General features: G+C 45.7%; 2 protein-coding genes, 2 long non-coding RNA genes and 1 other non-coding gene across 5 annotated transcripts; 3 read left to right on the top strand and 2 right to left on the bottom strand.

Annotated features, from left to right (window-relative positions):
• Positions 1–28,045: 28,045 nt before the first annotated feature.
• LOC118719713 lies at positions 28,046–28,152 on the bottom strand. Its single transcript, XR_004988249.1, has one exon. It is a non-coding gene; the product is annotated as a U6 spliceosomal RNA (small nuclear RNA).
• A 24,527-nt stretch (positions 28,153–52,679) lies between these two features.
• Positions 52,680–65,973, top strand: MEST. The gene is made up of 12 exons (XM_036439442.2): positions 52,680–52,918; positions 56,081–56,235; positions 57,874–57,953; positions 58,353–58,430; positions 58,550–58,686; positions 58,837–58,895; positions 59,686–59,726; positions 60,272–60,342; positions 60,581–60,682; positions 62,090–62,166; positions 63,361–63,424; positions 64,374–65,973. Exons 2-12 carry the CDS (start codon positions 56,082–56,084, stop codon positions 64,489–64,491), a joined length of 981 nt encoding a protein of 326 aa, XP_036295335.1. The 5' UTR covers positions 52,680–52,918; position 56,081; the 3' UTR covers positions 64,492–65,973.
• On the bottom strand, positions 65,950–68,143 carry LOC118719705 (coatomer subunit gamma-2; the record flags this gene model as incomplete). The annotated part of the gene is made up of 4 exons (XM_036439441.1): positions 65,950–66,229; positions 66,681–66,779; positions 67,043–67,181; positions 67,880–68,143. Coding segments are annotated over 4 exons (633 nt in total), but the record flags the coding sequence as incomplete, so codon positions are not given.
• Positions 68,144–91,251: 23,108 nt separating this feature from the next.
• On the top strand, positions 91,252–105,233 carry LOC118719706. Its single transcript, XR_004988246.2, has 3 exons — positions 91,252–91,640; positions 92,124–92,126; positions 103,432–105,233. It is a non-coding gene; the product is annotated as an uncharacterized LOC118719706 (long non-coding RNA).
• LOC123652422 lies at positions 93,289–102,908 on the top strand. The gene is made up of 2 exons (XR_006741764.1): positions 93,289–94,575; positions 102,687–102,908. It is a non-coding gene; the product is annotated as an uncharacterized LOC123652422 (long non-coding RNA).
• Positions 105,234–112,681: the final 7,448 nt, after the last annotated feature.

Here is a 112,681-nt window from a genome sequence, read left to right as displayed (position 1 = left end):
GGGAGAAGGGGAGCAGGGGCTCGAAAGTGGGGAGGGAGATGGTGGTGGTAAGAGAAAGAAGTGTTCTAGCAAATGTGGAAGGACAAATAACGGTTTAGGATTACACACCCCACCCACCACCCTCCTTAAGGCCATGTCAAACATTGGGACCACTTCCACCATTAGGGACAGATGAGGGACAGGACTGTTAAGCAGGGGTGGAAATCCGTAGCTTATTATTTTCAGGTTAAGTTAATAATGCAAATTACGCAAAATATCGTGTAAATACAGTAATTAGTGTTGCTCTAAAAGCTTTTCGCTAGCTAGAGAACGGCGGCCCTAATTGCAAAGTACACACACCATTCTGTGATTCATGATTCATTTAACAAATATTTAATAAGCACCTTATGAGAAAAGCCGCGGAAGGTTTTGTGGAGGATGGGAGGATGACTAAATCCCAATCCGGTTGTCATGGAAACCATTGTGACTCCTGCCATCAGCCACCACCTGTTCTTATTCCAGATCTGAAAATTAAGTCCTAGCACCTTTATAAAACAATCGCACACAGTTTGACTTGGCTCCGCAATGTCCCACCAAATCCATCAAAATTACTGTTTCCTTTTACATGGGAGGATCAACACAGTAACTCTTTGTTCTTTGCTCTTAAGTTGTTTTTTCAGGGACGGAGAAATGTTAACTCTGAACTGTTCATATTCCTGGCTCTCTGTGGATAACAGCATCCATGTGAGCTATTTTAGGGTCTGCGTAGATAACCCATTCAACAATTTGGCCTCACGTGCCCTGTCTTCTCAGACACATCGGCATGCCACCCGTAGGGCCACTCCTTTAATCCTGTTGTCACAGGTGGGTGACCCTAGGAGCTTACACTGCCTATAGCTGTCTCTTGCCTTTTTGAGCTTCTTTCTGAGTTTTGTCTGAACTTCTCTAGGGTTCTCCTTTATAAAGGTGCTAGAACTTAATTTTCAGAGCTCTAAAATCCTGGCTCCTCACCCCTTCACTATTATAGAACAAGGAAGAGTTCAAGGGTTGCAAAAAATTGGAAGGGTAGACCCGGGGAGGATATTTATCCAGAACTTTTTGCATCGTAAGTAGAAACTTGTGGCCACATTGCTAAGAATGTATGCTTATCTTTACCCAGTGCACTGCAAGGATAGGGTAGAATAAACAGGAGAAGGGAAAGAAGAGAGGAGGATAATAAGGAACAAAACTAAGGTGAGAAGGAGCAGAAAAGAAATTTAAAGACATTTGTTGGTAAAATTATTGAATACACGAGAAGCGGTAAGGGAGGCAAAGAATGGGATGGCTGTAATTTTTCTAACTTGGAGAATTGAATAGATGAGTGGTAATTCACTAACCAAGTACAAGAAAAATTGAACGTACACAGAGATTATAGAAATGTGGGTTCTGGGGCCCAACTGTCAGAGAAGCCGACTGTGTGTCTGCAGTGGGGTTAGGCACCTGTAATTTAAATTCATGTCCCCTCTCTCTCCCTCCTTGGCTCTGATGCATAGAGTCCAAGAGACTGTGCTCTAGAAAAAACTCCAATTTCCTTTACATTTTGCCTCAGAATCCTTGGAAAGCTTACAGCTATAAATCAAAAGGCTTTTAGCTTCATGAGTTTCTTTTTAGGATTCCCTTTGGATTTGCTGCAGCGAAATTGCATCAAAATTAAAACAAGTTGCTTACCCAAAATATAAAACCCAGTAAATGGCACAAAAAGATGATTCATAAAAGAAAAACTTTTGATAAACACGTGAAAGAAAGACAAAACCAAACAGCTAGATCCCATTTTTCAACTAACAAAGATTTTTTGTCTTCTCTCTCTTTTTTTCTTTTGATAATGCTCAGTGCCATGCTCATACATTGTTAATGTGAGTAAATAGAAGTGAGACCATTTTGAAAAGTAATTTGAAAGTGAATATGGAGAAGCTCTCAAATCTTAATAGTCTGGGAATTCCTTCTAAGGAAATAATCAGAGAGATGCACAAACATTACAGCCACAGATATTTACTGGAATTGTATTTAAAAGGTTAAAAAATGGAAACAACCTAATTGATCATCAATTAAAAAGGATTACAATAAATAGTGGCATATCCATAAAATGCAACATTATGGAATAATATTTAAGGAATAATGAAGGCAATGGAGAATTGTTCCTGATGAAATAAATGGTAAGAGCTGGAAACAATTTTTAATTTAATAAAACCTGATTTGTGAGAGGTGGGTGGGGGAGCAGTACCCACAAAAATATTGTTTTGAGAATATTTAAAATGTAAATTGTCTCTGGATTATGGATATTTATTTTACTTTTTACACTTTTGTGTATTTTGCAGATTTTCTTAAGTGACTATGAATTATTTTATACCATAACAAAACATCCACCCCCTAAGAAATCAAAAGCCTCATTCTTATTGCAGTCTGAAAATTGTCTGTGACATTTGTCTGAGCCCATTTAGACCTGAGCTGATTCGGTGTAATTCCACTATTTGATGTGCAGTTCGCTCGTTCTTGGCAGTAAAAGACTCTTCAAGCACTTGAGTAAGATCCTTGCAATCAGAGTTGTAATTGCTAAGAGGTTCAAGCTTTGTTTGTAAGAGAAGAAGTTCTGATTCTTTTCTTTAAAAGTTCCTACTTCCACTGATTAATGTCATTTTTCATGAAGTTAGAAGTGCTCTCGTGAACTTCCATTTGCGTGACGTCTTCTTTTTAACCCTGTATGCGTTCCAAAAGCTTTTAGTTCTGCAGCGTTGGTGGGAGGCCCAGGTAGGTAAGTGTGGTTGGTTTAAGGATAGTTAGTGTTTTAGACTACTGTGATGGGTCAGTGGATGTTTGCATGTGAAGCAGTCTGCTCTCTTCTGAACCTAAAAACCTCTGGACCCTCTTCATCCTGAATCCATCTTCTTCTCCATCATTCGCCATCCAATTAGCTCCTCCTCCCCTCACGCCCAGCTCACCCCGGTTTCCTGGTCAGAGCCCAGGAGGCTCCCCCCTTGGACCTGTCTCAAGATGTTGCTTCTCAAATATGGGCCTTGGTTCCCATCCTTGGCTTCATTTACCTTCACTTCCTAAGCCACACACATTCAGATGCTTAAGAAAACAATTCTGCCCAATTCAGTCCGGTCCTGTAGTCCTTCCTCTTGGGATAAAGCAAAAAGCACCCCAGAAATGGAACAGCCACTGAGGCAGTGAACCCACAGACCACAGGCTCCTCCCTGTGATAAAGTCCCTGTGGTTCTGGTAACAATTTGGTGTCATTCTACCTGGGGGTTGAATGTGTCAAGGGAGGAGCACGCTAACCTCCATTCTAAGTGGAAGGCCTGACCTTTTTCTGTCCCCCACTTGGCTAGAGTTGAAGTACGTGGCCTGAGCCCAAAGGCCTCAGCCATCCTGCAGCCTCTCCAGGTATGTGCCCTTGACAGGGAATCGAACATGGGACCTTTTGGTGTGTGTGTGTGGGTGTAGAGGAGGGTGGGGGGTGGTGTTGGGAGCTGGTGCTCTAACCATTGTGCAGTACAAAGCCAGGGTGTAAATCTCTCTCTCTTTTTTTTTTTAAATGATCATTATATAGACTTTTTCAGACAAATAAAAACTGAAGGAATTCATGGCCAATAAACCCATATCATACAAAATGGTAAAGTAAGTTTTCTTTGGCAGAAAGAGTATGATTTTGACATACACAAATGAAGAGCAATGGAAATGACAAAATGAGGGCAAATATAAAAGACATTTTATTTTTTAAAAAAATATATTTTATTTATTTATTTATTTATTTATTTATTTTTACATAGAGGAAGGGAAAGGGATAGAGAAAGGAACATAGATGAGAGAGAAATATCGATCAGCTCCTACTGGGGATGTGCCCACAACCAAGGTACATGCCCTTGATAGGAATCTAACCTGGGACCTTTCAGTCCACAGGCTGATGCTCTATCCACTGAGCCAAACTGGTTAGGGCAAAAAGACATTTTCTTTTGATTTTTTATTTTCTTTAAAAGAAAATTTACTCTCTCAGTACAAATAATAATAATGTATTATGGAATTTATAACGTAGAATTAAAATGCATGAAAATAATAACACAAAGGTTAGGAGAAAAAATTGATCCTTAAACTATACATGAAGTGGGAAATTATTTCAAGATAGATTATAATAAATTTAGTATGTATATTATAAATCCTAGAGCAACACTTAAAAAAATAGTCATAACTAATAAGCCAATAGTAGGGATAAAATGAGTTAATAAAAATACTCTGTTATTCCAAAGAAGTCACACACACAAAAAAAGAATAAAGACTAAATAGGAAAAATAGAAAAGAATAGCCATAATATTTGATTTAATAGTTCAGATTAAATCAAACCATATCAATAGTTAAGTAAAAATGTTCTGAACCAGGGGCATAAGTTATGGTTCTCAGCTGAAATCTAGTTTGCAGTCTGTTTTTGTAAAATAAATTTTATTGGAATCAAATCATTATGTATATACATCAAACTAAGATAATGTTATATATCTGTTATGTCTCAACTTTAGAAAACGAAGAATAATAAGAAGAAAAAAATAAAGCAAAAAGCATCCAGTTGAATCTCAATCAGTTGAAAAAATTGTGAAAAATAATGAAATAGTTATTTGAAGCTAAAAAGAATGTTTTGTTGGAACATAGCACGCCCATTGATTGATGTATTGTTCATGTTTTTTTTTCTCACTCCAATGGCAGAACTGAGCAGTTGCAACAGAGACTGGATGACTTACAAAGCCTGAAATATTTACTATCTGTCCCTTTACAGAAAACGTTTGCCAACTTTTGGTATAAACACCTCAGTTAAAAGGCAAAAGGGAGGGAAGGACATATGTAATACTCTCAACAACAATGAAGAAAAAAAGACAAAGGCCGAAACCGGTTTGGCCCAATGGATAGAGTGTCGGCCTGGGGACTGAAAGGTCCCAGGTTCTATTCCGGTCAAGGGCATGTACCTCGGTTGCAGGCACATTCCAGGTGGGGGGGTGTGCAAGAGGCAGCTGATCAATGTTTCTCTCTCATCAATGTTTCTAACTATTCCTCTCCCTTCCTCTCTGTAAAAAAAAAAAAAAGAAAAAAAAAGAAAAAAATATATATGACAAAGATTGTTAGATTGGATAAAGAAAATCAACTATAGGGGGAAATCTTCATGACATTGGAATTGGCTATTATTTTCCTTATAATTATCAAGGCAATTTATTAATAATATGATCTTTAAGAAAAGATCATAGTCCAATGCAAATTACATTGAAAAACAATTACAACATTCAAATCTCTCTACATTTTCAAAGAGCAGTAATTCTAATTCATGTATTTATGCCTCATTTATTCCAAAGTTCTGTACTCATTAGCTGGATCTCTCCCCATACAATTTGTTTGCTTCCTTTCGATTGTTTTATAAAACCTGGTGTTTTGTAGTTGCTTTTGCTCACAACCCTCTCAGCTGACCAAACACCATCTTTAAAAAAAAAAATGTGTGTGCGTTTCTTATTCAAGATCAGAACTAAGAGTAGAGATGACAAGTACCTTGACAACTAAGTATAAACATAAAATCTCCATGATTACATTATAAATCACTTTAATTTTAAGTCTAAGCTCCAACTTTTGATGCAGCCCATGGGAAGGTTGGAGAGAAAGGAAACTAGGAAACTGAAATCATGTGGCTTGTATAAATAATACATGATGGTTTACATTTGGCAATTCATTATACCACTCCTCAGGGAATTGACTATTTGGTTCTAGCATACAGCAAATCGGCTGTCTGGAAACAAGGGACTGACTGAGGTGAAAGGCTATTGCCAATGGCGAGGTTCATGGGGATCGGAGGCCCGGATGGAGGCACAAAGCTGTCTGTATAGCTGGGAAAAATCCCTGCCTGATGCTGGGGAGACAGTAATCGGGATTGCTGCCCAAGTTCGAAGGAAGAGTGCCTTGCTGTACAGTGTTTGGGGGGAGTGGCTGAAGTCCAAGAACAGTGAGACCGGGATTTGACACAGCTGCAGTGAAGATGGTCAGCCATCAAGCTCCTCCATAGACCAACACAGAGTTCAGGGCAAAAGTTCACAGTCACCCAGCCACCAAGCGGACTCACTGTCGGACCAAATGTTCATTTCCACCTGCATTTCTGAGCGTGGGACTATTCCTGCACCTGTGTGCAAGCACATAACTTATTTACATATGTTCATGGCCAACTCACCCAGAATAGGAATTCAGATGTCACATTAACAATGCCAACACACCAATTTGGGTAGTGAATGTTATTAACATAAGAATTAAATGATGTAAAAAAAAAAAAGAATTATGTGATGTAAGAGTTGCAGGTCTCAAATTTCTTGCAAATAATACTTTCAAAGTGCTGAAACCGGTTTGGCTCAGTGGATAGAGCGTCAGTCTGTAGATTGAAGGGTCCCAGGTTCGATTCCAGTTGAGGGCATGTACCTTGCAGGCATACCCTCAGTAAGGGATGTGCAAAAGGCAGCTCATCAATGACTCTCTCATCGATGTTTCTAACTCTCTCACTCCCTTCCTCTCTGTAAAAAATCAATAAAATATATTTTAAAAAAATACTTTCAAAGCATCTGAGTGCAATAGCAAGGTTTCAAACACACAGAATGCAATCTTTTATAATCCAAAGTAATTTTGTCTTATTTATCCCATTCACCTCTATGTGCCAACAAGCAGTGACTTTATCAAACTTATCTTCCCTAAATTACCACTGCACTTAGTACCCATCATCGAACTTCTGTCACTTTTCCACCGGAGTACAAATGTAGAGGTAAAAATTTTAACAAAAGCAAAGCAAATCAGATATTTTTAAAGAGAGGTTGTTTGGTTTCACTGTTTTGCTTTCAAATATAAAATAGGAGCATATTACAACACAATTTATCTAGAGAGATTTATGATATGTCCCAGAACAAGCTATGTTTCTGAAATGTGCCTGGTACATTCAGGACAACCTGACATAATGTCATTAACATACAAACAGCAACAGTGTCATCACGTCTTCCTGAGAATCAGCAGCTGGAGAAGCTATCGGGAGATACGAGTAGTACACTTAGACTCCTTTCCTCCAGACCTTGTGGAATAGCGCTGGGCTGGTACCATCTCCCACAGCTGGTATGTTGGCAAGGTGGGCAGGGCAGTGGAAAGAGCCACACACCCCCCCCCCCCGCCCCACCCAATGAGGTGGTTTGAAAACCATCAGTTGATGGACCCCCAGCTTGCTTCCTGCATCTTGCACAGCAGTGGCTAAACCAGACCTGTCCTCAGGCCTCCGTAAGCTTTGCTCTCTTGGCCAATTCTCTCCTGGTGCCCATCTCAGGGGAGTGGGCTCTCTCAAAAGGGTGACCCGATTCTTCAAGCTGTCCTGCTGTAACGGTGGTTCAGCTCCTGGGCTGTTTCCTCTTCAGTGGCACATGGGGTTCAGGGTCAATGTCAGAGCCTTCAACTGTGGGGTGCTGAGGCTTTCATGACGAAAAAGCAGAGCAGGCTGACCTGAAAATTGTAGACTTACAAAACTTGACTGTATAAAAAAATAAAATAATAATATGGCAGCCTTTTCAGAGCCTGCTGCCACTTCTCCAAAGAACCAGCCTGGAGTAAGTATGTCAACCAAAGAGAATTAAAGGAAAAGAAAATATGATCTAAACGATGCTCTATGAGCAGACATCCTCATTTTTAAATTATTTCTTAAATGTAACACCTAAGGGCTCAGGCAACAACTACAGAAATAATAAATTGGACTTCATCAAAATTAAAAACATTTTGTGTTTTGAAGGGCATTATCAAGAGAGTGGAAAGATAGTCTGCAGAACGAGAGAAAGTATTTGCAAAATCACATATCTGTTATGGGATTGTTATCCAGAATGTATGAAGAACTCCTAGTACTCAGTAACAAAAACCCAGTTAAAATAATTTTTGAAAAACTTGAATAGTAATTTTTCTAAAGAAGATATACAAATGGCCAATAAGCCCATGAATAAATATTCATTAGAGAAACGCAAGTCAAAACCACAATGTGCCACCACTTCACGCACAGTAGGATGGCTGTTATGCAAATACAGTAACAACAACCACCAGGAGCAGAGTTGGTGAAGATGTGGAGACATTGGCAACCTTGGCATTGCCGGCAGGAACGTGAAGGGTGCCCGTGCTATGGAAACGTTAGTGGTTTCTTTCAAAAGCATAAACATAGAATTACTATATATATATGTGTATATGTATATCCATGAGAATTGAAAACAGGGGCTCAAACAGATACTTATATACCAATATTCATAGCAGCATGATTTACACTAACTAAAATGTGGGAATAACCCAAGTGTTCATCAACGGAGGAATGGGTAAACAAAGTGTGGTATATACATACTTAGAAACATTTATCATGGTAAACTTCATGTTACATATATTTTACCACAATTAAAGACAAAGCAAAAGCTAGGCTGGCTATATTAATTTTAGACAAAGTAGACCTTAGAACTGAAATTTTCAGCGATTTCCCATAGTCTTGTGGTCAAAGTCTGAATTCTTTAGCATGACACACAAAACCTTTGAAATCTTGTTCTCTCCCTACCACTTCAGCTCAGTTTCTTTGTTGCAGAAGACCAAAGAAAACCAAGGTCGCTTCAAAGAAATGGAGGGACACTGTTTAATATGCCGGCAGAATCAGGGAACAGCCTCCCAAAGCTGAGTGAAGGAACACGCATGGAGCACTCCCTTATATCTCCCTGTGGTCCTTGTCCCACAAACATGGATTATGCTTCCACTCCTTTTCGTGGGCCTTGCAAGAAGGCCCCCAGGTGTTGGGGGTCTCCAGGCCGTATCTGATGGTCTGGCCTGGCGCCAGCGTTAATAACCCTCCCTCCAGGGCTGTGCACCGTTCATAGTTACAGGTTCTGCAAGACCAGTATCTGGGAAGGAGATAGGGACTTAATTATAGGTCATCAGGAATGTACACTTTCTGGCATAGATTCAGATCACTAACCCCCATGTGTCAGAGTTCCATTGGAATTAGCCCTTTTTAGTCTTCTCATCTTAACATAGCATTGCAAGTGCTCTTGCTGTTCTGAAGTACAGAGTGGCACGCCACGTTGTCTCCTGCCTCTGAGTCTCTGAGCCTGTAAGGACAAGGAGTTTTCCCACTCTTCCCCTGGCTGCTTCTACTCACCCTCCGAGATAACGAGGAACATCACCTCTTTCTGGGAGCCTTTCCTAAATAATCCGTACCCCACTCCAGACTTCTGGGGGTGTTCTTTCAGATGTCTCCATGGCACCCAGAGTCTGTCACACTGTACTGGGATGGGTAGTTTCTTTGCCTGCTTCCTCCCCTGTCATGCTCACTCTTTATATTCCTGGTGCCTAATTCGGGGCCTGCCATATGGTATGCACACAATAAATGTTTGCCACATGAGTCCAGGTCTGTGACAGTGCTCATGAAGGCACGAGGAAGACCCAAACAACAGAAATCTACCCCTTTATCACACTGGTCATTGCAACTTTAAAAATTTTTTTCAATTCTTATTTATTTATTTACCTGTTGTCTAGCATATCAGACAGAACATAGGGTAGAATGGTGAGGTATTCCCCCAAACTGATAAAGAAATATTATCCTGTGATCATTAAACTAGTGAAATCTACATAATAGATGTGATTAAATGTCTGCAAATGTCATCCTAAGCAACAGGATGCAGCAGTGCCTGGAAATTTAATCAAGGCATGACGGAATGTGGAGGAAAGCTGTAACCAAATCAATGGCCTTAACAGCTGAAGAAAGAATATGTGAGCAGAAGGGGGAGCGGAGGGGGGGTGTCTGCAGGGAGTGCTGAAAAGTGGAGCCAAGGAACAAACATTTGTCATTGTGTCTCCAGCCCTGTCAAGGAAAAGAGTTTTTCGACCATTGACACGAATGTGCAGTCCACCCTATATCCCCGTGGATGCCACAGAGCTCATCCAGTTCTCTCCCTTTGTTCTGACTTCATGCTCGCAAGCAGCCTCCTGATTCTAATTTGGCTTCCCATGTAGGTTTTCCAACGGGAGAGAATACGCTGACCAGTCAGCATGAACATCTGGTCCATTTGGCAAGGAGTGTCCTTTTTGTATATGAATGCATTTGTGCTCTGGTTTATACATCAGTCAGCTCATGCGCCCCAGGGGCTGCTGAGGTGCTCAGCTCCCAGCCCTCACCGAGCCTGCACGCAGACCCGTTCCTCTTTGTTGAGCCTCCCTCAGCAGGGGCTGAGGACAGAGTATCGCGAGTCAGCCACAGCTCCTCCAGGTGGGAGTCCATCTTGTAGAGCAGTGTTTCCCAAACTTAGAGCACTAGTTAAGTATACAATTTTACCTGTATGTTCCCAAAAATTCTAGTTTAGCACTTCTTAGCTGGGATTCAGGAATCTGTGTTTTAACAACTCCACCAGGTGATTCTCCTCGTGAGAGAAGTTGGGGAGACACTGCTGTAGAGGAAAGGGCCTTGGACCGACCGCTGGTGCCACCGTGCCGGTCTCTCCCCAGGATGTACCTTCCTTTTCAGAAACCTGGCCTCTGCCATTGGTGCAGTTCTCTTATTCCCACACCTTGCTGATCCCTTGCTGATGTGTTTATGTTCTCTGGAAATCGTGTCCGAACATCACAGATTAGGAACAATACTTTCAGAGAATGCGGTGGGCGTTGAGGTGAGTCTGGCAAGGGATCAGTTTCAAGTAGAATGGCAGCAGGAGGAGAACAGCCTCTACCTGCTTGAGTTCATCTTTGAAATGGTTGCTCAGACAAATTTCCGTAGGCCCGAGGCCTCAGCTAATGGTTTGAGTAGTTCTAGGAGTATTCTGTGGGGTGCTTTGTCTTGATAGGCTCTTTTGAGTTCTAGGAAAAGTTAGGGGTTCCGTTAATGGGAATGGATCTATGCTGGACTGGAGAAAAGCCTTGAATACATTTTCAGGTGAAAATGAAGAGCTATAGGAAACTCAGGGAAGGAAGATGGGGTTGGTGAACCCTACCTTAATAATAATAATAATAATAATAATAATAATAACAACAACAACAACAACAACCTGAAAATTTGTAATGAAATAAAAGGAATTAGGCTTTTATCCTTCCTTTCTAGAAGGAACTGTATTTCAGGGCAAGCCAATAGCCCTAGCTGATGAGGAAAAGCTCTGCCAGAAGGCCAGAAAAAAAAAAAAAATGTAGAAAGAATCATACGATGAGGAAAACAATCATTTGGAAACTAATGAAAATATTTCTGCAGACAAGGTGCTTCAGTTTGTTGAAAGCTGTTTGCTGAGTGATTGCTGGGAAGCCGATACTTGCAGAGTGTTCAAGCAACACATCACGGTAGTTCCAGGGGCCAGGTGGGAAACGAAGCAGCGGCCAGGCTGAGATGTCTCATATCCTGGGATCAATCACAGCGTTGCTAAGGGAGAGTCAGCCAGATGTTCTGTGTCCTCTGGTGTGACCCAGGATAGTATGTACAGTGAAGCCTACAATATGCTCTAGTCAAACATACTTAACTCACATATATAATTTACATATGACTTTTATTTTACAGGAAAAACAGGAGGTGGAGGAAGCAATCAAACAAATTCAGAGGGTAGCATATTCTGCAAGACAACTGACCTGGCCTTTTCCAATAGCCCGTGTTAGGAAAAAGAGAAAAACAAACAAAAAACAAAACAAAATCAGGCTCATAGAAACAGAGACCAAAGAGATGGTTGCCAGAGAGGAGGGGGATAAGAGTGGTGAAAAGCTGGAGGGGAATCTAATCAATGATATTATATAGATAAATTTGCATGGTGATAAATGATTACGAGAATTAGTGATCGCATTGTAAGATATAAAAAAGTTGAATCACTATGTTGTTCACTTGAAATTAATATAAGACTGTATGCCAACTATACTTAAATTAGAAAAGAGACTTAAGCCCTGGCTGGCTAGCTCAGTTGGTTAGAGCATCATTCTGATAGCCCAAGGTTATGGGTTTGATCCCCAGTCAGGGCACATTCAAGCATTAACTAATGAATGTAAATATAAGTGGAACAAAAAAATAGATGTTTCTCTCTTTCTCAAATCTATCAGTCAATAAAAATTTTAAAAAGAGACTTAAGGTACATCAAAACAAAATGTATAGTAGATTTATTGTGGTGATCACATGTTAAAGATATAAATGTCATCTAAAACTAATATATTACTGTATGTCAGCTATACTTTTTTTTTTTTAAAGAAAGGAAAAAACCCCACAAACAAACAAGAAAAAAAACCAATAACAACAACAACAGGAAAGAAGATGTAATGTATGATCCTGGACTGGATACTGATTTGAGCAAAATAGCTCTAAAGAAGATTTTTCACACAAATGGAGAAATTTGAGTATGAATTGAGTATTAGATGAAACAAAACTTACAGAAATGGCAAGATGACTGAAAAAGAAGGTTTCAAAGAACACGTTTAGTAATATGTCATTTTGGTTAAAACATTACATATTATATATAAACCTAGAAAGATCCAAAGAGGTATGAATATATTATTAGTAGTGTTTCTCTTTTTGGAGATACTTTTGTACCATAAAATCCATCCTTTTAGAGTATACAACTCAGAGGGTTTTATTATAGTCACAAGGTTGTGCCACTCTCATCACTACAGAGTTCCATTTTCATCACCTCAAAAAGAAGCCCAATTCCCTCACTGGTCACTCCCTGAACCCCTCTGCCCCCTGGCAAGCAATAATCTACTTTCTGTCTCTATGAATTTGCCTGTTATGAATACTGCATATACACGGAATCATACCATATGTGGCCTTGGTGTCTAGCTTCATTCACTTAACATAATGTTTTCAAATCTCTTTTTATGGCCGAATAGTATTCCATTTTAGGGATATATCACATTACCTTATCTCTTCATCCGTTGATGAATACTTGGGCTGCTTTGGCCTTTTGGCTATTATGAATAATGTTGCTATGAACATTGGTGTGCAAGTTTTTGTGCGAACATGTTTTCAATGCTTTTCTATATATATATACCTAGGGATAGAATTGTTGGTCACATGGTAACTTTATGTTTATCTTTTTGAGGAACTACTGAACTGTTTTCCAAAGGGTCTGTACTATTTTACATTGCCACCAGCAATGTAGGAGGGTTCTAACTTCTCCATATCCTTGCCAATGTTAGTTATTGTGCATGGGTTTTTTAAAGTTGTTTTAAAATATTATTGATTTCAGAGAGGAAGGGAGAGGGAAAGAGATACAGAAACATCAAGGATGAGAATTATCGATCAGCTGCCTCCTACATGACCCACCTGGGGGATTGAACCCACAACCTGGGCCTGTGCCCTGACCTGGAATCAAGCCATGACCTCCTGGTTCATACGTTGACACTCAACCACTGAGCTACGCTGGCTGGGCTGCATGGTTTAAAAAAAATTGGTTTTTGTTTTTGTTTTTTTTCCTCACTAAAAAAAATTGTTTTCGTTAGAGTCATTCTACTGTGTGTGAAGCGGTATCTCATTGTGGTTTTGATTGCATTTCCCTGATAGCTAATGATGTTGAGCCTCTTTTCATGTACTTATATTTATTGGTTATTTGTAAATCTTCATAGAAATGCCCATTCAAATCCCTCGGCAATTTAAAAATTAGATTATTTGTCTTTTTATTGCTGAGCTGTAAGAGTTATTTTATATATTCTGGATACTAGATCCTTCTCATACATGTGATTTGCAAATACAGGGTGTCTCCCAAAAATGTATACATACTTTAACAGTTGATAGCTCAATTTTGAAAATGAAACGTATTTGAGATAAACACTGCCTTTGTAAGTGTTTATGTGGATGAACTTTGAAAACATTATGTTGAGTGAATGGAGTTAGACACAAAAGGCCACATATGGTATGATTCCATGTATATGCAATATTCATAATAGGCAAAGTGTGTGTATACATTTTTGGGGGGATACCCTATATTTTTCCCAATTCTGTGGGTTTTATTTTTTTACTTTCTTAAAAACGTGTGCTTTGAAGCACAAACGTTTTTAATTTTGATGAAGCTCAACTTATATATTTTTTCTCTTGAGGCTTGTGCCTAATCTAAATTCACAAAATTTATCTCTATACTTTCTTCTAAGCGTTTTAGTTCATACAGTTAGGCCTTTGATCCATTTTGTATATAGTATGTGAGTAGGTATTATGTATAAAGTATGAGGTTAAGGATCCAATTTCATTCTTTTGCAGGTGGGTATCCATTTGCCCCACAAACATTTGATGAAAGAACTAATTTTTCTCCAGTGAATTGGAGAAAATTTTGTTAAATACACCCTTCTCAAAACTCAGTTGATCACAATAGATTTCTCTGTACTGTCGATTATATTCTCTTCATCTATATGTTTATCCTTTTGGCAGAACCACACAGTCTTGGATATTGCAGCTTTGTAGTAAGTTTTGAAATTAGGAAGTGTGAGACCTCCAACTTTGTTCTTCTTTCCCAAATTGGTTCTTCTGAGTTCCTTGCATTTCAGGATTTGAATTTTAGGATCACCTTGTCAATTTGTGCAAACTATGGTATTTTGATAGAGATTGCACTGAATCTGTAGATCAATTTGGGGTGAGTTGCCAACTTAAAAAATAATAAATCTTCTAACCCATTAATACAAGATATCCCTCTATTAAGTCTTTAATTTGTTTCAATCATGTTTTTAGAGTTTTCACTGTATAGGTCTTGCACTTCTTTTGTTAAATACATTCTTAAGTATTTTTTTTATGCTATTATAGATAAAATGGTTCCCCTAATTTTATTTTTGAATTGTTCATCACTACTATATTTTCCCTATTATTGTCCTATTTTCTATTTCATTTATTTCAGCTTTCATCTTTACTGTTTCTGTCTTTGTGTTTGTTTTGGGTCAGATTACTCTTCTTTACTAGTGTCTTAGCAGGCGAGGTTATATTATTAAAATGAAACTTTTTTCTTTTTAGTATATGTGCTGCCGAAGCGAGCACGAAACTTTTTTCTTTTTAAATATAACTGTTTAAAGCTATACCTTTCCATAGAGCACTGCTTTTGAGGCATCTCATAAGGTTCAGTATGTTGTGTTTTCATTTTTATTCATCTCAAAGTATTTTTTTGTTTTATTTTAGTTCATTTATTTTTAAAATAAATCTTTATTGTTCAGATTATTACAGATGTTCCTCTCCCCCCCCCAATAACTCCCCTCCACCTGATTCCCCCCACCCTACTCCCTCACCCGTGCCACTGTCCTCATCTATAGGTGTAAGATTTTTGTCCAATCTCTTCATGCATTCCTCGTGCCCCCTTCCCCCTGAGAATTGTCAGTCCACTTTCTTTCTTATGCCCCTGACTCTATTATATTCACCAGTTTATTCTGTTCATTAGATTTTTATTAACTTGATTTTTAGATTTCCTAGTTGATAGATAAGTATTTGTTGTCACTTTGTTGTTCATAATTTTTATTTTTACCTTTTTCTTCTTCCCCCTCTTCTTCAAGAATACCCTTTAAAGCATTTCATATAATACTGGTTTGGTGGTGATGAACTCCTTTAGCTTTTTCTTGTCTGTGAAGCTCTTTATCTGCCCTTCCATTCTGAATGATAGCTTTGCTGGGTAGAATAATCGTGGCTGTAGGTTCTCGCTGTTCATCACTTTGAATATTTCTTGCCATTCCCCTATGGCTGCACAGTTTCTGTTGATAAATCAGCTGACAGTGGTATGGGTGCTCCCTTGTAGGTAACAAACTGTTTTGCTGCTTTCAAGATTCCCTCTTTGTCTTTTGCCCTTGGCATTTTAATTATGATGTGTCTTGGTGTGGTCCTCTTTAGATTCCTTTTGTTTGGGGTTCTCTGCACTTAAATTTTAGATCCCCTCTCATGAATTTTAAATTTTCATTATAGTACTTTTCAACCACAGAATTCTTATTTAGTTCCTTTGAAAAATATAATATATACCTCTTTATAAATATTTTCTATTTGATGAGACATTGTTCTCATACTTTCCTATAGTTGTTTTTAAGACATGGCTTTCTTTTAATTCTTGAATATATTTATAATAGGGAATTCAAATCTTTGTCCTTGCGGTGCAATATCTGGACTTCCTAGAGAGTTTCTATTGATTACTCCTCTATCCTCCCCATGTATTGACCATATACCTTATTTCTGTTCATGTGTTATACTTTTTTGCTGAAAACTGTACATTTTAATAATATAATATTGTAATCTAGAATCCAGGCTGGCAATCTGGAATACAACCTATAGATCAGATTCTCTCTCCTCCTCAGGGTTTGTCATTACTATTGCTGTTTGTTTGGTGACTTTTCTGAACAAATGCTATAAAGTCTGAACTCTTTGCTTATGTGACCATTGAAGTCTCTGTTCTGTTAGCTTAGTGGTCAGCTAATGATAGGACAGAGATTTCCTTAAGTGCTTGAAACCAGTAAGTCTCCCAGTACTTGCAGAGCAGTTCAGTATGTCTGTTGGTGTACAACTTCAACACTCGGCTACGTGGTTGAAAATTCTTCCAAAACCTTCACTTCTTGCTTGTGCAGAGGCTTAAGGTTGGTAAAGTGAGCTCTTGAGATCTTTGCTGATTATGCACACAGCTTTAGCCATGAGCACAGCCCCACATATGCAAGGGCCTCCTAGATTCCCAGGAATATGCAATTCTTCTTAAAGCCCCTATGGACATTTCAATCCCAAATTTTTAAGTTTTTTAATAAGCCTATTATTTATCCCAACTATTACCCAGTGACTCAGACAGCTGTGAGGTTAAGCAATTACCTCTAATTGTTTTATTAACTTATTTTTCACCTGAGGATACATCCCTTCTATTGATTCTAGAGGGATGGGGGAAGAGAGAAAGAGAGAGAGATCCACAACCCAGTTACCGTATTTTTCGGACCATAAGACGCACTTATTTCCCCCCAGAAGTGGGGGGAAAAAGTCCCTTGGTCTTATGGTCCAAATATAGCCTACACATATACTTTTTAAAAAAAAGTTTTTTTACTTGCCCGGCTCTGTGTGGTCTCTGTGTGCTTGCCCGGCTCTAAAATGGTTCTAAATGCTGCTGTTTACTTTACAGGGTTGATTACATGTGTTTATGACTGTGATGTTGGGTTTTAATGCACATAAAATATTTTAGGACACTATTTGTTTCAGAATCTTTTTTTCTTCATTTCCCTTCTCTAAAAACTGGTGCGTCTTACGGTCTGGAGCGTCTTATGGTCGGAAAAATACGGTATATGCCCTGACAGGGAATTGAACCCACAATCCTTCAGTGCATGGGACGATGCTCCAACCAACTGAGCCATACCAGCCAGGGCACCTCTAATTGTTTTAGACACATGTTCTGGGGAAAAGGTTTTTGCATGGGAAGAATCCTGAGTTAGCCAAATAAAGCCAGCCTTGCAAATGGGATCTACCAGGGAACCACCAGATAGGTCAAATAATGGCAATTCTCTGGGAATACGGCTTTGCGGGGGCTCCAATCCCATTCTGTCCTCTCTGCAGCACCCACTTTCCACTTTCAAATGTATCACAGATTTGATGGCCCTAATTCCTGACAGCAGCGGGAGGCGAGGAAGGCAGCAAAGGACCCAGGTGATGAGAGCAGAAAACCTGGGTGCCAGTCTGGGACTAAAACTGGGCCTGGGAATAAATGGATGAAGGGCTTGAGCATGGCTCCCAGCGACAGCACAGAGGTTTCCACCGCAGCTACTTCTTAACCACCATCTTGGGTGAATTCTTGGTGCCAGGCTGCTGGTTTTCACTATAATTGTGGGCTGTTGGTTTTCAAGGCTACCAGGGAGCTAGAAATAGGTCCTAGGGGATAGGGCAAATTAAATTCTCACAAAACATATAGTTTTACTGAGATTCAGATTTTTAAAAAAATATGATCTTTGGATTGCTGTAAATCTTTGTACACTTTCCAGAATTCTGGTCAACTTGATTCTGATGATATTTGCTTTTTTTTTTTTTTTTCATTGCTGTTATGGAGGAGAGTATTTGGAAGTTCTTAGTCTACCATTTTTGCTAATACAACTTAGCGTGATAATCTCTTGGTGATGGCCATGTAGGGTATTATTTTGTATTTTGGGTTTGTCTACATTTTCTAATTTTCCACAATACACATGCGATGTGTCTGCAGTAAGTATTCATTTTCAGTAAGAAAAAGAATAAAATCTAAAACTAAAATCTATGAAATTTTAGTTTGCCATCTCAGTGAATTTGACTGTTCAGACGAGGGACTTTTAGTTAGAACTTTATGTTCTTTTAACTTTCCCTTATTGGTTTTTTTTTTCTTCAGTTATCATCGTCAATTTGTCTCTGCTGACTAGAAATAAGGGCTTTAAAATGAAAAGCCTGACTGCAATTTTGTGGGAAGGCGGGGGGCAGAGAGAATGGTGTGGTGGCGGTGACTCTCCGGTTAGTTTTGTGAGAGAGAGAACTGAGAACTCCTTGGAATGGAGGGGTCATTGTGACAGTGGCCATAAGTCCTGGTTTTCCTGGGATGACCCCGGTTTATACCTGTCTCATCATGTAATAAGGAATGGTACCCACTTTCCTCTTTTAAATACATCCCGGTTTCGCCGACAGATTTGATGGCCTTAATTACTGACAGCAGGAGGAGGCGAGGAAGCCAGCACAGGACCCAGCGCCTGTGATGAGAGCAAAAAACCCGGGGAGCCAGTCTGGGACCAAAACTGTCTGGGAATAAATGGTTGAGGGGCTTGAGCATGGCTCCCCAGCGACAGCATAGATCCGTAGTCGGCAAACAGCGGCTTGAGAGCCACATGCGGCTCCTTGGCCCCTTGAGTGCGGCTCTCCCACAAAATACCACAGCCTGGGCAAGCCTATTTTGAAGAAATGGCGTTAGAAGAAGTTTACCTTTAAAACATTTGGCTCGCCAAAGAAATTTCAGTCATCGCGCTGTTGATATTTGGCTCTGTTGACTCATGAGTTTGCCGACCATTGGCATAGAGGTTTCCACCACAGTGTCTCAGCTACTTCTTCATTTTGGGTGAATTATTGGCTCACGCTGACTCCTCCTGAGTCACCACGAGGCAATCACTAGATCCCACTCCCACCTGCTTTGGCCAGCAGGGCATTGATAGCCAGGCTCCCGCAAACACCTCCCCCGTCTCCTGGTGAGGGCAGCCACATGGGCGTCCTCTCTTGGGCTCCTGGGGTCCAAGGTCTGCCTTGGGACTGGGCGTGCTGAAGAAACCTTAGACTAGGGGTGTCGAACTCAATCAGAGAAGGGGCCAAAATCTAAAATCCAGCCTAAATCACGGGCCGAATGGTTTACTGAACAGTCATAAACTGTCATTGTGATGGAAACGCAGCGGAGTGCAGTGATGACAGCGCGGTGCGGGCCACATTGCAAGGCCTGGCGGGACGGATTTGGCCCGCGGGCCTTGTGTTTGACACATGTGCCTTAGACAATGTTCTCTCTGGTGTCCGTGGCTTGGCTGAAGCTTCTTGGAAGTACTGAGAAGGAGACTCCCATTGGCTGCCTGGACCGAGGTAAGAGACCAGGTTTGGAAGCACAGGAGCTGTCTTGTGGCCTAGGGATTACGTGAGAGCAGGCTCCTGGGACTCAGCGTGGCTGCAAGGTGACATTTGGCGGTGGTGGAGTCTCCTTTGGATGCCCCTGGGTGGAGGGCTGGCGGCATCTTTCACTAGCTTCTTGAAGTTTTTGGAGGGTAGGAGCACCAGACAGGAACTCTTGCCTAGAGCGCATGCTTGGGTGCTGCTCACTGAGAAAATAAAATGCAATAACTCCCAGAACTCAGTATGATTGCCACTGCAAGGTAAACGCTTTCCATGAAAGAAATCATTCCACATAGAAATCAGAAATCAAGGGTGAGGTCTGAATGCCTGTTCTGATTCTCACGGGCAATCAGGCAGGCGTGGGCCTGCAGTGTTGACGATGCTAAGTTTTTTTTTTTTTTTCAAATCAGAGCTGGTGATTAGGTGTGGGGCATACTGGCAGGTGCACAGTATTACCCCAGATTGGATAAGATTCAGCTGGGGGAAGAAGTGCTTCAAAGATATTATTACAGAATGCACAAAATTGTCTGCCTAATTTATATATTTTTTACTCAACTTTATTGAGTTGTAACTTACGTGCAATAAAATGCACCTATTTTAAGTCCGTGAATTTTAACAATGCCTATATTCATGTAACCACACCTGCAATTGATTCCATTACCCTTAAAAGTGCCCGGTGCCTCAGTCCGGGTAATGCGCCTTCCTCTTAGGCCACCACTGATGTACTTTCCTCCACTGTGGATTAGACTGGCATTTTGTAGAGTTTCATTAAATGGAATCGTATGGCATGGTTCATTTGTCCCTCACACTGTTTTGTGAGGCTTTTGTTTTCTTTCTCATATGGCTGTATGTATCAGTACTTAGTTCCTTTTTTACTGTGGATGTGCTACAGTTTGTGTATTTGTTTACCTGTTATTTGACATTTGGGTGGTTTTCAGATTTTAGCTATTATGAATAAAGCTGCCAAGACTATTCATATAGAAGCTTTTGTGTGAGCATATGTTTTTATTTTTCTTGGGTAAATAGGTGTAGAATTACTGGGTGTATAGTAAGTGTGTGTTTATAAGGCACTGCCAGACTGTTTTTCTAAAGTGGTTGCACCTTTTTACATTCCCACCCACAATATGTGAGTTCAAATTTCTTCACATCTCCTCTATCACTTAGAATTATCACTTTTTAAGGTTACAATGTTTTAGTCAGTGTGTAATGGTAAAGTATTGTAGTTTTAATTTGCAATTCCTTGATGGCTAATTACATTGTATATCTTTTTATGTGTTTATCATCAAATCTTTTTTTGTGAAAAACTAAATCTTTTGTCCATTTTATATTGGGTAATTTGTTTTCTTATTAATGATTTTTAGGAATATATATATTCTTAAAAAATATATATATATATATATAATGGATACAAGTCCTTTGTCTGATATATGTGTTGTGAATACTTGCTTTTCTGGGGTATCAGTGATTACTAATTTTATTTTTCAAGAATTTTCTACATTTCATCTAGGTTGTCAAATATATTGACATAAATTTATTTAAAATATTATTTTATTATCTTTTAAATGTCATAGGATCTGTGGCGATCACACCTGTCATTCCTGATATTGATGACTTATGTTCTTTATTCCTGAATCAGTCTAGCTAAGGGTTGTCAGTTTTGTTAAAACTTTCAAAGAAGTTACTCTGTTAATTTTTCCATCATCTATCTCTTTTGTTGATTTCTGCTTTTATGTATTATAAACTTACTTTGCTCTTTTATTCCAGTTTTTTTGGGATAGAAACTTAGGTCATTGATTTTAGATCTTTCTCTTTTTGAAGGTAAGTTTCTTTCTAAGCACTGAGTTAGCTGCATCCCAGAAATTTTAATGTATTTTCATTGTCATTCAGTTTAAAATACCTGCAATTTCTCTTGTGATTTCATCTTTGACAAATTATTTATAAGTGTGTGTTTAATTTCCTTTGATTTGGGGTTATGATAGACATATGAAATTATTTTACAAAACTCCCACTGACATTTGATTTTGTTTGAGACAGCTTTAAGCCTATTGTCTGCCCGTGTCTGTTGCCTCCTGCAACATCCTGACAGAGCTGGCCCACCCATAGGCCCAACCAGCACAGGTGCCCTCTTGCTGTCCTTGACGTTTTGTGCTGGGTGGATCGATCCTCTTTCAAATCTTATATCGGCCGGGCTTCCCTTTTATAAAATGTTGCACACTTACTATTCACTCTCTTTCTATTGTGAGCTTTCTCCAGAGAAAGCAATCCTCCCCACCACTCATCTTGGAACTTTCACTTTTATGTGAGTAATTAATATTTCTTTGAGCATATCAAAGGATGACTGTCATGCTGACATTCAAACATCAAGTTGGAGTGTCTCTATGTCATGGCAGAATTGCTATAGCAGTTTTCTTGAGTTGTACTTAGATGCCTTTGCACTCAGAAAATATATTCTGTATGATTCTGTCCTTTTACATTTGTTGAAACTTGTTCTATAGCCCAATATATATGTGTGTGTGTGTGTACGTATACACACACACACACACACACACACACACATATTAGAGTCCCGATACACAAAATTTGTGCAAGGGGTTTGGCCCTCGCAGCTGCAGCACCTTGCCTTGGTCCTCCCAGTCCTGAAAGGACGTCTGGAAGATTGTTCGACTGTCTGGTCTAATTAGCATATTATGTTTTTATATATATAGTTTTATTGATTTTTAAAGAGAGAGGAAAGGAGAAAGAGAACCATTAATGTGAGAGCAGAACATCAAATGGCTGTCTCCTGCACTGGAATCGAACCAGCAACCTTTAGGTGCTGGAATCAAACCAGCAACATTCTGGTGCACAGAATGAGGCCCAACCAACTGAGCCACCCAGGCCCAACATAGAGTGTATGGTGGTGGCTGCATCACGTGGACTTGAAAAGAATGGCCATTCTAAAATCACTGGGAATAGTGCTCCACAAATGTTAATGAGGTCATTTTGGTTAATAGTATTCAAATCTTCTCTCTCTGAACTAATTTTCTGTCTATCTGTGCTATTCATTATTGAGAAAGAAAGATGGAAATTTCCAGCTATAACTACGACTTTGTGTATAATTCTTCTTTTAGTTCCATTAGTTTTTGCCTCGTGTATCTCGACGCTCTGTTATTAGATGTGAACACATTTAGTTTTGCTATGTCTAGATGCATTGATTATTGGATCATTATGTAACCTCCTTATGGCAGGAAGAGTTCCGAGATGACCCACAACACTCCCTTCCCCTCTTATATACGTTACCTGAATAATCTCTAGGACTATTAATATGATGGATTTTACTCCCAGGATTAGGTTACAAGGTATTGGCACTATTGACCTTACACTGGGGGTATTATCTGGGTCAGCCTGACCTAATGACATGAAAATGGAGTTTTCTACAGCTGGTCACGGAAAGGGAGTCAGAAATCTGAAGCATGGGGAGTCAGTGTGCTGACAGCCAGCAAAGAAAAGGGAACTCAATTATTCAATCTCAAGGAATTGAATTCTTCCAACAAGAGTGGGCTTGAAAGCAGATTACTTTTCCAGAGTTTCAAGATGAAAACTCAACCTGACCAATTTCAGTCTTCTGCTACCCAGTCACGCCACTTCAGCCAGACTTCTCACGCGTGGAATTTGAACAGTCCATGGTGCTGCTCGAAGCTGTCAGGCTTGTGGTAATTTGTTAGGCAGCTACAGAAAACTGATACAGTACTTCTTTGTCACTGCCAATATTCCTTATTCTGAAGTCTCCTTTCTCTTAACATTATCCAGTCGCTCCAGATTTCTTATGATCAGGGTTTGCATGTTATGTCTCTTTCCATATTCTGATTTTAGTCTGTTTCTTTATATAGCAAGTGTGATTCTCATAGTCATCGTATAGTTGGGCCTTACTACGTAATTCATTCTGACAATCTCTGCCTTGTAATTAAGTATTTTTATTTAATTTAATTACATACTAGTACATGGTCTGGCTTAAGGCTACCATCTTGCCATTACTTTTCTATTTCATCTGATTTTTGTTGTTTTTCCTCCCTCCTTTTCTGCTGTCTTTTGCTTTGTGTATTTTTCAGCATTTCACTTTACTTCCTTTGTTGCATTAGTAGTTATAGCTCTTTGTTTTATTTTTCTTTGATTTTCCTATATCTTATAATACCTATTTTTAAGCAATTACATTGCACCTTCAAATAATATTGTATTTAATATTAAGTTTGCAATTGTATACTTCTATAGAAGCTGTTAGTCATTTGTGCTGTCATAATTTTATGCTCTCTCTATATAAATATCACTATACATTCTTAATATTTTAATTTAACAAGTCAATTATACTTTAAAGAAATTATAAAAGTGAAAAAATTTGTTTATATTAATCATGTACTTGCCATTTCTAATGCCTCTGTGTGTGTGTGTGTGTGTGTGTGTGTGTGTGTGTATGTGTGTATCTGAGAGTCAAGAAGGAATAATTTTCCTTTTTCTTCAGGTAACAATTTTCTTCAGAGTGAAAAATTTCATGAACATTTCTTATCGTTCAGTAATGTCAGAGACACATTATTTCAGCTTCGTGTTTGTCTGAAAATGACTCTATTTTACCTTCATTTAAAATAATAACCTTTTTAGTTTGGAATACGTTTAGAATTGCAGAGTAGTTACAAAGATAATGGAGAACTCTCATAAGTCTCTTCACATTTCCTCTATTGTTGTACATTTGTCAAAATGAAGAAGCAACATTGGTTTGTTTTTACTAACTAAACTCTAGAACTTTCCATCAGTGTTCTCTTTAAAAACAAAACAAAACATATTTTATTGATTTTTTACAGAGAAGAAGAGAGAGGGATAGAGAGTTAGAAACATCGATGAGAGAGAATCATTGATCAACTGCCTCTTGCTTACCCCTTACTGGAGATGTGCCCGCAACCAAGGTACATGCCCTTGACCAAAATCGAACCCAGGACCTTTCAGTCCGCAGGCCGATGCTCTATCCATTGAGCCAAACCGGTTTCTGCCAGTGTTCTCTTTCTATTCTAGGATCCTCTTCAGGGCACCTCATTGCAACTGCACCATGCATCCTTCGTCTCCTCTGGCTTGTGGCAATTTCTCAGTCTTTCCTTATTTTTCATGACCTCGGCAATTTTGGAGAGTACTAGTCAGATATTTTATACATTGTTCTTCAATTTGTTTTTTTCTGATGTTTTTCTCATAGTCCTGGGTTTTCAGACAAAAGGCCACAGATGGGAGGTATCCTTCTCATCACATCCTCTTAAGAGGTTCATGATACGCACATAATATTGCTAGTGATGTTGTCTTGATCGTTTGGTTCACATGGTATTTGTAAGGATTCTCCATGGTATAGTTAATATTTACCCCTTTCCATACTTTATACTTTGGAAAGTATACTAAGTCAAGGGATAAAGGAATTACATTTCACCTGTTGGCGTGGAGAGTATCTGCATCTCTCTATATTATTAGGAATTCTTACCTAGAGAAGATTTGTTCCTTCACTTTAATTTCATTCATTGATAATTCAATGAATCATTTATTTATATAAGTGGACTCATGTATATTTTGGGTTATAATCCAGCACTGGTACTTATTTTGCTGCTCAATTACAAAATCTTTCAGGTTGGTTCCTATGACCCATGACAGGTGCCATGACTTTGTTTTTGAGCACTTTCTTACTTTCTGGTACTACGAGATGCTTCTTTATTTTCCTCACCACAGTCTAAGAATCAGCCTTTTCTCCAAGCTGCCTGTTTTATTTTCATTCAATTTAAAAATGAAAATGTGGGCACTGAATTTGTTTATTACTATTGGATGTCGCTGCCTTTAGGCCCTCCCAGCAGACAGAGCTAGGTAATATATAAATCTATAATTGTTTCTGTGTGTGTGTGTGTGTGTGTGTGTGTGTGTGTGTGTATGACATGAGTTCATATATATAGCACACACACAAGTTAATATTGATGCCTTGAACTCCAAACCACTATCATAAGGGTCATTTTAGCATTCCTTTTTTTCCCTGTCACTTCCCTCTCCAGTAGTGAGAAACCAGGCTACCATCATCCATCATCCACTTACTTAATTATTCATCCCCTATATCTCTGTAAAATAATTGTGAACCTGGATTCCAATGAAAAACAAATTCACAATGGAATACAGTTTTTATGTATGGTTTCTTTTCTCCTTATCCGTAAAACTTCCAGGCAAATGCAGTTTTCAAAGTTACTTAGGTCAGCTCCTCTCTTCACACACACTTAAGTGTGGTTATGTCACATACTTGCAACCTGTTAGATTTATTTGTCACATTCCATCCTGGGATTTATCCAAGATTCTGGCTAATCTACATCTGACATGATTGCTGTAGTGTTAGAGTAATAGTAAATCTTGAAATATAGTAATGTGTTCTTTTTCAAAAATTGTTTGGCTATTCTAATTCCTTTGCCTTTCCATATGAATTTTAGAATAAGCTTATAAAAATATACAAAAAATTGGCTGGGGTTTTGATTGGGATTGCATTGACTCTATAAACCATATTTGATAGATTTAATGCCTTACCAATATTGAGTCTTCCGGTCCATGAATATGCTATATCATTCCATTTACTTAGAGCTTCTTTTATCAATTTTTTTTAGTTTTCCACATATAGATTTTGTATATATTTTGTTAGATTTATATATAAGTCCTTTGTGAAGATGGTTTTATTGAATGGTATTGTTTTATGTTAATTTTAGTTTTCAATTGTTCATTGCTTGTATATAGGAACATAATTAACTTCTGTATGTTAATCTTGTATCTTGCTAAACTCACTTTTTAGTTTTAGAGACTTTTGTAGATTTTATGGGATTTTCTACATGTTGCCTGTGACTAAAGACAGTTTATTTCTTTTTAACGTATGTATATTTTAAATTTCTTACTTTATAGTGCTAGCTATAGAATTCAAGTACAATGTTGAATAGGAGTGGTAAAGAGGACATCGTGCCTGGTCCAGATCTTAGATGAAAAGTGTTCAATCTCTCACCATTAAGTATAATGTTAGCTGTCGGTTAAAGAACTTCGCTTCTATTCCTAGTTTCCTGAGAGGGTTTGTTGTTGTTTTTAAATCATGAATTGATATTGAATTCTGTCAAAAGCTTTTTCTGCATCTACCTGTATTGTCGTATGACTTTTCTCATTTAGTCAATGAATTATATAATCAGTTTTTCTTCCCAACTTTATTGAGATGTTATTGACATATGTAAGTTTAAGATGTTCAATATGATGATTAGAAATATATATATATTACAAGATGATTACCACAGTAAGGTTAGTTAGTGTCTTCATTCCTTCACAAAATTACAATTATGTGGTGATAACACCTAAGGTCATCTTAGTTAAAAAGTTTCTGCTTACTTAAAAACTTTCAAATATAAAATACAGTATTGATAATTATAGTGACCATTATATCGATTGACTATTGAATGTTGGTCTAGCCTTGTATTCCTACTACGACCCCATGTAGTCATATGTATTTTTATTTTTATATAATGTTGGATTCAATTTGCTAATATTTTAAAAAAGATTTTTGTTTCTAATTCATGGGAGATATTAGTCTACAGTGTTGTTTTTCAAATGTATTTTTTGTTGGTTTCAGAGAGAGGAAGGAAGAGGGAAAGAGACAGAAACATCAATGATGAGAGACAATTATTGATTGGCTGCTTTCTGCATGCCCCACACTGGGGATTGAGCCTGCAACCCAGGAATATGCCCTCACCAGGAATCAAATCCTGATCTCCTGATTCATAGGTTGATGCTCAACCACTGAGCGCACTGACTGGGCTACAATTTCTTTTTTTCCTGAAATGTCTTTGTCTGATTTTTGTATTTAGGGGTGCTGGTTTCACCAAGTAAGCTAGGAAGTATTCCTTCCTTTTATATTTTGTGTAAGAGAATGTAAGGAATTAGTGTTATTTCTCCCTTAAATATGTAATAGAATTAACAGAGAAACCACCTTGCCATGAAGGTGTTTTTTGTTTGTTTGTTTGTTTTTTTGTTTTTTTTGTTTTTTTTTGGGGGGGGGGGGAGAGGAGGGAAGGCTTTTAACCACAAATTTAATTCCTTTAATAGATAAAAGGCTATCCAAAATATTTTTTTCTCTTCTGTAGTGAGTTTTGATAATTTGAATTTTCATGGAATGCGTCCATTTTATTAAAGCTATTAAATGTTGAGGCATAGAGAGTTTTTTATTGTTGTTATTGTTAATCATCACCTGGAGATATTTTTCCATTGCTTTTTTTAGAGTGGAAGGGAAGGGGAAAGACAGAGAGAAACATCGATGTGAGAGAGACACACAGATTGGTTGCCTCCCAAAGGAGCCTGCAACCCTGACTGGAATCAAACTCAGGGCCCTTCAGTTCACGGGCCGATGCTCTATCCACTGAGCCAAACGGGCTAGGGCTAGAGTTTTTTTGTTTGTTTGTTTGTTTGTTTTTCCGTTCTTTCTTTTTTTAAAATATGGAACGCTTCACGAATTTGCATCTCATCCTTGCGCAGGGGCCATGCTAATCATCCCTGTATTGTTCCAACGTTAGTATCTGTGCTGCCAAAGCGAGCACTGGAGTTGCTTTTAACATTGTTTCACTATTCTTTAATATCGATAGGGTCTGTCTTATATTCCTAATACAGGCCATTTTCATCTTCTCTCTTTCTCCTTTGTTGGCCATGCTAATATTTGGCTCTTAGGAGCAGAGCACTCACAGAGCACCTAGAAAGTGATGGTCTGCAGGACCCTCACACTGGGTTAAGGACGCCTATAGATTTTCGACTCTCAGTGAAAGATTAAATTTCTTGGTATCAGGAAAGCTAGCTCTGTTGATCCTGATGGGACCTCTGTATAGTGATGGATGATAAATTTATATTCAAGCACAATTCCTTGATAACCTGCATTCCTTTAGTTCCACTAAGTGAATACCTTAGACATGGTTCTGGGACACTCTTGTGATAAGGTATTAATTAATGTTTCAAGGTCCTAGACACTTGCTTAAAAGCTCATTCTTTGAGACAGTTAAAAGCTGGTTCTCTGGGAACATTTATAAAATAACTCTGTAACTTATGGAAAAATGAAATATGAAAAAAATGAAAAGACACAAGTTTTATCCATATCAGGAATAAATGAGGTGCTATCACTATAGCTCCAACAGACATTAAAAGGATAATAATATTTGTGAAAAAAAATGTATGCCAATAAATTTGACAATGCTACAAACCACCAAAGCTTTCTCAGAAGCAAAGAGGCAACTTGCATAGTCCTATATATATGAAAGAAGTTGAATTTGTAAAAAATCTTTCTTCCTCAAGAAACTTACTAACTAACAAAAACCCCTCCAGGCCAAGATAGCTTTAGTTACTAATTCTACCAACAGTTTAAGGAAGAAAAGCACCAATTCTATACAAAAATTTCCAGAAAACAGAGAGGAAGAAACATTTCTCAATTCATCTTATTAGGCCAGTAAGTAGTACCTTACTACCAGGACTGGACAAAGACATTATAAGAAAAACAAACTAGATGCCAATATCTTTCATGAATACAGTTATAAAAATTCTTAATAGTTTAAGCAAATTAAACCCAAATCAAATACTATATCATCAGCATTTGCTTGAGAAACATACCCCTACACAGTCTTGCACATGAATGTTCATAATAGCTTAATTTATAATATTCCCAAATGGAAACAACCCAAATGACCATCTACAGATGACGATAATAAATTAATAAATGAATTGATAGTTGATGGCTATATAATTGATTCCACATAATGGAATACTATTTAATAATTAAAAAAACAAAACGAAGTATCAATGTACACAACAACAGGGATGGGTCTGAAAATCATTATGATGAGTGAAAGAAGTCATCCAAAAGGGAGTACGTGCCACGCAGTTCCATTTACAGGAAATTCTAGAAAAGCCTAACAGAAGTTAAGTGACACAAATCAGATCAGTGATAGCTTAGGGATGGCGGTGGCCGAGAGGCGGTTGGGAAGGGAAAGAGAAATGGATTACAGAGGGGCAGAGGACATTTTGGGGATAATGAAACATTGATAATCATTATCTGATGATTTCAGGGGTGTGTACCTAAGTCAAAAGGTATGCAATTATATACTTTAAATGTTTGCGGCTTACTGTACGTCGGTTGCATTTCAATACAGCTGTTAAAAACTAAGCAAAGCGGGGGGGAAAAAAATAGGAGCAAGGCCAGAAGAATGCTTTGAAATGGACTTGGTCTCTGGCCATCCTCCACCTCTGGCTTACCCACTTGCCTAGTTCTCATTCTTGGATTTCCTCATGCCTTGATCCTCCCTCATTTGGACTCTCTATCTTATCTTTTAATTCTTGCTGCTGCAGCAGCAGCTTACGGAGTTGGAACTTGGAGAGGGTACCAGGTCTTATGATTCTTTCCTTACGTCACTGTTATTTCCTGGTTTGCCATCTGTCTTTCCCAAAAGTAAGACACTTTCCAGAGCAGCAGCTTCTGCTCCCTCTGTGCACTTTGTATAGAGTTATAGAGTCGCTGCCGCACAGGCTCAGCATTTCCACTGTCTCTCTGTAAAACCAAAAGTTTAGTCCTAGCCGGTAGCTCAGTGGTTAGTGCACACCGAAGGGTCTCCAGTTTGATTGCTGGTCAAGGGCATGCACCTGGGTAGTTGGTTAAATCTCCAGCCCTGGTTGAAGCACATGTGGGAGGCAAGCAATCGCTGTATCTCTTTCACGCTGATGATTTCCTCTCTCTCTCTCTGTCTCTTTGTCTCTCTCTCTCTTTCTCATACACACACACTCCTTCCACTCTCTAAAAAAAAAAAAAAAAAAATCAAAGGAAAAAATATCCTCGGGTGAGAATGAACAAAAACAAAACACAGAATTTTAAGGTTGCAAGAACTGGTAGCCTGCTTATTATTTTTAGTGCCCTTGAGTTTTTAGCTTCAAAGCTCCATCCTTGGATTACAAGAAAACATGAAAATAGTCTTACCTCTGAAGATGGCCTAGGCCCCCGTATCCAGGGCTGCGGGCCCCATCTCTTTTGAGAGGCACCAGAAGACGTCTTATCTTTCATATTCAATTTTCTTCCTTTTTTCCAGGAATAATTTTCACCAATTCGACAGCCTTCAGCTGCTTCATCTTGATAGCAGAGAGTGCTGCACTAATAGCAGGCAGTCCTCCCGGCGCAATTTATGGCTTCACAGCTCTGAAAATTACAGTCATTCACAGTCTTCTCCATTAGTGCCCTGACCCCATCTAATTATTTCTGCATGTTTTTTTTTTTTTTTTTTTTTTTTTTTTTGTTCCTGATGTCTGAAGCTTCTTGTTGCTTTCCTACCTGATTCCCCCAAGCTGGAAATGTTCCTTTCCCAACTCCTAGGGGCCTTCTGATCTGCAGACATGATCAATATTAAGATCGCAGGGTTGTGGGTGTTTGCATTCTGTTACGGGGTTCACTAATTTTTCTATTACAAACCTGTAGTTATGCAGAGCTAGTTCTCTGGTGGGACGAGATGATTAGTGAATTCTGATTCTTCCCGGAGTCCTGTTACTTCTTACACTCGTCTTGTGTGTCTCTCTCCTATGAGCTGGGTAATTTTGCGTAAAATCTCTAACACCGATGCCAACCCCAGATGTGGCTTCTCGTGGCTTCCCTTCAGTGGGTCCCGTCATTCACCCGCCTGTCTGAGCTGGCCCGAAGGTTTCAGGGGAGCCCGGCTCCCGAGCAAGTTTGCACTCAGCAGCCTTTCAAGGCAATTCAGGGGTGTCTCAGTGGGACTGTTCTCAAACTGTGGTGTGCGTGGCTCTCACTTTGTTGCGATACAGAAGGCGAGGCGCCATCACAAAAGCTGCTGATTCAGGAGGACTGAGTCCGTAGCATCTTTGCTACATCCCAGGGGGTGCTGAGGCTGCTGTGCAGGGGACCATACTTTGAGAACCGCTGTGTGAGTCCATTCTCAGCAACTGGCCAGGCCCTCCTTGCTGAAGTAGCCAACTGCCCCATTCCTCCTCCCTTTGTTAATGGCCACTGTTTTCGGTGCCACGTGTGTCCTCTGTGTGCACCCTGGTTCTCTCGGTTGTCCCCTTATGCTCAGCCCTTTGACCTCTCTTGCTGGGCTCCTCCGGCCCCGCCTTTCAGAGATTCAGATTTAGCACCAACTCACACAGACATCGTGCAGAGGGCTGTCTAGGAAACTCATTAGTCAACAGAGTCAAATATCAACAGCATTTCTTTTTATAAAAATATATTTTTTTATTGATTTTTTTTTTACAGAGAGGAAGGGAAAAGGATAGAGAGTTAGAAACATCGATGAGAGAGAAACTTTGACCAGCTGCCTCCTGCACGCCTTCCACAGGGGATGTGCCCACAACCAAGGCACATGGCCCCGACGGGAATCAAACCTTGAGTCCGCAGGCGGACGCTCTATCCATTGAGCCAAACCAGCTAGGGCTGAAATTTCTTTGGAAAGCCAAATTGTTTAAAACTTAAACTATATAGGTAGGTACATTGTTATTAACTTCATTAGGGTCCTCCTAAGCGGGCCTTTGCTAAAAACTCACGGGGCCAAAGAGCTGCATATGGCTCTCGAGCTGTAGTTTGCTGACCGCTGGCTAGGCCAACTTTTATCGAGTGCCAGTGCCAAAACTCCTGGCCATAGTTGCTCAAGCTCCCCCTTAACCACTGCCTTCCCTTGAAACTAGCCGGTTCCTCTGTAGATCTCATGCTCAATAGCTCCGGACTCGCCTCTCTTACATCTGCCACCTCCAGTTATTATCGTGGACGCCACGGAGGCAGTTCCCTGGCCTCAGTTTTACTGTTATTTCTCGGCCAGTGGCTCTCTGGCAGCACATTTTGGTCGTCTCCTCAGGGACAAAGGCTAGGAGACAGGCAAGTGTATCATAATTTCTGCTCCTGAAAAGTGTCCCTCTTCCCCTCTACTAAGCCTCGTGAGTGTCTGATTGCCCACACCAACCTAGAGACAACCCACAAAGCTTCCCTCTTCTTGCTTCACTTTCCAAAGCTGGGAAATCTGTGCTTGTCTTTTTAAATGCATCCCTCCCGTGTGCTGGTCTGCTTTCTAAGGTTTCAGCCATCCTAAGCGGGGCCCCGTTTCCCTTTCTCCCTTAAGCCCCTGTTATTTTCCTATTTGCTGAGACTGTCTCCAGGGCAACGGCCCTCTCTTCACCAGCAAGTCCTCAGCCCCTGCTCCCCTCCAAGGGCCCCTCACTCTCCAAGTGCAAATTGGATTTCCAGAACATATGCTCCAGGTTTAGGCTGATTGCTTCCCCCCCCTTCTCTCCTTCTTTTGTTTGGCCTTTGGCTTTGTAATCATTTAATTTCTTCATTCTCCTCAGTCCAAGAATCTGTATTGCCAATTTAATTATCCCACCCATCCACCCATCCTCGCTCCCCTTCCTCTAAAATCTCCCGTGAGAGTTGAGAGGTGCTGTTTAGGGTTTCAGAGGACCCCCCACCCCCCTGCCCAAGACAGCTGTCCTGCACTCAGGCCGTAGAAGTGCCCCTGATTGCATGAGCCGCTCTTTCCTCTGACACTTTCTCCTCCTCCTCCTCCAAAATATGTGACTATAACATTGTGTAAGTTTAAGGTGTATGATGTGTAGGTTTGATACATTTATATACAGGATGTCCCCCCAAAATGTATACACACTTTGAATAAGTATAAAGGCAGTGTCCATTAAAATACATTTCATTTTCAAAATGTAATAGAATCTACAGACATGGTGTGTATACATTTTTGGGGGACAGCCTGTATTGCAATATGATTACCATAGTAGTGTTAGCTGATCTCTTTGCCTTTTAATTAAGTCCTCCTGGAGGTAATTTGCATAGCATCCAAAATGCATGAAAAGCAGGAACCATCCTGTCCTTCACTGGTGCCAAGTTCCTCTGAATGATGCGATCTCTGGTGTTTTTTCTGTCTTGTGATGAAGGGTGTGAGTAAGGGGGTGGGGGTGGGGGTGAGGGGTGGTAGGTAACAACTATTGGTCCTTATCTGGAGGAAGGGCTGTCATTTCCCTCATGTCCTTCTTCCCTTTTCTGTGTTAAACTGTCTTCTTGTTTTTATGACTCTTTCTTGCTTTCCCATATTTTATAAAACCCGGGAACACAAAACCTCCATCTCTCTCCTCCACCAATTCTGAAGCTGAAAGCTGGCTCGCTCGAACTTGTTGTTTTGAGATGAACTTCCTCTGACCCAGAAATGAATCTGCCTCTCCAAGAACACTAGATTCCTACTCCTACCAAGAGACACTAATCCAGACTCCAGGCCAGCGCAGGACCCCATACTTTCCACATGAGATGCTGCCCAGGAATGCAGCTGCTCCCCGGGTTTGCGTGAGCAGCCCCGAAGTCCGGTCCCTAATGCATATACTTACATCAGCTCTGCCAAACTCTCCAGATGTTAGCTCTGTCCTCAGAATCCCATATCTCTCAATTATAAATCCTTGCTTAGTTTCCTCTTCTGGCAATGTATCTGGACATTGTAAAAATCCCAAGAACATCCCTTATCCCCAGGCCTTATTCCTTAAAGAAATATTACTCAAATTTCCACCAAGGCATTTCTGATGGCAGAGGAGATGAATTCACATGAAGGAGAGAGTGAAAGGCAGCCTGGAGAGATTATTACAAACAAGAAATTTTTATTTTTTTCTTTACAATGTATGCAATTCTTGCATTCTACTTCAAAATGCATTCCTAGTTGTATTAATACAAAAGTGCTTGAAATTATTTACCATCGAGCAAAATTGTTCTGATGCTTCAGACATGCAATATCTTTATCCTGTGGATTGAGTGCAAATGGCACCCGGAAGTGACCCTGAGGACTTCAGTCACCCCCACACTCCAGAGAAGTCCCATGTGCAATGAAACCTACCCTCAGCTTGACTTTGAAATCCTTCTTTTTTAATTTTTTAAAAATAAATCTTTATTCAGATTATTACAATTGCTTTTTCTCCCTCCCCCACCCCCCAATAGCTCCCCTCCACCCAGTTCCCACCCCACTCTCTGCCCTTACCTCCCCCCACTGTCCTCATCCCTAGGTGTAAGATTTTATTCCAGTCTCTTCCTGCATCCCCCATGCCTCTCATGCCTCTTTCCCCCTCAGAATTGTCAGTCCACTCTCTTCCTATGCCCCTCATTCTATTATATTCACCAGTTTATTCTGTTCCTCAAATTTTTAATTCACTTGATTTTTAGGTTCACTTGTTGATAGATATGTATTTGTTGTTCAAAATTTTTATTTTTACACTTCTTTCTCTTCTTAAAGAATATCTTTCAGCATTTCATATAATACTGGTTTGGTGGCGATGAACTCCCATATAGGAAACCTAGCCCACAAAGCTACCCTCCCAACTCGGGAAAGCAGCGAAAATGCGGAGGCAAAGAAATAGATCACAAATAAAAGAAATTGAGGAGAACAAACGATTGGATATAGAATTCAAAACCACGGTTATAAGGTTTTTCAAGAATTTCCTAGAAAAGGCCGATAAATTTAGCAAGACTCTCAAGGATATGAAAAAGAACCAACTAGAAATTAAACATACACTGACTGAAATGAAAAAAATATTATGTAGAGACCCAATAGCAGACTAGAGGATAACAAGAATTAAGTCAAAGATTTGAAATACAAAGAAGCAAAAAATACTCAACCAGAAAAGCAAAAAGAAAAAAAAAACCAAAAAGTTGAAGATAGTGTAAGAAGCCTCTAGGTCCTAGAGTCTAGGACAACTTCAAGTGTACCAACATCAGAATTATGAGGGTGCCAGAAGAAGAGAGAGAGCAAGATGCTGAAAACCTATTTGAAGAAATGACTGAAAACTTCCCCCACCTGGTGAAACAAATAGACTTATAAGTCCAGGAAGTGCACAGAACCCCAAATAAAAGGAATCCAAAGAGGACCACACCAAGACACATCATAATTAAAATGCCAAGAGCAAAAGACAAAGAGAATATTAAAAGCAGCAAGAGAAAAACAGTTAATTACCTACAAGGGAGCACCCATACAATTGTCAACTGATTTCTCTACAGAAACTATGCAGGCCAGAAATATTCAAAGTGATGAATAGCAACAACCTACAACCAAGATTACTCTGCCCAGCAAAGTTATCATTCAGAATGGAAGGTCAGATAAAGAGCTTCACAGATAAGAAAAAGCTAAAGGAGTTCATGAAATCCTTCTCTTAATCCTTCCTCAACTTCCTTTGCCATTTCCCTCAAGGAACTACACCAGTCCTCTCCAAGCCCAATCTTATCTTCACCTCTTTCTATCCATTACTTCTGTTTGGGCCATGATATGGTTCCCTTGGATGGCATCTTCCTTAGATCCTCTCCCATCTGTCTCAGATTGGGGCAGGATAGTAAGAAGCCAAGAAAATCTCTCAGCGAGTGGGATGGGGAGACAGACAGATGGCCGATTTAAACTGGCCTCCTGCAACACCCTGACTCGCCCACCTCCTTCTCCCTTGCATGACCACTCCCTTAAGCATTAAGGTCTTGGCACCATGAAGTTCTGATCTGCATCAAATAATCTTAGAAATAAAACCTTGGGCCTATAGACCACAGACACAGAATTTTGGTCAAACGAGAGATAATATCTCAGTTGTGTTTCAGCTCCAGGGCCAGAAAAGCAGCAAAGTGATGCAATGGCTGGTATCAGTATCAGCTGCAATGACTAATGATCCTCCCCCCACCCTAGTGCTGACCAATCAGTAGAGACTATAACCCTGAAAGGGACACACCTGGAAAGCTGATGAATATTCTATTGAGACCTTCCCCTGGGTCCTCCTGTAAAATTCCTGCTTTTAGAAAAAAAGAAAAGAAAAGGAAAGAAAATCCTAAAGACAAAGGACCCAGTGCACACACTTTCTCTCTAGAGCAGTGCTTCTCAACCTTTTTAATGCCACGACCCTTCAATACAGTTCCTCATGCTGTGGTGAGTCCCAACTGTAAACTTATTTTCGTTGCTACTTCATAGCTGTAATGTTGCTACTGTTAATGAATCATAATGTAAATGTCTGGGTTTTCTGATGGTCTTAGGCGACCCTGCTAGCGGTTCTCAACCTGTGGGTCGCTACGAAGGTGTTTCATCTCCTCTGCCATTTGTGGAAATCTGAATAATATTTCTGTGGTAGAGCCTAGGACCATCGGAAAACACAGATATTTACATTACGATTCATTAGCAGTAGCAAAATTACAGTTAGGAAGTAGCAACGAAAATAATTTTATGGTTGGGGGTCACCACAACCTGAGGAAACTGTATTAAAGGGTCATGGCATTAGAAAGGTTGAGAACCACTGCATTAGGGATTAGGGTTTCAACGCGAGAGTTTGGGGGAGAGGGGACAGACATTCTGTTCATAGCAGTAGGGAAGGAAATGCCACTCTCCTCCTCTACCAGGGGTCCTCAAACTTTTTAAAGTGGGGGCCAGATCACGGTCCCTCAGAGAGCTGGAGGGCCGGACTATATGAACTACTAATTCCTACTGTAACACCTCGGCTGCGCTCACTGCCAAAAAAACCTGGCGGGCCGGATCAGACTCCTCTGCGGGCCGCATGTGGCCTGCGGGCCGTAGTTTGAAGACGCCTGTAAGAGTCTACACTCTTGGGTTCAGTTATCCTGAAGATGAAAAACAAACGTTTTTCTCCCTAATTCCAAAAGCAGTACTTTGTAGTAGTTATCTGCTGCTCTCACCCACCAACCTGCCTTCATTCTGATATCAGTTCCTTTTCCTTTTCCCTCCCCTTGGGAACCACGCTTCAACGTGGGGTGACACCCCGTGGCCCCTGCTCAGCTCTGGACATGGTCTGGGGACCTCGGCCTGGCCACCAGGGTCCCAGTGCTCTGGGAAGGACTTGTGTCCCCCGTTGGATCATTAAACGTTGACTTAGGACTTTTTCCGGTGTGTCTTCTCCTTAGGAATTGTCTTTGTTGAAACTTGGTATCGTCAGTATTTTGATTTTTAGTCTACTTAGCATGCCTCAAGTGACTTCACTTTGCAATGTCCTAATGATAAATGACGACAGGCATCTTTTATTGTGCTCATTTACCCTTCATGTCTCTTCTTTGGTGAAGTGTCTGTTTAAATCTGTTGCTCATTTTAAAATTCAGTTGTCTTTGTTTGCATTTTAATTTCTTTATTGGTTAAGGTATTACATATTTATCCTCATCCCCCCATTACCTTCCCAATCCCCTCCCCCCACTCATACCCTCACCCCTCTGTTGTCTGTGTCCACTGGTTAGGCTTACGTGCATGCATGTAAGTCCTTTGGTTGATCTCTTCCCCCTTACTCCCACCCTCCCCTACCTTCCTTCTGAGGTTTGATGGTCTGATCAATGTTTCTGTCTCTGGATCCATTTTTTATTATTGGTTTAGTTTATGTTCATTTTTTTCCCCATACATGAGGGAGATCATGTGATATTTATCCTTTTCTGACTGGCTTATTTCACTTAGCCTAATGCTCTCCAGTTCCATCAATGTTGTTGCAAAGGGTAGGAATTTTTCTTTTTTTTTAGCACAGTGTAGTATTCCATTGTGTAGATGTACTACAGTTTTTTAATCCACTCATCTGCTGATGGGCACTTAGGCTGTTTCCAACTCTTAGCTATGGTGAATTGTGCTGCTATGAACATAGGGGTGCATATATCCTTTCTAATTGATGTTTCTAGCTTCTTGGGATATATTCCTAGAAGTGGGGTCACTGGGTCAAATGGGAGTTCTATTTTCATTTTTTTGAGGAAACTCCATATTGTTCTTCATAGAGGCCGCACTAGTCTGCATTCCCACCAGCAGTGCACAAGGGTTTCTTTTTCTCTGCATCCTCTCTAACATTTGTTGTTTATTGATTTGTTGATGATAGCCATTCTGACAGGTGTGAGATGGTACCGCATTGTCATTTTTGATTTGCATCACTTGGATAATTAGTGTCTTTGAGGATGTTTTCATGTCTCTTCGCCTTCCTTCTGCCTTCTTTTGAAAAGTTTCTATTTAGGTCTGTTGCCAATTTTTTAATTGGGTTGTTTATCTTCCTTTTGTTAAGTTGTATGAGTTCCCTGTAGATGGTGGAGATTAAAACCTTATCGGTGATAACATTGGCAAATATGTTCTGCCATGAAGTGGTCTTTCTTGTATCAATAGTTTTGTTGGAGTTGTCTTTTTATTGACTTGTAGGATTCTTTACAGATGTTTGATGAAGTAAGTCCTAAAATGAATACTTTTAGTCTTTGGCTTATCTTTTTGTTTTTATCACAGTGATTTTGTTAAAGTCCAAACGATCGTTTTCCTGTTTATATTTTATATTCTTATGTACTAGTTAGGAAATCTTTGCTGAACAAAAGTCCACTAAGAGTTTCTCTTACATTTTCTCCAGGAACTATTAAAGCTATAGTTCCCATAATGTGTATATCTGGTAATGCATTTTGAATACATTTTTAATGTTGGCTATAGTTCATTTTGAATTAAATTTTGTAAATGATGTGAGGTGAGAATCCAGAGTATTTCCCCCACCCCCCTCTGTGTGTGTGTGTGTGTGTGTGTGTGTGTGGCATATGGATATTCACTTGTTCCAGTAATATTTTCTGAAAATATTATCATTTCATTACTGAATTGCTGTGGCAACTTTATTGAAAGTAAAAATTATGACCAGACATATGTGGGTCTATTTCTAGACTCTCTATTCTCTTATGTTGCTGTATATGTATATTTTTATACTTATATCATCTTGCCTTGATTATTACAGCTTTCTAATAGGTCTTGAAATAAGATAGTGTTAAGTCCTCTAACTTTGTTTTTTTTATTTAAAAAGATTTTTTTGGCAATCCTAGGACCTTTGCATTTTTATAGAAACTGTAAAATCAGCTTATTTTCTAAAAAAAAAAAAAAAAAAAAGGAAGAAAGAAAAAAAGAAAGCCTGTTTGGCTTTTTATGGTGATTGTGTCAAATCTGTAGATCAATTTGGGGAGAACAATATATTAACAATATTGGTTTTTTTAATCCATAAACATAATACAAGTCTTCACTTATTTAGATTTTCCTCAGTAATGTTTTCAGTGTCCAGAGCTTATAATAATTAATTTATCCTCAAATGGTTCATATTTTTAGATGTTACAGTTAATGATATTATTTCAAAATTCAATTTCTAATTGTTCATTGCTAGTAAATAGGCATAAGATTGATTTTGCATATTAATCTTGCATTCTCCAATCTTACTAAACTCACTTCTTGTTCTGGTAGTTTTTTTTTTTTTTTTAGGATTTTCAACGTACACAGTCACGCTAAAAATAGAGGCTGTTTTACTTCTCCTCCCAATATGTGTAACTTTTACTTCTTTTTCTTGCATTATTCCAGTATAAGACTGAACAGAGCCAAAACTGGTTTGGCTCAGTGGATAGAGCCTCAGCCTGCGGACTGAAAGGTCCCGGATTTGATTCGGTCAGGGGCATGTACCTTGGTTGTGGGCACATCTCCAGTAGGGGGTGTGCAAGAGGCAGCTGATTGATGATTCTTTCTCATCGATGTTTCTAACTCTCTATCCCTCTCTTTTCCTCTCTGTAAAAAAAATCCCAATAAAATATATATTTAAAAAAAGACTGAACAGAAATGTGGAGAGCAGATATCCCTGCTTTAAACCCGATACCCGGAGGACAGGCATTAGGATAATGTTAGCTGTATCATTCTCATAAATGTCTTTTTTGGGGAGTTGAGGAAGTTATCTTTTATTCCTAGTTTGCTAAGAGTTTATAAAGTATGTGGTTTGAATTTTGTCAAAAGCTTTCTGCATCCATTGAGATGGCTTTTCTTTTTTCGTCTGTTAATGTGATGAATTACGCTGATTGATTTTTGATATTTAAACAATTTTTTATTTCTGTGATAAATTCCATTTAGTCATGATGTATCTTTCATTTTATATATTGTTAGATTCACTTTGCCAAAAATTAATTAATAATATCTGCATCTGGGTTCATGAAAATACCAGTATGTAGTTTTCTCTTCCTATAATACCTTTGTTTGGTTTTGATCAGAGTAACTGGCATCCCCTTCCCTTCTACTGTATTTCCAGAAGCCTATAAAATTGGGATTATTTCTTCCTGAAATATTTGGTGTCATTCATCAGTGAAGTAATCGAGGCTTGGGGTTTTCTTTGAGTTTAATCATGAGTCCAATTTACATGGTAGATGTAGGATATTCAGTTTATCTTTTTCTGCTTATATTATTTTTGATAATTTCAATTCTTTGAGGCATTTGTCTATTTTATTGAAGTTGTTGGATTTAGTATTGGCATAAAGTTGCACATAATATATATATACCCTTTTCATCATTTTAATGTCTGAGGACCTATATTCTCTCTTTTTTTACTCCTGACATTCTAAGTTTTGTCTTTCTTCCCCCTCCCCCCAATTAGTCTGCCTAGCATTTCACTAATTTTCTTGATCTTTTCAAAGAATTAGGTTTAATTTTCATTAATTTTCTCTATTGTTTTTCCATTTTCTGTTTTACTGATTCTGCTCTTTATTATCCCTTGTATTTACTTGGGTTTTCTTTGCTATTTTTTTTTTAATTAGTTTCTTAACGTGCGAGATTAGATTTTTTTATTATTTGAGACCTGTCTTCTTGTTGAATATAAGCATTCATTGCTATAAACTTCCTTCTTAGCATAGCTTTAGTTGTACCTCACAAATGCTGACATGTTGTGTTTTTATTTGTATTCTGTTCAAATGTTTAATAATTTCTCTTGTGGTTTATTATTTGATCCATGGATTATTTAGAAGTTTATTGTTTAATTTCCAAATGTGTGAGGATTTTCATATATTTTTCTGTTATTGATTTAAAATTTCATTTCATTTAAGGACATATGTCATGTGAGTTCAATTCTTTTAAATTTATTGAGAGAAACCTATTTAAGGGTCCAGAATATGATCTACCTTGGTGAATATTCCAAGTAGAAGACTGTGTGTTCTACTTCCGTTGTGTGTTTTCTTTAAAAGGCAATTAGTTCAAGTTAATTGTGTTGTTCAAGTGTTCTATTTTCTATTTATTTCCTCTATAAATTATGGAGAGAGGAGTATTAAAATACCCAGTTATAATTATGGATTTGTCTACTTTTTCTCTCAGCTCCATCAGTTTCTGCTTTAGTTATTTGAAGTTCTATTACCATATGCATACAGATTTAGGATTTAGTGAACTGATCCTCTTTTCATTGCAAAATTCTTCTTTACCCATAGTAATATTCCTTGTTCCAAAATCTTAATGTTTAAGCCATATCAGCTTTTTAAATTAATGTTTTCTTAGCATACATCTTTTCTTCCTTTTATTTTTAACAACTTTATTGAAATATAATTAATAGACCACATTATTTACCTGTTTAAATTATACACGAATGATTTTTAGTTTATTTACAGTTATGTAGCCATCACCATCAATTTTAGAATATGTTCACCACTTCCCCCCCAAAACCCTATACCCACTAAACAATCACTTCCATCCCCTCATTCCTTCCTTACCCAAGGCAAGTACTAATCTACTTTCAGTCTTATAGATTTGCCTGTACTGAACATTTTGTAGAAATGAAATCATACAATATGTGGTCTTTTGTGTCTGGCTTCATTCACTTAGAATAATATTTTCAAGGTTCATCCATGTTGTATCACATATTAGAACCTCAATCTTTTTTATTGCCAAATAATATTTTATTATATGCCTATACCACATTTTATTTCTTCCTCCCTCTCTCTCTCTCTCTCTCTCTCTCTCTCTCTCTCTCTCTCTCTCTCTCTCTCTGGATTAAACCTGCCAAAAAGGTGAGTAAATCATGGGTTTGACTTTATTCATGACCTAATTTTCCCAATTTAGTGCCATGCTCTATTCCCCACCACAGAAGAGAAAGCCTCTGAAATACCAGCCTAAATTAAACGAAACCTTTTCAAATAAATAATTTCATTCAACTGAAGGATTTCCAGGAGATGAAAGTGCATAGTATGGCATCCAGGACTCACACCAGGCTGTCTTTCAGCTGCTGCCAGAAACAAGGGAATGTTTCATTTGGAAGTTTTCCTTGTTCTTATTTTAAGGTAAAGCTTGACTCTTAGATGCAGACTGTGAGGTTTCTAATATCTCAAAGTTAACTGCGGAAACCACTGATCCTCCCAGGCAGACAAGAGCAAGCACAGTTCTATCTGATAGACTTTGTCTGGGGACATCCCAGATTCTGTTCTATCTCTGGTGCGGAAGACCCCATGTTTCCTATACAGCTGGCGCCAACATGATGAAGAGAAAGAAAGAGCTTGCACACCCTGGAGAATGAGACTCTCCAGGAGTGCCTTGAGCAGAGTCCAGGCTGCGCAAGCCACAACCCAGCCCTGCCCAGTGAGGCGCCCTGTGATAAACCAGTGGCTGCGATTATTCGTGATGGGGAAAGAAGAAGAAAGGAGAGGCCGTGCATTCCTTTGACTTCAGAGGATGATAAGGGACTTAATCTGGGTTTCACAATTCATCCTTGCGGTTACTGGCTAGCTAGGCGGACTCTCCTGGTTCCTTATCTGGACCCCAGCAATAGCTTCCAAATCAGTGCTGCTTCTTTCAAGATTCTTATTTGTCCAGTCGCTCTTCTTTCCCACACACAAAGTCACCAGTCCCTACCTCACTCTCCCCTAAGTCATAAAAGTCATGTTTGCTTATAGGATAGAAATGGAAGTAAAAACTAAAAACATCCCTCCAGCTACTCCTATGTATGTCCATTTCTCCTCCCACTCACATTTAGGAGCAGGCAGGTAACAGTTAGAAGAGCAGGGTGTAAGTTCTAGGGAATAAAGATAATAGTATGAGGGCCCTTCCTAAGGGGCATTCCAATTTAAATTTAGAACAAATAAAAACAATAAACAACTGTCCCTGTAGGCCAAATTTGTGCCCAACCAATTTGCCATATTTTCCCATGCATTTCTAATACATATACAAGCATATCAATACTGTAAGTAGGAATAGAGATATTTAGGTCACTGGCCTGTGTTTGGACACAAGTAGAGTGAGACTATACATACTGTTCTTTATCTTGCCTCTTATGCACATCAAGCAGCTTTGCCTCATAACTGGCACCCTATAAATGGACATTTAGCTTATTTTCAGTTAAAAAAAATTTCCCCCCAAATAATGCAGCGTTGTTCCTCTTTGGACATGCACCAGGGACTATCCATATAGGGTGAATTTGGCAAAGTGAAATTGTCTGGTCAATTTTGATAGCTAATTTCGATACCAAAGTACCCTCCAGAAAATGTATTTTTTCCCCCTAGCAACAGTATTCCTCTGTTTAATGTTCACTTTCCCATCCCTCTCCCGTCCCCATCTCCCCCTGCCCTGTATGTGTCTCATTAATTATTCCTATCAGAATAGCTGCTCTCATTTCACTGGTCCGGGGCGAACCGTCCACGGAAAGTTTCTCCGCTGTGTTTTTTGAAGCACGGGAGGACCATAAATATGTTTTGCCTCCATGGGAAGTTAATGGCCTGTGGTAAAGAATGCAGACTTTTAAGCGGCCTTCCGTGCCGTTTGGCTGGGGAAACACTGTGTTAGTGTGCTGGACACCTGGCATGGGTTTGGAGGGAAAAGGTGGGCGTTCTCGGGAAGCGCCTGCCAAGTTGGACCGGGGCCCCTGCTGCCATGCCCTTCCCTCGTGCTCAGCGCAGGCATCACCCGGTCTGTGCCCAGCGGTTTCTCCTCCGCAGCTTGGGAGATGAGAATGTGTCCTCTCTTTTGAGAACCTCATGGATGATCCCAGTGGATTTCTGGGTGGGGCTGGAGCTTCCTTGGAGTGCTGGCCCTCACCATGCTAACGTTCAATCACCTCTGCCCCCACCCATGCCCACGCTCATGTCATCTCGGTGAGAGTCTTGCTCCTTTGCCCAGTGGCCAAGGCCCCGTTGCTGTGCCAGAGGCAAATGAACGCATGGAGGAGCGTTAAACATAGAGGGCCTAAGAAATAGAGTCTTGAGCAGTAAAAGATTTGCCAACACACGTTTCTGAAGAAGTTAGGTGGTGTTTCTCTGGTTCTAACAATGTACTCATTCCTTAGTCATGTGACCTCTGGGTGGACAGATATCCGTCCTCCGTAGACGCTTGTTAAGCTGTTATTATTCACTTGTCACATTGCTTGTTGTCAGCTAGATTGTGAGCCACTGAAGTTCTTAGCAGCAGCAGCAACAGCAATGATATAGTAACTCCTATGACCAGGCACTCCCCTAAGAGGTTTACACATACCAAATCATCTAGACCTCTTAACAGCTTTCCTGATCTCTTGGAATCCCAACCTCTGGCAACTTCTTGAACCTTTTATGGCGATTCTTTCACCATATCTCTCTCTTCCCCCACTTATCCAGAAGGGGTTTTGAAAAAATCTACTTGTTATTGCTTTATAATATATCAGTCTCTCAGCAAAAATATTCCTCATATTCATATAATAAGAACATATGAGAATATAATTTCCTTATTTTGCCTTCTAAACCATAAGTTTAAATTGGAACTCTGTTTCCATCCTCTCGAATAGAACAGTTATGCAAACATTAATACCTTTAAACAAATGATCTGTGATTTTTCAATTATTTTAATTTTACAAGCCTTTTTGATGAATAGATAAACATGAACAGACCTACCTGGGTTCAAATCCTCACTCCACCATTTACCAGCTCGGCAACATTGGGCAAAATCCTTCATATTTTAATGCCTCGGTTTTTTCATTGGTAAAACTGGAATAATAGTAGTTGTTTTTTTTTTTTTTTTTTTTAGAGTGAACAAAAATTAAATAATATAATGTACATAAGGAGTTTAGCACTGAGTCTGGCACACAGTGACCAACGAATGTGTGTCTTATTCATTCTTGTCATTGTTATAAAATGCTGGATTGGCACAAGGGACTCTGAAATGCATGAGATGCTGCCCCTGTCCTCAAGGAGCTCAGCAGGAAGGTAGGCCAGACGTGACAGAAATGCAAACATCACAGCCCAGGGTGATGAGTGCAACTGATGCAATGTGTGCAAGGGACAGACGGCACCAAGGAGGGGGTTTGGGAAAAGGCTTGCAAGAGGAAGTGATAAGTTGAGTTTTAAGCAATGAATTTTTTAAATTTATTTTTATTTATTTATTTATTTATTTATTTATTTATTTATTTTTTAGGTAGCCAAACTGGGGAAGAACATAATTGCCAGGGGAAGATACTATGTGTAAAGGCAGGGGAAAAGGAAAGCACACGGTGTTTGAGGAAGAACTACAATTACAATAGTAACGTTTGGTCCGGTTATGAAGTGTTTTTTTGGAGGGTGGGCAAGGTCAGGTGGTAAGAAAGAAAATTCTAGGAGGCGGCAAGGATCGGATTTTGAAGTGTTTTGCATGCCAAGCTGAAGAGCTTAAAGTTAGCATTGGCAATGGGGGTCCGTAAAGAGTTTTAAGAAGGAAGAGAGGTGATCAATGTGCACTTTAGAAAAATCACTTTGGCCGGGGTGTGAAGGATGGATTAGAACGGGGCGATGGTGGAAACCAATTAGGTGAGAGATAGAGAGGCCTGAGAAAGTAGTGGGGACGGAGGGGGCTGAGGTGATGTGGGAGATGCTTGGGAGGTAAGATGAAAAGGAGGGGGAAGGAGGGAACTAGGCTGCTTGGCTTTTTAGCCTCATCCCTTTATGCCACAGGCATTGGTGATTGTGTGCAGGACGAAGGAGAGGATGGTGACGCCATTAACCAAGACAGAGACTATGGGGGGAAGCACAGGTTCTGTGGAAGGCGGGTCAGTTGGGAGAGTGGGAGGTGATTAGAGAAAGGGCAGCCCTTGTTGAATGTGAAATGTGTGTGGGCCATTCACGTGAAGACGAACAGAAGGAAGGTAAGTGGAGATCTTGAGTTTAGGGTAGAGAGAGGGCTAAAGATGTGGGTTGGCATCTTTAGGGTAACTGTGAAGTTAGGGGAATGGCTGAGGTAGGAATGGCTCACCAAAAGATCTCTACGTAGTTAACTCTCAAAATGACTCTTCTCTGGCCTTCAGTCACTTAAAAGTACTCAGATGAGTACTCCGTTATCCAGATTCTTGACCAAGGTACCGCCTGCCATGCCATGCCATGCCATGTCATGCCCTTTGCAATAGGTGGCACTGACACCAGAGAGGAGAAGGCAGCTGCACCTGTGGGACTCCGGTGCTCTAGCCTAGGGTAGGTGCTCGGTGGCCTGGCAGGGGCAGCGCAGGGCACTGGGGTGAGATCTGCCACCTCCCTGCACACGCACACTGGTTTCCCCAGCCCTAGAGTCTTGCAGCGCAGGTCTTACCTGAATCAGGTAAGAGACAGGCTGGGAAGGCGTCCCCCCTCCCAGCCTCCAGGAGAGTGGGTCTGGCCATTGTACCTGGGCTGGTGGATAGTCTGCATGGACCACCCCGATCCTGGGGCCACGCTGGCGCGCTGATGGCCCAGGAGGGCCCGAGGATGCGCTGGGTGTGAGGACCATGCTGGGTTCGTGGGCGGTGCACGAGGGTGAGGGCCACCTGGGCTTGGCTCTGGGCCCTCATCTCCCAGAACCTCAGGCTCAGAGAACACGGAAGTCCTCACACCTTCTCCTGGCTCCATCCCCCACAGCCTGGAGTCATTGTTAGTGGGCTTGTCACCCCTCCGGGGACTGAGTTCCTGGGAGGCTGAGCCTTCCCGCTTTGGGGAGGTACAGGGTGTTGGGAGGGGGGGCAGGAAGGTGGCAGCCACGAGGGCCTGGGAGAGTGTCGGGGAAGTGGCCACTTGGCCCCAGTGGGTGGGTGGGTGTTTTTTCTGGGCGTTGGGGCAGCAAGTGCGGGCGGTGCCCCCCGGAGGTGGCAGTGATGAGAGCCAGGAGGAAGCTTGCACCCCAGCGTGGGTGGGAGCCCCCCCCCCCCCCCCCAGGGCCTGGGGACTGAGCACAGCCCAAGAGAGTGTGAGGTGACGCTGACAGCCCTCCAGGAAAATCAAACACCTGCTTCTGGGCTGACTCATCCAGGCTGGGAGAATAATCTCATTTGGAAAGTTTTTTGTTTGTTTGTTTTCTAAGTGAGCTGTGTGCCCCAGGCAGCTAGGAAATTGCTTGTCTGCTTTAAAGAAAAGAAGCTGTTTTCCTCAGAGGACTGCGGTGAGCATCAGATGAGATAATATATGTGAAAAATAAAGAGCTATACAAATACAAGATACGATTTTATTTCCGAATCCTTCAACTTATTTCTTTGTGTGAGCGTATAAAATGTCCCCGAGGTGTGGAACAGAGGTTAGGTGTGGGCTTATGGGATGTGCCGGGAATGCAGAGGTGGGTGAGGTGCTTTAGTGGTGCCCCTTTGTACTGCAACCAGGGAAGGGGCTGTCTGTCACTTGGGTTCATTTTAGCTGGTTAATGGACTGTTGCTTCTCCCCTCTACCACGCATCTTTTGTACTTTTTGCAGCCAAAGACTTATTTTATATGCTCACACAAAGAAATATAAAATAAGTCTTTGGCTGCAAAACATAAAATAAGTCTTTATATTTTTTATTTTTTATTAATCCTCACCTGAGGATATTTTTTCATTGGTTTTTTTAGACATAGTGGAAGGGAAGGGGGAGAGAGGGAGGGAGGAGAAGAGAGAGAGAGAGAGAGAGAGAGAGAGAGAGAGAGAGAGAGAGAGAGAGAGAGAGAGGTTGGTTGCTTCCTGCATGCACCCTGACCAGAGCTGGGGATTGAACCTGAAACCTAGGTATGTGCCCTTGACTGGGAATGAAACCCACGATTCTTCAGTTCATGGATGATGCCCTAACCCTTGTGCCACCGGCCAGGGCAGCCCAAGACTTTTAACCGTAAATGAACCTGAAGAGGAGGGAAGACACCAGTCAGTGTGGGGATATGTTGGTTATGTTTGCTTGAGAGGGTGGTTGATGTGATTGTAGTAATGCTTTTTTCCCCCTTCAATTTGCCTTGCTTTCGGCATGAACCAGCATGTTGCGAAAAGAGCTCTGAGCTGGGGCCCAAGCAGAGGAGATCTGCTTGTAGATTTGACCCTGGCCAAGTTCCAGGACTCCCGGAGCCTTAATGTCTCTTAGATGAGAAGATACCTTAAAGGTCAGGCGGGCACCCATTTATCGCGTGCATACCTGCCGCAGGGCTCCCCAGCCCCTGGTGACAGGGAACTGGTCATGTCCCCAAAACGGTTGACCCACCCACTCTCTCTGGACAGCCCTGGCTTGGAAAATTCTTTATGTTGAATCGACATCTGTTTCTCGACAATTTGCACTCACTGGGGCCATACAGAAGAAAATGTCTAGTGCTGCTTCCACAAATATTTGAGGACTGCTAGCACATTTCCTGCTACCACTCACTCCACAAGGCTTCTTTTCTTCCAACCAAACGCGCAGTTATTTTAAACAGGGGACAGTGTGGGGCAGTGGAAAGAATGCCGGCGTTGAAGCCAGACACATCTGCGCCCGGCTCCCAGTCCCTTCACATACTAACACCCTCAGTGCTGCGAGCTGCCGAGTCTGTGTCTTTCCCTGAAAAAATGTGAATGAAACACCCATCTGGGCGGGTGGCGGTGAGGATGAGGGATAAACTGGGTAAAGACCCTGCTGTTGCAGGAGCTTAAAACATGAGGATTTGTACACCTCCAGTGACATAATTTGCCATGCATTTTTTCCATTTATCTCCTCTGAACAAACTCCTGTTTGTTTGCGTGTCTCTGTGTTTGTTCTTCAGGGTAAATACTTTCCGCGGGATCCAAGGAGCAGGAACAGAGCAGGACGGTGCCTCCCTCTCTGATTGTAATCTACAATCTGCAACGGCTTTTTGGGAGCCGTGTCTCAGACGCCCTGTCAACTAAAACCCTGTCTCCTTAGCACGTGCTGCCGTTCAACCAAGTTTTTTTTCTTCTTTTTTTTTTCTTCTTCCCCATTTTGAATTTCTTTAGTTTATCTGAACTGGTCGTTAGGGCTCTTGGAAGTGGCGGTCCCGGTTCTGTCCCGTCGTCTCCGTAACTATCCTTGCGTTTATCGTATTTTGCATCTGAAAACGGGCGCTGGGAAAATACGATTATCGAACTCCTGGGATCAGCCCCGCTGATCGCTGACCGCATACCGCCGTGGCACCTCTGAGAGCTGAGGAACGCTAAGCTACCTACACTAATTTTTGCACAAATTCGAGATCTTATCGTGTGGGGCTGTCAGGACGAGAATGTGGCAGGAATGCAGGGGAAGCTATGGGTGGAGGGAATACTTCTGCCTGTGATGCCGGTCCTGTGGGGCCCCGGTAGCCGACAACCCAAAGGGCGCCCCGAGAGCAGGTCGGAGGCTGCCGTCCCATTGATGGATGGCTGTGTGTTTTCGGGGGCCTCCGAGGATTTCATACCTGGGGCCAGATCCCCCCTCGGGGGGAGGAAGCTGCTTCTCCCTGGGAAATGTCAGGCACTTTTACGAGAATCCTTAACGCTTTGGCTCCCGAAGCCGTATCGCCAATTCTTTCTCCATCGATGTTTTCAAAGCACGTTCCCAGCTTTTGCAGAGAGCTTATCTGGTAGAGTACCCCGGCTTTTTTTCCGTTTCTGCACTCGTGGTTCTTCCCAATGGGGCTGCTTCCCCCCTAAAATCCCAGTGAGAAGTGCTTCCCATCCCCAGTCCCTCCTTTCCAACGAAGTTTTTCCCGGCCACGCTGCCCACGAGGGTTTTTCTTGAGCTTCAGTCTGAGGATTCCTGTGATCTTCGGGAGCTGCCCTGGCCCCCCTCTCCCGCCCCTGCTTCCTCCCCGGATCTCTCCTCCAGTCTCCCGGTTTGTTCTGTGTGGGTGGACAAGTTCACTTACGTTCAGAATCAGATCTTTTGTGCGCCCTCGGTCCATTAAATACAAAATTGCCTTCATCTCGGATGCGGGTGCTTCTGGTGCGGTGCAAATGAAAAGTGCGGAATTGTTTGTAGGATTCAGAGATTCCACGGACAATACATATGAAAGAAAAAAAAATAACGCCGGGGTCGTTAACTATTATCGTCTTGGTTAACATAGGAAAGCCTTTACTCCTTTGAAAGGACCCATTTAAAAAAAAATTTTTTTTAAACAAAGTAATTCAGTCCTTTAACGGCGGTGGTTTAGTTAAAATAGGTAATCCCTCCATTTGTAAAGGGACCCATTTAAATTTTGTTAAGTAACCAATTAAGGCCATAAAGGGTTTTAAATCCATCGGTGGCTTTACATTTTTTCTTTAGGACAAATTCCAAACGCCTTTGGGATGAAATAACTCTTTCCAGCCTCATTTTTTGCCGGTCAGCGCCCCAGCCCAAAGGCCTGGCAGTGCTCCCTCGAAGGTCGTGCGGTCCAGCGCCTCCGGTGCTTTGCGAATGCCCGTCTTCTCCGGCTGGAATGTCCTTTGTCTGTCTGGCAAACGTCTATTCATCATTCAAGACAGCCCTCCCCCCTCTCTCTCCCCTTAATTACTTCCTCCTCTGTGCGCCCTCAAATTCTTGTACTTACTCATGCAGTATTTATTAGGGGCCCTGCTTTGTGGCCGGCACCGTGGCGGGCTCTGGGGACGCAAAAGGTGAATAATCCTTGGGCTCGGCCTTGGAGGGCCTTACATGTTAGGGGGGAAGGGTAGGCCAGCCTGTCACCAAAAATGTGGCCAAGAAATGAGAGGGAAAATGTAGCAGCATCGGTTCTCGTCTGTCTTCCCCACCGATAGTGGGCCTCTTGCCCGGGGGCCCGGGACCCTTCTCGTTCCCATTTGCAGCTCTGCCTTTGAGCGCGCTGGATGTATTACATAAGCACCCATTGCATGACCCTCCTAACCGGGCACCCTGGCCTGGGCCACCCCCTTTGAGGACATGCTCGTGGTTGGTGGTTTCTCCCAGGTGTGGTTGGTGGCCCTCGGCTCCCTGGGTGCCGTTGGGACCGGGTGGGCTCCCTGGGACGGGCCTCGGCCATTCATTCGCACTTACCCGCGCGCGCGCGCGGGCCGCGGAGTGGCGGGCAGGCGCGGGTGAAGAGAGGCCTGCAGCGCCCCCGCTGGCGGGAGCCGGCACTGCTCGGGCTGCCTGGCTCGCTTGCAACCCTCATGCGTTCCCCCTTGAATTCCAATTTACAACCAGAAAATGAACACAGACCCTGGGATTCTCTACCCTTTTCTCTCCGGAGGCGTAGTAAATACTTTGGAAAGGATTTTCTGGTTGACAACAACAACAAAAAAAATCCTTCCTACTTTTCTGCTACCCTGGGGCCCTCGCGTTGTGAATTCATTTACATAAAGGGGGGCTTCGGTCTCATTACTGTGATCACGGCCATGCATTCTGGCACAGGACGGATCCTCTGCGGGGAGCGGGGGCCCGGGCGGCGGCGGGGGGCCCGAGCCTGAAGCCTTCGCTGCGCGGTGCCCGGCGGCGGAGCGTGGGACTCAGATGTCCCGCTAGCGGGGACCTCTGTGCTCCGCGGCGGCCGTCCGCCCGTTATCCCGTTATCCCGTTATCCCGTTATCCCGGGGGTCGCTTGAGTAGAGCTTGTCCTGCCCTGGCCACTTGTTTGCGCCTTAGGGGTCACCCATTCTTAGGGAGCTGGGAGGTGTCAGGCACCTGTGGACCGCTACTTCGAATCACGCACTCATGTAATTGAGAGCCCACGCCCCGGGCAGGGCGCCAGACCGAGCGGATGCCACCCCTGAGGCTGATCAGCCATCTCTGGGGTTTTTGGGGGGCCCATGGGGTGGTCAAAAAGGGAAAAGGTTAGGATTTCAGGGATCTGTTATCTTTTTTACTGCGCCAGACCGAGCGGATGCCACACCTGAGGCCGATGATCAGCCATCTCGGGGGCTGGGGGGCCCATGGGGTGGTCAAAGGAAAAGGTTAGGATTCCAGGGGTCTGTTCTCTTTTCCTGCAGCATTGGCTCGCCAGAGGAGGCCTCCTGTTGCAGAGCCTGGAGCCAGGGTTGGGGGGGCGGTGTGTGGGTGTGTGGAAGCTGCGAGAAGCTGGTGGGTGCAGCACCCTGACGGCGCCCACTTGCGGAGCTAGGCGGCGGCGGTGGGCGGGGCGCTGCGGCGCGGGGCGGGGCGCGGGGCGGGGCGGGGGAGGGCGCTAAAAGCCGGCGCCCACTGGCTCGGCGCTGCCGCGGCAACCAGCTCGTCCTGGCGCCTCCTCTGCGGCAGTCGCAGCTCGCGCATTGCCGCAGAGCCCGGGCGGCGGTCGGTCCGCTGCTTGCCGCGGCCGGGGGCCCGCTCGCCGCCGCCGCTTGCCGCGGCCGGTCGGCGCTGCCCTCGCGGCTCCGGCGCCCGCGCCCGGCCCGGAGAGCCTGCCGCGCGGCATGGGATAAGACGCTGGCCCGGTCCGCCGCCGAGATCGCCTGCCCAGGTGGGTGCGCGGCCGGCGGCGGCGGGCGGCGAGGGGGTGTGGTGGGGATCGGCACTTGGGGAGCTGGCTAACGGGTGGGGGGCTCCGGTGTCCGAGCCGGGGGGCCGCAGGGCTGCTATCCCCGCAGCGGAGGGAGGGAAACCCCTCTGGGAGGCCGGGTGGGGGGGACCGTTCTGCGCTGTTTGGGGAGGGGGTGTCTGTTACGCACAACAGAACTCGGGATCGTCCCGATTTTAGGGGTTTCTAGAAGCCTGGCGCGATTTAATGAGATTTTGTTAGACCTCGGCGTCGCCCTGGCGCGGTGTAGGGCTTTTTAGATGACCCACGTTGCATTGGCGCGGTTTAGGATTTCTAAGACTCGGCGGCGGCGGCGCCCGGGTGCATTTTAGGATTTTTTTTTTTTTTTAATTAAAGATCCGGCCGTCGCTCTGGCGCAATTTAGGATGTTTAGACCCCGCCGTCGCCTTTGCGTGGTTTAAGGTTTAGGGTCTTTTAGACCCCTCCGCAGTGGCCCCGATGCGATTTAGGATTTTCAGATCTCGCCGCCGCCGCCGCTCTGGCGCGATGTAGGATTTCTAGACACGGCGTCATCCTGGCGCGTTTGCGGGTGTTAGCCCCCGCCGTCGCCCTGGCGCGGTGTGGGATTCTTAGACTCTGCGATTCGGGATGCTAGACCCGGTTTCATGCTGGTGCGATGTAGGGTTTTTAATACCCCGACGCAATGGAGGGTTTTTGGAACCCCGCGTCTGGTTGCGCGCTTTAGGATTTCAGGACTCCGCTATTACCGCGGGGCTGCTCCGAGGTCTGAGCCCAGGTATGGTTGTGGCGCAATAGGATTTCTAGATCCGGGCTTTCCCTCGGCGGAATTTGGGGTTTTAGCAGCGGGTAGCAGCATCCCGGCGTGGCTTGCAGTCGCGGCCGTGGCGCAGTTGCCGCGTCTGGTGCCGGCGCCGCCGGGACGGGGTTGCCGCAGAGCGGGGACCGGGACGTGCCCGCGCGTAAGTATATTTGGGATTTTTCGGTAACGGGAAGCCAGGCGGGGACGGCGATGGGGCCAGATCCATTGCCGTGTGTGGCGCACGGATTGTCTGCATCGGGTTGCAAAGTAGTCCCTGGTCCCACGCGATGCCCTACGGTGGCGTTTGGCGGTGGTAAATGTGTTTTTTTTTTATTAACAAGATGCAGAAATCGAGGCCGGGAGAGGTTGATTTCATTTCCAGGTTTGTGCTATGGCGTGCCACATTTATTATTCTGTTGGCGTACGGCTCATAAAATAACGGAGGTGTTTGGTGAAAAAGGTTTTAATTCATGTTAATTCATTGCTTGCGGGCTGCGCGGCGGCTTCGCTAACTGAAAAGCCTACAGCGTCATTGGGGGCATTGGCACGGAGGCGATGACGACAGAAAGCGGCTTCCCAGGAGGTAGCGTCTCGGTTTTCTTGGAATGAAGGAGGAGGCAATGTGTGGAGGGCGGGCGGGGGAGCGGAGGAGCGGAGTGTGGAGTCATCTCCCTCCCTCCTCCCTCCTCCCTCCTCCCTCCTCCCTCTCCCCCCTCCCCGGGGGTGGGGGTGCCGCTGCTGCCCGCTCCTCCGGCCCCCTCCCTGGCTCCGTGCTGAGTCACTGCAGATGCCCGGCTGCTGGGACCTGAATGAAGGAGGGAGAGAGAGAGGGGAGCGGGGGAGGAGGCGTGATGAAACGCGCCCCTGAAAAATTCATGAGCTGAGTGTAGCACTCAGAGCCCTGAGGAGAGGGCAGCCCAATGGTTTCTGTCATCTCATCTTCCAAAGAGACGCTGGGATGCGCCCCACTACTATTGTGAGGTGAAAACTGAGATGCAATCGTCACGTCCCATGCATTAAAAACACACACACACAAAAACGGTTTCTAATGTTACTTGGAAGGGTAGAACCAAATCATTGGCTGGATTAAAAAAAAATTTTTTTTAAGGGACAGGTACTTTGGGGTGGGGGTGGGGGTTGCCGTAATACCACCTACAAGATTTTTTTTGTTTATTTTAGAGTTAAAATATATTTTTTGATGGGTAGCGATGTGGCCAGATTACCTGTAAAATGGTGAAAGGGCGTGTGTACAGACACAAAGCCATTTCCACCTGAGCTTTGTCAATTAATTTCTCTTATTTATAGCTCTGGATTATTATTATTATTTTAGTTTTAGAAGGTATTTCCATTCTGGCTATTTGGAGAGAACTTCCCTTCTGCTGATAATTGGTTCCCTGATAAGATAGAAGCAGGGGGAACTGTTTCTGGTTCCTGTCCAGCACTCATTATTATGGACAAGTTGACCTTTGAAGTCCTGGGCTTGGGAAGGTTGGGTGTGTAAACCGTGCTCCTTTCAATGACAAAATCAATTCCCACATGTTGGGTAGGAGCCCGCCTTTTTTTGGGGGGAGAGGGGGTGGGGGAAGGGAGGAGGGAAAAAGGGAGTTCTAAGAAATTCAATAAATGGGATTTCAATCTCAAGAAAAATTGAGATTTCAATCTCAAGAAAAGCAGAAATATAATCTGCTGCCCTCACCTCTCAAGAGATTACATACTGAGGGTCACGACAAAGCTGCTTACATTGGAATATGCAGCGCACGTATCTTCTCACTTCCCGGCCTCTTTACGCGGTTTCTCCACACAAACCCAGGCAGCAGTGCTAACCAGGGATCCCCTGGGGTCAAACACTAACGAATCCAGAGCAACTTTCCGCAGAAGGACATGCACTGTTACTATACATATGTGCTTTAAAACATCGGTTAAGAATACGCACGGTGGGGGTAGAGCTTTTAACTGTAGGTGAGGGGAATTACCCCCTCCACCCCACCCGCAGGAAAAGCCAACGGAAAGGTGCACCACTGTGCTTAGAAATGTTCCTTTTATTTCACATAAAAACCTCTCCAGGAGGCCTTGGCAACAGCCCCAGGGAGGGGCGGAGTGATTAGAATGGGGAGAAGTGGAGGACGATTTGGTGGTAAAATATAGCTTTTCCTCCTGGAAATGAGAATGAAGGCCGTGGCAGGCAGAGCCTCCGCTCTTCCTGGAAAGTTTCCCGCCTGGTTCACAGGAGGGCACAGAAGTCACCCTGCCTCACCTGTCTGGGCTTGTGGACGCGTGCACAGTGTCACCTGACCGCTCACCCCTGGTCTCTGATTTCCCCACAGGATGAGGGAGTGGTGGGTGCAGGTGGGGCTGCTGGCCATACCCCTGCTGGCGGCCTACCTATACATCCCGCCCCCCAAGTTCTCCCCTGCGCTTCACTCATGGAAGCTGTCCGGCAAATTCTTCACCTACAAGGGACTGCGCATCTTCTACCAAGGTAAGGGCGGCCCCCCGAAAGGAGTCCCTCTTAGGTACATATTTTGTGTCCGTTGGTCTCCAGGGGCCCTCAGCGATGGAGGGGGAAACCCCATTTTTCCAGGAGGTGTGCCTGAAGGCGTGGACGAAACCCCTTGGTAGCAGGGAAACGGGAAGGAAATGCAAAAGAAAACTGGGGGGAGGGCGTGGGTGGGAAAATGGAGATTTCAGTCTCTGTAGAACTGACCTTTTCCTGTAATTTTTCATAGCCAATTTGAATTGATGGGTGTTTTTCCCTTTGGAGCGCCCCTAGTGTCGGGCAATATAAACATTATTCATAGATAAGCTACCATTGATTATCCCCCCCCCCCCCCCCAATTCCTGATTTCCTTTTCTATCAAGATTGTTATATGCATAACAATGATTTAAGTCTTACGCCTTTGTATCCATTAATGTGCTAATGATAATTATTGTTATGACTGCTACTTATCAAGTAATGACCATATGCGAGGCATTGAATCATATTTTCAATATTTATTCATTTAATCTCTATAACAGTAATTGGAGATAGGTGCTATTAACCTCATTTTTTAGGTAAAGAACCTGAGAAACAAAATTGGGAAATATTTCTTTTGGGCGGAGGTCAAGAGCAATAACGAAAAATGTTTGTCATAAACCGTTTTTCATTATTGCTCCTGACCTCCTCTCATTTGCTATCTTCAGTTAGGTAAGTACATAATAATTTTCTTTGTATTGGTCATTTAGGTGGTTTCCAATTTTTCAATGTTTTAGTTAACGTCGAAGGGAAATCTTTATATATGTTTATTTTTTCCTTATATTTTCATACTATACTACTTGTAAATAGAATGCTTTTATTTGTATGAATTCAAAGAATAAGATGTGTAGGATAAAATATAAAATTTTAAATTGCTTCTAAATTCTTTTGCAAACCTTATTTTCAAATTCTCATGCCATTGGCAGTATATGAATACATCAATTTTAATATAATATTATCGGCAATAACAATATTATTGCTGATAAATGTTAAACATTTAAGTACTTAAATGTTTGGCTAATTTAAAAGATGTTTATTAAGAAATGTTCCTATTTATATTGACTAATCCTCATTTATAGTTAAGATTTTACAGTAGTTTGAACATGATGCTTTTGATATTGGGTTTTGATAATTATTCCTCTCTGGGAAATAAAAGTGCGGGACAAACAGTATAAACCAAGGTGCTCACAAGGTTGAGGAAGAGTTGCTAATATTTTAGAGAATTTTGTGAGGTCATTAATGATAGGGTACAAAGAACTTGTAGTTTATATATTGTGATCATATATGCTTAACTGTGAAAGTTTACTTTTTAATGTGAAAAGCAATTTACATATTAATAATACACAATAATGGGAGAAATACTTTAAAAAATCGGTGAAATTAAGCAGACTCCCTTTTAAGTATTTTCATATAAAAGCGTCCTATTTATATTTTTTTAATATACAGATTTAGAAAAACGCCCATTTTTACCTAAGAAATCTATTTTTAAAATTAATGAACGTGGGCGGGATTTCTAGACCTTTATATCACATTATGTAGATTTCATTATCTTCAAGGTGATTTCTACAGGGAGTTGGCCTGACCCATCTCTCTCCTTCCTCCTAGACTCCCTGGGTGTGGTCGGAAGCCCCGAGATAGTCGTGCTTTTACACGGCTTCCCGACCTCCAGCTATGATTGGTACAAGGTAAGGAAGTCAGACTTTCCAGGTCCTCCGTCTTTAAAAGTCCAAAGTCAAGGACTTTGTTATCAGCACAGAAAGGCTCTTACACATTTGAATTAATGAAATAGAATTAGGTGTAGAATTGTTTTTCGTTTACTGTAAGGGAGTAAAAAACACTGTTTGGCTATGTAGGAAGGCTCATCGCCAAGTTAAAAATGCCGGAGTGCCTCCCGCAGTGGAGATTGATTGTGGAATAAAGCTCCTGCAAGAGGATCATCTCAGGCCTGCGGTGGTTTCAGGGGGCTTTTCCCTCCATTGAAGTCTGTTTGTTAAGCAGAGAAAGGGATGAAACCCTTATGTTGCTGGAGGTGGGAGGGGAGGGGCAGGATCAGAGAGACCTAATCATCCCTTTCTTCCTCGTAGATTTGGGAAGGCCTCACCCTGAGGTTTCACCGAGTGATCGCCCTCGATTTCCTAGGCTTTGGCTTTAGCGACAAACCGGTAAGCAGCTTCTTGACGGGACCAGTGTTGAGGGACAGGGGTGGGCGAGATGCAGGGGTCAGTCGCAGACAGACCTGCACTCCTGACTGCACCCCGTGTGTCTGGCTTCCTTCCCCCAGAGACCGCACCACTACTCCATCTTCGAGCAGGCCAGCATCGTGGAGGCGCTGTTGCATCATCTGGGGCTTCAGAACCGCAGGATCAACCTTCTGTCCCACGATTATGGGGACATCGTGGCTCAGGAGCTGCTCTACAGGTCAGTGGAGCCGTGGCACTCACTGAAGATGCTGGGAAAAGGGAATGGCTCCCGGGGGTCTTTCTAGCCCCTCTGCCTCTTGGCAGTTTGTCTTCAGCCGCTGTGTTGGTGCGTGCCGGCTCACTCAGGTGCATTTGCCTCTGTCTCCAGGTTCAAGCAGAATCGCTCTGGTCGGCTTACCATCAAGAGTCTCTGTCTGTCAAACGGAGGTAATGGCCTTGGCAGTGGTGGGAGGAAGGCGACGAGGGCCACCCTTAGGTGTCAGTGACACCCACGTGGTCCTCGGATGGTATCATCGCACACGGACAGTTTAACTGGGGGATCTTTACCTTTTTTACGCCATCAATCACTTTGGTGGTCTGATGAGCTATAAAGACCCTTTCTTAAAATAATGTTTAAAAAACACACATAATAGGATTACAAAGGAAATTAATTAGTAGTGATATTCAGTTAATAAAAAGCTGTGTTATAAATATGTGCTTTTAAAAAACACTGATTTGACAGAAACATCATTCGTTGGTTGATTCTTGTATGTGACACAATGGCATATGGAGATGGCGTTCTAACCAACTGAGCTACTCCGCCAGGGCCTACATGCATTTTTTTTTTTTGTTGGTTTTGTTTTTAAGGACCTACACCCACTTCCTGAAAAATCCCCGATTTCTTTTTCTGCCCCAATCATTAACAGCACCGCTCTGAGGCTTGGAAGGAAACACGAGCCAGAGCGTCATCAGCTGGATGGATGGCCATGCACATCACTTCCCCCGTGCCCACCTTTACAATCGGAGCAATCCCAGCTGGGTAGAATTTGTTTGACCTGCTAACCCTAAAATTCCATGGGGAAGGAATTAGATGGCAATACTAACTTATTTATAATTAGTTTTGTAGCAGTAAAGACCCCAAAGGTGACAGTGAGTAGGGTAGGTCTCCCATAAGGGACCTATGTTTGCCTTGAAGTTGCTGGAAAATGACTAACGTAAGTCTCTTCTTTTCCTCCAGGTATATTCACCGAGACACACCGCCCTCTCCTCCTGCAAAAGGTTGGCTCCTCCACTGACTAGATCGTAGCTCTTAAGATTTATACTAACATATGTAATACCTTAATCAATAAATTAAAAGATTTATACTAACATGAACAATGCTAAGACCTTTATAAGGGCCATTTCTGTTGTAAAAGACCGCAGATAAAATCCTTCTTGTCAGTTTACATTAGAAATTAGTTTTTCCCTTCTTATGAAAATATGAGCATTAGAGACCAATAGTATTTGGAGAAGTACAGCTATCTCAAAGATTTGTCATCAGCATGCTGGTTGACAAATTGGGACCTCAATCTGAAGTTAAAGGTATCAGTTAAAGGTCTTGGGATTTAGTGACGTGTAGAAATGGAATCTTAAAGGGAATTAGAAACAGTTTGCTTTCCACGAGGGAACGTGGGTTGGCAAAACAAAAAACTAAAAGCCAATGGCCAAGCCTTCCAGTAGATTTGGCTAAAGTTGTTTTTTTTAAATTTTTAATTCTTAGTATAAAACTCTTTGTCCTGGTTGTGTTCTCTCTGGATTATTGACTTTTACTTATCTACTTATAGATTCTCAAAGACGGAGGCATGCTGTCGCCCATCCTCACACGAATGCTGAACTTCTTCATATTCTCTCGAGGGTAAGTCATTGTCAAAGCCTGGTTCACAGCAGCCTGCTGCCATTGAAATTCTGGGGTTTGATATTTTAAAGCAAAGGTGTTAGCCACTTGCCAGGGAAGGAGTAGATGGAATTCACAAATCAGTTAAGGGTCAAACTACATGATGCTCAAGGTTCCAATCATATTTGACATCCTGAATTCTTCTTACACTTATCTTTCTGCTCTTCCCCCCGCTCTTCCCCCCCCTCCCCCCTTTCAGTCTTGCCCCTGTCTTTGGGCCATACACCCGGCCCTCAGAGAACGAGCTGTGGGACATGTGGGCAGCGATACGCAACAACGATGGGAACTTAGTTATTGACAGGTAAGAAATGACCCTTTGCTTTGGTTCTCCGAGGCTTTTTTTTTTTTTTTTTTTTTTTTTTTTTTAATATGGGATTGCTTGTTCTGTTCTTGGCTGGCTCTACTGTCCCAGAAGAAGGTTGGTTATGACTTAGGAGGTACACCCAAAACAGTCATGCTCTGTACTTACTCAGAGGAAAGAAATCCAGCATAGAGTGAGCCCTGAGGTGAAGCAATGTGGCACACAAAGTTTGCACAAACAGCCGCAAATTCTCATGCTAATTCAGCTGTAATTGCTGATTGGCTTTGGCAAATCCTTCTTCTGACTTTTTGTTAATATTATTATAAATGCTTCAACATGTCTAATCATAGCTATGAAAGGCATTTAGTGCCTTTCTCAGAGTGCCAGCCTCTTTCTTTTTCATCTCTCTTCTGTAGCAACAGGGACCGGAGGGAGATTTCGCGGCCTTGTACCAAGAGTTCCCACGCCCTTGGTTCAGATGCCGCTTTCTCCAAGGGGCTGGAGGTGGTGATGTCCATAGCTACTCGAGATAAGTTCAGTCCTCTGGCCAGCTCGGTCAGCGTAGCTTCCATGGCTTTAACTGATGGTTTTGCTGGGAATTGTGAGGGGGGGAGAGCCATTCTTCCCTCCCGCCCCGGCTCGGTCCCCAGCAGGGGGCATACGGAAGGCAGCCGATCAATGATTCTCATCATTGATGTTGCTCACTCTATAAAAAAATTGCAAAACAACCCCCCCCCCCTTTTTTTTTTTTTAACATTTCCATACACTTCTCCAAAATGTAAAAAGCACTTAGGAAACTCAACTATCACTGTTAGAAATAATTCCTGGAGTTTCCAGGCAGAATAACTAGAATATGAGTTTGAGTTCTAAAATGTGGCTATGGCTGCTTGTCACTGTTGGAGAAATTCTCCATTTTTATCTGTGGTCAGATGAAATGCAGAGAATGGAACTTTGTGCTTAGGAACTTCTACACTTAGAACGTTAGAAGTAGATGCCAATTTAGCGATCGTGTAGTTCAGTTCTCTTATTCTTAAAGAGGAGGAAACTGGTCAAAAGATGTGTGTTTGACCTTTGAGTTACAGAATTAGTGGTGGAGGCACAATCTGAGCCTGGCCTTTCATTACACATAACCCTGGCTGACTCCCAGCCTTCCTCCATCCCAGTTCCTGTTTGGCGAACACTAAAGAACATTAATTCTTACGTTGGTAGTCATGATGACTGCTGCAGCTGCATGGAGGTTAATCGTAGAGGTGAACAGGAATGAGGAAACTCAGCCGGCCAGTCCCAGGTGTGCCAAGTTGCTCTGGATGAAAACACATCCTGGGTTCCTTGTGGCTCATGGCAGGCCTTTGTGCCCCTCTAACCATACGAGTTTCTTCTTCTCCTACTAACTTACCTGTCCTGCAGTCTCTTGCAGTACATCAACCAGAGGAAGAAGTTTAGAAGACGCTGGGTGGGAGCTCTGGCCACTGTAACTATTCCCAGTGAGTATTTCTATATTACATCTTGATAGGAAAACTGAGGGACGAGGGTTAAAATAATTGCCCCATTTAGCAAATATAAATAAAATAAAGACACCAAACTACATTTGAATTTCAGATAAACAACTATTTTTTTTTTAAGGAAAAGTATGTGCTGTGCTATATGTAGGACATACTGATACATTAAAAAAAAACAAACCACAGCTCAGCCAGTATGGCTCAGTGGTTGAGTATCAACCTATGAACCAGGAGGTCATGGTTCAATTCTTATTCAGGGCATATGCCTGGGTTTCAGGCTCGGTCCCCAGTAGGGGGATGTACAGAAGGTAGCCAATCAATGATTCTCATCATTGATGTTGCTCTCTTCCTCTCTGAAATCAATAAAAATATTTTAAAAATCACTATCTGAAATGCAGCTGGTCATGCTTTATTTAATTTGGTGACCTTCTCCAACATCTGGAGCATGGGTTCTGGGCAATAGAGTGAAGTATATAAAGCACTGAGAGATACTATTGCTAAGGTAACTACCATAGCACGGCCTGGAGTGGGAGTTAGATTGGTTTCCTACCGTGCATTACCAGTGACATCACATTAAATGCTGAATTCTGGGACAGAAGGCTGTTTAAATTACTAATCAAGAACCTATACGTGGTTTCTGCTCATTTGTCCCTTAATTCTTACACATTGAAAAAGCTGAAACCGGTTTGGCTCAGTGGATAGAGCGTCAGTCTGCGGATTGAAAGGTCCCAGGTTCGATTCTGGTCAAGGGCATGTACATTGGCAGCTGATCGATGTTTCTCACTCATCGATGTTTCTAGCTCTCTGTCCCTCTCCTTTCCTCTCTGTAAAAAATCAATAAAATATATTAAAAAAAAGAAAAATAGGTGCTATGTCTCATATAAAAGTTAGTGTTCAGAAACCAGAGGATGTCAAGGGTCATTTATTGCTAAAAGATAGACTTTAAGAATGACATATCCTGGAGTTAGAGAGAATGCTGCTCGGGGCTGGCTGGCTGGCTGTGTACAGAGAAAATGTCCCAAGTGGACTCAGTTGTCAGCTTATTTCCGGAAGTTTCTTATAACCTACTTATTGAAAGCAGCTAGATTTTTATCATAATTTGTTCTGGAGGGGTAGTTTTAGTCTGGGGTAGAATGGATGCGCAAGCTATTAGTAATTAGATCCTTTTCTCGTTTCCAGTTCATTTTATCTACGGGCCTTTCGATCCGGTGACTCCCTATCCAGAGTTTTTGGAGCTGTACAGGTGAGCCTCCCTCAGGGGCTTCGTATTGCTAGTTCCTCCTCCCGACAGTGCTCTGGCCACTGTCTCTGGCCTCAGTGGCTGGTCATCCAGGAAACATATGATAAAAGATGAGCTGAGGAATATTATTCTCACATAAATGTAAAGTCAGAAAATTGTTATACATTCTCTTGAGTTATACAGCCTGTTTTTATTGTGTGTATATATGTATAATTGTTATATACTCTCTTGAGCCTGTTTTTATTGTATACATGCTACATGTGGACAGGTAAGAAAATGCTATTATGTGAAATAAGGAATGAAAGTGTGTAAAGTTGATAAAAATGTTTGCTGTAATCTCATTGCAAAAGCCAGCTCAACAGCTTAAGCTGAGCATCTGCAGGGAGAGATGGAGAGGAGCTCACTGAAAAAGTGCCTCCTCACTGGTGGTCATTTTCTCTAGGTACTTACTTACTCAGAAGGTTGGACTATGAAATCTTGACTGATTTTGTTTGTTCCATAAGAACGTTCCATCCTTCATATGGCCTAGTAGAAATAATCCAGTTGTAAAAAGCTTGCATTTAATTTTCAACAAAATACCCTCTCTCATCTCTCTCGGTTAAGGAAGGTCTTTCGTTATCCTTACCTGGACAGTGGTCCATTTATTGGATGCCTCACGCTTCTCTAAAGAGCTCGAAGTCATCCGGCTTTGACATGTATTGCAAAAGTGTTTTCTTTTTAAGTTGTCTGTTGGCTTATGAACATGTAAGACCTAGTCTGTATATAGTCATAAATGGAATTGGTAAGTTTACCTGCCTAAGACACAATTCCAAAATAGAAGCTGAATAAGCTCTTTGTTGGTTCCTTCCAGTGTGGTATGTCCGCAGGGACATTAACTAGGGTTGCCCACTGGCTTACCTCCTCCCCCTACCTCCAGCCTCAAGTTCACCTACATGCTGTTCTCTTCCACTAGGAAAACGCTGCCGCGGTCCACAGTGTCGATTCTGGATGACCACATTAGCCACTACCCACAGCTAGAGGATCCCATGGGCTTCTTGAATGCATATATGGGCTTCATCAACTCCTTCTGAGCTGGAGAGAGTAGCTTCCCTGTATTACCTACCCTACTCCCTTACCTGTTGTGTATTCCATTTAGAAAGAAATGCCCCAAAGAGGTCCTGGCCACCAAACACTTCTCACAAAGGTCCACCTGACTCACATTGGTGAGCAGCATATAGGAAAAAGCCAGTTGAGGTCTGATTAAGGGTGATCTGATAGTCCATCTCCCATTCCTTTGACATCTGATCAAGTGGATGGACTTGCCTTGTGTTATTAGGAAAGTCTGATGGATGCAGAGAGACAAATATTCTTTTGCATAAGACTTTCAACATTTCTGTGGACTTTTCTGAAATACTTAGAAGTGTAATTTCTGGCCCAGCCCCAACTGGAATCTTGTACAGAATGAGGAGAGGCTGGCTGCTTAGCCTCTCCTTGAATGGCGTTAGGGGCACATGCTTTTTTGTTTTCTAAGCAGCTTCAGGAGAGAGTGCGTCTCCCCTGTCATAACTTTGGCTTAGTTTCCTCAGCTGCATCTAGTTGTAGACGTTTTGTTAAAATAGATTTTGCTTTACATAATGCAGCTTTACATAATGCAGTATTCTAAGTGTACTTTACGACTGTGATTTACTGACACGTGTGGTATCTATTGTAGAAGGGTACTACACCAGCAGACACTCACTCTGGCAGAGTAATGAACCTTATTAAACATATTTGACTTCGGAATAAGTTAAACTAAATCCAAACTTAAAAAAATCTCCCCAAAGTCACGGGACATTAAGGACCATCACATCTCCGCCAGAGATTTACTGTTATTAGCTGGAAAGACCCAGTTCTAACAGCAAATAACAGTCTGCTTCATCATACCTCATTGCTTCGAAGCACATCCCTCCTGAGCTAACGTGGAGGGGAGGGGAGCGTTGTGCAGTCCCAGTTCCCACGCGGAGGGCACACGGATTCCTTTTGTTATGAGTGCTTACTTCTCACTGGTTGTCCCAGAGAGGCTTCCTCATGTAGCTCTGCAATTCCTGTTCTTTACAGACAGGAAAGTTCCAGAAACTTTAAGAACAAATTCTGAAAGGCCTGTGAGAAAAAGGTGCTGAATACTTTTTTTAAAGTCACAGTTTTCATTGTTTTAGTCTAAGTAGGATTAGGTGATTATTTTAAATTCTTTTTTTTTTAAATTAGCAACTTCAAGTATAACAATTGAAAGTGGAATAAGTGTTTATTTTCTATTAATAAAATGAATTTTGACAAAAGTGGACTCTGCCTTCCCCTCCCCACCATCCCTCCGGGATAAAGTTTTCCAACATTGCCAGGAGCTCTCATACACATTCCATTAAAGAATATAATGAAGTTGAGCAGCTGGGGTATAGGATAGTATTTTGCTTTACATGTTCACCCAAAGCTGTACTGTCACACCAAAGTCGACCAATGGAACAAAAAGGAAAAAAAGACAAAAAAAAAAAAAAAGACATGCACAAAGACAGACGTTTGCTTGATCTGCTGGCTCAGGGCCAAACATTTAATTAGCTTCTCCAGAATCATTAATCTTTAGAAGCGGGATTCTGGGAAATTCATGCCATTAGCCTAAAGCCCACCGACAGTGAAGTACATCAACTTTGTCTTGCCCAGTAAGCACTTATCCAACAGAAGCCAAGATGACATCCACAGGTGTTTCCTCTTTGCTTCTGACAGTCACTTGCATGGTCACTCCATCCGCTAAGGCCAGCTTGGCCCTCACCAATAAATCATAGCCACCTCTGTATACACCTGAGAGGACAAAGTGAGGAAAACCATGTTGAGGACTCAAAACAAACTGACTGATGAAATGTATCATGCTCTGCTTGCGTTTCCTTTCTATTTTTTTGTTTACCTTTGTGTTTATGGTAGGAATTGCATCCTACATACAAATTTGAAATAACCTTTTATATTCCCATGATACCAGGTACATAGAAGGTATTAAGAATACTGGTTTCGAGAACTTAAATGGGGGAGGTAGTGGCACTAGTATCCAAGGGAGAGATTTAAGTGTTTTAGGCCAAATATACATCTTAAAAGAACAAACTAAGGATAGCATGCAAATTAAACAGCTAAAACAGATTGCTCATTGTGACAGGGCTTCAAATTGTAATGCATACAATGGGACAAAAGGCAGGACAATGGCAGCCCTTTCTATTAAACCTTGCAACAAAATAAAGGGAAATCCGATAAAGTTCCTTACCTGCCAGGAAGAGAGAATGGGAATTCTTATTCTCGGGAACTTTCTCTGACCTTTCACATGGCTGCATGCCCAGGAATGTAATGATGTTGTTGACAGCTTCTGTGTTGACAAGATTGATGCCACAGTATCAGGAAAGGTCAGCACAGGGGTCTGCCTCGGCATCACTACACACTGGGAGCTGGGGCTAGAAGGGTGGTGCCACAGTGGATGGAGGCCACCGGGCTGGAATTAGATGACAGGTCCTAGCCTTTTAGGTGACTTAGTTTATGCAGCATCAATACCAAGTGTTCTGGAATGATACATATGCCTCTTAGGTTTTACACTGCTGTCGGGCAACACATTGCTAGCAAAATTGTTCTCACCTTGAAGAGTTTTGGTAGAACTGAGGGCAAAGGTCTCCTGTTTCTCAAAAGTATCTCCTACTTCTTCCCAGGCAGCAGCAAAGTTGGGCTTCATAACTTTCTGAATGTGGTCAGACACAGTCACTTCCAGATCTTCCAGCTAGTGGGCACAGGCAGGGGTCAGTAAGCAACAGTTCTTTAAGGGCAGGACAAAGTGGGAGGGGCTAAAAGGGTATTATCATTCTGAGATCATCCTTTGCAGGAGCTTAGGAAACACTATTACCAAACTAGTTCAAGTCCATAGTCTGGATAAAGATGTAGGGCCTTAGAAAAGAAAAGCAAGAAAATATAGCAAAAGCAATATTCAGATCAACATCTACACCCTTGAGGTACAAAACAGTCATGAGGTCACACCTAACCAAGTTCAAGCCATCCAGGGCCTTCTGAACTTAGCATTCACTAACAGGTTGATATTTCATCATCTTTTGCCTGCATTCTATGAAGTCACTCAGTCCATGATGTAGCCACATTACAAATTAAAAGCTTCTCAACAAAACAATCCCAATACTTTAAATAAAGCTCATTGATCTCAATGAAAGTCATGTACGTATTTTCATCTTGTAATTATCCCTCTTATAAAGACATAGAAAAGGGTGAGTTGTTTTGATCAGGAAGCGGTCACTACCCTCAGGCACGACCTACTCCCACCGCAGAGGAGGGTTAGTCCAGGCCCACGCAGTTGTAATGTGAGGAAATAGAACCCCCTTGGTTCATGTCAGATGTCCCTAGAAAAATGTTCTCTTCAGGCAGAAGTCAGCTGTGCAAGGGTGTCCAGGTGACTGTGCAGGCAACACTCACCACATACTCATCCTCATAGCCCTCCTCATTTGGAACTCCCGAGTCAGGGTCATAGTCCCGGACAGTAAACTTCAAGGTGCAGCTAAAGGTGCTGGCAACTGGAGGAGAAAGAGCAGGCAGACCAGTGTCAGTGGGCAGCACAAGCACAAAGTTTCCCTGATAACTGAGGGGGCACCACCTGCACTTGGCACAGGGTTCTGTATCATCAAGCGAAGCACACACCACTGTTTTCAGAGTAGTACTTGAAAGCACACTGTATACTGGTCAAAAGGCAGTCTCACAAAGTATCATTTTAAAATCCACTCCCCACTGTGAGCTAGAATAGCACAAAAAAGACATTGGCAAAACTTTATTTTTGTAGTAGTATAAAGGAAGCAGCAGGGGAGCTTTCTGCCAATGCCTGTCAAGTGGGGACTACATGTGGAAAATATAAGAACCACTACTCTAGCAGATGACAAAGCAAACAAAAAAAAATATGAATAGTAAAAAGCACACTGATCATTAACACAAAGCACAATAAGTCTAAATATTAACAGATACTAGTTTTAGATTGTGGGTCCACAGATCACTAGAATGAACTTTTTTTTTTGTCAACTTTCAACCTTCAGTGAATAGGTTAGCAAGGAGGTGCTAGTATTGGTAGTCAGTGTCTTCAATGCAAAAGCAAGTGGGAAATTAATATGTTTTGAGATAACTGGAGGAAATAATTAGAAATGGAGGTAGGGACACATTTTTGGAAAGTGAACATGAAAAGGGGACTTTCTGAACCGCCTGAAGGAGGGGATTTTTTAAGTATGGGTGAATTAATTGGATCTCAAAAGATGTGAGCAGAGCAAGGTAGATGAGCTAAAGGAAAGAGGCCAGAAAAGCTGAGGGTAGATGGAAATCAGAGAGATGCTACTGAACAGGTGCTGAGAAGAGAGACTGTTTAGGAACATATTTGAAATACCTAGGGGATTAGATATTTTCCAATAGGCTCTGGTGAGCTTAGGCAGTCCTATGAAGAATAGGTCTGAATTTAGAGAACAAACAAATGTAGTAGAATGCATTGAAAATGATGGTGGTGAATTACCCCATATAGAAAGAGTATACCTTTCAAGATGACAGAATCTATTTTTTTTGTTGTTAATCCTCACCCAAAGATATTTTATTCCCATTGATTTTTAGGGAGAGTGGAAGAGATAGGGCAAGACAGAGAGAAAACATCACTGTGAGAGAAACACATTGATTGGTTGCCTCCTGCACGAACCCTGACAAGAGCTCAGGCTAGGGAGGAGCCTGCAACCAAGGTACATGCCTTTGACCTCAGTCGAACCCAGGACCCTTTGGTCTACAGGCTGACACCCTTTATCCACTGAGCCAAACCAGCTAGGGCTACAGAATCTATTTTAATGCAATAGGGGACAATAGGAGGTCAATGGAAGAAAGACCGTGGTTAAATTAAGCTAGAGTTTTCTGTCAAGAAAGCAGGAAGAAGAAAGAAAAAGGTGTAAGTTAACACAGACCTGGAATAGCTCAGCTGAGGTATTTAAAACAAAGAAATGAGATAGAGGGGATTATGGTAGGGACAAAGGTCAAGATCAAATAAAAATGGAGAGGCAGGCCCAACCTGTGTGGCTCAGTGGTTGAGCACCGACCTATGAACCAAGAGGTCACAGTTCGATTCTTAGGGCACATGCCCTGTTTAATGATTCTCTCTCATCATTGATATTTCTATCTCTCCCCCTCCCTTTCTCTCTGAAATCAATACAAATATGTTAAAAAAAATTGGAGAGGCAGGATAGACATTAGTAATACAAGATTATATAAACCCCTGTTTGGTTCTGATTAAGCAGGGAGGATACAGACAAATGAGGAAGAGGAATAAGGAGACAGGCAGGAATAATGGTAGATCACAGCCTCGGCAAACTGGTTGAGTTTTATGTACAAGTAAAGACAGAAGATGCTATGTGTAAGTAAGAGATAAGTAGACACGGAATAAGGAAGCAAATAGGAATGCCATCAGTAGAAAAGTTCTTGAAACTTTAGTGGTAAATTTTTGATGAAAAGATTTTGTTGATACAATGAGAGGTCACAGGGAATCGAAGGTGAAATCCAGTAAAAACCATTGGTAGTGATGTATCAATATTGCTAGAAAGGATGATTGACACTAAGTCATGAGGAGAAGGGGGGTGGGAAGGGATCTTTCTATGGCAAGAGAACAACTTAAACCCTTTGCTACACAAACAAAGCCAGGCAGATGATGGAATAAGAGAAGGATGTGCTGAAGATCTACATTAAAACTGTCCTCAGAGATGAGGCTTTTCTTGTGAGAACTGACAAAGGAGAGGACTACTGAGGAAACTGTATGGAAAGAGCAGGGAAGAGTAGAAGAGATGGAGGCTGGAAGCTAAGTAAGGGGAGAGGTGTAGGAATTAGGCTAGGGTACAGAACCCGTGATGTGGCAAATGGTGGGGAGTCACCAGGTCTCAATCACAGGAAGGGAGACTATCCTATCTAATAAAAGTAATATGCAAATTGACCATCACTCCAACACACAAGATCCTGCCCCCATGTGGACATAAGATGGTTGCCATAAGATGGCCAGCAGGGGAGGGCAGTTAGGGGTGACCAGGCCAGTAGAGGAGGGAAGTTGGGGGCGACCAGGCCTGCAGGGAAGGGCAGTTGGAGGGGACCAGGCCTTCAGGGGAGGGCAGTTAGGGGTGACCAGGCCTGCAGGGGAGGGCAGTTAGGGGTGATCAGGTCTACAGGGAAGGGCAGTTGGGGGGGACCAGGCCTTCAGGAGAGGGCAGTTAGGGGCGACCAGGCCTACAGGGGAGGGCATTTAGAGGTGACCAGGCCTTCAGGAGAGGGCAGTTAGGGGCGACCAGGCCTACAGGGGAGGGCATTTAGGGGTAGCCAGGCCTTCAGGGGAGGGCAATTAGGGGTGACCAAACCTATAGGGAAGGACAGTTGGAGGGGACCAAGATTTCAGGGGAGGGCAGTTAGGAGTGACCAGGCCTTCAGGGGAGGACAGGTAGAGGGTGACCAGGCCTGCAGGGGAGGGCAGTCAGGGGTGACCAGGCCTGCAGGGGAAGGCAATTAGGGGCAACCAGGCCTACAGGGAAGGGCAGTTGGAGGGGACCAAGATTTCAGGGGAGGGCAGTTAGGAGTGACCAGGCTTTCAGGGGAGGACAGGTAGAGGGTGACCAGGCCTGCAGGGGAGGGCAGTCAGGGGTGACCAGGCCTGCAGGGGAAGGCAATTAGGGGCAACCAGGCCTACAGGGAAGGGCAGTTGGAGGGGACCAGGCCTGCAGGGGAGGGCAGTTAGTGGTGACCAGGCCAGTAGAGGAGGGAAGTTGGGGGTGACCAGGCCTACAGGGAAGAGCAGTTGGAAGGGACCAGGCCTTCAGGGGAGGGCAGTTAGGGACAATCAGGCTTGCAGGGGAGCAGTTAGGCATCAATAAGACTGTTAGAAGAGTGGTTAGGGGGTGATCAGGCTGGCAGGCAGGAGTGGTTAGGGGCAATCAGGAGGGCAGGCAAACAGTTGGGAGCCAGTGGTCCTGGATTGTGAGAGGGTGCAGGCTGGGCTGAGGGACACCCCCCGCCCCCATGCACGAATTTCGTGCACCAGGTCTCAAGTTTCTAAATAAGAAAAGGAGGTTACAGAAAGCTTTGTTGGAATAATAATTAAAGAACAGGATGTGGTCCATGGGGCAAAAATCAGAAAGGGGGTAAAAGGGATAGGTCTGCACCAGGCTAACTACAGCAGTCCATGCAGGTCGGGACTGAATTAGGAAGGAAATGCATGCATCTAGCGTGTAGGGAATCAAGGGAGATGAAAGCAGTGGAGCAATGTGTGCCAAAAGTGGCGAGTCTATTATATACCTACCAGGAAGGAGTGCTAAATCCAGAGGATGCTACACACATGGCAGGAGGGATGCTGGAGATTAGGTGTTTCTCTAGCCCAAGTATAGGGGACAAGGAGAGGGATAGGAGAGCAACATTAAAGTTGCCCTCAGAAGAAACGTGGTCACTAAGGAATGACAGCCATCAACTGGAAGAAGAAGATAGTATTCCTGGGCCACAAGTCATGTGGCCGTGAGAAAGAAAATAGACAAGGCAAAGAAAAGGAAATGCTATATAGTTGAGGGCCCACAAGGCAGGTGTGGAGTAGAGATCTAGAATGGAGAACCCTGTCAGAGTCAAAAAAGTCTAATTGGTCACCTTTTAGGTGTAAAAATAATATTTTAATGAGAAATATAAAGAATAAGGATAGGATCAAGAACATGAGTAGGAGGCAGTCATAGATTAGCTCTTCCAATCTGGAAGGAAATTGTTAAAGGAGTTGGGTGACAGGAAAGTTTATAAGGAAGCTAAGATGAATGCTGATAGAGTGGTTGCTGGAAGCTTTAGAGAGAGGAGACTTGACTTACTTAGAGGGTGTGGGTGACAATATGTCCAAGTAGTTGACAGGATTAGATACACAGTGCTTCAGCTGTCTCCCCCCACCCCCAAAGTTCTCACCACTTGGCCCAAGTGTGGGCCTTCCTTCTCCTTCTAGGCAACACCTGCCTTTCTTAAAATGACCTTCTAATCTGGGTCATTTAACAGGGTTCCCCATTCTAGATCTCTACTCCACATCTGCCTTGTGGGCCCTCAACTATATAGTATTTCCTTTGCTTTTCTTGGTCTATTTTCTTTCTTACTGCCGCATGACTTGAGGGGGAGTGGGTGAGGACTCTGGGGACGGGGGGTAGACAGCTGAAGCACTGTGCATCTATTCCTTCTGTAGAGAGATGATGAGTGAAGGGATGACGTGTAGATAAGTTATCGTAGTTTATTGCATAGTGTGTCATTGCAGCTGCCATGTGAGGATTGGCTAAAATGGCTAAAAGTGAAAGACATTTCCTAGAGAGACTTGTATGAAAATATGGAGAGAGAAGATGGAGGCTAGAATCTAAGAATGGAGAGAAGACAGAGGACTTAAACACGGGTGCAAACTATAAGGTGTGAGTAGGGAAGGGCATAACAGAGGGTCAAAATGAGGAACACTCGAAAATGGTAGAGTTGGCTGTTAGAGAGAGGTGAACTAAGCTAGATTAAAACCAAAGGAGAGAGAATGTGAGGAGGAAGTGACTGAAGAACTAGTGTTTGAAGGAGGGCCATGTGGGAATCTTATTTGACATAACAAGTGTGACCAATACAGCGAAAAGCTATAGAGTCTAAATGGGATGGGTTTCGGTCATGGCCAGTGGCAGGAATCCTGGATTGAATTGGGAGTGCAGATGTATTTAGAAGGGTGTGGAGGAAACATGAAAGGGAAGACTACTGAATCCATGAGAAATGAGAGAGATGGTAGCTGAAAAAATAGGCAGCTGTGTAGGAAGCACAGGTGCTTCTGTAGGGTCAATCACGGTGAAGAGTGGACGAGCCTGAAGCAGAGAGGGCTGACTTTGAAGATTGGCAGTAGTGGCAGGAAGGATAAGATACCGTCCTTATACCAAAGATTGTGATTAAATAAGAGAGTCGGGGAACTATGTAAAGTGAGTACTACATGAAATGCTAAGCATAGGTGGACTGGCATGGGCAGATAAGATGAGGAACAGAGTTTCCCAGAATGGGCAATCTTGTGAGATCTTATGAGTCTATTTGGGTCTTAATGCCACACTTTGAAAATCATTATATATACAATGGGAGAAAATCGAAGCCTGAAAAATAAAGGGAAGTTTTGATTAGGAGGATTAGAAGGAGATGGATTAAAATGAATCCTGATATAAAGCTAGGGTAGTAACTCTGAAGTCACCAGGATAACTGAGTGGTGTCTCTAGCACTGATCAATAGTGTGGTAGATGAATGGCTAGAGAACCAACTGAAGTCTCCTTTGAGCTAGCTGCCTCCTTTCTATTAGAACTTCATCTCTTGTTCAGATGACAGAGGAAATTACAGTACACGCATTTAAGATCTTGGAGGGCAAACCACCAAAGGGTGATACAATGTTTGTCGTGCAAATGCCACACTAAAAGTACCCTTAGAATTTACTCTCTCCTGTGAAGATTGTCTGAGGTGAGAGACAGTCACAGGGCAGAGAGACTGGCTAGGGTGGGCTGTCCGGGAGGAGACTGAGTCACTGGAATGAGAGGTACATGGCAGCTAACAGAAAGGAGGCTTCAGATAAGACAGCGCATTTCTTTAAGGCAAAAGAGGTAACAAGGGGAAGGGAACGGGAGAGCAACATGACAGCTGCCCCCAGATTAGAAAGTCATTGAAGAAGGGCAGGTGTTGCCTGCAGGAGAAGGAAGGCCTATACTTGGGCCAAAAGATGGAAGAGGAGAGGTTAAAGCTCAGAGGAGCATTAGTATTAGCTTTGCATCTCACATGAAGATTAGCTGAGAATTAGAGAAGTCACCAAGGAGACGTGTAGGAAAGGCTATAATTAATATGTTGTATACCAGCTCAACTACATTTTGAAAAGAAAAGCTGTGTTTCCCTGAAAATAAGACATCCTCTGAAAATAAGACCTACCGCATGGAAAGATAAGACATCCCCTGAAAATAAGACCTAGTGCATGGAAAGATAAGACATCCTCCGAAAATAAGACCTAGCGCATGGAAAGATAATACATCCCCTGAAAATAAGACCTAGTGCAACTTTGGGAGAAAAAAATTAATATAAGACACTATCTTATTTTCGGGGAAACAGGGTAGTAGAAAAGGAGAAAATGGAGGCTTAAGTAAGTTAGGGTAGGGAACTTGCAGGCGAGAAACGTGGCCAAGAGGAGGGCATTAAAGAGTGCTAGAATGAGGAATACTGGGACACAGGGGAATAGGAGCTTGAGGAGGATGAGTTTAGGATAATTCAGATTATCAATGGGTACCGGTACTTAAGATCTGAGCTTATAAAGGAGAACTGTTCAGGAGGCTGTGGAGGAGGGAGGACTGAGAGAAGCTACAGAGATGGCCCTGTACTTTCAGACTGTGTCAGTGAGTGCTGAAGATAAGGTGGCAATGTCCAGTAGAGACAACTCAGTTTATGGGAATGATATGTACATACATGGTCTCTGAATGAAGGGCGGTTAGTGGTGACCAGGCCGGTAGAGGAGGGAAGTTGGAGGTGACCAGGCCTACAGGGAAGGGCAGTTGGAGGGGACCAGAGGGATGCTGAATATAAGGTACAGGATTTAAAAGGCAAAACAAAGGAAGAGGAGTAAACTAGCAAAAGTAAAGGTGCTGCCAATTGAGAAGGTATCATTTAATATTGACACAGCAGATGCCACTGGTCCTAATTGGAGATATATGGCACCAAACTTTGGCCAAAGATCATGATGGAAACGGATCTACCAAAGGGAAAGGCTTGTCTAATGAGTACAAAATTGGTTTTGAGTGAGGATCAGAAGGGGAGGGAACCTCAAAAAGAATAAGTTGTCATCACTATGAAAGGTTAAGACATATAGGGGAAATCTCCAAAGGAACATTGGAAAAAAACAACGTTTTATAAGAGGGACATTAAAGACACACTAAAAAATTAAGGTAACATTAGTGTTTGTGGAAAACGAGAGAAGCAGCTCAGGAAACTTGTACGAAAAAATAGCAGTAGCAAAGAGAGCATAAGGTGGAAACTGCTGAAGGAATGGAAATGTGTGGCTTAGAGTGGGTGCAGACCATGTAGTGTAGAAATGGAACAAGCGCTGGAGGGCATTAAAGAGGGCTACCTGGGAACATTAGGAAAAGAAGTGGGAAATTTGTCAGGATTATGTGGTAATAAGGAGAGTGAGTGAAGTAAAAATGTAGCAAAGTAAAAATCTGAGTATGAGGTTTTGCTGTCCAGGACACCTTGTTGGGAAAATACTGGAAATAATGGGTGTGGTCAGTATAGTGGAAGGTCAGAAATAGGCTGAGTGGGATGGGCATAAAAGGCAGGCCAGTGACAGGATCCACTGGGAGTTTATGTTGAACCCAGAGTGCGCACAAATGCAGTAAAGGATGCTGGAAACAAGGGAGATGATAAGAGGGTTGAGCAGTGAGTGCCCAACATGAGGGGAGTATGTAAACAGAAGAGAATACTCTGACAATGATAAGTGTGTAGGGGGGTGGCTGACAGGAGGGACATGGAAGAGAAGGTAGTTCTGGGGGAAAGGAAGAACAAGGAGGAAAGGAGTGGAGGAGCAAAGTGAAGATTCCTACAGATATGAAGGAATGACTTTAAGAATGGCAGATATTAATTGGTGGGTTATGGCATCACACTTAGACCAAGGTTATAGTGAATTAAGGAGAGTTTGTTAGCTGAGTGAAGGACCACTATGTGAATTAGAGAAGACTTAAGAGTAAAGGGATTGGCAACAATGCAGCTTCGGTGTATAAAAAAGAAACCTAGAATGGTGACCTTGACATGAGTCAGATTGATTGGGGAAGCCCAATGGCAATGAGTGGTGTATCTGATAGAGTTTAAAGGACCTAGATAGGAATAGGAATTGCAATGGATAACAATTTTTAATTAAACTTGGTTAATAGGAAAGTTTAAGGGAGATTTATTAAGATGAATTCTAATTTATTAGCAAAGCCCCTGCCAGACCGATTGCCCACAACTACCCTCCTCTGCCAGCCTGGTCACCCCTAACTTTCTTCCCTTTTAGGCCTGGTCGCCTCCAACTTCCCTCCCTTTTAGGCCAAGTCACCCTCAACTGCCCTCCCTTTTAGGCCTGGTCTCTCCCATCTGCCCTTCTCTGCCGGCCATCTTGTGTCCACATGGGGGCGGCCATCTTTGTGTTGGAGTGACAGTCAATTTTCATATTACTTCTTTATTATATAGGATATATGAGGATAAGTATCAGATTATATAGAGACAAATTATTCTTAAGTGGTACAGAAAAAGTCCAGTTATGTGCAATATTCTATTTAAAAAAGTCCACAATAAAATACAGCATAAAGTTAAGATATAAAGAAGTAGGGTAGTGACTATGAATTTTGTGGAATGGAAAAAATTAAAGGGGCTGGTTGATAAGAACAGTTAAAGGGGGAAGATCAGGATCAACTTTTTTTTTTTTTTTTTTACTCTTCATCTAAAGATATGTTTTTATTGATTTTTAGAGAGAAATGAAGGGATAGAGGGAAAGATGGAGGAAGAGAGAGAGAGGGAGAGATCCATCAGTTGCCTTCTGTACATATCCTGACCGGGGATCAAACTGACAACCTTGGTATGTACCCTGAATGGGAATTGAACCTGAAACCTCTTGGAATATAGGACTATGCTCCAACCAATGAGCCAGCTGGCCAGGGCAAGGATAAATCTTGATGAAAAGCCACTGATAGCAACCTGAAGGACATTAGTTAGAACAACTAGAGAGTGTGGGTGGGTAGTTTGTCTGGGGAGAGGAAGAGCTGCATTTGGTAAGAAGTGGTGGGCATCATTAAGGGAGTATACCTCTAGAGCACACACAAAAGAAAAATAATGTATCTCTCACTGTAATTAGAGAGGGAAGCTGAAAATATTTTAGATGCCAATATATAAGACAGAGCAAATACTCAAAGGAAATCAACCAGAAGTCTTTGAAAAATAAGTTTGTTCAAAATGAAAATATCATGTGAAAAAAAACTATTGAGACATGCACTTTAAAAAGAGAAGGAAAAGGACAGAAACATTAACACTGAAATCTAAGTAAGGAGAGGGTATATAGTGCAAGGTGTACAGTTGTGCAAATTGTTCAACAAGGAAAGGTATATTACATTAGGAATCATGTTAGAATTGGCTGAAAGCGAGAGAAACAACTGAAAAGGTTTATATTAAAAACAACAACACATACACATAGGAAAGGGGAAGGGAGAGGAGATGATGGCTGAAGAGGGGATGTATGAATTAGGCCATGTTTGCAATCTGCAGTTGTGTCAAATAGAAAATATTACTGAGACCAGCTCTTACTCACATTATTAATATGCTTGTTGACGTGAAAAGTGTGTATCCATATATCACCAAGTGCTTGGGAAACTTATAGTGAGTTAGCATTCTTGTGCTAGCAAAAGCTTTAAGTTTGTGCACAAAACTGTTTGGGATGGTATATGTTCGCTGAGGTCATTGCTTTCTACCAACAGACTTATTTCATATACTCAAGGTTTTTAAATGTATTGTGCATTATATCTGTAATCTTCCCCACAACACGCATGGGACAATGCAAGCAATTCACCAACTGGTAAGTAAATGTTTCTTATTTCTATATTTCATTTAAAAAATGTATATGCATTTATTTATCTTGGAAAAAACCTATCATTATTTCTTGCATTGTAAAAGGAGAATGAAATTGCAGTCTTAAAGTATGGGGTAATTTTTAACATATATAAACATGAACACTAATGAATGAATTATATGTTTAATAATTATGTAGTTGTCCTTTAAAATTGTTTCTATTATAAGAATACTTAAAAGTTTTTATAATGGTACTAGAGGCCTGGTGCACGAAATTCGTGCATGGCGGAGGTGGGGGGTGTGGGTGGGTGGGGGGGTGGGGGGGGGGTGGGAGGGGGTGTGTATGTGTCCCTCAGGCCAGCCTGCACCCTCTCCAATCTGGGATCCCACTCCCAATCCAGATTGCTGGCTCCCAACTGCTCACCTGCCTGCCTGCCTGATTGCCCCTAACTGCTTTTGCCTGCTAGCCTGATCATCCCCTAATCACTCTCCTGCCAGCCTGATCAATATATAACTGCTCCCCTACTGGCCCGATTGCCCCTAACTGCCCTCCCCTGCTGGCCGGGTCACCCTAACTGCCCTCTCCTGCCAGCCTGATTGCCCCTAACAGCCCTCCCCTGCAGGTCGGGTCACCCCTAACTGTCCTCCCCTTAGGCCTGGTCTCCCCGAACTGCCCTCTCCTGGTGGCTTGGTTGGCCCTAACTGCCCTCCCCTGCAGGTCTGGTCACACCTAACTGCCCTTCCCTGCAGGTCTGGTCTCCCCGAACTGCCCTCTCCTGCTGGCTTGGTTGGCCTTAATTGCCCTCCCCTGCAGGCCTAGTCACCTCTACTGTCCTTCCCTACAGGCCTGGTCTTCCCGACTGCCCTCCCCTGCCGTTCCAGTCACCCCTAACAGCCCTCCCCTGCTGGCCTGGTCACCCCTAACTGCCCTCCCCTGCCAGACTGGTCGCTTTAACTCCTCCCCAGAAGACCTGGTTGTTTCCAACTACCCTCCCCAATGGCCTAGTCGCTCCTAACCTCCCCTACAGGCCAGGTGTCCCCTAGCTGCCTTTCCCTGCAGGCCTGGTTGCCCCTAACTGTCCTCCCCTGCTGACCTGGCTGTCCCTAACTGCCTTCGCCTGCCAGCCTGGTCGCCCCAACTGCCTCCCCTGGAGGCACGGTGACCCCGCCCTCCCTTGCAGGCTTGGTCGCCCCCAGCTGCCCTACTCTGCTGGTCCAGTCACCCCTAACTTCTCCCCTACAGGCCTGGTCAACCCTAACTGTCCTCTACTGCAGGACAAGTCCCCCTAACTGTCCTTCCTTACCAGCCTGGTCGCCCCTAACAGTCCTCCCTTGCAGGCCTAGTTGGCCCCAACTGCCCTCCCCTGCTGGCCTGGTCACCCCTAACTTGCCTACTTTGCCAGTCTAGTCGCCCCTAACTGCCCTCCCCTGCTGGCCTGGTCACCCCTAATTTCCCTCTCCTGCAGGCCTGGTCGCCCCTAACTGCCCTGCCCTGCAGACCTGGTTCTCCTAACTGCCCTCCCCTGCAGCCTGGACCCCCAACAGCCCTCCCCTACAGGCCTGGTTGTCCCTAACTGCCCTCCCCTGCAGGGCTGGTTGTCCCTAACTGTCCTCCCCTGCAGGCCTGGTCACCCCGACTGCCCTCCCCTGCCATTCCAGTCACCCTAACTGCCCTCCCCTACTGGCCAGGTCACCCATAACTTCCCTCCCCTGCAGGCCTGGTCACCCCTAACTGTCCTCCTCTGCAGGCCTGGTCACCACTAATTGTCCTTCCCTGCAGCCCTGTTGCACCTAACTGTCCATTCTTGCTGGTCTGTTCCCCCTAACTGTCCTCCGATGAAGGCCTGGTTGCCCCAACTGCCCTCCGCCGCTGGCCTGGAAACCCCTAACTTCCCGCCCCTGCTGGCCAAGTCCCCCCCACAACAGCCCTCCCCTGCAGGCTTGGTTGCCCCTAACTGTCCTCCCCTGCTGGCCTGGTCACCCCTAACTGCCCTTCCCTGAAGGCCTGATTGCCCCTGACTGCCCTCCGCTGCAGGCCTGGTCACCCCTAATTTCCCTCCCCTGCTGGCCTGCTCACTCCTAACTGCCCTCCCCTGCTGGTCTGGTCGCCCCAAATTGCCTGCCACTGCAGGCCTAGTCTCTTTAACTATTTTCCCCTGCTGGCCTGGTCCCTTTAATTATCCTCCCTGAAGGCCTGGTAGCCCTCAACTGCCCTCCCCTGCTGGCCTGGTCACCCCTAATTTCCCTCCCCTGCAGGCCTGGTCGCCCCTAACTGCCCTGCCCTACAGACCTGGTCCCTCTAACTGCCCTGCAGGCCTGGTCACCCCTAACTGTCCTCCCCTGAAGGCCTGGTCACCTCTAACTGTCCTTCCCTGATGGCCTGGTCCCTTTAACTGTCCTCCCCTGCTGGCCTGGTCCCTTTAACTGTCCTCCTTTGAAGGCCTGGTTGCCCCCAACTGCCCTCCACTGCTGGCCTGGTCACCCCTAACTTCCCTCCCCTGTAGGCTAGGTTTCTCCCCCTCCCCCCAACTGCCCTCCCCTGCAGGCTTGGTTGCCCCTAACTGCCCTCCACTGCAGGCTTGGTCCCTTTAACTGCCCTCCCCTGCCAGCCTGATCCCTTTAACTATCCTCCCCTGAGGCCTGGTTGCCCTCAACTGCCCTCCCCTGCTGGCCAGGTCACCCCTAACTTCCCTCCTCTACAGGCTTAGTTGCCCCTAACTGTACTTCTGTGCAGGCCTGGTTGCCCCTAACTGTCCTCCCTGCTGGCCTGGTCGCCCCTAACTGTCCTTCCCTGCAGGCCTGGTTGCCGCTAACTCTACTCCCCTGTGGCCTCACCCCTAACTTCCCTCCCCCAGAGGCCAGCCCCCCTGCCTCCAACTTTCGTCCCCTGCAGGCCTGGTTGACTCTAACTGTCCTCCCCTCAAGCCTGGTTGCCCCTAACTGCCCTCCCCTGCTGGCCTGGTCACTCCCAACTAGCCTGGTTGCCTCCAACTAACCTCCCAGCTGGCCTGGTCGCCCCTAACCTTCCCTACAGGCCAGGTCACCCCAAACTGACCTTCCCTGCAGGCCTGATCGCTGCTAACTGTTCTCCCCTGCTGACCTGGTTGCCCCTAACTGCCCTCCCCTGCCGGCATGGTCGCCCCTAACTGTCCTCCCTTGCAGGCCTAGTCAGCCCCAACTGCCCTCTCATGCTGGCCTAGTCACCCTTAACTTGCCTCCATTGCCAGTTTGGTCGCCCCTAACTGCTCTCTCCAGCTGGCTCGGTTACCCCTAACTGCCCTCCCCTGCTGGCCTGGTCGCCCCTAACTGCCCTCCCCTGCTAGCTGGATTGCCCCTGTCTTCCCCTGCCGGCCTGGTCACCCCTAACTGCCCTCCCCCTGCAGGCCTTGTTGCCCCTAACTGCCCTTCCCTGCCGACCTGGTCCATTTAACTGTCCTCCCCTGAAGGCCTGGTCGCCCCCAACTGCCCTCCCCTGTGGCCTGGTGACCCCTAACTTCCATCCCCTGTAGGCCAAGTCCCCCCCAACCCCAACTTCCCTACCCTGCAGGCCTGGTTGCTCCTAACTGTCCATTGTCAGGCCTGGTCACCCCTAACTGCCCTACTCTGCTGGCCCGGTCCCTTTAAGTGTTCTCCTCTGCTGGCCTGGTCCCTTTAACTGTCTTCCTCTGAAGGCCTGGTTGCCCTCAACTGCCCTCCCATGCTGGCCTGGTCATCCCTAACTTTCCTCCCCTGCAACCTGGTCACCCCTAATAGTCCTTCCCTGCAGGCCTGGTTCCTCTAACTGCCCTTGCCTGCTGGCCCAGTCACCCCTAACTGCCCTCCCCTGCAACCTGGTCACCCCTAATAGTCCTTCCCTGCAGGCCTGGTTGCCCCTAACTGCCCTCTCCTGCTGGCCTAGTTCCTTTAACTGTCCTCCCCTGCTGACCTGGTCACCCCTAGTCCCTTTAACTGTCCTACCCTGAAAGCCTGGTCCCTCTACTGCCCTCCCCTGTGGCCTGGTCACCGCTAACTTCCCTCCCATGCAGGCATTGTCCCTTTAACTGTACTTCCCTGCTGGCCTGGTCTCTTTACCTGCCCTCCCTTGAAGGCCTGGTTGTCCTCAGCAGCCCTCCCCTGTTGGCCTGGTCACCCCTAACTTCTCTCCCCTCCAGGCCAGGTCCCCCCTACCTCAACTTCCCTCCCCCGCAGGCCTGGTTGCTCCTAACTTTCCTCCCCCCAACTGCCATCCCCTGCAGGCTGGTCACCCCTAACTGTCCTCTTTTGCAGGCCTAGTTGGCCCCAACTGCCCTCTCCTGCTGGCCTGGTCACCCTTAACTTGCCTCCATTGCCAGTCTGGTCGCCCCTAACTGCCCTTGCCTGCTGGCCCAGTCACCCCTAACTGCCCTCCCCTGCCAGCCTGGTTGTCCGTACCTGTTCCCCCCTGCTGGCCTGGTCCTCACAACTGCCCTCCCTGCAGGCCTGGTTGCCCCTAACTTCCCTCCCCTGCTGGTCTGGTCGCCCCTAACTGCCCTCCCCTGCCAGCCTGGTTGTCCCTACCTGTTCCCCCCTGCTGGCCTGATCCCCACAACTGCCCTCCCCTGCAGGCCTGGTTGCCCCTAACTTCCCTCCACTGCTGGCCTGGTCGCCCCTAACTGCCCTTCCCTGCTGGCCTGGTCCCTTTAACTATCCTCCCCTGAAGGCATGGTTGCTCCCAACTGCCCTCCCTGCTGGCCTTGTTGCCCCTAACTGCCCTTCCCTGCTGGCCTGGTCCCTTTACTGTCCTCCCCTGAAGGCCTGGTCGCCCCCAACTGCCCGCCCCTGTGGCATGGTCACCCCTATCTTCCCTCCCCTGCAGGCCAGATCATCGCTAATTCTCCTCCCCACAACTGCCATTCCCTGAAGGCAGGGACAGTTAGTGGCGACACTAACTTTCCTCCCTTGCAGACCTAGTCAGTACCAACTGCCCTCCCCTGCTGGCCAGGTCAACCCTAACTTGCCTCCCTTGCCAGCCTGGTCACCCCTAACTGCCCTTCCCTGTCAGCCTGGTCCCTTTAACTGTTCTCCCCTGAAGGCTTGGTTGCCCCCAACTACCCCCCCCCCCCCCCTGCCCCTGCTGGCCCGGTTGCCCCTAACCTTTTCTCAGGCCAGGTCCCCCCAACTGACCTTCCGTGCAGTCCTGGTTCCCGCTAACTGTTCTCCCATGCTGACCTGGTTGCCCCTAAATGCCCTCCCCTGCAGGCCTGGTCGCCCCTAATTGTCCTCCCTTGTAGGCCTAGTTGGTCCCAACTCCCCTCTCCTGCTGGCCCGTTTACCCCTAACCACACTCCTCTGCCAGCCTGGCTGGCCCTAAATGCCCTCCCCTGCCGGCCTGGTTGCCCCTAACTGCCCTCTCCTGCTGGCCTGGTCGCCCCTAACTGTCCTTCCCTGCTGGCCTGGTCCCTTTAACTTCTCCCCTGCCAGCCTGATTGTCCCTAACTGTCCTTCCCTGCAGGCCTGGTCCCCACAACTGCCCTACCCTGCAGGCCTGGTCATCCCTAACTTCCCTTCCCTGCAGGCCAGGTACCCCCCACACCCAACTTCCCTTCCCTGCCGGTCTGGTTGCCCCTAACTGCCCTCTCCTGCTGGCCTGGTCGCCCCTAACTGCCCTTCCCTGCCGGCCTGGTCCCTTTAACTTCTCCCCTGCCAGCCTGATTATTCCTAACTGTCCTTCCCTGCAGGCCTGGTTCCCACAAATGCCCTCCCCTGCTGGCCTGGTAGCCTCTAACTGCCCTTCCCTACCAGCTGGTAGCCTCTAACTGTCCTCCCTTGCTGGCCTGGCTGCCCCTAACTACCCTCCCCTGATGACCTAGTCCCTTTAACTGCCCTCCCCTGCCAACCTGGTCCTTTAACTGTCCTCCCCTGTGGCCCGGTCACCCCTAACTGTCCTCCCCTGCAGGCCTGGTTGCCCCTAACTGTCCTCCCTTGCAGGCCTGGTTCCCACAATTGCCCTCCCCTGCCGGCCTGGTTCCTTTAACTGTCCTCTCTTGCTGGCCTGGCCGCCCCTAATGGCCCTCCCCTGCCGACCTACTCCCTTTAACTGCCCTCCCTTGCTGGCCTGGTCACCCCTAACTGCCCTACCCTGCAGGCCTGGTCCCTTTAACTGTCTTTCCCTACTGGCATGGTCACCCCTAATTGCCCTACCCTGCAGGCCTGGTCACCCCTAACTGCCATACCCTTCTGGCCTGGTCCCTTTAACTGTCCTCTGAAGGCCTGGTTACCCCAATGCCCACCCTGCTGGCCTGATCACCCCTAACTTTCCTCCTCTCCAGGCCAGGTACCCCCTACCCCAACTTCCCTCTCCTGCAGGCCTGGTTGCTCCTAACTTTTCTCCCCACAACTGCCATCCCCTGCAGGCCTGGTCGCCCCTAAGTGTCCTCCCTTGGAGGCCTAGTTGGCCCCAACTGCCCTCCCCTGCTGGCCTGGTCACCCTTAACTTGCCTCCATTGCCAGTCTGGATACCCCTAACTGCCCTCCCCTGATGGCCTGGTCACCCCTAACCGCTCTCCCCTGCCAGCTTGGTTGCCCCTAACTCTCCTCCCCTGCAGGCCTGGTCCCCACAACTGCCCTCCCCTGCAGGCCTGGTTGCCCCTAACTGCCCTCCCATGCCGGACTGGTCTCTTTAACTGTCCTCCATTGCTGGCCAGTCTGCCCCTAACTGCCCTCCCCTGCCAACCTAGTCCCTTCAGCTGTCCTCCCCTGTTGGCCTGGTCCCTTTAACTGTCTTCCCCTGCCATCCTAGTTGCCCCCAACTGCCCTCCCCTGTGGCCTGGTCACCTCTAACTTCCCTCCCCTCCCGTGCAGGCCTGGTCCCTTTAACTCTCCTTCCTTGCTGGCCTGGTCCCTTTAACTGTCCTCCCCTATGGCATGGTCTCTTTAAGTGTCCTCTGAAGGCCTGGTTGCCCCCGATGCCCACCTCTGCTGGCCGATAACCCCTAACTTCCCTCCCCTGCAGGCCTGGTTGCCCCTAACTTTCCTCCCCACCACTGCCATCCCCTGCAGACCTGGTTGCCCCTAACTCTCCTCCCCTGTAAGCCTGGTCCCTTTAACTGTCCTCCCCCACTGGCCTGGTTGCCCCTAACTTTTCCTACAGGCCAGGTCCCCTCAACTGACCTTCCCTGCAGTCCTGGTCGCTGCTAACTGCCCTCCCCTGCCGGCATGGTCGCCCCTAACTGTCCTCCCTTGCAGGCCTAGTCGGCCCCAACTGCCCTCTCCTGCTGGCCTGGTCACCCCTACCTTGTGTCCCTTGCCAGTCTGGTTGCCCCTAACTGCCCTTCCTTAATGGCCTGGTCACCCCTAACTGCCCTTCCCTGCCAGCCTGGTTGCCCCTAACTGTCCTCCCCTGAAGGCCTGGTCCTCACAACTACCTCCCCTGCAGGTCTGGTTGCCCATAACTGCCCTTCCCTGCCTGCCTGGTCTCTTTAACTGTCCTCCCTGAAGACTTGTCGCCCCCAACTGCCCTCCCCTGTGGCCTGGTGACCCCTAACTTCCCTCCCCTGCAGCGCAGGTCCCCCGCAGCCCCCCAACTTCCCTACCCTGCAGGCCTGGTTGCCCCTAACCGTCCTCCCCTCAGGCCAGTCACTCCTAACTGCCCTACCCTGCTGGCCTGGTCTCTTTAAGTGTTCTCCCCTGCAGGCCTGGTCAATTTAACTGTCCTCCCCTGAAGACCTGGTTGCCCTCAAATGCCCTCCCATGCTGGCTTGGTCACCCTTAACTATCCTCCCTTGCAGGCTTGGTCACCTTTAACTGTCCTCCCCTGCAGGCCTGGTCCTTCTAACTGTTCTTCCCTGTAGGTCTAGTCACCCCTAACTTCCCTCTTCTACAGGCCAGATCCCAACTGCCTCTAACTTTCCTCCCCTGCAGGCCCGATTGCTCCTAACTGTCCTCCCCTCAGGCCCGGTCACCCCTAACTGCCCTCTCCTGCTGGCCTGGTCCCTTTAACTGTCCTCTCCTGAAGGCCTGGTTGCCCTAAACTACCCTCCTATGCTGGCCTGGTTACCCCTAACTGTTCTTCCCTGTAGGCCTGGTTGCCCCTAACTGTCCTCCCCTGCAGGCCTGGTTCCCACACTGCCCTCCCCTGCTGGCCTGGTAGCCTCTAACTGCCCTTCCCTATCAGCTGGTAGACTCTAACTGTCCTCCCTTGCTGGCCTGGCGGCCCCTAACTGCCCTCCCTTGCAGGCTTGGCCCTTTAACTGTCCTTCCCTGCAGGCCTGGTTCCTTTAACTGTCCTCCCCTGAAGACCTGGTTGCCCTCAACTGCCCTCCCCTGCTGGCCTGGTCACCCCTAACTGCCCTACCCTTCTGGCCTGGTCTCTTTAACTGTCCTCTCTTGCTGGCCTGGCCGCCCCTAACTGCTGCCCCTGCCAACCTAGTCCCTTTAACTGCCCTCCCCTGCTGGCATGGTCACCCCTAATTGCCCTACCCTGCAGGCCTGGTCCCTTTAACTGTCCTGTGAAGGCCTGGTTGCCGCAATGACCACCCTGCTGGCCTGATCACCCCTAACTTTCCTCCTCTCCAGGCCAGGTACCCCCTACCCCAACTTCCCTCTCCTGCAGGCCTGGTTGCTCCTAACTTTTCTCCCCCCAACTGCCATCCCCTGCAGGCCTGGTCACCCCTAAGTGTCCTCCCTTGCAGGCCTAGTTGGCCCCAACTGCCCTCTCCTGCTGGCCTGGTCACCCTTAACTTGCCTCCATTGCCAGTCTGGTCACCCCTAACTGCCCTCCCCTGCCAGCTTGGTTGCCCCTAACTCTCCTCCCCTGCAGGCTTGGTCCCCACAACTGCTCTCCCCTGCAGGCCTGGTTGCCCCTAACTGCCCTCCCTTGCTGGCCTGGTTGCCCCTAATTGCTCTTCCCTAACGGCCTGGTCCCTTTAACTGTCTTCCATTGCTGGCCAGTCTGCCCCTAACTGCCCTCCTATGCCGGACTGGTCCCTTCAACTGCCCTCCCCTGTTGGCCTGGTCCCTTTAACTGTCTTCCCCTGCCAGCCAGGTTGCCCCCAACTGCCCTCCCCTGTGCCCTGGTCACCTCTAATTTCCCTCCCGTGCAGGCCTGGTCCCTTTTACTGCCCTTCCCTGCCGGCTTGGTCCCTTTAACTCTCCTTCCTTGCTGGCCTGGTCCCTTTAACTGTCCTCCCCTATGGCATGGTCTCTTTAAGTGTCCTCTGAAGGCCTGGTTGCCCCCGATGCTCACCTCTGCTGGCCGATAACCCCTAACTTCCCTCCCATCCAGGCCTGATTGCCCCTAATTTTCCTCCCCACAACTGCCATCCCCTGCAGGCCTGGTTGCCCCTAACTCTCCTCCCTTGTAAGCCTGGTCCCTTTAACTGTCCTCCCCCACTGGTTTGGTCGCCCCTAACGTTTCCTACAGGCCAGGTCCCCCCAACTGACCTTCCCTGCAGTCCTGGTCGCTGCTAACTGCCCTCCCCTGCTGGCATGGTCGCCCCTAACTATCCTCCCTTGCAGGCCTAGTCGGCCCCAACTGCCCTCTCCTGCTGGCCTGGTCACCCCTACCTTGTGTCCCTTGCCAGTCTGGTTGCCCCTAACTGCCCTTCCCTGATGGCCTGGTCATTCCTAACTGCCCTTCCCTGCCAGTCTGGTTGCCCCTAACTGCCCTTCCTTAATGGCCTGGTCACCCCTAACTGCCCTTTCCTGTCAGCCTGGTTGCCCTTAACTGTCCTCCTCTACAGGCCTGGTCCTCACAACTGCATCCCCTGCAGGCCTGGTTGCCCCTAATTGCCCTTCCCTGCCAGCCTGGTCCCTTTAACTGTCCTCCCTGAAGATCTGTCGCCCCCAACTGCCCTCCCCTGTGGCCTGGTGACCCCTAACTTCCCTCTCCTGCAGCCCAGGTCTCCCGCACTCCCAACTTCCCTCCCCTGCAGCCCAGGTCCCCCACAGCCCCCCAACTTCCCTACCCTGCAGGCCTGGTTGCCCCTAACCGTCCTCCCCTCAGGCCAGTCACTCTTAACTGCCTTACCCTGCTGGCCTGGTCTCTTTAAGTGTTCTCCCCTGCAGGCCTGGTCAATTTAATTATCCTCCCCTGAAGGCCTGGTTGCCCTCAAATGCCCTCCCATGCTGGCCTGGTCACCCCTAACTAACCTCCCCTGCAGACCTGGTCATCCCTAACTGTCCTCCCTTGCAGGCCTGGTCACCTCTAACTGTCCTCCCCTGCAGGCCTGGTCCCTCTAACTGTTGTCCCCTGTAGGCCTGGACATCCCTAACTTTCCTCCCCTGTGGCCTGGTCATCCCTAACTTCCCTCTCCTACAGGCCAGGTCCCCCCCGCCTCCAACTTTCCTCCCCTGCAGGCCTGGTCCCTCTAACTGTTGTCCCCTGTAGGCCTGGACATCCCTAACTTTCCTCCCCTGTGGCCTGGTCATCCCTAACTTCCCTCTCCTACAGGCCAGGTCCCCCCCGCCTCCAACTTTCCTCCCCTGCAGGCCTGGTTGCTCTTAACTGCCCTCCCCTGCTGGCTTGGTCACCCCCAACTGCCCTCCCCTGCTGGCCTGGTCACCCCTAAATGCCCTACTCTGCTGGTCTGGTCCCTTTAACTGTCCTCTGAAGGCCTGGTTGCCCCCAACTTCCCTCCCCTGCAGGCCTGGTCACCCCTAACTGCCCTCCCCTGCTGGCCTGGTCACCCCTAAATGCCCTACTCTGCTGGTCTGGTCCCTTTAACTGTCCTCTGAAGGCCTGGTTGCCCCCAACTTCCCTCCCCTGCAGGCCTGGTCACCCCTAACTGACCTCCCTTGCAGACCTAGTCAGCCCCAACTGTCCTCCCCTGCTGGCCAGGTCACCCCTAACTTGCCTCCATTGCCATCCTGGTCACTCCTAACTGCCCTTCCCTTCTGGCCTGATCTCTTTAACTCTCCTCCACGTAAGGCCTGGTTGTCCCCAACTGCTTTCCCCTGCTGGCTTCGTCACTCCTAACTTCCCTCTCCTGTAGGCTAAGTCCCCCCCAACTGTCCTCTCCTGTAGGCGTGGTCCTTTTAACTGTCCTCTGCTAAAGGCCTAGTCCCCTCCAACTGCTCTTCCGTGTAGGCCTGGTCACCCCTTACTATCCTCCTCTGCAGGCCTGGTCCCCCTAATTGTCCTTCCCTGCTGGCCTGGTTGCCCCTAATTGACCTCCCTTGCTGGCCTGGTCACCCCTAACTGTCCTCCCCTTCCTGCCATCTTGTGGCAGCCATCTTGTATCCACATTGGGGTGGCCATCTTGTGTGTTGGAATAATGGTCAATTTACATATTACCTCTTTGTTATACAGGAATGTTGTGATGGTTTAAAATATGTTGAATTTTTTTAAAAGGGATGGTTGAGGGGTTTTTAAAATTCAAGATACTGCCATATAAGTGTTTATTAACAAAATTGTTTTTTTTGTATATTATAAACAAAAGATAATGGGAAATTGCCTATATTTATACAACAGTTCAATCAATAAGAGAACTGTGTGGTAAGGCAGTTCTTAAAGGAAGAAAAAAGATACTGCCATATGTGTTTATTAACAAAATTGTTTTTTGGTATATTATAAACAAAAGATAATGGGAAATTGCTTATATTTATACAACAGTTGAATCAATAAGAGAACTGTGTGGTAAGGCAGTTCTTAAAGGAAGAAAAGAGGCAGATAAAATGAAAATTAAATATGAGACTTAAGAGGGCCAGTCTCCAAAAAAGTACATTTGCATGGGTGAGAACAATCAATATAAAGAAAAGTTAGAGACAGGTTCAATGAAGTGGATGTGAAACAAGGCAAGTTGCAGGGATTCTACCAAGGAATAAATAGAAGACTAAAGTCATTCAGCAAAGTATTGTATGTAGGAAATAAAAAACACAAAAATGGATTGAGCAATGGATGTAGAACAAAAAGAGGATCCAAAGAGGAAGGTATTGGTTAACTTATGAGAATGATATATATACTATTTTATATACTATTTAAATGGTTAATAAAAAAGAGGAGGGGGGGGGAACCCCACAAAAAATGATAGGAAAGATCATGTGATGAACAACATACTGAAAAACAAGATTTGGGACTTTCATTGTATCTAATGGAACAAGAATACAAATGATAGAAACTAAGTAAAAAGAGCACTGTATGGACTACCCTGTTTCCCCGAAAATAAGACAGTGTCTTATATTAATTTTTTTCTCCCAAAGTTGCGCTAGGTCTTATTTTCAGGGGATGTCTTATCTTTCCATGGGCTAGGTCTTATTTTTGGAGGATGTCTTATTTTCGGTGAAACACGGTAGATACTTATCTCAGAGTAACTAGAGTAAATACAGGGTCAAACAGCTTTACAAAAAAGGAGACCCAGGAATCTGAGCGCAATACAAATAGTGAATAAAGCGAGGAAATGGACAGAGGACTGAAGATGAGCCAAAGGTATTGAGGAAAGTGAAGGGAGGATAGAAACAAGACAGAAGGCAGCTATATGCCCTGGGGTGGAGAAAAAGGTAAAGTGGAAAAGATAGGTTGACCTGTATATTTAATCCAATTCCAAACAAAGGAGGCAAAAATGTTTAAGAAAAGATCAAGAAGACTTGACATGAGGAAAAGGGTACCATGGGATGGAACTGAAAAGTGTACATCCATAACTAGAAGGAACTTCTAACTTTTTCAGAAAGATGGTGCAGAACCAGTTATGGAATTGGGCGGGATGAGCAGGCAGTTAAATATGGCAGAGAAGAGAAAGAATGGATATGTGAAACTAGAGTTACACATAGGACTAAAGGAGTCTCTGAGGAACGAACAAACAAACAAACAAACAAAAATAAGATGAAATGTCCTCATTTGGACTGGGGTTTGGGCATTTCAGATATGAAAGAATATCTGAATATGAAAGGGAATGTGGTGGGTCCAAAAGGACAGTGTCAGGACAGGGTCGGAGTGGTGCCAATGCTAGGTTTTTTTTTTCAGGAAAAAGTGTCATTGGCAACCGATGGAAGGGTAAGAGGCATGAAAGGAAAATGCTCATTCAGGGGGTCAGGTTGGGCTTCCATAGCAGTGATTCTTCCTGGGGGTTGGGGGAATGAGTTTCACCCTTGGGGGTGGTGTGCATGGCCCTCCAGGGAAGCCTATCACACTGTCTGGAAGAGGAGCAATGCTCTGCTTAGAACAAAAAACAAAACAAAAACAAAAACAAAAAACACACACAAAAACACACTCCAAAGATATTGCTGATAGGCCGCCTTGGAGGTCATGCACCCTTGGTGAGAATCGCTGGGCAGAGAGGAGAGCTGGGCAGAGAGGTGAAGCATGAGCAGATGAGCAATTGAGTAGGAGAGGGGGAGGCATCAAAGTCAAGAATGTCAGAATGTCAAAGGACCCTGGGCCAGGCAGGTAGTAAGCAAATGGATATAGCAGAAGAGAAATGTGGTGGGTGGGCTGGGATTCACCATTAATTCATAGGGAGTGAAGCGCCAACATAGTATGCCTGAGGTATAAGGCTGGGAGAGATGGGAGTGGTGAAGGGAGTTGGGTTTGTGTGGATATGAGCAGAGAGCTCCATGCAGGACAGGTGGAAGGGGCAGATGGGATGGAAGAGAATGAATGCCTGCAGGGAGGAAGAGAGAAGGGGTGGACGGCAGTACCCTGGGCTCTGTGCAGGTTGAGACCGACTGCCTTGGTATCAGGTGTAAGGTTGGCAGGTAGAGGCATGAGAGAGGGCAAAAGGCAAAAGTTCTGTGGGAACAGGAATATAGTAGGAGAGTAAAAGCCAGAAGCTTCCCAGGAGCTGTCAGAAAGTATACAACAAAGTGGTCTGAACGGAAACATAGATGGTTACAAGGAGTGACATCTGCAGGTCCCAGTAGTAAAGCACAGGGCATGAGCAGGGGTTGGTGGGTGGAGCATGGGGATTCAGTACAGTATGTCTGAGACAATGGCTACTGAATTGGGATGAGGAGTGGGTGGGGGATCTGAGACTACTGAATCCAGCTTGTGAATTCATGGGTAGTAGCTGAAAGATTCTCACATGGCTCAGGTAGGACAGTTCCTTTGCTCTGTATGCAGTAGAGAATCAAAGCAGGAGAGAGGATGAACCCAGGCCCAAGAGGTCAAGATCAGGTGAGCAGATTCAAACCCTGGGAGAGCGTGCTAGGGCTGTGTCCCAATGGGACAAGGCAGCGAGAAAGGGCAGGTGATGGCAACTTGCATCTATGACAGGAGAGGTTTACTGAGAGGTTCAGGGACCAATGAGCCAAGAGCCCCAAAGAGGGAGTAGACATGAAGAATCTAGGTATTTTTTCCACAAAAGTGGAACCAGGGCATGCGGAAGCCCACGCAGGAGGAAGAGAACAGTGCTGGTAAAGCAGTCCAGGCACTTGGGGGAGGTTGGAGGAGCCAGAGGATAGAGATAGTGGCCAGTGGAAAATGTGGGGACAGCTCTGGCAGGGAATGGCAGGGTGAGAAGATGAAAGGTAAGAGTGAAGCCCAGAGAAGCAACTGTCTCCAGAATGGTGGACTTGATAAGTAGACTTGGTAGAGTGCTTAGGAGTTACTTCAGATGGCAGGTGGATTCAGTAGAGTACGCTGGGGAAGAAGATGCTGGCAACCGGGGCAGTATGAACACAAGTGAAGAAAGAGGGAAGCAGATGTTAAGGAAAAGACAAGTGAATTCGTGGGATGATTGGCAGGTGATGAGGGAGATGGTCAGGGGAGCAGAGGGGAAGGGAATGGACAAACAGCAGGGACAAAGGGAAAGAACTTCACAAACATGGGAGGGGCTTGGTGTCAGTAAAAGGGAAATGGGAAGGTGGCTTGAAGAGCTCTCAACCTGGGGACATCAGTTGTTGGCCTGGTGACCGGGCCAGCAGGAGAGGGGAGTTGGGGCCGATTAGGCCTGAAGGGAGGACAGTTGGGGGCAACCAGGCCAGCAGGGGAGGACAGTTAGGGGTGACCAGGCCAGCAGGGGAGGGCAGTTAGGGGTGACCAGGCCAGCAGGGGAGGGCAGTTAGGGGCAACAGTGGTGCATCTGAGGTATTGAGACCAGACTAAGGAGCAGAGCAGAGGTGAGAAGTAATAGCCTGGGCATTTGAAGACTAAAGGCCTTCAGGAGCACATGGGCAAAGGGACAACACTGACTGATGTGAAAGAGAAACAGGCTGCATTGCACATTAAGACTGACCCTGCACAGAAACCATGGCAGGTAACCTTAGGGATTGAGATGCGTAATAAATACACATGAAAACGGGAGGGGAGAGGATGGAGAGAAGAGGAGGTGACATTTTACAATGATGACCAAATCCACAACTTGGATTTGGGAGAAGGCTAAGGAATAATAAGCATAAAAGGAAGGTGATGGCTAGAATAGTGAAAGGACCCGATGAGAGGCAGCAGATGGCTTCAGAAAGAACACAGTATGATGAGGGGATGGAAAGAGTGAGCAGTTACAGCAAGTCATAGGAGAGAGCACAACCCTATGTAAATAAATGACAGGCACTAGGGAGCTTTGAGATCCATAAGCCCTAGAAAAGAGGCAGTGCCTTCCTTGGGCCAATGTGGGAAAGAGAAGAAATGGATGGTATAGCAACATGAAGGAATGCCCAAATGGTTTTGATGTAGCAACATGCGAGGGTCAATTCCAGAAAAAGACAAGGTGATGGGAGTTACCCAAGAAAAGGTGGAGAGTAGAGTGTTGTGGAAGGGAGACAGGCTGGACACCAAGGGGAGTGAAGAGAAGAGGGATATGGCAGAGGAGGCATCCTGAGATTCAGAGGTGCCAACCAGAAGGAAGTGCAGAACTTTAAGGCCAGCCAGTGCAAGCAGCAGCATAGGGAAGGAGGAGCAGGAAAAGGGTGGCTAGCAAGGATGATTCTGCAGCTGAGTGCTGTAGCAAGGATAGAACCTTCTGGCCAGGCTCTTTACTATGGATCCGGTGGGGATGGGGTGGGAACAGGTGATGGGTGAGGAAAGGATCCAGGTTTGGATATAGGTCTGGTTTGATAGGAGGGCAGGGTTGGGATTGATAAGCTTTGGGGTGGGGATGGGAAACATGAGCCAAACTCCTGTCTCAGAGAAACCATCTTCTTTTACTGAGCTTATAGACTGATTCCAAATTGTGTTGGGGGTGATGACTAAAGGTTATAGAGAGTGTGGGGGAGTCCACCCAGAGAGGACATAGGAGAATGGTTGCAGGTGGTGGTGGTGGGGGAGGGAGAGAGGGAAAGTCTGGCTGGCGGGAAACAAAGGGATGTGAGGACCATAGGGACAAAACTCTGCAGGAGGACAAAGTCATGGACCTGAAAAGGAGGGGTAACTTAGGGAAAGTACTAAGAAGGACAGATTTGGATCAAAGATATGGTCATAATTTAAGAGTCTTAAAGGAGGGGGGCAGGAAGAGAGAGTATCAGGGTGTGTGTGTGTGTGTGTGTGTAAAGAGCAATGTTCTAATGCAGACATTAGGTTTGGGGCATGTTGGCTATCAAAGGGTAAATACGGGAAGGAACGTGATGGTTCCATGAAGATAGTGCCAGGACAATGTGAGAGTGGGGGCCAATGCAGTGAATTTGAGGAAAAAATGTCAATGGCAACTGATGGAAGGGTAAGAGGCATAAAGGGTAAATGCTCATTCAGGGGGTCAGGTTGGGCTTCCACAGCAGTGATTCTTCCTGGGGGTAAGAAGGGGTGAATTTCACCTGAGGGGGGACAGTGGGCATGACCCCGAAGGGAGGCCTATCACACCATCTGAGGAGGGAGCAGTGCTCTGATCAATACAACAAAACCAACAAAATTCAAAAAGAAAACACAAAAACACAACCCAGAGGTGTTGATGAGAAGCCACCTTGGGGGTCATGCACCCTCGGGTGAAAATCACTGGGTGGAAGGGGCAGAGAAGAAAGCTTGGCAGAGAGGTGAAGCATGAGCAGATGAGCACCTGAGTGGGGGAGGGGGAGGTATCAGAGTTAAGAATGTTAGAATGGGGTCAAAAGGATCCTAGACCAAGCAGACAGCGAGCAAATGGATGTAGCCGTGAAGGCACCTGGGGCGGGGGTGGGGTGGGGGGGGGGGGGGGGGGGGTTGGGATTAGGGACTGGAGCACTAACATGATGTTCCAAGGATACTTGAGGAGTAGGGTTGAGTTACATGGTAGTGGCTAGTGAATGGGGATATGTGGATGTGAACAGAGAGCAAGGATGCCCACCTAAAGGCAAGGCGAGGCAGGGCAGGAGATACTGAAGGAGAACATCTGGGAGAGAGATGACTGCTGGGAAAGGAAGGAGAGAAAGAAGAGCAGTACAAAGGGCTCTATGCAATTCGAGACCGAGTGCCTTGGTGTCAGGTGTGGGGTTGGTAGGTATTGAAACAAGAGGGAGGACTGAAGGCAAAAGTCCTGTGGTGACAAGAAAAAGAGGAGAGTCGGAGGAGGCTTCCAGGAGCTGTGTCCAAAGAGTGTGCAACAAAGTGGTCTGAATGGAAACATGAAATGTTAATGGGGAGTGACATTTGTGGGTCCCAGGAGGAAACTACAACTGTTCCACAGGGTATGAGCTGGGGTTGGTGCATGGAGCGTGGGGATACAGTACAGTATGTCTGAAGCAATGATGACTGAATTGGAATGGTAGTGGGTGGGGATCAAGAAGGGACACATAGCAGAGCAGACTACTGAATCCAGCCAGAAGACTCACAGACAGTAGCCTAAAGAATGTCACATGGCCACGGAGGACAGGGCCTTGGCCATGTATGCAGTACAGAAGCAAAGCAGGAGAAGCTCTGAACCCAGGTGTTCTCTTTGAACACTAGGAAGGAGAGTGTGTTAAGGGGTGGGTGGTCCAATGGGCCAGAATAGTGAGAATGGGCAGGTGGTGCTGCCTCTCAGCACAGGAGAGGCTTGGTGAGAGGATCCTGTGCTGAAAGGGATGGCGAAGAATAGGAAGGAGGGAGTGAATGTGGAGAAAGCAGATACTTTGCCTCAGGGACTTTGGGCGAGACTCATATGGATGTTTAGCAGATATGCAAAAAAAAAAAAAAAAAAATGGTGGAGGAGCTAATGGGAACATAGGCAGGAGTTGCATTTCGCGATGAGCACCTGATGCATGCATCTACTGTACTAGGGGCAATGATGTGTGGAGGTCTACTTGCAGCTGAAAGACTCCTCATAGAAGTAGGAAGAATGTGGGAACTTTAAAAGCTGTGGTATGTTATAGATCCAGTCTGAGAAGATAATGTGGACAGTAAAGAGGCACAGAGGGACATAGCAAAGGATGGTATGTCAGCGGGTTGGGGACAGGCTCTTGTTGAAAGCTGGATCCAGTGGGCAACAAAGGAGGCAAGTTAGAATGTGATGGAGAACAAGGGAGGGGTCTAACTTCTGACGTGGATCTTTTGAGGGGATCATGGCCAAGAGGAAAGAGGGAAAAGGGGGGAGGAGGGGCAGGGTTCTGGTCAGTGTCCACAGAGAATGGAGGTCAAGGGTGATGGCAAGGGATGCATAAGGGGCCTGAGGGAGGAGAAATGGAAGCAATGGAGGTGAGGGAAGGAACAGGAGAAGGGTGTGGCAGGACTGACTATAAAGTCCTCTGGGCAAGGGAAGAGGAAGAAAAGTGAGACAGGGTAAGGTTAGAGAAAAGGGAGCCTAAAGGAAAGGCAGTGCCTGGACCAGTGAAAGAACCTAATAATGGGTGACAGCAGATGGTTTCAGGAGAGAGTGTGGCCTGTGGGGGATGGAAAGAGAGTGAGTAGTGAGAACTAGTCAGAGGAGGGAGCACACACCCCTGTGAAGGGAAGACACAATATGACTAAATGATAAGTACTATGGGCCTTTGAGATGCATAGGCCCAGGAGAAGAGATGGCATTTTCCATAGACCCAGTAGGAAAGGGAGCTATGTTGTGTGAGAAACAGTAGCAGGAAGGGATTTCCAATGGGGCCTTCACGCTGCCCTAGTGAAGAGTCACCTCCCAGATACAGACAAAATGATAGGAGGCATCCAGGAGAGATGGAGAGTGGAACGAAGTTGAAGGGAGACAGTCTAGACAACAACAGGGGGATCAGAAGAAAAGGGAAGTGGCAGAGTAGGCACCCTGGAAGATCTCAGATGAGCCAACCAGAAGGAAGTTCAGAGTTTCCGTGTGAGCCAGCATAAACACCAGTATGGGGAAGAGGAGGAGTGGAAAAGGGATGGCTAGCAGTGAGTGCATAAAAGCAGTTGCTCTTGTGACCTTGAAAGTTGTGGCAAAGGGAGAACTTTTCCGCCAGGCTCTTTAATAATACGGATCCGCGGGGGTAGGGTAGGGTAGAGGGTGGGGATGGGGTGGGAGGCAGGGATGGGGGGTTACTGGAGAGGTGGGAGCTACATTGAGGAGCAGGGTTTATTGGGGTTCAACTGGAGGGCAGAGTAGGGATCAATGGGGATTGGGATGGGTGGGAAATATGAGCCAAACTACAGGCTCTGAGGAAACCTTCTTTAATGAGTTTGTGGACTGATTCCATGTCAAGTGGTGAGGGTGATGATTATGGGCTGAGGAAAGAGTGGAGAAGACCAGAGAATCCACCCAGAGCAGGCACAGGAGAGTTACTCCAAAGTGGGGGGCGGGAGGGGAAAGGTCTGGTTGGCAGAAAACACAGAGGGGTGTGAGGACAACTGGGGCCAAGAATGACAAGATTTGGACCCAATATATTGTCACAATTCCTGAGAGTCATCAAGAGTGTAGGGCATGAGGGCTATTTGGAAGAGGGGTGAAAAAATGCTGTGATGCAAACTGGGGTTTGGGGTATGCAGGGTATGAAAGAATAAATATGAAAGGGAATGTGGTGGTATCAATAGAATAATGTTGGGAGGATGCCAGAGTGAGATTGGGAATGCTGGGATCCTTTAGGAGCAAATATCAACAGTAAATTATTAAAGGCGGGAGGGTGAGTACAGCCCAGGAGTCAGGTTGGGCTTCCACAGTGATTCTTCCTAAGAGGGAGGAGGCAGGGGGGAGGGGAGTTTCCCCCCTGGGGGGTGGGGGTGGGCATGACCCCCAATGGAAGTCTTTCACACCATCGGCAGGGGAAGCAATGCTCTGTTCAAAATAACAAAACAAAACAAAATTCCCAAAAGAAAACACAAAAACACCCAAAGATGTTGCTGAGAGGCCGCCTTGGGGGGTCATGCACCCTCGGGTGAGAATCAGTGGGTGAAAGGGACAGAGGAGAGCTGGGCAGAGAGGTGAAGCATGAGCAGAGGAGCCCCTGAGTGGGGGAGATGGAGGCATCAATGGGGTCAAAGGACCCTGGACCAGGCAGACAGTGAGAAATCTCCTGGAAGGATACAGGAGAGGGTGTTGGTATTCACCTGGAGTGAGGAGGGAGTGGAGCACCAAGATTTGGTCTTAGAACTGAGGCCTTTTGAGGAGAAAGACTGAAGGAGACACAAGTGACCAACGGGGAAATTTAGGATGGACTGATGTGATCAGAAAGCACCTGATGGGCTGTAGAGCACAAAGAAGGCCTAGTTGGGACTGGAGACCACACTGAAGATAATCTAGGGGAGAGATACGATGGCTGGTAGAGAAAGTAGAAATGGAGTGGTTGACAGCAGAACTTAGGGCTCTGTGGAGGTCGAGACTGAGAGCCTTGGTGTTGGGTATGGGTTAGCGGGCAGGGGTGGGGGTGGTGTTGGGTATGAGTTAGTGGGCAAGAGGGAGGGCTAAAGGTAAAAGTGCTAGAGTGATAAGGAAAAGATAAGAGAATCAGAGGACTAGGCTCCCCAAAGGCTGTGTCCCAGGAATGTGCAACAGAGGGGTCCCAGTGGAGAAAGGAAAGGTCACGGGGAACCATGTTTGCCTCCAGGGAGGAAATCACACTGCGGGTTCATAGGATGTGAGCAGAGGGCATCGGGCAAACATGCTGATGCAGGACAGTATATTGAGGCCAAGGAGACTGCACTGGGCTGTGAAGAAGATGGGCAATGACTTAAGGAGCACACAGAACATTATGGGTTTCGGCCAGGAGATGCACAGACTGTGGCTGCAGAAATGCCACATGGCTCAGGAAGGACAGTTGTCTTGCCAGGTATGAGGTAGATAAGCAAAGCAGGAAAGATGACGAATTCAGGCCCAAGAGGTACAACATCAGGAGATCAGATTCGAACTTTGGGAGAGTGTAGTAGAGGGGCCATGTTCCAAGGGAACAAAGAGAAAGGACAGGAGATGGCACCTTGCAGCGAGGGCAGAATAGGCCTGAAAAAATTAGGGAATACACTGTACTAAGAGAGGGATGATACAATGCCTGAAAGAGGGAGAGAAAGTGGGGAATTCAGGAACTCTGCTCCCATGAATGGACCAAGGGTATGAAGAAGGCCATTCAGGACAGTGTGGAGAGGTTAATGAGAAATAGGCGAGTAGATGAGGTGTAAAGGTAGTGGCCCACTGAAATCATTAGGGACAACCCTGTAAGTCAGGGGATGATGAAAGGTAGGTCAGATTGGAGTTTAGATAGGTAAGGACCTTTTCCAGGACCCAGCAGGACTGGAAAAGGTAGGATGCATGGGGTGAATTGGAATAGAAGATGGATTCTGTATAGCACTTTGAGGACCAAAAACTTTGCAACAGGAAAAATATCAGGGCAGGTTAGAGGGAACCAATATCAAAGAAAAAAAAATGAATCCATCCCAGGTTAGGCAGGTTGTGGGGAAAGTAGGATGAGAAATTGAAGATAAAGTTGAGGCATCTATTGAAGATGATAGAGATAAAGCAGAGGATGTGTAAAGCAAGATTCAGTCCACACCTAGAAACAGAGAAACAGTGGAGTCTTGAAGCCACGATAAGGAGATCAGCAGAGTGAGTTATCTCAGGGAAGAGAAAGGGACAGGCATTTCAGAAGAGGGGAGAGAATCTTATGATTATGTAAGGGAATAAGTCATTATTGGGAAGGCAGAAAATGGGAAGGTAGGCTGAACAACTGCCACATCTGCAGAACTCAAGGGGAAAGAAAAGTGGCATGTGTGGTATTGAGACCTGATGTAGGACTAGAGCACAGCAGACTGTAACGACATAACCTGGACATTTGAAGATCAGGAGCAAGTAGGGAGAGGGCTTCTATGATTGTGGTGAGAAAATGGGGCACACTGCACATTTAAATGGACCCAGCAGGAACCATTGGCAGGTAATCTCAAGGACATCTGGATGGACTCACATTGATGGAGTCTAGTATTTGGGTAGCAAATATGCTTAGAAATGGATGAGCAGACAGGAATCAAGGAGGTGACATTTCACAGCTATCATGGAATCCATGCTGTGCTATTCTGGGTAGGCTGGAAAGAGAATTCTAGCTTGTGTTGGAGAGACTCCACACAGGGGAGTAGAAAGGGATGGGGGATCTTCAAATCGGTGGGATCTCATAGGGCTAATCCAAGAACTAATCCATTATAGGTAGCAATAAGGCACAGCAGGAGAGAACAAGGGGTGGGATGGTGGCTTGAGATGGGGGGCTCGTGTTAAAGAGGTTGAGGGACAACAGAGGGGGAAATGCAGTATGAGATGGAGAGTAAGGTTTAAAATCTGCGCATGGGTGTTGTTAGCAGTATGTGACCTAGAGGGTAAGAGGGCAAACGGGGGGCTCCAAACCTTGTCCAAGGGTAGGGGATGAGCAAGGGTGATGGGCATAGGTGCAATCAGGCCAAGTGGAGGCAAGATGGAAGCAGTGGAGGTGAGTGAAGGAAGAAAAGGAGGAAGTATGGGTCTAGTCTTGTGGGCAAATATCTTGATTAAAGGGAGAGAGAAAGGAAGAAAAGTGAGACAGGGCAAGGCCAAGGTAAAGGTAGCATAAAGGGAAGGCAGTGGTTGGAGGCAGTGGAAGGACTAGATGAGAGACAGCAAGAGGGAAGGTGGCATGGCTAAGGGATAGAAAGAGTATAAATGGTGACAGCAGGTCTAGGTGGAAGCACAAACCTAAGGAGAAGTGATGATAAAAAGTAGGTAAATGACAGACATTAGGAAGCTTTGAGATGCATGAACCAAAAGAGATAGGGTGACTTCCTTGGATGAAATGAAAAAATGCATAGCTTGAGGAAAGATCATGGGAATGATGTCCATTTGGGGCTCTGATGTCCTGCAGTGAAGGATCACCTCTCAGAGACAGATGAGGTAATATGAGGCACTCAGGAAGGATGGAGAGTGGACCACAGTGGACTGAAGATAGGCTAGACTCCAAATGGGGACCAAGGAGAAGATAAAGATGGCAGAGTAGGCACCTGGCAGATCTCAGAGGAGAGAACCAGAAGAAAGTTCTAATTTCTCGGACAAACATTGTGAGCAGTGACAAAGTAACATGGATAGCAGGGGCAGGGAACAGTGGAAGCTCATATAGCCTTGTAAGTTGGGACAAGGGTAAACTTTTGGCCAGGCTCTATACTACTTAAACCGGATCCGGCGGGATTGGGCTGGGAGGAGGGGATGGGATAGGAGAAGGGATGGGGTGGGTGGTAGGGAAGGGGAGGGAGAAAGGGAAGGGCATAGCTGGGATTTGGGGTGGGGATTGAGATAGGGTGGGCATTGGGTAGGATGGGATTGAACAGGAGGGAAGGGGAGGGATCAATGGGCATTGGGGTGGGGATGGGACTATATGAGCCAAGCTTTAGGCACAGAGAAAACCAACTTTTTTATCTAAGCTTGTGGACTGATTCCATGTCAAATATTGGGGGTAGAAAAGACTAGTGAATCCACCCAGAGAGGAAACAAAAGAGTACCTCCAGGAAAGGAGGGAAGGGAAAGGACAGGTTGGCAGGAGAAAATAGGGAAGTGAGGACCATTACAGCCAAGAAAAACAAAATTCAGAATGAAGATATTGATACAATACCTGAGAGTCAAAAAAAGGGGATGGCAGGAAGAAACTGCAACATAAAAAACAATATTCTAAAGTAGACTAGGAGTTTTGAAATGTCAGGTGGCAGAGAATGTAGGGAAGGGACTGTGGTGATTACAAGAAAAGATTGCTGGGACAGAGTGAGAGGGGGGCCAAGATTGGAAACTTCAAGGAAAAACTGCCAGAGGAAACTACTGGAAAACAAGAGGTGGGCAAGATTGCGCGCTGGCAGCCCAGGAGTCAGATTGACCTTGGAATTTCAGAAGAGGTTGAGAAACTGGAGCCAATCTCCAAGCATGGGAAAAAACATCTTCATTAATAGAGGAAGGTTGATTCGCCATCAAGTATTTAGGGTGATGATAAAAAGGGGGGAAAGCAAGAACAAAAAGGAGAGGGGAAGAGAAGCCCTAAAAAAAGAAGGAAAGGAAAGGTCGGTTTGAGGGGAAAAAATGGGAAGATTCAGGAGCACTAAAGGGGAATACATAAGGATCATAGGGGCAGACAAGGAAAACCAGAGCAAACCAGGGAGAGAAATTAAAAAGATGAACAGGGAAAAATATTGTTGGCAGAAATCAATAAAGAACTCTGGGGAGACGGACAGAAAAAATGGATAATATCATGGGCTAAGAAGGACAAGAATCTGGATAAAGATATTACCATAAAAAATGAGAGGATTGCTGGGAGGGAGAAACGAGTAGCTCCTGTGTGTGCGTGCATTAGGATTGTGGTCGTGGCGTGAGGAACAATAAGAGTGTCTCTTCAGACTGGCATCTGGACAGGAATGGGGTGTGTGCAAGAGGACAGTGTCCGGACATTGTGGGAATGGTGCCGATGCTGGGACCTTTGAGGAAAATGTGTCAATGGAAAGCTAGGGGCCCAAGGATGAGTGCGGCCCAGGAGTCAGGATGGGCTTCCACAGCAGTGATTCTTCCCTGGGGGGGGTGGGGGAGGGGGGAGGGGATTTCCCCCCAGGGGGGTGGGGTGGGTGGGCACGACCCCCGAGGGAGGCCTATCACAACATCCGAAGTGGGAGCAGCACACTGCTCTAAATCACAAAACCACCCAAATAAAAAAAATTCTAAAAAAAAAAGAATACCCAAAGATGTTGCTGATAGGCGGACTTGGGGGGTTATGCACCCTCAGGTGAGAATCACTGCGTGGAAGTGGCAGAGAGGAGACCAGGGCAGAGAGGAGAAGCATGAGCAGAGGGGCTCCTGAGTGGTAGAGATGGAGGCATGAGAGTCAAGAATGTCAGAATGGGGTCAAAGGATCCTGGACCAGGCAGACAGCGAGCCAATGGATGTAGCCAAGAAATGTCCTGGGAGGATAGGGGGTGGCACCCCGGGATTCACCTGGAGTGAGTAGGGAGTGGAGCACCAAGCTTTGTTCCTGCAACTGAGGCCTCTTGAGGAGAAAGGCTGAGGGAGACACGAGTGACAAACGGGGAATTTAGGGCGGACCAATGCGGTCACAGAGCACGTGGAGGGCCAGAGAGCAGAAGCAAGGCCCAGCTGGGACTGGAGATCATCTGGGAGAGACCCCATGGCTGGCAGAGGAAGGAGAGCTTCTAGAAGGGTGCAAGGCGAGACCCAGTGGAGGGCTGTGTGCATGAGGAGACTGAGCGCCATGGTGTCAGGCATGGCTGAGCAGGCACGGGACAAGACAGAGGGCTGAAGGTCAAAGACCCAGTGCAGAGGTTCCCAAACTTTTGTTGCCCACGCCCCTCCTAAGCATCTCTAAAATCCTGATGCTTGCCCCCGCCCGTGACTTATAATTGCCATTATTCCAAATGTAAACTCCTATTGGCTTGGAGGACACCTCAAAGGCCACTGACTTGGTCTAAATAATCTTCCAAAGAACATGGCACCCATGAAAGAGAAAAATGAAAGAACAAAAGGACACTTGAAGTATGGAGGAAGAAATAACCCCAACATGTTTTAAAAAAATCACATTTCCAAGTGATATCCAATTGGAACAAATAATCTTTTAAAACCTATCACGGAGAACTGAACTGCATCAATACGTCACCACAGATACTTCTATGATGTACTTGTATCTGATGCCTCTAGAACCACAAGTAGTGCAAGAAATGCACCCTTAATAACTCCTTCTCAAATCAGGCCCCGTTCTTCCAAATTGTCCCACTGAGAACGGTTGGAACCACTGACCTAGACTGATAAAGCAGAGGTAGGGGAATGAGCGGAACAGGCTCCCCAAGGGCAGCGTCCCAGGAATGTGCAACAGAGGGGTCCCGGTGGAGAAAGGAAAGCTTACTGGGAACCATGTTTGCCTCCAGGGAGGAAGTCACACTGCGGGTTCACAGGATGTGAGCAGAGGGCATTGGGCAAACATGCTGATGCAGGACAGTATACGGAGGCCAAGGAGACTGCACTGGGCTGTGAAGAAGGTGGGCAATGACTTAAGGAGCACACAGAACACTACATGACGGGTTTCAGCCAGGAGATGCAAAGACTGTGACTGCAGAAAAGTCACGTGGCACAGGAAGGACAGTTGTCTTGCTAGGTATGCGGTAGACAAGCAAAGCGGCATAGATGATGACCCCGGTGCCAAGAGCTAGGCCATCAGGTGAGCAGATTCAAACTGTGGGAGAGCGTAGTAGTAGAGGGGACAAATTCCAAGGGGCAAAAAGAGTGAGAAAGGACAGGGAGACCAACCAACGCACTGCACCCAAAGCAAAGAATGGCAAAAAGGGCAACATGGGTGGCCACTAGGAGAAGGCAGCAAGTCTTAAGCCCCTGAGTGACACCTGAATGTGAAGGAACCCACCCAGGGGAAGCTCACAGAGTAGTGGGTGAGGCCAAAGAGCAATGCCGGCCTGGTGGGATGAGGTCCCAGGAGGATGAGGTGTGGAGAAGTGGCCCATGCAAAAGCCTGGGGACCACCGTGGCTGTGTGGAAGGATCATGCCAGGGCTCTGGCAGGAGGAATGAGGTAGAGAAAAGGGATAATATCGTGTGCTGAGAAGGTCCAAGTTGCGGACAGAGGTACTTCCACAAGGCATGAGAGTCATAAAGTCAGGGAGGAACGAGTAGCTCATGTGTGTGCGTGCATTAGGATTGTGGTCGTGGCGTGAGGAACAATAAGAGTGTCTCTTCAGACTGGCATCTGGACAGGAATGGGGTGTGTGCAAGAGGACAGTGTCCGGACATTGTGGGAATGGTGCCGATGCTGGGACCTTTGAGGAAAATGTGTCAATGGAAGGCTAGGGGCCCAAGGATGAGTGCGGCCCAGGAGTCAGGATGGGCTTCCACAGCAGTGATTCTTCCCTGGGGGGGGTGGGGGAGGGGGGAGGGGATTTCCCCCCAGGGGGGTGGGGTGGGTGGGCACGACCCCCGAGGGAGGCCGATCACAACATCCGAAGTGGAAGCAGCACACTGCTCTAAACCACAAACCCACCCCCACAAAAAAAAAATTCTAAAAAAAAAGAATACCCAAAGATGTTGCTGATAGGCCGCCTTGGGGGGTCATGCACCCTCGGGTGAGAATCACTGCGTGGAAGTGGCAGAGAGGAGACCTGGGCAGAGAGGTGAAGCATGAGCAGAGGGGCTCCTGAGTGGTAGAGATGGAGGCATGAGAGTCAAGAATGTCAGAATGGGGTCAGAGGACCCTGGACCAGGCAGACAGCGAGCCAATGGATGTAGCCAAGAAATGTCCTGGGAGGATAGGGGGTGGCACCCCGGGATTCACCTGGAGTGAGTAGGGAGAGGAGCACCAAGCTTTGTTCCTGCAACTGAGGCCTCTTGAGGAGAAAGGCTGAGGGAGACACGAGTGACCAACGGGGAATTTAGGGCGGACCGATGCGGTCACAGAGCACGTGGAGGGCCAGAGAGCAGAAGCAAGGCCCAGCTGGGACTGGAGATTATCTGGGAGAGACCCCATGGCTGGCAGAGGAAGGAGAGCTTCTAGAAGGGTGCAAGGCGAGACCCAGTGGAGGGCTGTGTGCACGAGGAGACTGAGCGCCATGGTGTCAGGCATGGCTGAGCAGGCACGGGACAAGACAGAGGGCTGAAGGCCAAAGACCCAGAGCAGAGGTTCCCAACCTTTTGTTGCCCACGCCCCTCCTAAGCATCTCTAAAATCCTGATGCTTGCCCCCGCCCGTGACTTATAATTGCCATTATTCCAAATGTAAACTCCTATTGGCTTGGAGGACACCTCAAAGGCCACTGACTTGGTCTAAATAATCTTCCAAAGAACATGGCACCCATGAAAGAGAAAAATGAAAGAACAAAAGGACACTTGAAGAATCGAGGAAGAAATAACCCCAAAATGTAAAAAAAAAAATCACATTTCCAAGTGATTTCCAATTGGAACAAATCATCTTTTAAAACCTATCACGGAGAACTGAACTGCATCAATACGTCACCACAGATACTTCTATGATGTACTTGTATCTGATGCCTCTAGAACCACAAGTAGTGCAAGAAATGCACCCTTAATAACTCCTTCTCAAATCAGGCCCCGTTCTTCCAAATTGTCCCACTGAGAACGGTTGGAACCACTGACCTAGACTGATAAAGCAGAGGTAGGGGAATGAGCGGAACAGGCTCCCCAAGGGCAGCGTCCCAGGAATGTGCAACAGAGGGGTCCCGGTGGAGAAAGGAAAGCTTACTGGGAACCATGTTTGCCTCCAGGGAGGAAGTCACACTGCGGGTTCACAGGATGTGAGCAGAGGGCATTGGGCAAACATGCTGATGCAGGACAGTATACGGAGGCCAAGGAGACTGCACTGGGCTGTGAAGAAGGTGGGCAATGACTTAAGGAGCACACAGAACACTACATGACGGGTTTCAGCCAGGAGATGCAAAGACTGTGACTGCAGAAAAGTCACGTGGCACAGGAAGGACAGTTGTCTTGCTAGGTATGCGGTAGACAAGCAAAGCGGCATAGATGATGACCCCGGTGCCAAGAGCTAGGCCATCAGGTGAGCAGATTCAAACTGTGGGAGAGCGTAGTAGTAGAGGGGACAAATTCCAAGGGGCAAAAAGAGTGAGAAAGGACAGGGAGACCAACCAACGCACTGCACCCAAAGCAAAGAATGGCAAAAAGGGCAACATGGGTGGCCACTAGGAGAAGGCAGCAAGTCTTAAGCCCCTGAGTGACACCTGAATGTGAAGGAACCCACCCAGGGGAAGCTCACAGAGTAGTGGGTGAGGCCAAAGAGCAATGCCGGCCTGGTGGGATGAGGTCCCAGGAGGATGAGGTGTGGAGAAGTGGCCCATGCAAAAGCCTGGGGACCACCGTGGCTGTGTGGAAGGATCATGCCAGGGCTCTGGCAGGAGGAATGAGGTAGAGAAAAGGGATAATATCGTGTGCTGAGAAGGTCCAAGTTGCGGACAGAGGTACTTCCACAAGGCATGAGAGTCATAAAGTCAGGGAGGAACGAGTAGCTCATGTGTGTGCGTGCATTAGGATTGTGGTCGTGGCGTGAGGAACAATAAGAGTGTCTCTTCAGACTGGCATCTGGACAGGAATGGGGTGTGTGCAAGAGGACAGTGTCCGGACATTGTGGGAATGGTGCCGATGCTGGGACCTTTGAGGAAAATGTGTCAATGGAAGGCTAGGGGCCCAAGGATGAGTGCGGCCCAGGAGTCAGGATGGGCTTCCACAGCAGTGATTCTTCCCTGGGGGGGGTGGGGGAGGGGGGAGGGGATTTCCCCCCAGGGGGGTGGGGTGGGTGGGCACGACCCCCGAGGGAGGCCTATCACAACATCCGAAGTGGGAGCAGCACACTGCTCTAAACCACAAACCCACCCAAAAAAAAAAAAAAAGTCTAAAAAAAAAGAATACCCAAAGATGTTGCTGATAGGCCGCCTTGGGGGGTCATGCACCCTCGGGTGAGAATCACTGCGTGGAAGTGGCAGAGAGGAGACCTGGGCAGAGAGGTGAAGCATGAGCAGAGGGGCTCCTGAGTGGTAGAGATGGAGGCATGAGAGTCAAGAATGTCAGAATGGGGTCAGAGGACCCTGGACCAGGCAGACAGCGAGCCAATGGATGTAGCCAAGAAATGTCCTGGGAGGATAGGGGGTGGCACCCCGGGATTCACCTGGAGTGAGTAGGGAGAGGAGCACCAAGCTTTGTTCCTGCAACTGAGGCCTCTTGAGGAGAAAGGCTGAGGGAGACACGAGTGACCAACGGGGAATTTAGGGCGGACCGATGCGGTCACAGAGCACGTGGAGGGCCGTAGAGCAGAAGCAAGGCCCAGCTGGGACTGGAGATTATCTGGGAGAGACCCCATGGCTGGCAGAGGAAGGAGAGCTTCTAGAAGGGTGCAAGGCGAGACCCAGTGGAGGGCTGTGTGCACGAGGGGACTGAGCGCCATGGTGTCAGGCATCGCTGAGCAGGCACGGGACAAGACAGAGGGCTGAAGGCCAAAGACCCAGAGCAGAGGTTCCCAACCTTTTGTTGCCCACGCCCCTCCTAAGCATCTCTAAAATCCTGATGCTTGCCCCCGCCCGTGACTTATAATTGCCATTATTCCAAATGTAAACTCCTATTGGCTTGGAGGACACCTCAAAGGCCACTGACTTGGTCTAAATAATCTTCCAAAGAACATGGCACCCATGAAAGAGAAAAATGAAAGAACAAAAGGACACTTGAAGTATCGAGGAAGAAATAACCCCAAAATGTAAAAAAAAAAATCACATTTCCAAGTGATTTCCAATTGGAACAAATAATCTTTTAAAACCTATCACGGAGAACTGAACTGCATCAATACGTCACCACAGATACTTCTATGATGTACTTGTATCTGATGCCTCTAGAACCACAAGTAGTGCAAGAAATGCACCCTTAATAACTCCTTCTCAAATCAGGCCCCGTTCTTCCAAATTGTCCCACTGAGAACGGTTGGAACCACTGACCTAGACTGATAAAGCAGAGGTAGGGGAATGAGCGGAACAGGCTCCCCAAGGGCAGCGTCCCAGGAATGTGCAACAGAGGGGTCCCGGTGGAGAAAGGAAAGCTTACTGGGAACCATGTTTGCCTCCAGGGAGGAAGTCACACTGCGGGTTCACAGGATGTGAGCAGAGGGCATTGGGCAAACATGCTGATGCAGGACAGTATACGGAGGCCAAGGAGACTGCACTGGGCTGTGAAGAAGGTGGGCAATGACTTAAGGAGCACACAGAACACTACATGACGGGTTTCAGCCAGGAGATGCAAAGACTGTGACTGCAGAAAAGTCACGTGGCACAGGAAGGACAGTTGTCTTGCTAGGTATGCGGTAGACAAGCAAAGCGGCATAGATGATGACCCCGGTGCCAAGAGCTAGGCCATCAGGTGAGCAGATTCAAACTGTGGGAGAGCGTAGTAGTAGAGGGGACAAATTCCAAGGGGCAAAAAGAGTGAGAAAGGACAGGGAGACCAACCAACGCACTGCACCCAAAGCAAAGAATGGCAAAAAGGGCAACATGGGTGGCCACTAGGAGAAGGCAGCAAGTCTTAAGCCCCTGAGTGACACCTGAATGTGAAGGAACCCACCCAGGGGAAGCTCACAGAGTAGTGGGTGAGGCCAAAGAGCAATGCCGGCCTGGTGGGATGAGGTCCCAGGAGGATGAGGTGTGGAGAAGTGGCCCATGCAAAAGCCTGGGGACCACCGTGGCTGTGTGGAAGGATCATGCCAGGGCTCTGGCAGGAGGAATGAGGTAGAGAAAAGGGATAATATCGTGTGCTGAGAAGGTCCAAGTTGCGGACAGAGGTACTTCCACAAGGCATGAGAGTCATAAAGTCAGGGAGGAACGAGTAGCTCATGTGTGTGCGTGCATTAGGATTGTGGTCGTGGCGTGAGGAACAATAAGAGTGTCTCTTCAGACTGGCATCTGGACAGGAATGGGGTGTGTGCAAGAGGACAGTGTCCGGACATTGTGGGAATGGTGCCGATGCTGGGACCTTTGAGGAAAATGTGTCAATGGAAGGCTAGGGGCCCAAGGATGAGTGCGGCCCAGGAGTCAGGATGGGCTTCCACAGCAGTGATTCTTCCCTGGGGGGGGGGGGGGGGGGGGGAGGGGATTTCCCCCCAGGGGGGGGGGGTGGGTGGGCACGACCCCCGAGGGAGGCCTATCACAACATCCGAAGTGGAAGCAGCACACTGCTGCAAACCACAAACCCAACCCAAAAAAAAAAAAATTTCTAAAAAAAAAGAATACCCAAAGATGTTGCTGATAGGCCGCCTTGGGGGGTCATGCACCCTCGGGTGAGAATCACTGCGTGGAAGTGGCAGAGAGGAGACCTGGGCAGAGAGGTGAAGCATGAGCAGAGGGGCTCCTGAGTGGTAGAGATGGAGGCATGAGAGTCAAGAATGTCAGAATGGGGTCAGAGGACCCTGGACCAGGCAGACAGCGAGCCAATGGATGTAGCCAAGAAATGTCCTGGGAGGATAGGGGGTGGCACCCCGGGATTCACCTGGAGTGAGTAGGGAGAGGAGCACCAAGCTTTGTTCCTGCAACTGAGGCCTCTTGAGGAGAAAGGCTGAGGGAGACACGAGTGACCAACGGGGAATTTAGGGCGGACCGATGCGGTCACAGAGCACGTGGAGGGCCGTAGAGCAGAAGCAAGGCCCAGCTGGGACTGGAGATTATCTGGGAGAGACCCCATGGCTGGCAGAGGAAGGAGAGCTTCTAGAAGGGTGCAAGGCGAGACCCAGTGGAGGGCTGTGTGCACGAGGAGACTGAGCGCCATGGTGTCAGGCATGGCTGAGCAGGCACGGGACAAGACAGAGGGCTGAAGGCCAAAGACCCAGAGCAGAGGTTCCCAACCTTTTGTTGCCCACGCCCCTCCTAAGCATCTCTAAAATCCTGATGCTTGCCCCCGCCCGTGACTTATAATTGCCATTATTCCAAATGTAAACTCCTATTGGCTTGGAGGACACCTCAAAGGCCACTGACTTGGTCTAAATAATCTTCCAAAGAACATGGCACCCATGAAAGAGAAAAATGAAAGAACAAAAGGACACTTGAAGTATCGAGGAAGAAATAACCCCAAAATGTTAAAAAAAAAATCACATTTCCAAGTGATTTCCAATTGGAACAAATAATCTTTTAAAACCTATCACGGAGAACTGAACTGCATCAATACGTCACCACAGATACTTCTATGATGTACTTGTATCTGATGCCTCTAGAACCACAAGTAGTGCAAGAAATGCACCCTTAGTAACTCCTTCTCAAATCAGGCCCCGTTCTTCCAAATTGTCCCACTGAGAACGGTTGGAACCACTGACCTAGACTGATAAAGCAGAGGTAGGGGAATGAGCGGAACAGGCTCCCCAAGGGCAGCGTCCCAGGAATGTGCAACAGAGGGGTCCCGGTGGAGAAAGGAAAGCTTACTGGGAACCATGTTTGCCTCCAGGGAGGAAGTCACACTGCGGGTTCACAGGATGTGAGCAGAGGGCATTGGGCAAACATGCTGATGCAGGACAGTATACGGAGGCCAAGGAGACTGCACTGGGCTGTGAAGAAGGTGGGCAATGACTTAAGGAGCACACAGAACACTACATGACGGGTTTCAGCCAGGAGATGCAAAGACTGTGACTGCAGAAAAGTCACGTGGCACAGGAAGGACAGTTGTCTTGCTAGGTATGCGGTAGACAAGCAAAGCGGCATAGATGATGACCCCGGTGCCAAGAGCTAGGCCATCAGGTGAGCAGATTCAAACTGTGGGAGAGCGTAGTAGTAGAGGGGACAAATTCCAAGGGGCAAAAAGAGTGAGAAAGGACAGGGAGACCAACCAACGCACTGCACCCAAAGCAAAGAATGGCAAAAAGGGCAACATGGGTGGCCACTAGGAGAAGGCAGCAAGTCTTAAGCCCCTGAGTGACACCTGAATGTGAAGGAACCCACCCAGGGGAAGCTCACAGAGTAGTGGGTGAGGCCAAAGAGCAATGCCGGGCTGGTGGGATGAGGTCCCAGGAGGATGAGGTGTGGAGAAGTGGCCCATGCAAAAGCCTGGGGACCACCGTGGCTGTGTGGAAGGATCATGCCAGGGCTCTGGCAGGAGGAATGAGGTAGAGAAAAGGGATAATATCGTGTGCTGAGAAGGTCCAAGTTGCGGACAGAGGTACTTCCACAAGGCATGAGAGTCATAAAGTCAGGGAGGAACGAGTAGCTCATGTGTGTGCGTGCATTAGGATTGTGGTCGTGGCGTGAGGAACAATAAGAGTGTCTCTTCAGACTGGCATCTGGACAGGAATGGGGTGTGTGCAAGAGGACAGTGTCCGGACATTGTGGGAATGGTGCCGATGCTGGGACCTTTGAGGAAAATGTGTCAATGGAAGGCTAGGGGCCCAAGGATGAGTGCGGCCCAGGAGTCAGGATGGGCTTCCACAGCAGTGATTCTTCCCTGGGGGGGGTGGGGGAGGGGGGAGGGGATTTCCCCCCAGGGGGGTGGGGTGGGTGGGCACGACCCCCGAGGGAGGCCTATCACAACATCCGAAGTGGGAGCAGCACACTGCTCTAAACCACAAACCCACCCAAAAAAAAAAAAAAATTCTAAAAAAAAAGAATACCCAAAGATGTTGCTGATAGGCCGCCTTGGGGGGTCATGCACCCTCGGGTGAGAATCACTGCGTGGAAGTGGCAGAGAGGAGACCTGGGCAGAGAGGTGAAGCATGAGCAGAGGGGCTCCTGAGTGGTAGAGATGGAGGCATGAGAGTCAAGAATGTCAGAATGGGGTCAGAGGACCCTGGACCAGGCAGACAGCGAGCCAATGGATGTAGCCAAGAAATGTCCTGGGAGGATAGGGGGTGGCACCCCGGGATTCACCTGGAGTGAGTAGGGAGAGGAGCACCAAGCTTTGTTCCTGCAACTGAGGCCTCTTGAGGAGAAAGGCTGAGGGAGACACGAGTGA

The sequence above is a fragment of the Pipistrellus kuhlii genome, unplaced genomic scaffold (assembly GCF_014108245.1).
Source record: "Pipistrellus kuhlii isolate mPipKuh1 unplaced genomic scaffold, mPipKuh1.p scaffold_m20_p_153, whole genome shotgun sequence".
In the NCBI taxonomy this organism is placed as follows: Eukaryota; Metazoa; Chordata; class Mammalia; order Chiroptera; family Vespertilionidae; genus Pipistrellus; species Pipistrellus kuhlii.
Note: the sequence above shows the minus strand (reverse complement) of the source record. Positions and strands in the feature narration are given on the sequence as shown.

Bases quoted from the DNA above. Each gene is read 5' to 3' on its own strand.
- MEST (XM_036439442.2), top strand. From the start codon at position 56,082: ATGAGGGAGTGGTGGGTGCAGGTGGGGCTGCTGGCCATACCCCTGCTG. The intron at 57,954-58,352 runs GTAAGGAAGTCA...TCTTCCTCGTAG, and splicing joins CCAGCTATGATTGGTACAAG to ATTTGGGAAGGCCTCACCCT. The intron at 59,727-60,271 runs GTTGGCTCCTCC...ATCTACTTATAG, and splicing joins GCCCTCTCCTCCTGCAAAAG to ATTCTCAAAGACGGAGGCAT.